Source organism: Meriones unguiculatus, chromosome 4 (assembly GCF_030254825.1).
Source record: "Meriones unguiculatus strain TT.TT164.6M chromosome 4, Bangor_MerUng_6.1, whole genome shotgun sequence".
Lineage (NCBI taxonomy): Eukaryota > Metazoa > Chordata > Mammalia > Rodentia > Muridae > Meriones > Meriones unguiculatus.
The window spans coordinates 96,470,540-96,591,423 of record NC_083352.1 but is presented as its reverse complement, the minus strand read 5'-3'; the positions used below and the strand labels follow the sequence as shown (position 1 = coordinate 96,591,423).

At 54.5% G+C, this 120,884-nt stretch overlaps 2 protein-coding genes and 1 long non-coding RNA gene across 10 annotated transcripts; 2 read left to right on the top strand and 1 right to left on the bottom strand.

Annotated features, from left to right (window-relative positions):
• Nucleotides 1-19,573: 19,573 nt before the first annotated feature.
• On the top strand, nt 19,574-26,085 carry LOC132653508 (uncharacterized). Its single transcript, XR_009591238.1, has 5 exons — nt 19,574-19,708; nt 21,787-21,915; nt 22,921-23,051; nt 24,821-24,964; nt 25,050-26,085. It is a non-coding gene; the product is annotated as an uncharacterized LOC132653508 (long non-coding RNA).
• Nucleotides 26,086-34,808: 8,723 nt separating this feature from the next.
• Nucleotides 34,809-78,721, top strand: Fam222a (family with sequence similarity 222 member A). 5 transcript variants are annotated; one of them, XM_060382576.1, is made up of 5 exons: nt 34,809-35,139; nt 46,420-46,530; nt 60,220-60,347; nt 74,414-74,587; nt 76,311-78,721. In XM_060382576.1, the coding sequence occupies exons 3-5, from the start codon at nt 60,266-60,268 to the stop codon at nt 77,588-77,590; spliced, it is 1,536 nt and encodes a 511-aa protein (XP_060238559.1). In that variant the 5' UTR covers nt 34,809-35,139; nt 46,420-46,530; nt 60,220-60,265; the 3' UTR covers nt 77,591-78,721. The 5 variants fall into 5 exon arrangements, with proteins under 5 accessions (XP_060238559.1, XP_021490444.1, XP_021490445.1 ...); XM_021634769.2 differs by lacking the exon at nt 46,420-46,530; XM_021634770.2 differs by lacking the exons at nt 46,420-46,530; nt 74,414-74,587.
• A 5,280-nt stretch (nt 78,722-84,001) lies between these two features.
• Nucleotides 84,002-120,471, bottom strand: Trpv4 (transient receptor potential cation channel subfamily V member 4). 4 transcript variants are annotated; one of them, XM_021634755.2, is made up of 16 exons: nt 120,422-120,471; nt 106,818-107,234; nt 102,578-102,750; nt 98,852-99,004; nt 97,915-98,055; nt 97,034-97,332; nt 94,812-94,991; nt 92,213-92,371; nt 91,940-92,032; nt 91,581-91,654; nt 90,420-90,585; nt 90,198-90,264; nt 88,464-88,780; nt 86,513-86,640; nt 85,145-85,266; nt 84,002-84,627 (listed from the first exon to the last, which is right to left on the bottom strand). In XM_021634755.2, the coding sequence occupies exons 2-16, from the start codon at nt 107,201-107,203 to the stop codon at nt 84,470-84,472; spliced, it is 2,616 nt and encodes an 871-aa protein (XP_021490430.1). In that variant the 5' UTR covers nt 107,204-107,234; nt 120,422-120,471; the 3' UTR covers nt 84,002-84,469. The 4 variants fall into 4 exon arrangements, with proteins under 4 accessions (XP_021490430.1, XP_021490432.1, XP_021490431.1 ...); XM_021634757.2 differs by having other exon boundaries at nt 106,818-107,237; nt 120,422-120,464; XM_021634756.2 differs by lacking the exon at nt 120,422-120,471 and adding an exon at nt 119,599-119,724 and having other exon boundaries at nt 106,818-107,237.
• Between the last annotated feature and the right edge of the window lie 413 nt (nt 120,472-120,884).

The following is a 120,884-nucleotide window of genomic DNA, read 5'->3' as shown; positions in this document are numbered from 1 at the left end:
TTTCCCTCCTTCTTTCCTTCTTTCTCCTTCCCACCTCCTTTTCCCTTTTCTTCCTTCTTTTCAAACAGCTAGACAGACACTCTACCACTGAGCTACACCCTCAGCCATGTTTCCCTTATTAAACTTAAGTGGTCAGTGAGTAGATGATTTGGGTTCTGAAAAAAAAAATTAAAGCAACAGAAAAGTCATTCATGTTAATTACATGTGTAGGTCCTGACAAGGTCCCGAGAAGGGGACCCATCAGCCCTGCCTTAGAGAGTTTTACGGGGCCAGTAGGGAAGCGTTGGGCCCTTCAGTGATGCCACCTTTCGGAAGGACAGCCCTCCTTGTCCCTCTCATGTCTTCTCATTCCGGCCTTCCCCTCCCCAGCCCTGCCAGTGCACTGCACCCAGAGGCAATTTATGAAGCAGATGCTTACCGCAGGGTTTTACAGGAGCCTGGTGTCTCGCCAAACATTATAGTAATTGGAGGCTGTGTTTAATTACTGATCAATGTGAAGTTAGGACGATGCAGACCTGGAAATGCCTTTGCTCTGGACTCTCCTCTCTGCCTGAGACAGCGGGGGCTGCAGGCAACCCAGGCTCAGCCCGTGCCAGCCAAGGCCTGGAGGGGGCAACGATGGGCAGAGCAGCTTCTGAGTCATTTCTCACCACACCACCTCACTGCGGATGCCCTCTCTGTGGCACGGGGCCACCTTGATGAAAATTGCCCACGGACTGGGAGAAGCAATTTACATACGTGCTCAGTACAAGAGGCCCACGCTATCTGGGTTCTATCATTTTGTGACCTTCAAGGCTGGGTTAGAGACACCTGGCCCCTGCTCTGCTTTCCTGGGCCACAAGCCCCTGGGAAGCCAGCCCAGCGTGGACACACTCCAGGAGTGTCATGCAAGGGTCAGATGGAAGGACAGGATGGCCCAGTGAGGACTGCTTCCTGCACCCTATGAGGGCTTGCAGATGTTGGGGCCTCAGTGGGAGAAGTCACTGTGGCTGTGACCTCACGAGACAGACAGCCAGAACCACCAGCGAAGCCAGCCCCTGGTTTTGCCTCGCAAACTCTGAGGGACAAAATTCTTCTCTTTTCACCCTATTTTAGAGTTCCAGAAGAAAGAAGGGAAGCCTGACAAATACAAAAACAGCAAATGGGACAAGGGAGATGAAGAGATGCACAGCTGTGTGAGATGCAAATGAGATTAATAGAGGGTTAGCTTTTAAAATATTCATTTAGTGTGTGTGTCTCTGTGTGTGTTTGTCTGTATGTGTCTGTGTGGCTATGTTTCTGTTTGTGTGTCTGTGTGTGTGTATGTATCCATGTGTGTATGTGTGTGTATCTGTTTGTCTGTGTCCATGTGTGTATATGCATCCATGTGTGTATGTGTGTGTATCTTCATATGTATCTGTTTGGGTATCTGTGTGTGTGCATATGTGTGTGCATCTGTATGGCACATGTACTCAGGGGCCAGAAGATGTCAAGTGAGCTCCTCCATCACTCTTCACCTGTTCATTTTGGGGTAGAATCTCTCTCTGAACTTGAGGCTTGTGGTTTCGGGGCTGGGCTGGAAGCCGAAACCCTCTATTAATCCCACCAATGTTCCTGTCTCTCTGCCTTACTTAGAGGTCAGGTTACAGGCATGTGCAAGACAACCAGTTTGTTACATGGGCTCTAGGATCCAAACTTTGTTCTCATGACTATGCAGTAAGTGCTCTTAACTGCTGATTCATCATCTCTCCAGCCTGCATATTGATATTTGATGTGTGATATTATAACACCATCATTACAATAAGTGTGAATGAGTTAAATTCACTAAGTAAAATGGCAAATATTATTTCCTTCTTCACAAAAAAAAATAATCTCATAAAATAGACACTCTTGTATCCACTTCAGATGAAGAAATCAAGGCTTGGAGTGGGGAGGAAACTTACTCAAGGTCACTCAGCTCAGGAGTGGTAAGCCCAGGCCCTCCTTACTACAAAACACAGGGATCATAACCATAGTATATTGTTGTTCCCTTTGATTAGAAGAGGAAACTGAAACCCAGAAAGGGTCTCCCAAGGTCCACATCAGGTCATTTCAGAGCTAGAGAAAGAACCAGGAATCTCACTCATGGTCTGGCTGCTACTGGTGCTACTGGTGAGGGGTCAGATGGTGGTGGCTTCTCAAGGAAGGAAGGCACACGTACACAGCAACCCGCAGGGGTGTGGGGCGAGGCGGCTCGATGCGTTGAGCTGAGCTTCTGTAATTACATCAGCCCGGGTGTAATTTGTATCTGGGTGATGAATGTCTGCATTTTCGGGACTGATTGCCCTATTTACATTTGGGACTTGCTGAACTGTTATTAATGTGTCCTGGAGGCCTGGGCAAAGGACAGCGATATGAGTCCCTGCTCTTTCACATCCGACCCAGGCTTTCTCACAGTTCTCTTGAACCAGCTGACAGCGAGGCTGAGTTGAGCTGGGATTTCCCAACCTCTTGGAGACCCGTGTGTGTGTACACCCAGGCACAGCCGTTGCATCCAGACCCACACTAACACACCAGCATGCACACCCGGGAGATGTGAGTTAGTGCAAGTGTGTGTGCACACCCAAGCGTGTACACGTGTGCACAGGCGCAGTGTGTGCGCTCTCCCCCGTAGGTGCCTGCTGTGCCCGGGACAGCACTGCAGATTGCCTGGGCCTCCTGACTGCAGAGCGGTGACGGCTGAGCGTATGAGCCACTGGCCCAGATGGCGTCTCCCGGCTCTGCCACTCTCACCGGCTGTGTGACCTTATGCAGGTCACCTCACGTCTCTCAGCATCTCGTAGGACTGTGGCGAGGACTAAACGAATGACCAGAGCTTATCTTTACATGCTTGGAATGTAGGCAACGAGCTGTGTTGTTCTCTCACACCCATGGGCTCAGAACGAACAGTCAAGTATGCACAGGCACACACATACCCCACCTGCTCCCCCTGCTCCTTATTCTGCCATCTCTGCTGCCCCTTTCCCTCCTGGGGCATCAAGGGAAGTGTCTTCAGACGGCAAGCAGGACAGAACTGCAGATGATGAGCCTCGGGATCAGCTCCCTAGACTGAGGGCCAGAGCTCCACTCAGGCACCTGCTGCCAGAGGATCCCGGCTACTCACACCACGAATGGGTCACGATAGATGGGGTGCGGAGGAGCCTGGCAACCCTGTACCTCACACCCCGATAGATAGGCGATAGGTGATAGGCGGGGCGCCTGCAGAAGTTACCCGACTGGTGACAGCTGGTGCCTGCAGACTGTGGGAGGGACTGTGGAGGAGGAAGGGACTTCACATCCATGCAAAAGGCAATGCAAATGATGCTAATTCTGTAAGACCTGGAAGCCAGAGCCTCCACAGGCCAAAAGGATCTCTTCTCCAACCAGATATTTGCTCTGAGGCAAAAGGATCGGCGTCGCCGACAGGAGTGAGGAGGTATGACACAACCAGGTCACATGAACCCATGCACACACACACGTACAGGTGCCCCGTTACTAAAGAAGCACCTTCTCGCAAACATGGGAACACTTGTGTAAGCCAACACCTGTGGCTCAGCTGGACGGGAGGAACAAGTGGGGCCTCTCAGCACATCTGCTTCTTTCCTAGAATGGCATGAGCCACGGCTGGCCCACATCTGGGTGTGGTGGCCCTGACCCAGACGGGGGATGGTTAATACTTCCACATTGCCATGGCTGAAGTGGGAAGACCCACCCTGACTGTGGGCAGGACTGTTCCGACCTCTGCCTGCAGCAGGCAGCACTCGACGTCGGCTCATGGTATGCAGTAGGTGCCAGTACGTGGCTGCCATCCTAGGAGCCTCCTCACTGGTGAAGCTCAAGGCTGGGAGAGGCGCCCTGGGGTCCCGTGACCCTGTGGTTTTCCTCAGAGTTTATCAACCAATTAGATTGGGGGTGGGCTTCGTGAAGATTGTAGAAATTGCCCCCCCAAACGGTTCTACTGCAGTTCTTCATCTGTGCAAGCCACTGGCCTGTGACTGCACTAACACAAGAGGAAACTGAGGTCAGAGTTATCCAGAGTCAGCAAGACCACCCCGGAGCTGGCGGGCTGCTGCTGCAACCCATGGTCCCTCCAGGTTGGGCTCCTGTCCCCTCCAGCCTCTGCTGCTCTGGGCAGAAGCAGGGCCCAGGTATCCTATTGGAAAGGGGGATCCTCCAAATCAGCCAGCGAGTCCTCCAAGCAGTGCCCCCAGATAAAATCAAGTGTAGCACGTGAGCATGGTAGTGGGTGACCATTCTTCTCATCCCTAAAGCAGGAGGCAAATAAGCCCAGGGTCACCCAGGACAGGAGCAGCAGGATTTGAACTTGGGTCTTTTGGACTCAAACTGCTCAGCTGTGGAACTCTGGGGCTTTCCTTGGGGGAGGGAAGGAAGCAGAAGGAAACAGGCTTGCTAACTGCTCCTGCCCGCTGCCCAGCACAGAGGCCTCCTCAGCCTCCCAGGGACAGGGGTAGTGGCTCCTGGTGTCCAGAAGGATCCCCTGCTTCACGCCCTAGGAAGTGCCATCTCCCCGCGGTGCCAGGGAAGGTCGGCAGCGAAGACATTAAATAAGGCCATGAATTTATCATGAAGGCCTGGAAATGAGCTGGCTTATCATTTATGGATGGAATCATTAAGCCGCTGCTCTCCACAGGTTCACTGAGGCCTGCACCCAGGTGCTGGGCGCTGCCAGCTGCTGAGCCGGGGATTAACCTGAGGCCTTCATCACCACCCCACTCCGTGGGTGTGGGGGTCCCACCAACGCCCCAGACATCTGGGTAGGCCCCACCCTTGGATGTCATAGAAACTGGCCAAAGGCAATCCAGGGACACTCCCTTCTGGAGGGCTGCCTGAATGGGACTGTGCCCATCTCCTTAGACGGAAGTGGTAGCTCTGGCTTCTTGAGTAAAAGAAATTGGTAGTGTGACATTTGCAACTTAGTCTGAGCTATCCTCAAGTTCTGACTCTGCCATCCATGCCTGTCATCCCAGCACTCAGGAAGTGGAGGCAGGAGGATCAGAAGTTCAAGGTCCCTTTTGGCTACATGGAGAATTTGAGGCTAGCCTGGGCTACATGAAAGCTTATCTTAAACCCTGAAGCAAAGTGACAACAAAAACCACCCAGAGGTGTGGTGGGCAAGAGAGATGGCTCAGCAGGTAAAGGTCCCTGCCCCACAAGCCTGGAGACCCAAGTTCTTTCCACAGAGGGGTGGAGGAAAAAAAACAACCTGACTCCACAAAGTTGTCCTCTGCCCTCCGCATACAGATCATGACACGAAAGCCCACACATATCACACACACACAGAAGAGAGACGAAAGCTAACTTTTTATAAGTTAAAACAAAACGCAGGCAGGTGGGAATCAAAGGCACAGAGAGGCAGAGGGACTGACCAAGGATGCACAGCCGACCCCTTCCCCAGCTCTCCCAGGTCACTGGAGAGAAGGGCTGTGGGAAAGTGACCCCGGCTGTGGACGTGTCTGGCACTCTGGGCTCTGCAGTGACTTCATCTTATTCTCTCAAGCCAGAGCCACAATTATTCCTCCTACTTTATATCTCTGTCTCTGTCTCTGTCTCTCTTTCTCTGACTCTGTCTCTCTGTGTGTGTGTGTGTGTGTGTGTGTGTGTGTGTGTGTGTGTGTGTGCGTGAGCACATGCACCACAGTGTACACATGGAGGTGGGAGGACAGCCTTGGGTGTTGGTCCTCACCACCTACCTTGTTTGAGGCGGGGTCTCTCTGGGTCACCTACCTTGTTTGAGGCGGGGTCTCTCTGGGTCACCTCCCTGAGCTTTGAGAGATTGCCCTGTCCCAGCCTTCCATCTCTCCATAGGAGTGCTGGGACTGCAGAGGGAAGCTACTGAGCCCGGCTGTCCATGAGTTCCGGGAATCTGAACTCATGAAGTACACCAAGGAGCCTCTCCAGGCCCTGTTTTCCCATTTTAAAGGTGGGGAAATCGAGGGCACTCATCCCAAACCACGAAGCCAACAGGTAGGCTCTTGTGACTTCCAGGGCCCAGCCTTTACCGGGCAGTAGGGCAGCCAGCCCAAGTCTGTTTGCATGCTGCCAGCAGAGTCCAGAATCACATGTAGGCTGTATTTCTCTTGAATGGGCCCAAGCCATAAATTTACAGATGGGAAGACTGAGGCTTCACCAGAGATTGCCCAGCCTGGCCATGGGTGGTAGACAACCAAGACAGATGGGATCAGAGGGTCTTCTGGCACCTGCTTTGGGGATGGGGTCCAAACCCTTCTTGCCTTCCACCCCACCCATCCTCCGCTGCCATGGCAACCCATGCAGGTGAGGCTCATGGAGGCTAATCCTCTAATTACCAGCCACCTCTTCAATCGGCGGTAATTACTTTGGGGACACAGTTAACCTCTCATTAGGAACGCACGGCCGCTTTCTCCAAAAGCACAGCGGTGACATGCCTAGTAATTTACCGCCCCGGCTCACGGGCCGCTTTGTGTTTAACTCGGGCACCATCGCATCCCTGTCATTACTCCAGCCCGGTTGTCATGACGATTAATCATTCAATCCCTCATCAGCAACTTTTGCCAAATGTCACCCTGCTCTTGATCAAAATCCATCCTGCAGCCCGACACTGGGGGACTAATGACTTGGAAATCGGCTCCTCTGTTTCTCAGGGCCTCTCGCAGGCCCCTCCAGGAGAGGAGAAAGTACGCTGGGGGGAGTGAGGCAGGCCCGGATGAAAGGCATCAAAAGAGCACGGAGCGTCTCAGAGAGGGACTTAGCAGGAGGCCGGAACACGCCAAAGCCTCAGCCACATGCTGCCCTCAGAGCCCAGAGCAAAAACCGGCTGGAACACGTCAGCACCAAGACCACAAAACCATCGGAACAGAGGTGACCAGGGTCAGTGTAGCCCAGGCTGGTCCCCAACTTTCCACCTTCCTGCCTCAGCTCCCAGGTGCTAGAACTCCGGGCATGTGCTGTGTCCCCTACCCAGCTTAGACTACGAACCTGACCTTGGGAGTTTAAAGCCTCACCATGGGCTCCAGGAGGCTCTGAGCCCCCAACATATAGAGTAGATTTGTGTTGCTGCTTAACCTATCTCTCGCCACCCTGCTCCTGGCATCCTTATCCTACTACAGGGGAGACTGAGGCCTGGACAGGAGCTGGAACAATTCAGAGTGAGAGGCACAGGTGTGAGCAGGCGGGAGAGCTCTTTCTCAGATGCCAGGGCCAAGCAGGCTGTGTGGTGCACAACCCCGGAGGCCCGCCTGTGAGGGCACTGATGTTCTTGACACCTCACTTGGAGTTAGATAAAAGGAGGATTTTGTTGTGTTTCACCACAGCTCCGAGCCCCAGCCTCCTGAGGAAACCCAGCCCCCTTCTCCGCTGAAGGAATCTTTCCTCAGCCCCTCCCAGGGAATGTTCCTGCCGGCTGGGCCCGCCAGCATGTGTGAGACATAATTACAGCACGTTGTAAATGGCATTAACAGACTGTCACGGCAGCCACATGGCATTAGCAAACGGCTCTGTCTTCATCACACTGTCCCCACAGCCCTGGCTGGAGCGCTTCCCAAGGGGTCTTCTTCCAAGTCCAGGCTGCAGGATCTCCTTGTGGGGAGGGTCATGATGCCACTCACAGAGACCCAGAAACATCCCCACCCCACCCCCACCACACCTGCAATCACACACACACACCACTCACCCACCCTGACCCCAGGTTTTCTGAAGTTCCCCTCAAAGAGCTGATCAAAAAGTTAGGAAACCAAGTCAGGTGTGGTGGTGCACACCTGTAATCCCAGCACTCAGGGAGGCAGAGGCAGGCAGATCTCCGTGAGTTCGAGGCCAGCCTGGTCTACAAAGCGAGTCCAGGACAGCCAGGGCTACACAGAGAAACCCTGTCTCGAAAAACAAACAAAAAAAGTTGGGAAAGCTGGCGTGCCAACCTGGTTCAGCCTGGTTTCCATAGGGGAAGGGCAACCCTTTCTCAGGCTGGCACACACCCATGTCTTCTTGTTAAGCCTTGGAACTGCAGCTTGGATGGCCCTCTTCACTGGGCCGTGCTGTGCCTCGGGAGTGGAAGGTGATGGACCCTGTTCTTTCCGCTAATGAGGAATCAAACCAAGGCCAGACACCTCCCCAGCCTGTACTCTCCAGATACATAGTTGCCTGATGGGAAGTCCATTGATCAGCTGTCCGCCAAGGACCACAATCCCCCACAGCTGCTGGCCACCAGGAAGTTACCACCGGATCTACTGCTGTTGTTGTAACTGGGACTATAACAAACCCTGTGTGTTTCTGCCCAATTTCTCCCATGAGTCTTTGCAACAAACCCACCAGAAGCAAAGGAACAGCTAGTAGGTTTGGGGATGGTCGAGAACAGAGGTCCAGAGTGGGGAAGGAACCTTATGTCTGTAAATTCCCACCAGCCGGCAGGTGGGGGGTGGGGCATCCTCACACCTGCGCTGGAGACATAGTGGCAGAGAGGCCGAAAGAGCAAAAGAGCGAGCATTCCCACTTCTGGCTTGGCCCTTCCATCCTCCCTTCTGCCCCGAGGGCACAGTGATTGCTGCAGAGTGGGACAGGCCTCCTGGAGGCCAGCGGCGGTGGCAGGGATGGACTGCCTCCGACTGGTAAGCAAATGTCCTGCTGAGCCGGTCATATTTTATCCGGGCCACCACCTGTCAGTTCATTTGCTTACAGATGCAGGTGCTCATGGGGAGGACTTATCTGGGACTTAGCACAGAGACTCTGGCAGGCACAGAGGCAGCCAAGGCCAAGGCTGGGTGGGAAGCCAGGGACCTGACCTTGCGATCCCATCCTCCGACTCCTCCCTCACCCTCACTGCCACCTTGGAGGAGTTGAGGGCACAGGAGGGGGTGGGACTCTCCCTGCTTTGGGGGAAGCTAGCCCTGACTCCTAGCCCCATGCAGATCCCTCCATTCTCCAAGGCTTGGTGCCTCTTTGAGGCCTTCCAAGATGGAGATCTTTCCCTCTCTCCACCAAAATAATTCAGAGACAGGGACCATTCCAGAGAACATTGGTACCTGGTGCTCTGTGCATACTGCCTCATTTTACCAAGACCAAGAAGAACAGGGGTTTTTATGGCCCCAACTTTTTCCATAAGGAAGTGATCCTCACAATCCCGGGGCCACAGTCACACAGCAAGGGAAGCTGGGGCTTCTCTTCCCTCCCAGGTATTCAAGGACACGCCCTCTAAACATGCCCTTTGTCTTTTCTAAGCTTTGTTGACTTTTTATTTAAATATAATGTACTTATTTTCCATTTTCATCTGGTTTTTTGTTTTGTTTTGTTTTCTTTGAAACAGGGCATTTACTGTATAATCCAGGCTGACTTAAATTTGAGCCTCGGCCTCCCGAATGCTGGGGCTGCGGAGCTATGCCACCATGCCCATCTCCGATATAATGATCTGGGTCATATTTACAGGAAAAATGCTTTAGGTTTATAGAAAATTCATGCAGGTAGAACAGACAGGTCCCCTCCACTCCTATACCACGTCCCCTGACACTATCCTCTTCTGTACATCAGGTCACAGTGGATACGCCAGCACCATCCCTTCCTATGACCTGAGGCAGAGAGCCTTAGTGTTTTCTAGACTAAAGGAAGTGGCCCAAATATCCTCCTGTGCCCACCTCCCTGTTCTGGGATTCCAGGCAAGGGCTGCCATGCCTGGCTGCTGAAGACCTGAAGCCAGGCCCTCACGCTTGAACATGCTTCCACAGAACCACCTTCCCTGCCACAAGTTTCTTTGTTTTGGTGGCCACGTGGGTCATGTGGGGCTCTGGCCAGATAGAGTGGCCCTCAGTGGGGCTTCCTCCAGTTATGCGGAGAAGGAGGGAAAGAGTCAACACACCAGCCACATGGGACCACCGGACCTCAGGATGCCATCTCTCACTGAGTGAAACCTTCACCATGAAGCCCAGGGAATGTTCCTTAGGCTTCTCTGTGTGAAGTCTCTCTCTGTCCTTTTCATGTTGTGCCCTTCATTAGGAAGCCACCTGTATCGACTTACAGGCAGGATTCCTCCTCAGGGAAGATGGTCCAGAGAACATCACTCTGCCCAGGAGAACATGGCCTTTACCTATCTCTGTGCCAGTGCATTCTCACGGCAGTGTTTCAGCCCTCCCGTCCTGGGCCAGCACCACCCGATTTCTCTCTATGCTGTTTGAAATGACACTTGCTGCTTTTCCCCTCGGCTGATCAGCGTCCTCTCTAAATCTGCTCCGAGGCGATCTCATTCCTCGGGGTTTTAACAGACAATCCTCTTAAAATAGTTTCTGGAGGCAAAGCCATCCTAGGTCACCACAAGAACAGGGATCCCAGCTGCAGGACTTGTCAGGTCTTTTATGGGCTGAGTGGTGAGCCGCTCAGAGGGGGGCTGAGGATCTCAGAGGAGGACCGAGGAGCTCAGAGGAGACTGTGGAGCCAGCCTCCCGACGGCGCTGATCCTGCAGCCCTGGTCCAGAAGCAAGGACGGCAGACACCATACCAGGAAGTCATTCCATGATGCACCTCAGCTTCTAACAAGCCAGGAGCTCCGAACAGCAAAAACAATGTTTACTACCTATCGGCCCTTCTGTGCCCAGAGACTCCCAAGGTCTTACGTGTTGGTTTGTGACCCAGGACCGAATGTGGGGGTTGTGAAAAATTTGGCTACAGGAGGTTTCTGAGTGCAGGGGCTAAAAGTTAACTCAAAATCAAACAGGTAACAGAGCCCAGCAGTTTCCAGTGGTGCCTGCTGGTTGGTGCTGCACCTGGGGACTCCCCTGCAGCCTTGGTGAGAGCTGCGCATGCCCTTAGAAGTGCGAATGCTCCACACTATGCCAACGAGCACGGCCTGATGCCCCTTGGCTCAGCTTTGAGCACGTGTATATGATCAATTGCAGTGCTTTTACTGCAAAGTTTGCTCTTATATAAAAACCATGGTTTAATTACAGAAAACAAAGAATTTTATTATTTTTCTACCACCATACCTTAGCAGGTGTCAAATTAATAGTCTTGGATTGTATTGTGTTAGAATGTCTAAGAGTTTTTATATTTTTTAATAATTTTGTGTGGGTGGGTGTTTGGCCTATGTATATGTCTGTATTATGTGTGTATCTGGTGCCCACAGAAACCAGAAGAGAACGCTAGATCCCCTGGAACTGGAGTTACAGACAGCTGTGAAGTGCCATGTGGGTGCTGGGAATTGAACCTTGGTCCTCTAAGAAAACCAGTCAGAGCTCTTAACCGCTGAGCCATCTCTCCAGCCCTGAATGTCTGTCTGGAATGTTTTCAGTGGCTATTTGAGTTGCTGACTTGAGCCTTTAAAACAACAATTCTCAACATGTGGGTCACGACCCGTTTGGGGGTTGATCAGTCCTCTCACAGGAGTCTCCTAAGATCATTGGAAAACATAGATATTTACATTATGATTCATAACAGCAAAACGACAGTCATGAAGGAGCAGTGAAAATAATTTTATGGTTGGAAATCACCATGACATAAGGAACTGTATTAAAGGGTTGCAGCGTTAGGACAGTTGAGAACCCCTAATTTCAAACAACAAACAAACAAACAAAACAATGCTAAATGAATTTTGGCTTGGGATTAAGATAGAATTTTCCAACAGATTCTAAAACGGCCCTAAACATATGTCTGCTATTTTGTGCTATGTTTTATTAGCCTTGATACGCATTGATGATTAAAATTCAAATATTGGTCAACTCTCAAAAACACTGGAGATGTATGTACTACATGCTGCAGTTCAGATATTCAGCTAAGAATTCGCTTTTCCTTTTTTTAATTACTTGTTTTTATTTTATGTGCATTGGTGTGTTTTGCTGACATGTATGTCTATGCGAGGGGATCAGATCTTACGGACAGTTGTGAGCTGCTACGTGATTGCTGGGAATTGAACCTGGGTCCTCTGGAAGAGCAGTCAGTATTCTTAACCCCTGAGCTATATCTCCAGGCCCAAGAACTCATTCTTTCTATAGAAACAAACAAGTGCGTGTATCTTGTCAGCCTATGGGTTTGCTTTTTTCTTTAATATGTGGTAAAAATCATACACAGTCCAAACTGCTTTAGGATAAATTTCTTTTCTTCCATTTTATTATTTTATACTTTTGGGTGTTTTGTTGCATGTCTGTTGCGTGAACATGCATTGCCCTCAGAGGACAGAAGAGGGCGCCAGATGTCCAGAACTGGAGTTTACAGATGGTGGTAAGCCTCCCTGTGGTGGCTGGGAATCGAACTCAGGTCCTCTTGGACAGCAGCCAGGAACTTCTCTTAACCACAGCACCATCTCTCCAGCTCCTAGAATCAATTTCTTTACAACTCACCAGGAGTTTCATAGCGCTGTATGCCTACGGCATTGGGAAGTTTCTGCAGTGGGGGGACGTGAAGAAGGCCTACGGTCAGTTACCGAGGAAGTGCGAAGCAAGAAAAAGCAGGTAGAGAAGAGGGAAGACGGGCGGGTGGCTGGGGGATGGGTACATGGATGTTACATGGGTAGATGGATACACAGGTGAATGGAAGGTTTTGTGATTAGTGATGGATGTGAGTGGATGAGCTGACAGGCAGATGGACAGAGGGAAGATTTTGTAGGTGGGTGGACTGATAATGAGGTGTGTGATTAGTTTTTGTCGAGATGACACAGACTAGAGTCACCTAGGAAGAGGGAGCCTTACCTGAGGAAGGGCCTCCATCAGACTGGCCTGTGGCCTGTCGTGGGAAGACACGGTGGGCACTGCCATCCCTGAGCAGGTGGTCAAAGCAAACAGCAGAGGAAGGTGTGGGAAACAAGCAGCACCCTCCATGGCCTCTGCTTCAGCTCCTGCCTCCAGGTTCCTGCCCTGACGTCCCTCAGTGATGGATTGCGTGCGACGCAGAAGTGTAAGGCAAATAAGCCCTTCCCTGCCGGACTTGCTTTTGGTCACAGTATTTATCAGGGCAACAGAACAGAAAGCAAACTCGGAGAGAGTGGTTGGGCAGGTTGGTGGACAGACACATTGGTGGAACTTGGCTTTGGTCATTCCCTTTGTCAATGCTAAAACTATCTCGACCCTCAGTTGGCCATGAGCTCCCAGAACCGGGGTCAGAGGTCACTGTTGGTGGTAGTGAGGGCGGCAGCACCTGACTGTGCCACGCCTGCAGGCTAACGACTTGGCGTGCTCTTCTCTCCAAACAACGACACAGAAAGGGGGTAGGTGTTAATATTTCTCTCCATCATTCAAAGAAAGCGAGTGAGAACCACAGATGTCAAATTCCTTAGTAAGAGAGAGATGGAGACAGACACACACAGAGAGACAAACAGACACAGAGACGGGGTGCGGTGGGGGAGGGAGCTGGACTGGAAGCTGAGGCTAAGGTTTTGTTGCTCCTGAGACTCCCCACAATGGCTGAGGTCTCAGCCTGTAACCTTCTCTGGCTCCCTTTCTGATGCTCTGGCGGCTCAGAGGGAAGCTGGCCCCGCTCTCCTCGGAGCCTGGCTGGAGGAGGCACCAGCACAAGAGTGCTAGGATGGGGCAGGAAATGGACCCAGCGGGATCCCAGAGCCTTCAGACCAGATGTGCAGTCGCAAATGTGTGCATGTGCGTTTGAGAGCGTTGTGTGTACATCTAGAGACCGGGGGTGTTTTCTGTAGCTGCCTGGATTGCTTCCAAAAGATGATTTGAAGTAGTTGACATTAAGGAAAAAAAAAATCTCTGCCTAGTTAAAATTATACCATTAAAATTAGAAATACAATACAGGGTCTAAGAATAAACGCTGTTGGGAGCAGAGAAGCACCCCACTCTCTCCAGAGAGAACGAGTGGGGGAGGCCTGTGCCACTGGAGAGGTGAGAATCAAGCACCCAAAAAGACTCTGCTCTCTAACTCTTGCAAGGTCAGCATTCCCTTATGAATAATTTAAAAGGTATTTTTAAAAAGAATTTGAGCTCCCCTGTGGTAGTCCATGAGGGGGATGACAACAGCAGAAAACGCAGGCTAAAATCAACAGTGATTAAGTCCAAGCTGACCCTGAGCTTCCTGGCAGCCAAGGCAAGAACAAACAAAACAAAACACACATTAGTCTTCCCAGACACAGTTTATTAAAATCAACATCCAAAAGAATAAAAGTACAGTTTTTTAAAGAGGTGTGGCTTTCTCAGGTGCTACAGCCTATGAGGGATGCGTTCCCTGGACCATTCTAAACCCTAGAGGACACAGAATGAGCCTGGGAAACAGTGATTTCTTGAGATAAGTCTCACTATGGAACTTGGAATAGTATCCCTCTTGACATCCTCCTGCCTCGGCCTCCGGAGTGCCAGGATCACAGACATGATCCACCCGATCATGGTCACCTCGCACACACTCCTGCACACATGCACACATGCGCACACACAGCCCACACAGGATTCTGCCACCAACCCTCACTGAGTCCTGAGGGCTGCATGGTCTGTGGGACTGGTAACAGGTCTGGAATTTGATTTGACTTGATCTGGAGACCAAGGGCTAACCCACAATCAGAGGGTGGTATTTGCTGACAGGAGTGACAAACAAAGCCCATCCAGAGCTTTTTTTTTGGGGGGGTGAGGGGGCTTGCCAGGATGGACAGAGCTGGACACTGACCTTATTCTCGGGCACATGGATAGGATCAGCCTGGCCAGTTTTTGGACTGTTCTTCGTAGAAAGCCATAAGCAGGACCTGTACCCGTCGGGGAAAGGCCTCAGCCAAATGGCCAGAGCAAACCTGGGGATTAGACGGTCAAGGCTCAGACCCCTGGGCTGGGACATAGCCTAATCCTAGCACACACTGTTGAGGAGGGCTTGAGCTTAGCACCCGCATCAGGCCTCAAAGAGTGATGGGAGCATCTGAGGGGTCCTGTGCCTTCCGTTGTCCCCCAGCCCTAGATGGAGGGGCTGTTATTCTCATTCTAGAGAAGGGAAATTGAGGGTAGAAGAAGGGTACGGAGGGCTGGTAGGGAGCCACAGGCAGAGCTGGGCTGTCAGCCCTGTGCCAGCTGAGCCCGAGGTTCACACTCCCTCTGTGATGTCCTCAGGACCTCAAGAAGTGCCTGGGGTACAATTATCCAGATGGTGCCCTGTCCGAAGGGCCCTGGTTAACAGACACGTCGTGAGTGAAATGAATGCGAGATTCAGTTTAAGGTCCCCGTGCTGAGGTTTGTTTGTTTGTTTGTTTTCGGTTTTTCAAGACAGGGTTTCTCTGTGTAGCCTCAGTTGTCCTCAACTCGCTTTGTAGACTGGGCTGGCCTGGAACTCAGAGAGATCCCCCTGCCTCTGCCTCCTCGAGTGCTAAGATTACAGACAGTGAGGGCTTCTCCAGCCTGGGAAAACTGCTGTGGCCTTTCCTAAATAAGTATTTTTTTTTAAATAGGCTCTCATGTAGCCCAGGCTGGCCTCACTGTGTAGCCAAGGATGACCTTACACCTTTTGCTCCTCCTGCCTCCACCTCCTGAGGGAAAGCGTGTTGGCCTGAGCCAAGACGGCAGGGCTTCCAGGCTGTCATTTTGGAAGCAAGCCCCCATGGGACCCACCCACCTGGCGAGCTGGCTCACACAGGTAAGGGCTGCCTCCTCTCACAAAAGTCAGAAGGGCAGCATGGGTCCTTGCCCGCTGTACTCAGTTGTCCCTGGGTAGAGAGACCTGGCTCTCACTCCTCCAGCCCCCGGTGTGTGGGGGTAGGAGGCATCACCTCAGGCCTCTGGTCATCTTCTGAGGCTGGTGAGCTACACACTGGGGTGGCCCCCAGAACCTTCCCCTCATCACTAGCATCTGCAGGAGCACCGCCCCCCCCTTACAATATCCCCAGGCCTCTCAGAGCCCACCCTCCCCTCCCCCACAGCCTGGAGTCTGATAGATTTCTCTAGTCTGCCACAATGACTGATCAGCACCCTGGCCTACGAGCTGGCACTCGGAGACCAGACAAATGACCCTGCCTGTGGACATCCAGGCTGGACACAGGACTTGCTTACACCCCTAAACCACCCGGGTTCACCCTGAGACAGGAATGTGGAAGCCTAGGGAGGGAGGCAGGGGGAACTGAAGGAAGATCCTTCCACACCCTCTGAGGAATTCAACTTCGCCACTTCTGTGCTGTTTGACTTTAAGCAAACAGTGCCCCTCTCTGAATCTGGTGTCCAGAATCCAGTGTCACCTCCTGGGGAACCCTGCCCGCTCTGCTCCAACTACTGCCAATCACAGTTCCTCAGTCCCACCCTCTGTCGGGGGAGGTGCACGAATTCTATGGGTGTGCTTCTTAGAAACTTCCTTGTAAAGAGTGTCTAGCACCCAGTTTTATGTATGTATGTATGCATGTATGTATGTATGTATGTATGTAATTGTTTGGGCCTTTCTATGTAAATTGGCTGTCCTGAAACACACTCTGTAGACCAGGCTGGCCTCAAGCTCAGAGATTGTCTTGCCACTGTCTCCCTAGTGCTGTCATTAAAGGTGTGTGCTACTATGCCCAGCTCCAGCACACAATTTTAGGGCAGTAGGAAGAAACAGGATAACCTATGGCCATAAATTCCATAGATTCCATTAGTTTACACTATTTTAATTGTAATGCTGTTGCCAGGTCTGGCTGACCCCCAGGAGCTATAAGTGGCTGGTGGCTCACATTAATGAACATGGGTGCACAGGATGAATATCATTTGGATTTGTCTTATGTAAAGCTTTTATGTGTGTGTAAGCACTCGTGTGTGTGTGTGTGTGTGTGTGTGTGTAGGTCCGAGAACACCTGTAGAAACAGGTGTTCGCTTTCTACCATGAGGAACCCAGGGACTGAACCGGGTCATCAGGCTTGGCAGCCAGCACCTTTACCCAGTAAGCCATCTCACGGGCCCTTCTTTCACAATGTCATTTGAGTGTTAACCTGAACCAAAAGGGAAACAGCAGTGAGAAGGTTTCGCTAGGGTGTCCCTCAACCTGAGAGTGAGCGGCTTCTCTTCTGAAAAGTAGACTCTAAGCACTGGGAAAAGGCTTTCTAGACTTTTTTTTTTAATAACATCGCATGTAAACATGACATACGTTAATGTTCTCTCCATGGCTTGCAAAATTTAGGATGTCAACAAAAAGTGAACCAGGCCTGGCCTCACAGCCCTCACCACTTCCTATGGGATAAGTACTCCGGTTTTAAAACTGTTCACACAAGATTAGCAAGTGAGGAGCTGGGTGTGAGTGGCGGTCTCACGGAATAGTCTCTGCCTCATGGTTTACCAGGGGTTAATCCCCACAGATGCCCAGTTGCTGGCCATATAGGTGAGGGCAGACTGCTCGCTCAGCTGACACAGCCCTGGGTTAGGCTGCTAGTGTAAGGGTGAGGGAGAGAGACTATTGCAGCAGGTGTGGGGCACACCTGTAATCCCAGCACTTGGGAGGCAGAGGAGGGAAGACCACCAGTCCAAGGCCAGCCTTGGCTACAGAGCAAGTCCAAGGTCAGCCTGGGCTACATGAGACTCTAGCTCAGAAAAGGTAAGCAGGATGTGGTAATAATCTGTAATCCCAGAATTCCAAAAGTTAAGGTGGGGGGATCTGAGTTCAAAGTCTTCCTTGGTAACATGTGAGCTTGGTAACATTGAAGGCAGCGTGGGGTCCCAGACCAAATCAAAGAGAAGAGTGTGCCTGACAGCAGCATGGAGGGTGAAAGTGATCACTGGCGGTTATGACGTATTTCACTTATGTCTATGATATCAGCTTTGGCCACTGTGGTTCCAAAGTGCAGGAGGAGGGGAGAAAGGGTGTCAAGTTTAGTGCAGTCTGAGCTGTGTAGGGAAACCATTCTCAAAAGCTTGAGGGTCAGATGCAGCTCTGCGGTAGAGACACTTGCCCAGCGTGTGCCTACAAAAATTAGACAGCCTTTCTCTCCGTCCAAGCCTCCCTCCATCCCCCTCCAGCCATCCCTTCATCCGTCCATCTGCCTATCCAGCCATGCCTCCCTCCATGCCTCCCTCCATCCCTCCCTCCATCCCTCCACCATCCCTTCATCCATCCATCCGCCTATCCATCCATGCATCCCTCCTTCTCTCCCTCCCTCCCTCCCTCCCTCCACCCATCCCTTCATCCATCCACCTATCCATCCATGCATCCCTCCTTCTCTCCCTTCCTCCCTCCCTCCCTCCACCCATCCCTTCATCCATCCATCCACCTATCCCTCCCTCCCTCCTTCTCTCTCTCTGTATTGGTGATAGAATATGTGACCTTGGTTCCTGGGAGGGAAGCTGAAACCCCAGTAGCAGAAGTATCAATCATTGTTCTTTTTTTTTTTTTTTTTTGAGTTTGGCTTTTTTGAGACAGGGTCTCCCTGTGTGGCTTGGCTGCCCTTGAACTAATGGCCTTTTTGTTTCAGCCTCATGATATCTAGATTACAGGCAAGCACCGCCATGCTCAGCCCTGTAGCATCATACCCAAGGCCGTTTGCTTATTTGCTTAATTTTTTTTTTTTTATTTTTTAGGCAGGGTTCCATTTTACCCAGGCTGGCCTCAAATTTCTCATTCTCCTTCCCCACCTCCCTAGTGCTGAAATCATAGCCATAGGCCACCAAAATCAAATTCACAGCTAAAGTTTTGCTGAGAGCTGAGGTCTTTCAGGCTGGGGGCTGACGGACAGAAGGGCTGAGGTACTTCGGGGTGGGGTCCTCACTTCATCCTCTGTAAGTCGTCCCAATGCCCAATGACAAGCTCTTTCCTGAGTTCTGTGAGCCATTCAACCATGTATCAAACAGGAGAGGCGTCACGAGAGCCTTGGAGTCGATGGGTCCTACCTACGTGGAAGAGGACTGGTGAGCCCGGAGCTGGCTGCTGGTGCCAGAGCTGGGGGCAGCTTTGCTGGGGGGGGGCTGTACCCTTAGTGTGTGGTGTCAGAATCCTGGATTAACTGTAAGGTGGACTGCCGTTTAGCAGCTACCGGCTGGGCAGGGAGTGTCGCTGTGGACCCTGGCCGGGCAAGCTCTGCTCCAGCCTCCATGGCTGTGTGTACCCTTCCTTCAGCTCTGGCCTCTCCCTCCCTCACAATCAGCCCATCACTCAGTCACCAGGCCCTTCTCGAGGGTACCCTCTGGGTTAGGACTGTGTTGGGAAGGGGCTGAGAGCTGGAGTGAGTACCCTGGAGCCCTGCCCGGGTCCCCAGCACTCTTGGGTGTCCTAGTTCTCTGCTCATGAGCTCCTGCTGATGCTGAGGACTCATGGCCTGAGGCCTCTGCTGGGCTCTAGGGCTAGCCTCAGTTGGTCTCCAGGGCTATCCTGGCAACTGTACAAAGCAGGGCTTCCCCTTGGCTGGCATGCTGGACTGCTCCTAGCCAATGGCACAGCTTAGGACCTTAGGACAACTGCTTGCCACTCCTCTGGGGGGGTCCTGGGTAGGGCAGGCGCAGGCTGCCTTCTGTCCTCCATGAGGCCCTGCTTGAGAGTGTGCCAGGGTACATGCTTGCCCTCTTCCCATCTCCCTCCCCCCCCTCCACCCCCGCCAGCTCCCCACACTCTCCACTCTCTCCCTCTGCTCTCTAGCTTAAATAGTCATTTGCATACCAACCTTAGTTTCTGGGGCAACCTAAGCCCCAGCTCCACCCTCTGGAACTCAAGCTAGTTGCAGGGCAGGTCACAAGACCTTTTCAAAACTTCTAATATTAACGGAGCCCAGAACTCTACAGGGAAATGACAAAACAGGGCCTGAAGAGCTATGGACATGCCTACTGAGAGCAACCAGGAGGGACTCCCTGGAGGAGGCACACTTCAGGAAGAAGGGGTAAGGAAGGAGGGAGCTTTTGCAGGCAGGTGGCCTAGCAGACGCAAAGGCCCTGTGGCAGGAGAGAGGGGCAGTTTGAATTTGGGACTCTACTATCTTGAAATGCAGAAACAGTTCAGCTCCCAAGAACTGACCTGAGTGAGGCTTCACCATCTAGGTTCACAGCTGCCGGAACCAGCATGTGTCCAGAACAGCACAAATTGGTCACATGCTTGTCCTTGATTGCTTGGGCAGACAAATGACCTCACTGTGTAGTCCAGGCCGGCCTCTAACCCATGCTGATCTACTTGCCTCAACCTCCTGAGCGGTGGAATTACAGGTATTCACCATACCATACACCGTCTCTGTTTTTTTCTTTACATTTCTATTTTTGGCCCTAGGAAGTACAATTTACATGCAACAAAATTAGCCAACTTTAAGAAGGTACTTTGATTATTTGATCGGTGTTCATACACACGCAGTCCAGTCAGCAAGGGCACAGTCATGGTGGGGGCCCTTCCTGGACCCCACACAGCCTCCTCCCCTCTTTCCCTCTGGTGCTTCACATTGAGAAAGGAGGCTGCAGCCAGTGTGTCCTGCCAGGGCTGCCAAGGATGACGATTGATGCCACCCCAGCCCTGTGCAGTGTGAGGCTCCCATTTAGAAAACCAGGCCAGGGTTTTCCCGAGACAGCAAAGGCTTCTCGGAGGTTCTACAACCTGGAGGGTCAAGCTGGGGCCTGCCTCTGCCCAGCGCTCAGCTCCGGGGATCCTGGGATTGAGAGGGTGCAGGAGAGGAAGTGTCCTAGCAATATTAGGGTCATCTGGAAGTGGCTGGATAGATCTAAGCATGGGGACACACACACATATGCCCACACATCCTATACCATAGGCACAGGAGCCATGGCCATGCCAAGGGTCTATTTGGGAGGGTCCTTTACCACACCTGTGCACTAGCCTGAGTCTCCCGACTGGGAGGACAGCTGACTTCTGAGGACAAAGGTACAGGGTGGACTAGGAGGAAGCAGCTAAATGGTGCTGGAATCTGCACTTTCTCCGTCTTTCTCCCTGGCTGTGTGTCCTGTCCCCTCCCCTCCAGTAAGCAGTGAGAGTGACCCTTTCAAAGCCCTATCATCCCTACTGCTAAGGCTCAGGGAGGGACATAGGAGTGTGAAGCTTAGCCTCTCCAGAACCATGAAAGACAGATATTACCCACATCTGGAGGCCAAGATGGCCCGGTGTGTGCAGGGGGGCCTGGGAGAAGTGTCACCCACCTGGCCGGGGCCACTTTCACCCCACGGGAGGCCCAGGCCCTGGCTAGGGCTCACAGGCTTGGAGGCCTTTTGTAGGAGCGGCTGGGCAGCCACAGCCAGCCAGGAAGGGACTTCAAAGGCTCCCCTAATCCCTGTGACATTTTCTGACACAGGAGTTTGCTTTTTTATGCTGCACATCAAAGCCCGGGGCTTTATAAATAACCCTCATAAAAGCAGAGGGGCTTGTAAAGTTGAACAGTAAGTCACAAAGTGTGAGAGGGAGACAAGACAGGAAGTCAGCCTTCACTCCTGCCCTGCTCCTCCTCCTGGCTGAGCTCAGGGAAGGGGGGTGTCGCTGTGGGAGGCCGAGGGGGACAGGTGTCCAGAGGCCTGGGGTTGGACCCAGGAGTCCCTTCCCCACCGCCCCTCCGTAGGCGCCCTACACAAGCTGGCCATTCCATGAAACCATTCCTTCACCTCTTCATCTTTTTAGTCAATCAGCAAAACACTCCCCAGGGCCGTGCCAGTTCAACCCTCCCGAGCTGACGGAGGAACATGAGTTGGAGCTGGTGACATTAGGAGTGGAGCACTGGGCTTCCCAGCTGGGGGACTTATGAAGGTCACCGTCCTCAGCGGTGGAACGTGGCTTCACAGTGGCACCAAACCAATTTAAAGATGAGAAACACGAGGGTTTGCTGCAACCGGGGCAGTAGCCCAGCACCCTGCTGGGCCCCATCCCCACCCACACCCCAGGCTTCCCACCCAAGCCATTCCCAAGGGAGCAAATTAGTGTCTGGAGGCGAGAATCAGGTATCACAGGAGCCACCAACATCCCTTCTTTTCGCAGAGGCTCTGGGCCCGGGACATGCCACCCTGCAGTCCAGACCCTGCTAACCACACAAGCAGGTGCCTCAGCTGCCCTGGGGAGGTGGGAGACCATCCAGTGTGACCTCAGCGAGGGCGCTTTGTGACAGAGGTAAGTCGGCCAGGCAGAAGAACCGAAAAGGCAACTGAGGCAGAGGGACCAGGCTAAGGTGAGAGGATGTTAGCGGAGCAAAGCTCCATCCTATTTCAAGAATTTCCCCCAATGCATCCTATGACCCCTCCTATCTGCTGTCCCCCGGGAGATAGCATTATACCTGCTGTGGTGCCTGAGACCAGGAAGGCTCTGCAGTCGAAGCCATACAGAAAAGTCATCTTGGCTCCAGACAGGCCTGATGGACGAGTTGCCAAGACCTGTCTATCTGGGCCCTCAAACCCGTAGGGGTTTTCACCCTTGGCAAATCACCTCCCCTTGCTGAACTGAGGTCCTCTCATCTGCAGACTGTAAGGTGGGAAGGAGATTTCCCCCACATGTCATAAAGCCATCTCCCGAGGCACCCTCACAGGGCAGGCACAGAGCAGTTCCCAGAGGAGGCGCAGGGACAAATCCTGTTTTAACTGGGGCAGGGACAATGGCAGTTTCCCACACACACACACCGGGAATGGCTGACCATCCCCAGAGACCTCTGACAGCTCTGTCTCCCATGTTTCAAGGCTTGCATGCAGGCTGAAAGATCTAAGCTGGTTTTAGAGCCTAGACCTTCCGCTCACCACGCCCACATCAGGTCCCTGCACAGATGCCTGCTCTCCATAGCTAAGGCACCTTGAGAGCTCGGCATCGTGTGCCCGTTGGCTAGAGGAGCTGCCCGGGAAATGGGAGGGTCACCCACAGAGCCTTGCATACTGTAGGCTGTTCCGGGACACCCCGATGTCCCCCACCTGGAACGTGAAGGTGGCCAGGCCACCCTGTGAACAGTTCCTTAGCTGTGGGATTTTGTACATCTGACTTTCCAGGTTACTTCAAGAATTAACTGCTCTGGAGGGCTGGGGAGACACCTCAGCTGCTAAGAGCTCTTGCTGCTCTTCCAGAGGACTGCCAAGTTCAGTTCCCAGAACCCATTACAGGTCAGGGTTCCAAGCCTGCCCATTCTTCCTCCAGTGATGACTGAGGCTGCTGAGGCTGACCTTCGTGGGTCCTCTGGAGTTGGAGATGCTTTGCCATTAACCGAAGTTAGACCTAAGCCAGGTGTGGTGTCTGAGGCCGGTCATCCCAGCGCTCAGGAGACAGAGGTAGGTGATCAGAGGCTCAGGGTCAACCTGGGCTACAAAGCAAGACCCATCTCAAAATAAACAAAAGAAGCAGATAAAGCCAGTCCCCAAAGGCACCTCCAAGCCTCAGGGATTGTGGGTACAAGATTGTTCCCCAAATCTCAAGGCCTAGAGACCCCAAGCCCAGGAATCCCTGGCTTTACACCAATGCCACCTACGCTGGGCCAATCAAACTGTGGCAACCTCATGGTGACATCTCACACACGTCTGTTTGAGCTGGGGGTGCCAGGCTATTGTCTGGCCCTGGAGGAGGGGCAGTCAGTGACAAGATCCTGGGATTGGCACGAACCACCCCCCAGCCGGCAGCCCCCCAGCAGCCCAGCAGCTTCTGCTGTCTACGACCTCATCCATCACTCTGAGGGGGGCAGTGCCACTATGAGGTCCCTGGGGACAGCTCCACCGTGGCCCCATCTGATTGAAATCCAGGCCCAGCAAACACTCTACACGGGAAAGTGGCTGCTTGGAACCCGGAATGAATAACGCTGTGGGCAGGAGACACAAATCTGCCGCTAATTATGGCATATCCTGATTAAATGGGGTGCGCAAATAAATACTGCAGCAGGAAGATGGATCGGCTAGCAAGGCTGCCTAGGCTGGCGGGGCTCTGAGCCCCTCTTGCCCACTTTGCTTGCCCTGGAGGCTCAACTAAGTGTGGGGCTGGAGGGCAACCATTCTGCCCTCGGGGCCTCAGTTTCCTCACATGTCAAAGAGAGCCTCTGGCCTGTGACGTTGTATGCTAGCTAATGAACAAGGTATGCAGGGCCTGGCAGTGCTGGGAGCCTCTCTGTGACTCAGTTTCCCCATCGGTAAGCTATGTATGCAGAGATCTATGTATGTATGGCACATAGTGTATAGTTCAGCAGGAGCCGGGTTCAACTGATAGCGCCAACACTACCCACATGAGCCGTCATTCAAAGCAGAGGTTCCCAAGGCAGCCCCATGGAAGGTCCCACTTTCCACCCCTGCCCCGAGGCTCTCCAGAGACCTCTGTGTTTGCCATCATGGGTGCCATCTAGTCATTTCTGAGGCACATAATAGCAGCGAGGAGGAGGGCGACCGTTCTGGAAAAGTTTAAATCAATTAACTCCCTTCCAGAAAGCAGGCTGGGAAATGTAATGGGGAAATAATGACTTTTCTCCACAGGATCAAATGACAAAGGCCAGGGCCTGGCAGGGATACAGAGAAACTGGCTCCTTTTCCAATAGCCTGTGTGGCCCTGGGAAAGTCTAGGAACCATTCGAAGCCTTGGTTCCCCAGGGAGTGGGCTTGAGCCAGCATGGGGATTGGCTTCTGGACAGCACGCCTCCTGTCTCTCCTCCCTTCCTTGACCATAGCAGGCCTCATTAATAGGTTGTAGCATCATTCTCACCCAGCCCAACCAAAGTCAACACTCAGCTTTGCCTCCCAATGGGTCCAGTTAGCACACAGGCATCAGGCTGGGTTTGCATGGTCTCCAAACCCCTCCATCATGAGGCCAGAATTCACCAACACGGTTAGTTCTGTCCATGATGGCACAGATAATGGTCCGTAATACTCTCCGATTGTTCACAGAGCCAAGCACTGTTCTTAATGCTTCCATGCATAAACTCAACCATCACAACCACCAGACCAGGCAGCCACTATTAAAACTACCTTATTTTAGACAAGACGAAGCCAAGGCCCAGAGAGGGAAAGGCCCAAGGTCACTGAGGCCAGGATTCAAACTCGTGCCCCCTGTCTTACTAAAACAGTCCAGAGCTGGTAAAGACCCTTCTCTCGTCCTTGGAAGTCCAGGGAAGAGGTCACCGTTTCTTCAGCCCACACTCTGTGGCGGATGGAACACACGTTATCAGCTGGAACTATCATTAACTTCATTTTAACAGAGGCTCTAAGAGGTGAGGACCCGCTCAGTGTCATGGGCCTGGTCGTTTGCTTGGGATGAAGTGGTACCCTTTCTGACGTGCGCTGTGCTCTCCACAGACAGGAATGGTGACTATCGATCTTGACAGCTCCAGAGAGTGAGTCGCCCAGGGCCTGACACCGCTGTGCAAGAGCAGAGACTAGATGAGGGATGAGCCGGCAACTAGGAAGCTGGCTTTCAGAACACACCCAGCCTTCTGCCTCTGGTACATTGACCCCCAGCTCACTGCTCACCCTGTTCCTTGCTGATCTACCTGCCCTGGCACTGTGACCTCGTGTCTCTCCTCTCCTTTTGGCCCCAGATGACCCTGGAGGCTTGTGCTCTGGGTCCAAATCCATCACAGGAAGGGGAAGGTGCCCCTTCTCTGCCTCTCCCACTCATGTTCCTCTGCAGCTACAGAAAAAGGATGGGCCAGGATGGAGGAGGAGTTCCCTCAGCTCACTTCCTACACTCCTCCATCACCTCCCATCCGCCACTCTCTACCTCCAGGTGCTTTGGACAAATCTCACATAAGTCTATGTACACAGCAGCCAAATGGAGGGAGGGTTCGGGGGAGATCCACCTGGTATCTGGCAGTCCCAAAGGGTGGTGTCTCTCAGAGAACCTACAGAAGCCGCAGCCGGTCTAAATCCTGAGTAGCTACCTGGAGCAACACTCTTTCTTGTTTTCTTCCTCTGTTTTCCTGTTAGTGAACCCACAGGGTTGATTGTTGTGGTTTGTTTTGGCTCGCAGTTATTTTGAGACAGGGTTGCAGGTGCACAGTGTGGCCTCAAGCTAACTGTGCAGCCAAGGAAGACCTTGAATTTGTGGTCTTCCTGCTTCCATGGTGCTGAGATTATAGGCACACTCCACCGTGTACAGTATGCGGAGGAGCCTTGAACCCAGCTCTCTACTGATGGAGCCACACCCCCAACCCATGTAGACAAAATCACGTGTCAGGGCTGGAGCAATGCCTCAGCAGCTAAGAGCACTGGCCAGCTCTTGCCAGGAACTAAACCTGGTTCCCAGCGTCCATGTGGTGGCTGACAAACTTCTCTAACTCTGGCTCTCAAAGATCTGATGCCCTCTCCAGGCCACCACAGTTACTGCACCCATGTGGCACAAACTCTAATGTATGTAAAATAAAAATAAAATTTAAAAAGAAATCCCAGCTGGTGGCGGTGGCACAGGTCTTTAATCCCAGCACTCGGGAGGCAGAGGCAGGCGGATCTCTGTGAGTCTGAGGGCAGTCTGGTCTACAGAGTGAGTTCCAAGGTTGAACAGTGAAACCCTGTCTCAAAAAAAACACAAAACAAAACAAAGAAAAAAAGAAGTCCTATGTCAAGTCCCGTGATGAACTTGAACTTGCTCTTGAGCCAGCTAGTGTGGAAGGAATGCTATGGACACTCAAATACCATTGTTTTCATGGCCCTATGCCAAGCCCCACCACCAATTTCTGGTCCCTGAGACGTCTTCCTAAAATCTTAATATTCCTAGAAAGAATTTGGAAGCACAAGAATTGTTCACGCCTTCTGAGCATTTTGTCAGGAAAATGTTCAAACACACGGGGAAATTGAAAGACATTTACAATGAACCTTAACTACCCACCACCGGGTGCCTGCCATTAATATTTTACTGTACGGGCCTTATCCAATGAGGGCTCCCTGGTGACTCAGAAAGGGATGGGCTGGGGGATCAGAGAAATTGGTACAGATCGTGTTAGCTACCTTGGTGAGCGGACCCCAGCGTTTCCAGACTTCACTGAAAGAACAATTCAAAGCCAGGGTCGTTGGTAGGCATGCGGGCAGCTTTCTTCTACAGCTATTCAGGGATGAAGGCTCCATCCATCTTTTGTCCCTGTCCTGCCCTCTGCCTTGAAATACACATAAAAACTGACAGGGATGAAGCCAGCCGCTTCATCCTTACTCAGCGTCACTGGCAAGGGTTGTTCTCATAGCCACCCTGGAAAAGAAATATCCCGTGGGGCACTGCAGCCAGCATGCATTCCATCCTGAAGGGTCTTGGTTCCCTGCACACATCCGCTGTGGTTGGGTACCCCAACATACTGAGCCATCCCAGCCACCTCTGACCCAGTGTCTGGGCTACCCCATGTCCATTCAGAGGGGAACTGACCAGCTGTCCTGAGGAGTTTAACACTGTTCTACAAACATGTACTGAGTTCTTACTGTATGCCTGGGCTCTGTCCTGAGGGGAGATTGCAAAAGTGTGCTAACATTAGAAAACTGGAGGAAGAGTCAGAGTCAACAGGTCTTTTTAAATTTATTTTGTTTTCTTATGATTTATTTTTAGTTATGAGTGTGTGTGTGTATCTGTGTCGGGGTATATGGGTGTTGGGTCCACTGGAGTTGCTGTTACAGGTGGTTGGGAACTGTCTGATGTGAGTGTTGGGAAATTCAGGTCCTCCACATGAGTGGTAATGTGTTCCTAACCACTGAGCTGTCTCTTCAACCCTGGTTTTCTTTTTTCATTCCCCCACCCCCACCCTGCCAGAGACAGGATCTCATAGTGTAGACCCTGCTGGCCTGGAGGTCACAATCCTCCTGCCTCAGTCTCCTGGGTACTGGGATTATATGTGTGTGCCTATGTTCATCTTTGATAACTTTGTATTGGCACCTTCTGAGTACCTAGCCTGATCTCTTCTTTTAGAAGAGCTGATGATGCCAAGGCCCAGGATGATGGTGAGCTTCTGTGAGACCACACAGGCAACAGCTGAGCTGAGGCACAGGTCTTAACGTTGCTCCTTAGGGTTTTGCCCTCCTCTGTGCTGTCAGCCCCCTTAAGGTGAGGCTGGGTTTTGTTTTCATGTGTGTGAGTATTTTGCCTATGTGGGTTTGTGCAGCCACAAGTACCTGATGCCCACAGAGGCCAGGAAAGGGCATCAACTGGACTGTTGTGAGCAGCTGCATAGGTGCTGGGAATCGAACCCGGGTCCTCTGGAGGAGCAGCCAGTGCTCTTAACCACTGAGTCATCTCTCCAGTCCCTGATGCTGCTGTTCTGCTAATTTATGTTCATACTTTTTTGTTTCCCTACTGAGGACCAAAACCAGAAGCTATAGAGTTCCCACTGAACTAGAGTGCCAGCACTTTCCTGATGTGTAAGAGAGGAGAAAGCAGAAGCCCAGGGCAGTGAAGTGACTAACCCAAGGCCAAATGGCCAGTTTGGGTTCTCATCCTGGTCTGTCCGACCCCAATGGGGCGCACGCTGGTGGCTGTGGTTTTATGGCCTGGCACCAATATACTAGAAATGTTTGAAGGGTACAGAATGCCTTCTCCGTTAGCTGGGCCCAGCACATTTCAAGGCAGCAGAGTGTCTTTGAGCAACAATGGGTTAGCAAACAGCTTAGCAGAGCCCCCTCACAGCTGGATCCCAGCCAGAAAGGGGCAAGGGAGGGGTGCTCTCCTGGAGAGCTCTGGGTCTGAGCCCAGGGCTGGGGCTCCCCGTGGGGACTGGGCAGGAAGGGACCAGCCTATCGACAACAAGGAACGACAAAGGGTCCAATCAATGCTATCTCTCCGGGCCATGCCTGGCCAGACATTGATTTCTAGCACTGTTGTTAACTCCCTGTTTATGTAACGCCTGAACTTTGCACAACTGAACATTTAATGTGCAGAGAGGGCCTGTTGCCATGAAAACCAGGCCGCGCTGACAGCCGGGACGCAGCCCTATCCCTGTTTTATTGGCCTGCGCAGAATGTATTTTAACCTTGATAAGTCAATAACTTTTTATACAAAAGGAATTCTGCCAGGAAGGCTTAGGACCCACTGGCCTCTCCTGGTCAGAGGGGAGGCGCAGCAGCAGCTGGCTTTAATCCCCTGGAAATCTCTCTGCCACTCACAGCAACAGAGAACAGGCCTGGCCTGAAGAGGCCAGCACCTACCTGGGGGGGTTGGGCGGGACCACCCTCACTCCCAGCCTCTCATTACTGAAAGCCTCCAGCAAAGTTAGAAACATTGATTGGGAAAGAGACCCAGGAAGGTTCAGATTCCACCTTCACCCTTCAAGCATGACCTTGAGCAAGGCCAAGGTCACCAAAAGTTCACACATGTAACCCGGCCAGTGAGTCTTCTCCATGGCTTGTGCAGGGTTTACAGATCAGAAACCAGGGCAGCGGTTGTCACTGTCACATGTGCTTCACGGTAGGACACTTGCCCGGTTTCTCATTATTGCCTTGAGGTGGCTAAGGTTGAGGCCAACACCCCCAATTTTCACATGTGCAAACTGAGGCCCGGGAACAACTGGCTATCTTATTAAGGAATCTATCAGAGGGTTGTTCTCACAGACTTCTCAGGGCCTAGCACTGTGTTCTTCCAAACTCAGAAACAAGCGCAGGAATAACCCTTCCCACACACCCCAAGCTGCTGGTTCCCAGACTCAGCAGACATCGCTAGCCATGGCAGCCCAGCACTCTCCCTCCTGAGCTTGCCTCAGAATCCTCTTCAAGACAGACCTGTGTTCCACATAGAACTTATATGGAACCCTGCGTCCCCAAAGGGCTCTGTGTTCAAGTTCTACTCCTGTCCCAAATTTTCTGTGTGACCCTGGGCAAGTGCCTTTCCCTCTCTGGAACTCTTGATGCACAGTGATGTAACATGGGAACATTAATGGCTCTTGAGGGAACCCCCATGACACCTGACTTCCTGTTCTAAATCTGCCCCCTTGTCAGAGCCCCTGAGCCCTTTCCAACTCCATCAACAAACACTGACCTAGAACACACAATGCAGGGCAACTGGGTGAGGCAAATAATAAGCAAGGCCACCTATAGGGGCTTGGCCAGTTGCCAGCCCTGATGACTGCTGGGTAACGGAAGGTGACTTCTGAAAAGGGAGCACCTTGGTTTCTGTGGTGATTGACAAAAGCAACCCGATAACACTACAACCACCAGAAAGGAGAGGGAGAGGAGGGCTTGCTGGCTGGAGCTCAGCTTGCTTCCTCCCATCTCAAGGCCATCTTGGATCCTCTGTCCAGGGAATGGTGCCACCCACAGTGGGCAGCTCTTCCTGCCTTAATTAACATAACATAACCTCTGCCAGCTACAGGGCCACAGGCAACCAGATCTTGCTCACCCTAAACTAGCCACAGTGGGGAGGGGAGGGTGCCTCAGAGTAGCAGATGTTTGAGTTGGGACCTGAACTACATTAAGCCAGGGCCACAAAGGGCAAAAGAGGAGGGCGCAGCCTCTGCCAGGCTGGGTGGGCAAGGGTGTGGCAGTCTGGAAGGGGCCGGCAAGGGTGGAATGTGGGTGGGAAGCTTCACAGAAGTCCATCCCTGAGGCTGGCCTGGGCCTCTTTATTACACCCTGTAGCTTGTGGTGTCCCTGATCTCTGCCCCTCCCCCTTGGGGGACTCTGAGTCTTGGGGGGCGGGGCAGGTGAGTGACAAGGTTACCAGGGTTCCCTCCCTCCCCCTTTTCTCCTCGAGAAGCATAAAGAGCTCTTTCTTTTCTGCTTATTAATAGCTCTGATTAAATTATCTCCGAAAAACCGACATGGTGTGCACCAATGGGGGCTCGGCTCCCTCCCAGCTCTGGCCTAGATTAGAGCAACCAGGGCAGGTGAGGAGACTGGGGGGTGGGGTGGGAGGCTGAGGCCGAGGCTGAGGCTCGGCTCCCAGAATCCAGGCCCAGCTCTGCCTGCTCAGCCCCTGGCTAGCCTCTGACCCAACCCACCGGGACTCACTCCGATCTGCAATCGGGCAGAGGGGCAGGGTCTTTTCCTGGCCTTGTCCTCCCTACCAGGGGCCCCTCACCTTTCCCCTTGGCTATTTATTGCTCCTGACCACTGCTCACAGATGGCCATCAAGGGCCATCAGCATGTCTCCAGCACCACGTGCCCCGCCGTGGGGGCAGCACCTGCTCCAGGTGCTCCTTCCGTGGCACCCTGCAGCATCCTTGTGAGCTGCCTTCTCAGGAAACCTCTGTCCCTCTACCTAAAGGGCCCTCCCTCCAGAGCCAACGCTCTTGCTCCTCCTTCAGACTGCAGGTAGCGAGCCTCCTTCTTCTGGAAGAAAAGGAGAAAAAGAGAACAGAATATTTTGGTGTGGTGGCTCACACTTATAAGCCCAGCACTCAGAAGGCCCGAGACAGAAGGCTAGCCTGGGCTACATTGCAAAGCTATTTGGGAGAAAAAAGAAAAAATCTGGGCCACCTCATTCATTAACTGGAAAATGAATTCAACAAACCTTTCTTGAGCGCCAACTGTTTGTAGCCCCGTGCTAGGGAGCCCTGGGGAGCCTCAAGCTTAGAAAAACAGACAAATACCTGACTAGACGTGGCGCAAAGGTGGCAGACCTTGCTCCGTGGAGGGCTTCCAGGAGGAGGAGGCTCACTACCTGCAGTCTGAAGGAGGAGTAAGAGTTGGCTCTGGAGGGAGGGCCCTTTAGGTAGAGGGACAGCATGTGCAAAGGCCCTGGGGTGAAGGAGGCACACATGAGGTACAATGTATGTGTATTCTGGCAAGATTGGTGTGTAGGGTCTTACACGAATGGGGAGGGAGTGAGCTAACCCCTGGGCCCCAGTGTTTAGGGGCTGGACTGCCTGGGGGTTCTGAGGACTGTATCAAAGCAATCTTAGCACAGTCTCCAATCACATCATGTCATGAGGACTGTATCAAAGCAATCTTAGCACAGTCTCCAATCACATCATGTCAGTACTAGACACCAGAGTGAAAGCCGGGATTACGACCTCCCCAAGGTGGGTCTGCTAGGGAGGGAGGCTGTGAATACAGTCATACAACAGAGGCCCAGGCTGAGCCTCTTACAGGGTCCTCAAGGGTTCGGGAGACAGGTGTCTGCTGACACAGCTCCCTCTGAGCCCACAGCTCCCCTGAAAGCCCACTATTAGTGCCTCACAAACTCCCTGACCTTTAGAGACAGTTGGCTCCTTGAGAGCTCACCCCTAGCTGCACCTCTTCTCCTCTCCCCACCCCCTGCCCCGTACTGTTTTGGAATCACACCAAGTCCTTTGGAAACTACTGACCCACATCTGGAGAAGCTGGCAGGAAATGGGCCCAGAAAAGAGAAGAAAAGTGCTGTCAAGGTCACACACTGTCAATCAGCAGCTGGTGAGGGTTTCGATAAACCAAGGTGGAGGGCTCTGGTAGGGTTCCAGTTCTGTCACTGGGTGACCTTGGGCAAATCCCCCAGCCCTCCTCCCATACAAGATGTGGGTAGTAATCCTATACGGTGCAGGTTTGCTGTGAAGGTAAAAGGACTCTGTAACGTGAACAGCACAAGCTAGATCATAAGGGATCTTCACTGTGCCCTACAACACAGAGAATCTCAAGCCTGAAGGCTGTGAGGAGCTTGTCCCGCTGTCCTCCTTGACCACTTCCTGCCTGCCCCAGTTCTCTTTTCTCCTAGACTTTGCTGGTCATTGTCTCCTACCCTGTCCCAGCCTTGAATTTGCTCTCCCCCCACCTGTACTTGCCCTGGGTCCAGCCAGCCAGTCGCCTGGGCAACTCTGGGCTCTGACGTCAGGGCTGCTCTGGCAGCTGGCCCAGAGGGGAAGCAGCTGGCAGCTGATCGTGTTTCCAGGTAAATCCCCACCCCCAGCTGCACTCAGGGAGCAGGGAGGGAGGGGAACAAGGACAGGCAGCCGCTGAGAAATAGAGCAAATATGAAGGCCTGGAGCTGCTGGGAACCTCATTCACTCTGCCGCCTCTGCCCCAGATAAGGAGTGGGTGGCCTACTTGGGCCTGCCCTGGAGGTCCCTTGCCAGCACCTCTCCCAGGTTCTAGGCAGGGGTTGGTTGGCTCCTGAAAGTAGGATAAGGCCTGACTGTAATCCACACAAAACCCTGCATACACTCCAGGACAGAGGGCCACGGCTAACACTTACTGAGCACCTGTGGTGCTCTTTCAGGGCCCTCATAATAGCCAGATACAGAGGGGATTTAGACTTCCTGTCTTCTCATTTTACAGACACAAAACAGGCACCAAGCCCTGAAGATAAATGGCCAAGGTCAATAGCAAGCAAGGTTTTTGGGGAACCTAGTTCTTTATCACTAATATAAAGCCTAAGGTGGCGCTGCACGGGGGTGTCTCAGGGCTGCATGGGGGTGTCTGTCTGGTTGGTGCTTTACATCTCTGCAGGTTCGGCCTGCAAAGCTGCGTGTCCAACTTGCTTTGTGACAGACACTTAACAACGGAGGAACCGTCTCTCCCAGGATTCACTTTCCCTGCCTGTAAAAGAGAATGCTACCTGTGGGCTGTCAGGCAGGTAAGAATGGAAACAGCTACTTGGGCTTAGGTGATACCATGCCTCAGTTTCCCTGTCTGTTAAGAGGAAGAAAAGTTAGAGCCTCACCAGTTATGGTGGCTTGTGCCAACAGTTCCTGCACTCTGCAGGCTGAGGCAGGAGGATTGGTTGAAGCTAGGAATTTGAGCCCAACTGAGCAACATACTGAGAGAATATTGGTGCCTGCCGTCCGCGGTCAGTGTATGTATCTGTGGGATGTAGCTTACTAAAGACTCGGCAGGTAGTTTGCGTTCAGCAGACTGCAGCCTTGATACTAGAACTCCACTAACATCCCTAAACGCTCCAAGGCATTCAGGACACTTGACATCTTTTCATTTTAGCTTCGTCAGTAAATTATGGATAGTATGCACTTTGCACTGTGTGCGTGTCCTAAGGTTGACACTGGGTATTGCAGACATGTGCACAGTTTACCATTTAGCTTCACTCGAACCTATTCTTCTTATCCTTAACACACTCCTCATAGGGCCAGTTAAAGAGTAAACGAAATAATGCAGATGGTACACTTAGCACAGTGCCTATCCTCAAATAGGCATCTCAATAAATAACACTGCTGTTCAACTCTAGGTCCTCGACAAAGGGACTACAACTACCAGCATGCCTTGCGCTCCCAGTCGGGACACCTTCGCTCGTCTTAGCCGCGCAGCATGCCGGGAGTTGCAGTTCTCCAGGAGCGGGCCCCGCCTCGTCCCAGCTTGGGTAAAGAGGTTGGAGAGCCGCCCTGCCGGCCTTTGAATTTTGCCGCGAAAAGCGCGCGTGGCGGCCCCCGGCCCCGCCTGGCGGAGGACGCGGCGCCGCGTCACCGTGGTAACCGCCTCTCGGCTGCAGCTGATTGGGCTGTGACGCGGGGGGCGGGCCGGGGGCGAGACGCAGCGGCGGCAGCGGGCGCCCGCGCCTGTCAGTCGTGCCGGAGCGGAGCAGCGGGCAACCCTGCCGGGCCGGCAGCTCCGCGAAGAGGCTGCGCGCGCCGGCCAGGCCGGGCGGAGAGCCGGGCCCGAGGCGAGGCGAGGGTGTTGGGCAGTGCGAAGCTGCGGCCCCGGGAGCCCCGCGAACCGTCCGGGGCCACGGGCGCGGGAGACACCGGCGCGCCGCCTCTGCAGCCCTCGAGCCCCACGCAGGCTGCACGGTTCTCCATCCCCGAGTCTGCCCTGCGCCAGCTGGATCTGCTGGTCCTCAGGGCCAAGGCCCGCGAGGCTGCATCCCAGGCTCCGCCGCTCGCTGCGGCTGCCGCTGCCGCTGCTCGCCGGCTTCCCCTCCCCCCACACCCGGGGCTCGGAGCAGAAGGAGGAGGGGCCGGTGCGTTCCCGGCGCAGCTCTCTGCAACCTGCGGGGGCCGGTGTATGCCGGGCCAGGAGCCGGGGCCGCTGCAGGTGCGTGCAATCCTCCGAGGAGACGGACTCTTCACCTCCGGGCGATCCCGGGAGCGGCAAGCCGAGGGCGGGCGGGCCGGCGAGAGGAAGCAACAAAGACAAGCTGCAGCTGGGGCTGGCGAGAGGGGCCGCGGCCGCTGGCCTCCCAGCGCGGACGGAGAGGGCGCCCTGGGAGAGGCGCGGGCAGAGCTGCGGCGGTGAGCCGGGACCCGAAGGGAGGCGCAGCGCCTCCCGCCGGACGCAGGGAGCACAGTCTCCTGCCAGGATGCGCCGCCTGAGCGCGCGAGCGGCAGGGGTCCCGGGCGGCCGCCACCACTGCTGAGAGGAAAAAAACAACCTTTTTCCCGACTTCGGACGGCGCTTTCGGGCTTAGGGGTCGCCCTCATCGACAGCTCCCCGAAGAAAGACATCGGCCCCCAAGGGGGTCCTTCCTCGGGCAATCGTTATCACCTACTGCATGGCCGCGACCCGCAGATTGGAGCGTCCTGGCCTCTGAGACTTGGTGCCCTTCGCCTGCGTGGCTGACACGGTGAGTCGCGGGGGTTTGGGCTGGGGGCAGTCTCCGGCAACCGGGCAACCTGGACTGGCCTAAAGGGGCCCTAGCTAGTTGGGCGCCCAGAGGCAGCAATGCTTACAGTCCGCCCCTGTCCTGCCCACATAACTTATTTGGACTGGCTGGAGTGAAGGGTGTGGAGCCCTGGTGGGTAATTCTGCGGAGCTTTCGGCAGATGCCAGGGAGGAAAGGTCACCCCACCCATGAAGCTAACAAAAGGTAGTGGATCTGCCCTCTGGAAATTCCCGGGGAGCTCTTGTAGTTTTGTAGAGAGTGATTGGGGGGCACCCAGGGTGGGCCAGCATGGAGGGGTCTACTAAACAACCTTTGAGGTCCCTGAAGAGCCAGGCTTCAAAGGTGTGGAGTCCCCAAAACTTCTGTCTGAGGGTCGTGTCCTCTGAGGCAAGACATTTGTGTCTATTGTTACAAATAACTCACAAAGACTGCGTGTTCCCTGTGGGCTGCATGTGACATCACTGCCTGACCTCTGATGTCACCGGGATTGTGGTGACGACAGCGCGGCTGGCCTTGACCCAGAGCCAGAATGGCCAGGGCCGGATGCCTTCGGGTAATAGAAGGTGAAGGCCGACTCCCCAGGCCTCCCCGATGCAATCTTATGACCTAAATCCCCCGTCACCACTGGCAGTGGGGGAGGGAGGCAGATGCCAGCTGTCCCTGCCAGTGCTTCCTGCCCCTAAGGACAGGTGTTCAGAACTCAGCCCATGGCTCCTGGCAGTGTCTGGACGCCCATAACTCCCAGGCAGAGCAACCTCCCACTTCTAAGTAGGGCGTTCAAAAGGAAGCCCTCAGGAACCACACCATGTACCCAGCCAACAGCTGAAGTTCCCGGGGGGGGGGGGTGTCCCCAGAGAAATAGGGGCTTCAGCCTTCAAACAGGCTGTTCTCTTGAAAATGGGAATGTTTTGCCTGAGGGAGAGAGAGTGGAGCTGTGGCACCTTCCTGGTGTGTGTCTAAGTCCAGGGACACCCACCCCTGGTGTTCATCCCTACGGTGAGGGGCCTTGGCCCAGCTGGAACTCCCGCCTAAGCCATTCTCCTTCCTGTGTTTAAGATGATTTTGACAATCAGTGTGATGGATGCCTATTAAGCAAATGCAGGGCAAGTCAGAGCTAAAGTCTGAATATGTCCGTCTCTGCCAGGGCCAGAGGGGGATGGGTGGGGATGGGTGGTGATGGCGAGAGCCCCGCGCCCCACCACACTCTAGCAACAGCCCTGCACAGTGTGGAGCCCAGAGCACTTCTGTGACACAGCCAGCTTACGCCCATCCCAGCAACGACTGCCCGAATCAGATGGCAGCTGAGTCAGCTACCGTCACATTTCTAGGAAAAAGGTCGGAGAAAGGACCTGCTGTCATTGCTCACGCAGGTGAGCAAAGAGTGAGGGGGCATTCTGAGAAGCCAGGTCTGGTCTCTGCGCAGACATCCTCTGCCCAAGCTCTCATATATAACCGGGTCAGTAAGCACTGGGAGGCTGCTTCGGGGGCTTGATGGGGTGATGGTGATTGCAGCTGAAGCAGTTTCCTTAAACACAGGCTTGCCAGGACAGCAGTGCAGCAGCAGGTTGGGGGAGAAGGGGCCGCTGTGGGCACAAGGCTGTTTGCACGGCCTCTCGACACTTCCCAGTTTAGAAACAAACTTGGGGTGTGCGCCAGAGACACACACGCAGGCGGTTGGAGGCCCTCCGTGGAGTATTTACACTCCCTCAGCCAAGGCGGAGGGAAAGGCTGTCAGAGTTGGGCAACTCCTTCTGTTCCTTTCCCTCGGCTCTCTGGGCTTGGCACCGAGCGCCAGACGACAGGCAGGGGAGTGCCAGTTTACCCGGCGTCTTCCGGAGCGCCAGGCATTTTGCAGCATCTCAGCTGCTTCTTGGAGTGGCTCAGGCTGCAACCCATTTTGCGGATGAGAAACCTGAGACTCAAGCCAAGGAAGTGATCATCTTTTTTTTGACGTGCACAGCCAGGCAGCTGCAGTGAGTTAGCCTCAGTGGCCCTGGGTTCAGAATCTCCAGGACCCGGAACACAGGAGAGGCACGCTTGCCCTTGGACAGGTTCCTGGGTTGAGAAAAGAGCAGCTGAGCGCTGTGACGTTTCCCAGGCCTTGTGATCCCAGCCTGTTCCCCTCGCCTGCTGGCTTCCCTGGGAAAAAGAATACACAGCGGGAAACCCACCTGCCAGAGGCGGTCAAGAATCCAGCCTTGGCCCTTGTGTCCTCTGCTTGGCCCTCTGGGCTCGCTTAGAGGGCCACCCAGGGACCTCAGCCACCTGAAGCTCCTGGCAGGCTCTCCTGGTGGAAGGCTGGTTTATAGATGGCAACAGCACTTCGATGGGTGGAGCTTCTGACCCAGTGGCAGGTGGCACCTCAGTTCCCCAAAGGGACGAATAGAAGAGCAATGCGGGCAGTACCCGAGGAGGAGTGGCTCAGAGCCGAGGGTCAGGTGGGGCAGGGTGGCCTGGATCCCCGGAGTCTCTGGTGATGGGGCAGGTGTGTGAAGCAGCAGCAGCACCCTTGCAGCCTCCTCTTAACGGCCCCTCCTCTCCTTTCAGTACCCCAGTCATTTCACTTACCCGATGCCCTGACCAGGGGAGCCTGGCAGTTCTGGACTAGGTATAGGCCCTGCCCGGTTGCTTGATGCCTTTGATGAGAAACTTGTCGCTCCCCAGGGAAGCTTATGGCAGAGAACCAGACTCTGGGATGGTTGGGTCTGGGACTGACCGGCTGCGTGACCCTGCTGCGTGGCTTTGAGTCTGAGGCTTGGTTTTCTCATCTGTCTGCAGCTGCAAGCAACCTCCCCTGCCCAGGGGCGTGGTGAGGATTCAGTGAGGGCTTAGGGCAGGCCGCAGGGTACAGTAAATGTTCCATATCTGTACTTTATACCTGCTATTAGCATAATCCCTGGCGCTCCCAGTTCCTAGGCTGGGGTCCCCTACCCTTCCAGCGCCTCAGCAACGGGGCCCCACGTGGTGAGCCCACAGGCTGAGCACACGTGGCTTCCTTCTGAGTGCCAGGGCCTCTGGGGCCTGGCCAGGCCGTCCTCCCCAACCTCCCTCCTGCCCACTCCGCTTTGCCAACCCTCCCCAGTCAGAGGAAGCAGGCAAGCAGCTCGTATTCATGAACCGTAATTCAATCAGGCAGCGATTCCTTGGGGCTGGGCGGGGGTGAGAACGGGGAGGCGCGCACAAAAGGGCCGCTTTATTACCTCCCGCGGGCCGGGAATTGCTGCTCTCCCCCAGCACAGGCCGAAGCCGCCTTTATTGTGTTAACCCATTTGCGTGTCAAGAGCTATTGTGCGCTCTCTCGCCGCCTGTGCGGTGCGGCCGAGGGAGGAGGGCCGCGCTGCCGGCCGGTCACCTCCGCGGGTGCCGCCCGCCGCCGTGATTGGTTGCTAAGCGATTTGCATCCAAGGTAATCACTTTTATCTCAGAAGGATGTCGACTATAATTATAAGCTACTGACATCTTTTGAAATCTGCCTAATGACTATTTTAGTCTGCCCGGGCTGGGGGCGGGGAGGGGGATTCTGCAAAGGGGTGGAGGCTGTTGTGTGTGGGGGGGTGCATTCCTTCCACCTGGACCAGTGATTGCTTAGTTGAGAAACAGCTGAGTGCCTACTGCCAGCCTCAAACAAAAGGCAAGCCAAGCCGGTGGCTGTTGGGATGCCCCCGTTCATCCCTGGTGGAGTTAATGCCATTTCCGAGATGGGGAAATAGAGGCCTCTGAAGGAGCCAGATGACCAATAGCTATCTCAGTCCCACTCCGACCCCCTAAGCTATTTCACTGAGGTCACAGGATATGTTCATGCCCATGGTCACACAGCTGGGGGTGGCAGGTGGAGGGCAGTGGATTCCCATAGTTAGGGTGGGGGTGGGGAATGGGTAGTGAGGAACGGGTAACTGGGTTAAGATTCTTTTGCCCTGTCTGTAGTCCCCTTGGACAGACACTTAGCCTCAGCCTTGATGAGGGCACCCTGGTGTGGCCACTATTGGACTGTCCTCAAGGAGATAAGGCCTTTAGCTAGAGCCAATCTGCAGGTAGTGGGAGCCCTGGATTGGGTGAGAGCGAGGCTTGGAGGGACCTCCCTTTTCCCCTCTAGCCAAAGGTTGAAGCTGCTCAGGGAAGGCCTCCTGATTAGAAGGGTTGAGAATCTGCCCAGCCAAGCATGCCCCAGTGTCACAGGCATGGACAGGAAAGGACAGCTTATAAAGGGGTGGAGTGGGTAAAGGAGAGAGAAACCAGTAGCACTGGAGGGTCATCTCAGGGTCCAAGTTAACGGTCCCATGTGGTTCAAGGGAAGAAGGGCTTCACCATGGCCCGGGAGCTAAGGAGGTCAGTAGAGGACTTGCGGTCCTTAGGCCTGTCTGGGGTGGAACCTAGTTTCTGTCCTCATTGGGTATGTGTATTCCCAGACAGATCAGTTACCCTTGTGGGCCTCAGTTTCCTGTTAGGTTTATTGGCAGTAGCAATTGTCCTGTGGGCTTGTGGATGGGAAAATTTTGTGTATACTCTCAGGAGCTGTGGACATGAGTGAACTAGGCTCCAGTCCTGGCCATTTACCTCAGCTCTACTGCAAGCCATTATTCCAGCTCTAGAAGCTGTTTGGGTGTCCCCCCACCCTTTCAAGGAGCACTCCTGTTACTGTGTAGAGGCCCAAGGGACAAACACCTGGGAGGTCAGGAGGTGAGGCCAGAGGAGCTAGCCGTGAACAGGCTCCCCGACACCTAGATGTGGAACTTAATGACTCAGGGTCTTTTGGGGAGAGGGCCCGCCCTGAGGAAGGAGTCCAGCCATCAGATGTCTGCTTCAGGATTCACTTCTGGCTCGGGGCTGGCAGCCTGGCAGAGCCAAGGCTGAGCTTGGCACTGATGGAGGCAGAGGTAGCTTCTTCAGGCCCTATACCCTCGCCATTTGTGTGACCACAGGCTCCTGACCTGTTGGGTGGGTCCAGAGTCTGCCTGAGAGGAAGGGTGTGAGGCTCAAAAGAAAGCAGGTGGGGTGGTGAACAGGAATTGCCATTGCCCAGCCAGAGGGCTCCTGGCACCAGAGATGAAAAGGTGGCTGCAAATGGTGGTGAGGACTGAGAGGCCTCAGACTTTAGACCAAGCTCAGTGGCCACAATAGAGGGATTCACCATGTGCCGGCTTCTGTGCCAGCAAGTCAGGGGGTGAGATGCCCCAGGCCCTTGGGGGCCCAGCTCTCTCAAAGCATGTGGGGGCCTAGCTCACAGGTAGAAACAGCAGGGAGGGCTTCATGGAGGGGGAGGTCCTATTGCTGGCTTTCTGGCCCTTCCCCTTTTAAAATCCTCTGCCTATCATGAGAATCACAGTAGATGTCTGCTGTGTGCTAGGCTGAGCTTTGAGTACATTTAACTCTGTTTTTCCCCCCAGGGGCAATTTTTTTCTTGTTGTATAAGGGAAGAAATGAGGCTCACCAAGGCAAAAGGGAAATGTAGGGCCAGGGCCACATGACAGGTGAGCAGGATCCTCCTGAGAACAGGGCTGGACAGGTTGTCCTAGTAAGATGGCTGAGCAGGAGCTAAGTAAGGGGCCTACTGTACACTAGCCATCCCTTCATGTTTTACACAACCTTGAGCAAGTTGTCCCCTGTCTCAACCCTGACGCAGCCATGTCCCTCATAAAATGTCAAGGATGGTAAGTCCTGTGGCAGGCCTGGCTCCCCTTCTGCCAGGGCGCCTTTGGCAGACACTGTCAATCAGTCGCTGCCCTCTTCCCCTGCCGCGTTCTTTTCCTGACCTTGGGCTCTTTCCAGAGCGATGGGCAGCTAGCACCAATCAGTCATCAGGGCCTATGGGCTGAAACAGGTCGGCTGCCTGGCCTTAATGAGCTTGGGGGTCTCTCTGCCATCTGCGTGTGGTTCAGGGGGCCAGGGGATCACAGCTGGAGATTCTGGGGGACCTTCTTTGAGTATAGGGGTTGTTCCAGGGCTGTTAGTGTGAGGGTCAGTTAGTGCCTGCCGTGCCAGTTCCATGGCACCTGTAGCCTGGCATTTATTTACAGCTGGTGTTTGCTGAGCTCTCCCTGGACACCCCACGGGGCACCTGCACACCTCCCTGCGTTTAGGAAGAGCATGCTCCATTTCAGAGGTGAAGAAGCTGAAGTTCAGCTCAGCTACACAGCATAGCTTCCGTACTTGAGACCCGTGACTCAAAGGCCATAGCCTTCGGGGTGCCGGGGAGGTGTGACAGCCTCTTGAACAAGCGGTCACTTGCTCTGAAGCCTCCAGGGCTTCTGCTAGGCCGTGTTGGGAAGAGTGGTGTGTGGAGGGAGCAGCATGACAGGTGTGTGTGTGGGGGGGCTCAGGCAAGAGGACCATCAGGATGTGGCTGGGATATGACAGGAAGGAGCCACATGCTGTCCTTGACATTCAGTGGTGGCAGCTGGGAGCAGAGGAGCCAAGAGGCCCCATCTAAGTATCAAGCACTTCTGGCAACCAGGGTGCTTGGGCTTGGTACTACCTGCTTCTGGGCTACTCGAAGCCTTAGACAGGAGTGCCCGGTGCTTGGTAGGTAGACATCCAGGAACTGTTGAATGCTTGCAGGGCAGACATGCCCCTGAGCACGCTAGCAGTCCAGCTGGAATACCCAGGCCTGGCAGGGAAGGAGACTTGAGCAGGTATCTGGGTTGGGGAGGGGGGGAAGGGAGGGCACTCTCGGCCCTCCACAGCCCTGCTGCCCATCTCAGAGGCCTCTTGCAGACCTTCTGCTGTGCTGTCTGCACCTGAGGAGCCTCTCCCGGAGGACAGTGTGAGCCCAGCACTTGGGGGGGATGAAGGATGAAGGTTCGTGACCATTTTTTAACTCAATAAAGGGAGAGACAAGCTGCAGGCCGGAGATATAATTAGTCCACAGCAGTGGCGCTTTCTTGATTTAGCTTCTGAGAGAACAAGACAAGGGTGTGATACCCAATTAGCAGTGACATCTAGTCGGAGCCTCAATAGCCGAGATAGCAAGCCGGTTTTATGACTTTTCTCTCCCAGCGTGCAGCGAGCAGGGAAAGGACCATCAGGACCTTATTTCTTTCATCATGGGACCATTATTAGTGATCTCAGGATGTCCCAAAGCCGAATGAGGCTTTCATTAAACCAAACAACTGAGCATTCCCGGGGCAGCAGCTGGAGCCATGGACCAGCACCAGGAACCCTGGGGTAGCAGGAGGGTACAGGTCCCTCATAGCCTGTGGGAGGAGGGTGACACTTGCAAAGGTATTAGTTTGACAGAGCCAGCTCAGGTCCTTGAGAGAGTCTTGGCACCGGCCTTGGTTTCTCTACCTGCTTCCCCTAAGTGGAGGCTGGGCTCATTCCTCTGGGAATGAGAGTGAGTCCGTTCTGGCCTCTGGCAGCCCTTCCTGGCACCATTTTCCATCCCTTCTGCCAACTGGGCTGGAGGCTCTGGCTCCTTGGCCCTGCACCTGCACTGTGGTTAAGGAACCCCCGTCATGGCATGCAGCATCTACCCTCCCACCCGCCCCAGGCCTCAGGTCCAGTTTCTGGCCTGATTAGCCCTATCTGTCCATCCTCACTGCCTTGCGGTCCAGGCGGCCAGCACTATCCAGGGCTTCCCCCAGCTGCCTGGCTACCGTGGCCAAGTCCAAGGGGGATATTAGAGAAGGAGCTGATAGGGCCGCTGTCACTCGCTATCCGTCCAGCCATCCATCAGGTCCCAGTCCTAGGTTCCTGGGCTGCCACCCATCCTGTGGAATCCTGCCTCACCCCGCCCCACAGCGCCTGTCTGTCAGGGCCGAGCCCTGCACTCATGGTTCAGACGACTGACAAATCCAGCCATGCAAAGTGGGAGTTTAATTGCAGACAGTTTTTACGGATCATGGGCCCATCTGTGCTACCATATGCAAAAGGGAAAAAAAATCCCCCTCTTTTTTCCCCCCTCTCTCTCCCCACTGCAATCACAAACTAACTAAAAAAGAAAAAAAAAATACTGTCAGGGGTTTTAGGTTGAAACCAGTATAAAACTGGGGTTCATCCCAGGAACCTTCTGCGGGGTGAACCTAGCAAAGGCCGGTACATGCCAGTGGAGCCCACCCTGGCAGTGGGCAGGAAGCCCGAGGCTCAGGCAGCTGCTCCCAACCCCACCGGGTTCTCTCACATGTCTGAGCCTTTGCATGTGCATGGGTGCTGTCCTCATATACCTGGCAGAGGCCTTCTTTGTGACCTCTGGCCGTTCTTGGCATGTAGCCACGTGTGAGCGAACAGTGCGGTTCTAGGAAATGGAACCCTGGTAGGGGGGCCGGCAGACCATCATTGGTTGTTATATTCCCCCGGTGTCCCCCTTGCCCTGATGCCCTGCCTCGCTATGCATGAGTCCCTGCCAAGACAGGCGAGGCGGGCCGGTCATCCCCAGACAGGGCTTCCCCTCCGGGCCCCAGGGGCTGGTCTCAGCAGCCTCTGAGAGGATTCACCTCTGACGCCCCATGCAGCTTTGGTTCTTAGACCTACTTCAGTCTGTTCCGCCACTGTGCCTCAGTTTCTCCTACTGTAAAGTGGGGATAAGGATGGTAGATTCTGGCAAATGAAGTACATTTAGAACTGCCATCTCTCTTCACCATGAGGCTGTGAGCCCCATCATGGAGGCCCTTCAGAGGCCCTTAGCACTGTCCCCTGATGCCTGCCCAGGTGTCAGCCAGGGCACTTGATGTCTTTGGGAATTCGTGAGAGAGTACATCAGAGAGTGATCTCGTGGACAAGCAAGCGCACGCAAAAGGGAGTGAGCACACACGTGAGTGATCGCACGAGTCTGAGCAAGTGAGTGGATTGAGTATGTGAACAACCCAGTGGGTACGTGAGCGAGCCAGCAGGTGCACGAGTGAGCGAGCACGGGAGCGAGCCAGTGAATGCACAGGTGCACGAGCATGGCAGTGAGTGCATGAGTGGTCCAGTGTCTGAGCCCCGGGGGAGCAGGTGAGCAGGTCCGTTTGTGAGCCAAGGATCTGCAGCATTTACTCCAAGGAGGGGACAGTATCAGGCTTCGGCTTGGCGGGAATCTGGGGTTCCCCCCTTTCCTCCTAGGGTCTAGAAATCACCCTGGGTTCAGTTCAGGTGAGGAAAAGAGAGTCAGAGAGGCCAAGGGTTCTCTTGGAGACAGATCAGCGCAGTGTGTAGGGTCCTGGTCTGAATGAATTCCTCCTCCTCTTGAGGGGACCAAGCCCAGAGCTTGGAAGAGGCAAAGTCACACAGTAAGAAACCTGCAACCAGCCACTGCAGGGTCCTCCCTAGTCCACGAGGAACTGAGGGCCTCCAGCCAAAGCCTGAGCAGCGTCCCTCTGGGACTCCCCAGTGTTTCCTTGTCAGCGTTATAAACTGGCCACACCGTAGATGGCAGCAGCCAGGCCCACCTCGGGGGTTCCGTCCCAAAGCCTAGCACTTGGCACAGACCTCCTGCAGCAGGTAGCCGGGGAGCCAGGCACCAGGCAGCCTCCCCCTGCCCCCCCCCCACCCCGTGCTGATCACCAGCTCCCGATGTAATCATTAAAACTATTAGAAGGAAGCGTTCGCTTGAAGCAAATGTCAGGCGCCGAGTTGTGCTTTGTAAACGCTCACAATTAATGCCAATCAGGCCTGGAAAAAAAGCCGGCCCGGAATCCTGTCTGTCTCATCTCATTTGTCAGCTGGTGCTGCTCCGTGTCGCACATTTTCATACAATTGCTATAAACATAAAAGGGAAACTCCGCAGTGTTCCCGGCACCCGGATGTGCGTCGTCTTAATGACTTGGTACTCCGCTGTTCACTTGGCTGCCCCGGCTCAGGAGGGTAGGAGGGGAACAAGGAGATGTGAGAAGGGTCAAGGTTCAGGGGCGGGCATGGGCGATGAGTGACGTGGGAGGCTGGGATCTTCCGTCCCACCCTCTGCAGGTTCTCTGGGGTCCTGGTCCTCAGAGTCTAAGAAGGGAAATGAAAGAAAGAAGGAAGGAAGGAAGAAGGGAAGGAAAGAAAGAACTCCTGAAGACTGTTTCCAAGTTCGACTATGGGATCATGGGCTACAAAGCCTGGTCTAGCTCCTGGAATGGCTGCCTGTCAGGCATCGGGACACTACCGGTGGGCTTTGGTTCCTGTCCTGGGACATGGAGAACAGCCCCATTGGTCAACATGCCAAGCTTGCTAGACCTGGAGACATTGAGTTGACTTTCTCATGTTAGCTGTAGACCTTTGACGATGAACATCCCTTACCTACAGGCAGGGCAAGGCCCAAAATCTCAGGGCTTGGATTTGAACCCCTGTTGCTGGACTCAAGAATCTGTGGCCATGGTACCATCCTGTCACCACCCTGCCAGGGTAGCTGTGGGGTTGGGAGGAGATAAGGTAACTCTAAGGTGTCTAATGACCAGCGGCCACTGTCACACCACCACCTGAAGGCAGGACCTCAGAGCCTGGCCTGAGAGTTAGTGCCATCAGTTTTGGAGTTTGCTGAATGTGAGGGGGGGGGTGTCGTTGGTTTCTTGTCAATTTCCTGAGTAAAACCGGAGAAGCACATGGCTGCATAGGCCCAGGAAGCTCCTATCTTCTGTCCCCCAGGAGAGACAGTTCCCCAAGCTCTGACAGCCCAGGTGGTTGGACATGTTGCTTCTAAAGGCCCCTCTGTACAGAGGAGAAAACCGAGGTTCAGTCCTGCCTCGGGTTACACGGCTACAAGGAACAGGAGCTGGGACTTGCAACCTCCGGTCCTTCCTGTCCTCTGGCCACCCCCACCGCACCTGAGTGGAAGGCCTCACCGTGCACTACACACCCTCCCAGGACTCCTGTGAGCCTCAGGCTCCCTGAGCACAGGGTCTTCTGGGGCCAGGCTGGCTCAGCAGGGACACACTGGCCTTTGTGTCTGCTCAGCCGGCTGGGCGGCCAGCAGAGCGGGGAGAGGGTGGTATGGCCCAGCCTGGCCTGGAACAAATGCTCAGAGAGAAATAGAGGCCCCTTTGTTGTGGCTCTCAGTGGGGGAGGGGTGCTGCCAGCTGCCACCCCATGTGATGAAGAGGCCAAGCCCTTCTCAGAGGTTTGCCCACCACCCCCAAGGGAACAAGCCGGAAGCCTGTCTTCTCGTACCTCCTCCTCATCCTGTGGGTCTTCCTCTTGTTCCATAGAGTCCTTGGCTGCTGGAGCCTCCACAGCCTCTCACCTCATTTGCTGTGGGCCTACTGTGTGCCACCATGGGGCCAGGCCCTTATGAACCCTGATGATAAATAGTCAAACATTACAGATTGACCCTGTGGTTTTCATGTACAGTGTGGACACTGCGGACGCCCTCACTGAAATGAGAACCAAACACGGCCCAGACAGACGCCTACCTCCTAGCAGAACAACAGTCGCCTGGCCTCAGAGAGACTGAGTTGTCAGGTTGGTTTGGTTCTAATTCTGTTCTGATGCCCAAGAGACCGAGAGATGAGAGTGGAATGTTCATTTTCTGGATCTTGTTTGTTTTGGAGGAGTCTCAGCGTAGCCTAGAACTCACTTGGTAGCCAGGGTTGGCCTGGACCTCCTGAAACCTTCCTACCTCCATCTCCATATAGGAATAGCAGGCACTCGCTGCCATGCCAGCCACATTTCTTTTCTTTTTTTAATTGCGTGCAGTCGGCAGCACAAAGAAAAGCTGTGTGCAGGCAGACTCACCGCTTCAGCGTTGCCATGTGGTCCGGGTGGGGAGCGTGTCAGAGGTCCCAGGTCAGCCCTCCAGCCCTCAGAACCCACCCCAGGTCTCCCGCAAATGCCCCCCCCCCCAGTAAATACCCCCAGCTGCATCTGCTCTGCCAGAGGCAGGAGGCAGGGCCCAAACCCCGTGAGGGCACCACCCAGATAGCTATAATCAGCAGCCTCGCCAAGACTTCAAACTCACCCAATTATCCTGCGAGGGGAAAAAAACACAAAATGAAAACAAATTAACATGTTTGCATAGAAGCCGCAGCAGCAACACACACAGAAGCGCGCACGCACACTCATGCTGGCATGTGCCCTGGCAAGGCTGAGATGTGCTGTTGCCGCCCCTCCTCTTCCTGGCACCTACCTAGACCAAGACAGGAGCTGGCCCAGTGACCAAATCATTCCCACACTGGCTGGGCATGGCCTCCGGCTACCAGCTTTTGGTTTGCTTTATCTTTACAGTGCTGGGTATTGAACCCAAGACCATGTCAGGGGAGCATTCAGCTACTAAGCCATATCCATAAGCCTGTAAGGTTTTTCCCTTAATAAATGAATAATAATAGTTTTGTGCCAAACTTCTGCCCGGTCTGTGAGGTAGGTCTGTTAATGAACAGATCGAGAGACCAGAGCATGGAGAGGTTCGTGGGCCTGCCCAAGCTGGCTAGTGGGAGAACTCGGGACTGAGTGGGAGTCCCAGTGGCTTCAGCAAGGCATTCTCTTGTCTGCAGGTGAGGGGACAGGGCTCTACCCGGCCTCTGGGGACCCCTGGTATCTCTCTAGCCCGCGTCTTTCCTTGCACATCACCCTCACAGCTCCCCTTTGCTGTGTGTATTCCTCGTGCTTAGGATTTCAGACCTTTTCTCTAGGCTGGAAGGCTGGTAATCCCAGCTTTCAGAAGGTTGAGGCAGGAGATTTACAATTTGAAGGCTAGCATGACCCTGAGATACCCCGTCTCAAAACAAACCCCAAAATATCCATGTTCCACCAGCCTTTTACTCAGACAGCACCATCACTGTGCCTCAGTTTCTCCTCCTAGAACAGTCCCTGCCCTCAGAGAGGTTAGGAGGATGTAGCGGGAGACCGAGGGCTGAAGTTTCACTCCTGGCACCTTCCCCTGTGGTGGTTCCCCCTTCTGCTGTGGTTTGCTGAGCTCTGCCTGGTTCACGAGATCCACCAGCCCCTGCCGGGTGCATTTGGACTCCCTTGGCCCTGGGGTATTCTGATGTCTAGTCAGGTACCCTCCTTCCCAGGAAGGTATCAGTCATGCATAGTACTCTCCTGGCTCCTTGAAGTCGCAGGGCCCAAGGTTCAGGTTGCTGGCATGTACCTTGTCTCCTGTGGGTGTTGTCCGGTGATGACAGGTTTGGTGAATGCGCCCTCCCCTGCTTTCTCTGGGAGCTAAAGAGTGCCTACCTGCTGGACTGAGTTAGGGTTTGGTCCCTGGCCTCTCCTCTGTGTCAGCACCACCATGGACAGATCCATGACTGCACTGTCACCTCTCTAGTCATTGAGAGCCATGACTGGCATGCAAGTGCCATGCTTGGCACGTGTCTTCCGGCTCAGTCTTCATTGTAGCCACTGAAGCAGGTATGGTTTCTAGTTTCACACTTCAAATGGAGAAACTAAGGCAGCAAGGGACTTGGTGAGTGGCAAATCTGGATTGGAACTCAGTTTGGGGTTTGCACTTTAGCTGAAGGGCTGTTTTGTGTTTTCTGGAGCCAAACCCAGCAGGACGATGGGGGTGGTGCTTTGTGGCTGTAGAAACTGGGTCAGTAGGACACCATGATGGTCCTGGTGGCTTGAGGGTGCATTCACTGGCCTTAGATGGCCCCATTGGCATCCACCTCGACCTACATCATGGCAAGTAAGTAGGGCCAGGGCAGTGGCCAGAGAGAATAGCACAGTGCCCACCCCAGTAAGAGCCAATGCCTACTTAGAGGCTCAGCATCTCCCTCAACACAGCCTTGCTAGTGGCTTCAGTCACCCCAGCTGACCTTGAAGAATCCCTCTCCTCCACAGTCTCTGTAGCTTGCCCCCTGGGTGTGAGAGGCCTGAGAGATGGGTCCTCTGCCCAGCTGCCAATAGAGGAAGCAAGGAGATGCCCCTTCTTCAGGGTCCCAGTCCTTTGAGCCTCTGCAGTTCAGGTTGGGGCACTAGTTAGTTTTCAACCCATGCCCCAAGGACAGGTGACAGGGATCCCAGGAGGAGGCTCTCCCCCTCTGCCCCACCTGCCTTGAGGGATGTGTGTTCAGCCCTCTGTGGGCCATGTGTGCCAGGGTTGGTCAAGTTGAGGTGATGGGCTATATGGTGAGGTGTGTGGGTGAGACCCTAAAAGCCAGATAAGCTGGCCCAGCCCAACCATACAGGAAAGGACCATTGAGGTTTGAGGCTTGAAGGCTCAGCTGTCCCAGTGTTCAGCAGGAACTTGCTAAGCCTCTGCTGTCTGCATGCCTGGCTAGAGCCCCCACTGCTGGGCCCATGGCATCACTGCTGGGCACCCCTGTGGAAGCCAAACTGCCTCACAGAACGCTTGGGGTGGGGTGGGGGTCTCAGTAAGGTGACACTCTGTACAAGGAAACTGAGAACATGGGTCAGGAAGCCCACACCGGCTTCAGGGGAGAGACTGGTCCCAAAGGCTGCAGTAGAGTTGCAAATGGTGGCAGAATGCCTATTCCTCCTTGGGTTCTGAGGAGACACACAGGGGCTGGATTATAAACCGCTCTCCACCCCCATTGTACAAGTGGCATTCTCCTCTCAGTTTTTGGAACGACAAGCCTGATGAATGCCAGAAGCATCCACCATCTCCATGCCCTAACCTAAGCACTTGGTGCTATGGAGGGAGGGTCTGCCCAGGAATAGGATGTTTGAGAAGGGACCACCAAACCCCTGGCAGCAGTGGCCCATTTGGGCAGGTGGGTACAGTGGAGCTTGTGTGCACACGACTGTGTCCAGGGCCTGGCCCTAGGAACACGGCTGTGCTCAGCCTGTCCTGAGTTCACTGGCCCACATACCGTAGCCCAGGCTCTGGGGAGCCACCTGCCCCCCAAGCAGCCTGTTGTCTGGCATGTGCAGGCGCCGGGTGGCCCTTGTTCTGCACACATCTGATCCCGTCTTTTCCACATCAGATCATTTGTAACCGTCACTAGGCAGTCGGCCCATTGCTGATTCAATCTTGGCTTTGTGCTGTCACAGCCATTTTTCCATGCAGACTGATTTTGAAAGGAGGCCCATCCTCGGGTTCCACTTTTCAGCAGTTGGGGGAGGGGTGCGTGTATGTGTTCACATGTATCCATGTGCACACTCGTCCCCCACATGCATCCGTGTGCACACATGTGCAACACCTTAGGCCTTTGCCTCTCGTTGATCAGTAGAATTTGAAGTGATGTAGGCAACAGAGGGGCCCCAGGCCCGTTCCCCCCATACTCTCATTCTCTTTCTCTCCTCTGTCCTCTTAGATACCTACTGTGTGCTCCCGTGCACACACGGTGGGGCCTATGCTCTGGTAGCACAGATAGAACCTTAGCTATGAAGCAAGAGTTTGCAAGAGTGCCACAGGGCAGAGTGAGGAGGGGTGGATGGGGTTGTGGCCGTGCTGAGGGTGGTTAGGAGGGCTTCCTGGAAGAGGAGACATTGGAAGTGAGGTAGAATAAAAGGGGTTGGGTTGTCTAGGGACTGCCACTTATGGAATGTGGTGTCAGGGACGGGCTGGAGACAGAGGAGCCAGCTGGCTACCGAGTTCAAACTGGGATTTCCAGTTGGGTGAACCTTGTACTCTAGATAGTGCAGGAAAGGACCTTGCCTTGTCAGTGCCTAAAACGTAAGGTCTTCCTGTGGACCTGTTGGATGAAGCAAGGTGCATTGCTAAATTTAATCCCTCTTGGCTATAGAGAATTTATGCTTACAAATGGAGTTTGCATCGCGGCCTAGTTCTGTTGGACAGCGCTGTGCCGAGAGAGAAAACTGGAAATGTGAAAGCCCTGTCTAGACGATCAGAAAGAAAGCCAATGTGGCCAGGCAGTTAACAAGGGAATGGGGCAGTGTAGGCTGTCCTGAGAAAGGTGTTAGAAATGCCTCGAAGGGTGGAGGATGCAGGTGAAAAGCCTGCCCTGGAGCCTCAGGGAGGAGGAGAGCAGCACGGAGTCTTCCAGGCCTCAGCTCTCACAGGGCCAGCTCTGCTGTAGAAGAGTTGCTGCTGGGACCTGCTGGCACATGCGCCAGCTCCTGAGTGCTGAGCACTTCCTCTGCTTCTTGGCGTCCGAGCTTCTGGTCCTCAGTCCCCCATTCAGCCCTTTCCTCACCAGCTGCCACCTGTCCTGTGAGTGATTTACCCTGAGCCCAGCCTCCAGTCTCACAATGGCCAGAGACTGAAATCCCTTTACAAACATTCTGAAAACTAACAAAAACACAAGCGAGCCTGTCTGCAGTAGAAACGCTAAGCTCCAGAAAGCACAAAAAAGAAAAACACACCAAGGAAAACAGCCTCACAGCTGAGATGAAATTCAAACCCAAGTGCCCCAGCCCTTGTGCTGAGCTCTCTGGAAACTATGGTGCCCTGTGACTGGGTGACATGTATGCGGGCTCTTCAAGAATCAGGGGTGTCAGACACCCTGGGTCACAGCAGAGATTGAAAGCTGGGACAAGCCCATGTGTGTGGCTCTCTGAGGCTCATAAGCTCCCATATTCATGCTGCCAGCCAAGCAGCAGTGCTGCCAAGGCCAGTGTCTGTACCCGAGCCAGGTCCTGAAGATCCCAGCCACAGACAGACCTGGTGATCTTGACTTTAGACTACAGGTCTAAGACCTAAGGTCTAAGGTGAAAACCAACCCTTACCAGCCACTTGCCTTCTCCTCTAGCTCCATTCATCTCTTTGTCTTTCAAACATTTTAGGACCATTCCTGCTTGCCTGCCAGCCTGTGTCCCCTCAGCTCTATAAATCCCAAGGTCCCGTGGCTGAGGTCCACTCATCAAAGGAACTTTTCTGTTTTCTCCATCACCCAAATACTTAGAGTCCTCCCACACTGCTTCCTTGGGCGCAAAGCCGTTGGCATTGTCCCGGTGGTAGAGTGGATTAAACGAGGTGATGTCCGTGACATGCAGAGCCCTTGGGGAACACACACACAGCGACCCCTGGCTCTTTCTATCGCCCCTTCTCCACTGCCTGGCTTAAAGCTAAACTCTGGGTGCAAGGGGCTTGGGGCACTCTCCCACTTTATTTTATTTTTTTAAATGTATTATTATTTTTACAGTATTCTGCCTTCCTGTACACCTGCAGGCCAGAAGAGAGCACCAGATCTCATTATAGATGCTTGTGAGACACCATGTGGTTGCTGGGAATTGAACTTTGGAAGAACAGCCAGTGCTGTCAACCTCTGAGCCATCTCTCCAGCCCGTTCTCCCACTCTGTATGGCTTCAACTTTGCATGCAGCGTTGCCTTTTCAGAGACCCCTCACACCCAGGGTCATCTGGTTCCACTTTCCTTTGGACTCCTCTAGAAATAAATGTACAGCCTCCCTCCAAAAATACCGGGCCAGGTCCTTTCCTCCAGGCCCTGTCCTCACTCGGTGCCATAACACTGATAGTTCATACTATCCCCTGCTTCTCCCAGCCATTGCTGGAATGTAATGGGGAGGACCCCACACCGCCCACCTTGGGATCTGGCACTGCAGAAGAGACTGCTTCGGGAGATCAGAACTGGGGATTGGGTCTGCAAGCCCCCTTAGCTAGGACTTGGCCCCTCAACACTAGCCTCCTGCCTCTGACTGGAAGAGGTCCCCCGACACATGGCTCTGGGAGAAGGTCAGTTGTGTAGTTACTGCTGCTCTGTCACTCTAATGGGGGTGCTCTCAACCCGTACCTTCCGGTCTCTCCCTGTACTGACTTTATGCTTCTTGTCCATTTGAGGCAGACCTCCTGAGGTTAGGGCCCGGCTGACTCCAGCCGCACTCCACCCGCATCGAGGTGTGTTCATGAGCCAGAGGGTGACAGCGGTGGCACACACCTTTAATTTCAGCACGTGGGAGGCGGAGGCAGGCAGCTATTTGTGAGATCAAGGCCAGCCTGGTCTACAGAGTGAATGTCAGGACAGCCAAGGCTACACAGAGAAAACCCTGTCTTGAAAAAAAAATTGTCTTCATTATGTGTGCTTGCAGTGGGTATATGCATGTGTGCAGAGGCCAGGAAACAACTTTGGGGGGAGTCTTTCTTGCCTCCTGCCTTGGTGAGGTGGGGTGGCCCTTGTTTTTGCTGCACGCTCCGAGCTGTGAGAGCCTAGAAACTTCCAAGACGTTCCTTGAGCCTCCACCCTCCGGCTCACCCAGAGAGTGCTGGGTTACAGATAACTGCCACCACAAACAGCTTTTTTCCCCCCTGTGGGTTTCCAGGATCAAATTTGGATTGTCAGACATGGCAAGTGCCTTTACCATCTGAGTAATTTTTTTGCCAGCCTGCGGAAAGGAGTTTGACGAAGAAAGTAAGGTTCAAATCAAGTTCAGACATTAAACTGGGACCTAGTTAAGGGACAGAGCCCAAGCCCCTGGCCTCATAGCCCAGGACTCCGTGCTGTCACCTCGTGAGATTGTTGGGTGGCCTCCCACTTGGCACCCCCCAGGCTGGGTAGGATGGCCCTATCACGGTGACCACCTGTTCTGCGTTATCATCGCTCTGATCTTCCTACCTGCTCAGGTCTGTGACAGCACAGGACCCAGTGCACAACAGGGGCTTGATATGTTGTCCCTAGAAGTTGGCATGCTTGGGAGAAAGGCAGGCACAGCTGGCTTCCATGGCCACTGGCATCACTGTCCTCCCAGACTTGGCTCCACCCCATTTCTTGGGCCCTTGCTCGGGAACTGGCCGTGGTGCTGAAGGGCTTGGGCCCAGCTCTTACCTGCAGCCCCCCTGCCCTGCCTCACGGTGAGACCCTAAGACCCACCTCCTGTCCATCCGTCTCTCTGCAGATGTTTCCCTGGGGACCTACTGTGTTCAGGCACTGGTGACCCATGTGGGAAGGCTTGGATCTACGTTAATAGCCACCTGTCACGCTGTGTGTCACACAGGAGCTGAAGCAGAGGCCGTGGAGGCATCCTGCGTACTGGCTGGCTCCTCAGGGCTTGCTCAGCCCCTTTGGTTATACATCCCAGGCCCACCAGCCCAGGGGTGGCATCGCCCATGCTGGGCCAGGCCCTCCCACCTCAACCAGTGATTAAGAAAGTGCACTACCGACTTTGCCTACAGCCAGATCTTACAGAGACGTTTTCCCAGTTGAGGCTCCTCCTTCCCAGGTGATCTAGCTTGTGTCAAGGTGACATAAAACCAGCCATCACAGAAGCACTCTGCCTGCATCCAGAATCCGGGATTTCCGCGTCCGTTCTTGTTTTCCCCTTTGTCCTGGAATTACCAGTGTCTCCGGCTCCAGTGCCCTTCCCAGACAAGAATTTAGAAGTAGCAGGAACGGACTGACTGGAGAGGTGTTGGGTCAGACAGGAGAGCAGATGGGCATCCTAGGGGCCTGTGGCCTGTGGGGTGGGGCAGTAATCCTGGCAGGGGAGGAGGCTCCTGTGGAAGGGGCAGTGCTCCCCACCCCCCACCCTTAAGAGAGTGAAAATCCCTTTCTTGTGCCAGCCCAACTGGCAGCGGGAAATAATCACTTTTCACAGGCCTTATCCACAGCCCAGCCCTGGGCCTGTTTAATCAGCAGTGCCCCCCGTGACTAGAAGATTCCCCGGCTAGAGAGATCGAGAGAGGGGTTAAAGAAAATTACCCTGGCCTCCTCCATGCTAATGTAATCTCTAACCAGATCTGCCCAGCCGCAGCTCAAATTGCTTTTTAGATTAACATTTAATTATTAACAGGGTCCCCTGGAAGGCCTTGGGCTCTGGGAACCGGGGTGGGGGAGGGAACAGGGAGAAGGAGATGGGGTGGGGTTCTGCTCTGCCTGCCTAGAAGAGAGAGGGATGGGCAGAGAGACGGAGAACTAGGCAGGAGAGATCCAGGGGGCAGGCAGGGAGAGACCAGGAGGAGAGGGAGGGGTCCCCGTGAGGTTGCTGTGCAGCTTGTGGTCCCTGGGCATTTCTCTGCAGTGGGCTGGCGTTTCCTGAGGTTTGTGCAGGCGACTGCAGAGCCTCACAGCCAGGCTGTGACCCCAGTGGTCCCAATGTGGTGCTTCTCCTTCCTCAGTTAGGCCTTCCCGCACTCTTCCCTTTTTGAGGCACATGTGTGTGGCATGCCTCACTGGTAGCCAGGGGTTGGAGTGGAGTGAACTACTGGGTTTCCCCCAGTCTTATCTCCACTCTGGGCTCTGACTTCAGGGATAGGCACCTCATCTTTTTCACATGAGCACAGGCCAAGGACCCTGCCCTGGGTTCCCCACCGAGCTGATGCTATGGCCGGTCCTGAGAAATCAAAGGGTGACTGACATGCTCCCAGTGTCCAGCCTGGTTAACTCCTCACCAAGGGTTAGCCAGGGAAACAGACGCAGGGAGGCCGGTAGTGACACCCTCAGAGTTGCTCCAGACCCCAGTGCCTACCTCTGGCCTGGCTGCCTCCGCTCCCTGTGACTTTCTTCTCTGAACCTCTCACCCTGTTAGGCCTGGCGTGTTCTTCCTCTACAGACCGCAGCCTGTGTTTGTTTGGCCTTGAGCAGAGCTGTGGAGATCTGCTCAGGCAGTTCTAGATAAAGGCAAAAATGGAGGCTGAAAGCGGCAGAGGCTGTGGCCTCTTCATGGCCTTCCCCGGAGGTCAACCGTGTCCCCACAGCCTATCCCCTCAGGGCAGGTGGGCATGTTTTCCCTACTGAGGCAGAGGTGGCTGGGGTGATCTATTTTCAGCTTACGCTGGATTTAGCCAGGGAGTGCGGTTCTCAGTGGTGCCCTGGGGCTTTGTGGCAGGTCATGCTTACCCATTTCCACACTCCCATATGTGGCAGAGGGTTGCCCCCCCTCAAGGTGTTCCCACATGTTACTGCCCAAGTGAAGGAGTGAATTGGGGGAGGACAGGGTTTCATCTGCTGCACGGCACACATGCTGTGTTCTGTTGAATGGCTGTGGAATGTGTGGGTGGCCTCCAGGGAGCTGCTCTCCTCTTCCTGGGCCTCTGCTCTCAGCCCCTCCCAGGCTGGAATCCAAGTGGACTGTGGGCACTGAGGAGAACCAGGGCCCTGCAGCTTCTCCTTGAGGGAGGCATGACTGAGCCAGGGGGCTTCTGCCCACTGTGATGGGATTGCCTGCAGTTCAGCGTCTGACACCCTTGGCTCTGCAAGTTAAAAATCTGTCTGATCTTGTGCGGATTGCCTCCAATCACACACACACACACACGCACACACTGTGGCAGTTTCCTACCATGTAAAAGGAAGCTAAAACCAGACTGTAGCCAAGGCTGCCATGCCACATTTTGGTTAGGGACAGGATGCACTCAGGCCTGGGTAGAGAGCTTTTGCATAGTCAAAATGGAAACACTAACTGCCGCCACCCTCAGTACCAGCACCTTGCTATCTCCAAGCTCTCCCTCCCACTCTCTTGGGTCTCCCTGTCGCCCCCTGCAACCAGACATAGAGGGAGGAATGACAGAAGGTAGCAAGGCCAACCCCCACCCCACCCCCATGACTCCTCTTTGAATAAAATAAAGGCAGCCGAGACAGCGGCTCCTCATTGTTCGAAGCAGACTCAATTCTCCTCAGCTCAGGAAGTTTCTCTCCTCCCTCCGCTGTCACAGTTCCTTATCTGCAGTCCGGCTATGAAAGGGCATTTCGACAGCTGGGGTGTTATCTGTCGGAGGGGCCCTTTTCCTTGGGTGTCTCCCAGATAAGACGTCTTATCTTATCCCACGTCAGGGATGGTGCCAAGGCACTCTAATCATTGAGGCTTTCGACATTTTCCCTCCCACCCCCAGCCCCCTTTATTATTAAAGTCACAAAAGGCCTTGAGCTTATAAACAGTCCGATTTGCAGACAGTGCAGCTCTCCAGATGGTCCCTGGCTGGGCCAGACCATGATGATCCTGTGCTGGGGGGTTGAGGGGCCCCGCCATCTCCAGATGGGGTAGGGCCGGGCAAGGAGGCAGGCCAGAAACCACAGGAAAGGCATGAGTTTGTTAGTGCACAGGACAGACCTATCCCTGCCTTGCTGTGTGACCTTGATGTCTCTGGGCTCTTCATGCATCTCCTCTCCCAATAACCAATTCATCTGATGCAGTCATTCACTGGATAACTTATTTTTATTTTACTTTTATTTGTACGTCTGTGTGAGTGCATGCCATGTGTGTACCTGTGCCCTTAAAGGCCAGAAGGGATTGTGATACCCCCTGGAACTGTGGTTACATGGGTGCTGGGAACCAAACTTGGGTCACTCTTAACTGCTGAGCCGTCTCCCAACATCTACCTATTAAATGGTTTTTCCTGGGTAGACACTGGGAAGATGGAACCAATAAGACATGGGCCTTACCACTTAGAAACTCACGGTGTAGCAGAGACAGACAGACATGAAGTTGCCAATTACAGCTTGTTGTATTTGGGGGCTGTGGCAAGGGATACCCTGAGGAGGGGCCAGCTGAGCCCTCTGAAACAGCCCTGAACTAACGTGGGCAGCTGCTGTGATCTGGAGGCATGAGGCAGTTAGCCAGAAGGAGGACCTTGAGGGAGCCTTCAGAGACTGGGTGGCTCAGGGGAGAGCTGGGCCAGGCGGAGATGGTTAGTTATGTTGGAAGACATTTAAAGGCCAAAGTGTTGGGGTGTATGGAAACTTGGGGTGGGTATCACACGCCCCATAATGGTTGGCTGGCCCCTGGCTCATCTGAGACCTCCCCTGGTGGTTGCCACAGCAGGACACAGGGTTGGGGGAGAATGATCAGTGATCTGGGGGACTTGTGAAAGCAGATGAGAAGCACCATCACCCTCCTCCAAGTGAAGCTATGTCATTATGGGTCAGCCAGCCTGTGTCCTCTAGAGGTGAAAAGCAGCGAGGCCTACCCTGAGAAGCTAGGACACCATCCATCCCTTCCAGAACTAGATGCCACACTGGCCTGGTGGTCCTGTGGCTCCTAGACTGCCTGGACATTCCAGCTCTGGAGCCTGGAGGCCCTGGGAGGCAGCTGGGGTAAGAGGAGGCATCCGAGCGGGCACATTGCCCTCATTCAGCAGCCACGGCCCATCCTGCCCTGTTTTAGCTACAAGTGTGCTGGGATGGGTGCCCCCACCCCAGGACCCCTCATCCTGGAGCGGGGCTAGGGCTCTGGTAAAGGTTAGGTCAGCCACTAGGAACTATATGTTATGGCTTTTACAAGTCAGAGGGTACTACCCAGCTATGAAGGGACTGGGGGAAATGCCAGGCTGACTTCTGACCTCCTAGCCAAGGGCCGCCTGGCTTGTGGAAGCCAGACAGCTCTGGGGGCCCCAGGTTCTGCCCCTTCAGTTCAGCATCACCTGCGAAGAGAAGGGTGGGTAAGCTTCATGCATCAGGATGGCAGGCAACATGCTGTCACGGGAGAGAAGTAGGCAGGGTCAAGGCAGGGGCAGCCAGCCTTGTTTGCACAGGTCCTGGGTCCCTGTGGGACTGTCATTTCATTTCATGTCAGTGTACATTTCAGGGACCCCACCCATGTGATGGAGTGTGACACAAGGTATAGATTGCATGTGCACCTGCAGAGTATGAGGAAATCCAGCATACTCGGTCTTGGTGGGGTGGACATTGGCCTCAAAGCTGTGGCATGTGGTGGCGGTGATGGCCCCAGCAGGCCTATTTGTGCCACATGCTCCCGTCCCAGGTCCCTGAAGAGCCTGGCTGCTTTCTGTAGTCAAGGACTTCCATCCCCGCAAAAAGCCCCACTTCACTCCCTTGCTAAGCTATGTCGTTTGTGCCTGATTGTAATGGCATATTTTAAAATTACCAGAAATCAAAGCGGGGAAGTGGATATCGCTGCTTTTATTGCCTCACTGTGTTAAGGCTGGCAACTGGGGGAGGGGAGGAGCGTCCACCTCCCCCCCCACATCTATCCATCCCCCACTTCCTTTTTCTTTCTTTCTTCTTCTTCTTCTTCTTTTTTTTTTAGACAGTAATAGGAGAAAATTGGTTTTGAAACTGAATAAAAGTCCCTTTCAGAGGAAATCTTTACTCTCGGGTACCTTTGCTGAAAGTAAAATAGAGCATAATGAAAGGTGGTTACGTGATTGTCTTTCATTTACCGAGAGGCCAGGACAGACGGGAGGCTGCCACTGTCTCAGGGAATACAAGATTGGAATAATTGCGCGGTAACAAGGAGCTTGTTGTGAAATTAGTATCTTAAGAAAGTGGTGAAAAAAGGCTTTTCCTCATGAATACTTCATTATTAGAAGCGGCAGAATTTCGGGCTTCAGACACCTGTTTAGTATTAAATACCTTCCCTCCCTTTCCCTTAAACACCCCCTCCACTTCCTCCCAACCAGCTCAGGATGGAGGCAACCCAGGCTGCCTGCCAGGGATGGGGTGGTGACGGGTAGGATAATGGGACCTCAGTATCCAGGCTGAGCCCTTCTCTGTGGCAGGCAGAGAGGAAGGGAGGCCTGACTGAGACTCCCATATCTCCCATGGTGGCCTCCAAGGCTGGCTTGTCCCAATCCCAGCACACACTGCGCCACACCCTTAGGTAGGTGGGCCTTGTGGGGACACGTGGGCTTCCTGTGTCCCCTCCCTCCAGGGTCCGGCGTAGGTAGATGAATACAGCATGGCCTTTGAGGGGCCCATCTGTGGCTGCTGTGGGTGACTCTGGCCCGGCCTTTTCTACTTGGGATGAGGTCAGTCAGGGGAGAGCTCCCCAGGCCACCATCCTGACATCTGTTCTCCAGGGGTACTGTGAGAACACCCCAGATAGGTGCCAGACCAGCTCTTATCTAAACAGGGACCCTGCACCCACTAGCTCTACCTGGCTACTCCTGAATGGACCCCAAAGATGACCAGTTGGGTGTCATCCCCCACTCCAGCTTGGAGCTGCTTTGTCACAGGATAATGACAGAGCTGGGGTCCACCACCAGCCAAAGGACAACTTCAGTTAGGCCCTAGAAGGGTGAGAATCTGACATATTTGGGGGTGACCCACATACTGAGCTAGCCAAGGACACATGTGGCCATGTTGTGGTCAAGGGCCACCCCCTGAGACCTGATCCCTTCCTGTATGCCTTTGGGGCACCTCTGGAACCCTCAGTTTGTTCCATCTGAGGGAGATGGAACGCCTGTTCTGAGCTTCTGGCCAGAAGCCAGGCACAGTGGCCTCTGATCCCAGCACCTGGGGGATTAGACGGTAGGCCAGCCTCGACTACAAAGAGACATGTCTCAAAAACAACCAACCGGAGGTTCCTTGGGACGCTGGGGAGGACGGGAGGTTCTCAGAGCAGCCCTCAGTAACCTGCACCTCATTTCTCTTTACACAGGGATCCTGCTGCAGCACGTGGCCCACTCGGGGCTCCCAGCTCAGCCATGCTGGCCTGTCTGCAGAGGGCACAGAACCCACCCGGCCAGCACCTGGCCTGTCCAAGCAAGAGCCTGGAGCTGCGCAAATGTGAGTGAGGCCCGTCCAGAGCCTCCTGCTCCCTGCTTCCTCCTTGTGCTCTCTGGGTCCAGAGACTTGCTTTCTGTCCTTTGGGCTTCCGTCCGGCGGGTTGAGGCCCCAGTGTGACCCCTGCATGGAGTATTCATGCCCCAGCGAGCAAGCTCACCACATGCCTCCAAACCAGAGTTCTACAGCGGGGCATGACTGCACCTGTAAGCCCAGCCCTCGGGAGGGAAGCAGGCCGACCCTGAGCTTGAGGCCGGCCTGGTCATAAAGAAGGGAGGGGCACGGCTGTTCCATCCGTGTGGCTGCTGGAAGCACGCTGCAGCTGCTGCCCTGCGGCCTAGCTGTTGACACTGTGGCCCCTTCTGCAGCTATTTATTTATCTTGAAGGCAGCATTCTTGTCCAACATTCCTAAGGAAGGAAGGAGTGGAGAGACCAAAGGCCCCCCTCCAGGCAGCACTGTCCATTTCCTGTGTTCCCTCCAGATGGCTTATGTGCTCCAGCAAATGTGTGCACACACATCTGACATGGTCCAGCACTCCCGTGACCACACGTCCTCAGGGCGGCTGCCAGTGAGCTGCCTCTGCTCTTGTCCCTTTCTCCGGCTCGGGGTGGCCCTAATTTATTTGGCCAACCCTCTCTTTAAACCCTCCACAACTTGTTGATTCCGTAAGCAATGTAGCCATAAACGCTGCGTTGTCACCAGGTGTGAACAGAGCGTGGGGAAAGCTCTGGACGAGGAAATACGGGGTCAGGGTGTTAGACACTCTGTGCTGTTGTGGGTGTGGTCTGACGGCTTTAGCCGGTACATGCCAGGGACAGAGTGCAGCCAGCCGCATGTAAAGGACACCCTTCCCCACATCCTCAGGCCCAGCAGACCAGGCTTTGACACCTGTGCGGCGGCCACAGGTTCACTGTGTAGTTTCCGTTTTAAATGGCGCTAGCTCAGTGTCTTGTGTCATAGCATTTGACTTTGAACATTCTGTGCATTTCTTGGTCCGTTTTTTGATGGGGCGGCAGTTCCTGTCCATCTGTGTTGAGCTGTGGAAGCTGCTTGTATGCAACACTCCGACCTCCTGTCTCCTTGGACCTGTCTTCTGGCTTAGATCTACCTCAGTTCATCAGTCCTTCCTTGTGGGGCTGGTGGGGTTTAAGTCGTACTTAGACCTTTCTCTCTCCCGTATTGAAGATATTTGCCTAACACCTGGGAGGCAGTTGCAGGCAGATCTCTGTGAGTTTGAGGCCATTTTGGTCTGCATAGTGAGTTCTAGGACATCCAGGGCTATGCAAAGAAACCCTTTCTCATTTGTTCTGTAATTTACTGGTTGTAAAGTGTGAGGTTGAAATCTAACTGTGTTCAAGAATCAGCCTGATGCTGTTCTTTTTTTTTTCATTTGTGTTTGGTTACCCTGGGGATTGAACCCAGGTTCTCAATCAAGCTCTTACCACTGAGCTAGCTAGCTAGGTCCACCATGTTCTCATTCATATTTATCATCCACCACCACCACCACCTTTTTTTTTTTTTTTTTTTTTTTTTTGGCAAGGCCTTGTATAGCCCAGGCTAGTCTTGAACTTCCTGTGTAGCCAAAGATGACTCCAGCCTCCTGCTCCCCCTTCCCCAGTGCTTGGGATACAGTCACACTGGGGATTAGAAACTTGGGTGAATTTATTGAGCTGTACTTGGCCCTTTTCAGCCAGCAGTGATCTCTGGGGACACTCCAGTGAGGCCGCATCAGCAGGGGTGTCACAGCCTCCTGGTAGCAGCAGAAACCCCCCCTACAACAGCGACATCTGCCGCCTCCCTCCCCCGCTTCTGCATAGAGAAGTTCAACCCTGGACTGGCATGACTGACTCATTCACACCATGTGTATCTTGTTGTGGTTGTTTTCCTGTAGTTAGATCGATTTTGTGTGTGAGTGCGTACCACACAGGTCACCAGACACATGGTAGAGGTCAGGGGACAGTTTGCAGCGATCAGTTATCCCCTCCACGATATGGGCACCGGAAACCAAACTCACATCCTTTACCTGCTGAGCTGTTTTGCTGGCCCATCGCGGCTGGTTCTCCAAGATCGGCCATACTGCTTGGTGGATTATTCGCGCTGCTGTTCAATGGAGCTTCTTGTTCCTTGTCAGTAACCCACCCCATTTCCATGGAAACCTTGTATATTTACCCTCTGGCCTGAGGAACCACTTACTGAGCTGTTGGTTCATAGTGGGGCTGCCTACCTTGACAGATCCTGGAAGAAGCCAAGTTTTGTAACGCCGTCTCCCCTCCCCCACGCCCCTCCCAAAGCGAGACCTGTCCTTGAGTGCAGGCTTCCTCCTGTGTCCCCTGGGAATGTTCTAAGTAGCTGCATTTAGCTCCCACACATTTGGGGCCCAGTTTGTTTCTGGAGAGGGTGTTTTGATGCACTGCTTCTCCCATGGTGGAGGCTGTTCCTGTGAATGATGCTGACTCCTGTCGCCTTCCTTCCTGCATTCCTTTGTTGCTGTTAGGGCTTTCCAGTTCAGTCTCTCCGCTTACACAGTAATCAGTGGGAAATGATAGTTGATTTAACACTTTCTAAGACAGATCCCATGCACGGTCCAGGCTGGCTTCAGGCATGCCAGGTAACTGAGCATCTTCAGCCTCTGCCTGCAGAGAGGGGACTGCATGTGCCCCACCATGCTGCTTTTCTGTTGTGTTGGGAGACAGGGTCTCACTGTGTAGCCCTGGCTGGCCTGACAATCAGGCTGGCTTCAAACTCACCAGCAGCGGCCTGCCTGTGCCTCCCAAGTGCTGGGATTACAGGTGTGCACCACCGTGGCCTGGCTTCTGTTTTTTCATTAGTTTGTTTTGTTGAGTAGACTGGCTGTCATCCCTGGAACACTGATGACAATGGCGGTGGCCAGCATTCCAAGAACAGTGTGCGGATTGCCCTGCCAAGGAGATGGCACCTGTGAGATGGGCATTTGGTCAGTCTCTTCCTTTCCCTATTAAGAGTTTTAAAATCAAGAATCGGGGTTGGAACTTTCCCAGACGGCTTTGCAGGTTACAGGCCCATGCTTTCTCTCCTTCGGTCCCTTAATACGAGTGATGATGTCACTGGACACCTTCCCGTTGAAGTATCCTTGCATTTCTGTTGGAACCCCACGTGGGTTGCGGGGACTCGCTCTCTATAGCATGCTTTCAGGATAGGATCTGTTATTTTCTTGCCTTAATGTAATTATACGACAGACAGTTCTTCAGCATCCTTTCAGACCGGTTCTTACAGTGTAGCCCAGGCTACCTCAGACCCCCTCCCTACTACCAGAACAATTTATTTGTTGTTGGCTGTTGCCATCTGCAGCCTTCCTGCTCCCCTTGCCCTTGGCAAGGGTTAATGTCTGTTGTAAAAGCGTGCTCAGTGCCAGGGTGAAACTGAGGCCACGTGTGCTGGGTGGGGCTGGTAGCTTCTTAACCCTGTTTGCTGTTTCTCCTCTAATTATTTGTGTTTAACGAAATAAAACAGAGAGAGGCTAGCCTGGTCTACAGAGCGAGGTACCAGGACAGCCAAGGGTACAAAGAGAAATCAGGTCTTAAGAAAACAAAACCAAACAAACGAGAAAACAATCTTTTTTAATTAAAAAAAAAAATCTACCTCTATGACCCAGGTTTTTTTCAATGAGTTTACAGAGGGATGAACAGCGCAGTTTAGTGTCTGTCTGTGCCACCTCGCCCTCTTGCTGGCTGTTTTCTCTTTGTTTTTGTGTGTGTGTGCAGCTTCATGCACCTAGAGGCCTGAGGATGACCTCGGCTTCCCAAGCTTGTTTGAGACAGCGTCTCTCACTTGACTGGAACTTGCTGATTCGGCTGCCAGCGAGCCCCAGGCATTTTCGCTGCTTTTGCTTCCCCAGTGCAGGATCACACTGTGTATACCGGTAACAGTGCCGGGTCACCGAGGTCCACTTATGTGGGTTCTGAGGGACACAGGCATCTGCTGACAGAGCCATCTCCTACCCTCGTCCTTGATTAGATTAGCTAATGATATGATCTATTGCCTTTCCCCAAAGATCCATCTATAGTATTTATTAGTAATATTACCCTTTTAGGGATTCTAATTCATTGATTTATGCTTTTATCTTTATTAAAATCTTCCTGCCTTTTGAAGTTATTTTTTTTTTGAGCTAGAGACTTAAATCTTTATGATTTATACTTAAATTTTAAAGAAATTACATCGATCTATGTGTATAAGAAATAGTGAACCATGGCTGGGGTGTGGAGGTCAGAGGTCAACTTGTAGGAGTCAGTTTCCCCTCCTTCCACCATGTGGGTCCTGAGGATCGAACTTGGGTCTCAGGTTTGGCAGCAGCAAGTACCTTTACCCACTGAGCGCTGTAATTTTTTTTTTTTTTTTTTAGGAAAAGGCTGCAAAGCTTATACTCACTTTGAATCTTGCTTTCTAGTTGTTTTAGAATTTTGGATCTGATTTGTTTTTTCTCCATCCCTACCTGTCCATCTAAGCAGGAGGCTGTGTGTGTGTGTGTGTGTGTGTGTGTGTGTGTGTGTGTGTGTGTGCGTGTGTGCGCGCGCGCGCGCGCGCGCGTGCGTGCTATGGATCAGAGATGCTTCTAAAAATGTACTGAAGTCTTTGTGTCTAGGTACATGCCAGGGAAAATACAGCAGATCTTGTCTGAAGTTCCTTGTGATATAAAAGCAACCTTTGGTTTGGGTTTGTTCTCAGTGAGAACTTAGAAGGCTGTGAGCCTGCTTTGGGAGTCAGGATTGCACACCCCCTCCTCTGCGTCTCCCTGGATGAAGGCGCTGGATGCCCTCTGCTAGCGGGTTCAGGCTGTTTGTTCTCATAGAAGCCCTAACAACACTGCAGTGCTGTTTAATGTGCAGACATTAGTACCGTGGACCTTCACGGGAAGTAAATGCTTTTTTACAAAAACAAACATACTTGACACGTTGGGGCCTGGATGTGATTTTAGGATAGCTTGACCTCTGCCTTTGAATTTGCAACCCTTGCCAGTTCTGCAATTGTGACCTCTCTGGATTCCTGTGTTTAAGCATGACTCTGGTGCTGTCGAGTTGGGTTAAGCTTTGTGACACAAATGCAACACCCCCCCCCCCGACACACACATACCACTTGGCAGTGTGGCCAGTGTGTAGCCTGAGTGAAAATATGGGAGGGATTTGTGTTTCCTCTCGCACTGTGACCGGGTGCTCTGCTTGTCTCTAGGTAACTTAACTCATTGATTCTTTGTTTCTCTGTGGTGGGGGCCGGGTGACAGAGGCTGACATCAGGTGCCTTCCTCTGCCGTGCTGCCTCCATCTCTAACCCCAGTGCTCACAAGCACTGCAAGGGACCCCCTCGTCTCTGTGACTCCCCTTCACGTATGCCCAAGGCTCCGGACTCAAGTCCTCATGTTTACTGATGGAGCCGACTCCCCACCCAGTCCTAGCTCTGTGTGTGTTATTAGTCCCTGAAGAAAATGATGAAATTACTGTGTTCCGCGGTTGCTCGTAGGACTTGACTGTATTTGCAAGCCTCAGCAGCTGCAAATGGCATCTTCTCGTAAAGAAGGGAATGGCGCTGCGCTGTAACCGGCCCCTTGTTCCCTTCTGTGGTCAGCAGTGCCGTCACCGGAGCCTCTCACCATTAGCATGGGTCCCGGGTTTGTGTCACGGCGTCCTCAAGAAATGAGATCACTCTGCACCAATGCTTTGGCCTCACGTTCCGTGAGGCTGGTTGGCCCCAGTGTGCTATTGGGCAGCCTCTGGATCAGTACTCCATCTCCTTCCTCTCACCTTGAAGACGTTAAAGAAAATGAAACTTCATGCCACCCTGCACCCTTGTTTTCAAACTTTGATGTCCTCGGAATCCAGTTGCTCTACCAAACTGTATGGGGTTGGCCTGTCTGTAGCCTGTTCCTGGGACCATGGCCTCGAAGCCTGACTCCTCTCTTCAGGTGTTTTCTATCCTTTCCCTCTCTGTGCTCACTCTCCCTTCGCTCTGTGGATCATCCTTGCCTCCTCTTGCACAGCTGCTTTCTGTTCTTGCTTTACAAAAACAGTTGCTCTTCCCCCACGTTTTCCCATCAGCCCATCTCTCCACGAGGCACTGTGCTGTCACAGCCATCTCTTCTCTTGGGGCGTAGCTTATACGAAGCATGACCTTGCCCGAACTTTATTTGGATGCGGGTTGGACATTTGTTCAACATGGTTTACCCCTGGAGGAAGCGAGCTCATCTTGCCTGGCTGTTTACAGGAAGTTCCCAGTTCAGAAGCTCTGAGTCGTTGTCCTGACTGGACTTTCAGAGCTCAAGCATCCGCTCCATCGCTCCCGGCTGCACACGGGATGTGGCTATAGCTCTGTGCGCTCTTCAGCAGAGTGTGTCCCTTGCACCTCTCCTGTCACTAGGAGAGGGACCCAGGCTTTGTGTTTGGGGTGTCCCCTGGCCTTCGGGAGTGCACACTGTTGGCGCAGGCGTTACCTCACCTGATCTTCCCAGCATGCACCTTTATTTGCATTCGGGCCTCGGCAGTTGAGTGCCCTCTTCCCAGACGGAGAGGCACTTTTAGACACCACTGGTCAGGCATCTGGGCTGTTTCTAGTCAGTTCAGTTCTTCTGAGAGGGCCTTGCTCTCACAGGATCTGTCCTTGTTTTCAGATAGGGTCTCCACAGACTCCCGGCAATCCTTCTGCATCCGCCTCCTACGTGCTGGGATCCTAGGCATGGGCCACCAGGCCTAGTTGGGCAGTGGCTCTCATCTCCTTTGCCCCAAGCAGAACTGAGAAGGGGAAGGCTGGCCTGAACTTTGCTGCTATGCTGCGTTAACACCAAGGTCTTGGCCAGGCTATGGACAGCGTGACCTTGAACAAGTTGATTGGTCCCCTAGGACCCATGTCCCCTTCTATAAAGAAAAGGTCAAATGAGATGGATAGGAAAAGTCTAGCTCTGGCCGCCCGTAATGGGTAACATCAAAAGATCCAGGGGGTGGGGCAGCCAGTCTGAGCCCCCTTATGAGAAGGATCCCAGGAGCCTGACTTACAGAACTGTGACAAGAACCAGCTGCTACGTGTGCCCACAACACACCTAAGGGACCAGAGATGGCCACAGGTTATCTCTGTAAGAGCTAAAGACAGAGCAGGCTGTCCTAGGTGACTAGAGAAAATGGCCTGCAAAGAAAGAAGGGACAGAGACGAGTGTGTGTGTTCCCTCCCCTCCACTCCCGTAGGCCTAAGCGCCAAGCCTTCCCAGCTGGCCAGGGCCCCAGGGCCCCAAGCAGGACCTGATCACCCCTCCTGCAGAAACCTCCATCTCAGCTATGCAGGACCTCAGCTAATAAACATTTGACTTTCTCATTGCAGTTGCTAATATACAAACCTTGAGTTGTGCACTGCTAAAAATACAGACTCTGCAGAGAGCCCCAGGGAAGGAGGTACCCCAGGGACGGAGATGGGTCTAAGGGGTCAGGTCCTGGCTGGGCACACACAGGGCATGTGTGTGACTTCAGGAGAGTGACTGGACACTGACAAAGGGATAAGAAGGGAGACCGTCACCCACTGCTGGGCATTCCCTATGACCTGCCAGTTGGGGCTTCTGCCCCAGTGAGCTTCAGTCACTCGCATTTCTGTGGGAGCCACCTGTGCTAGCCACAAAAGGGGCCGGCAAGATGGCTCAACAGGCTTGTTGCCAAGCCTCATGACCTAAGTTCAATTCCTGGGAGCACACGGTAGAGGGAGAGAACTGACTTTTACAGTTGTCCTGTAACCTTCACATGTGCTGCCTTCCCAACTCCCAACATCAAAGTGTAGAAGAGAAACGAGAAGGGACGGCTGCATCAGGCTCATCATGTCCTGCCCGAGGGAGAAGGAAGACCTGGTGTGCTGGCCCCCATCCATCTCAGGCATCCGGTGAGATTTGCTGCCAGTGAACCTGAGGGCTCGGGACATGGCAGGGACAAAAACCCCAGGCCACACTGCCTGTACACAGGGCAGGAAAGAAAACAAAAACGTTTAAGGATTAGATATAGACACCCGAGAGAAGACAGCGAAGACACCCAAGGAACCAAGTTCCCCACAACCATTTGTTTTGTTTGGGGCTGTGGGGGTGTCCTCCCATTCCTGCCAAGCAAGCTTCAAAATTACAGCAACCCCCTTGCCTCAGCCTCTTGGGTGCCAGCTTCCAGGTGTGTGCCCGCTCTCAGCCATCCTGTTGTTGTTGCAATCCTGGAGTGCTTTTATCTGTGTCTCGTGCGCTTACTGGCTTCTGTGTATCTTCCTTAAAGATGCCTGTGCAGCCCTTCTTTCAGCCCAGCTGCTTGCCTTTCCCTCTGGTTCCCCAGGTCCCATGTGTGTTCTGGGTCCTGTTTCGTGTACGTGATTTGTGAGCATTCTTCTCCCATTCTAGAGCTGTCTTCTTCACGCTTCCTGATCCCCTTTGAAGCACCAAAATGTTTGATTCCAGAGTCGTCCGTGGCTTTTATTAGGTTGCTTTTATAGAAGGCCTCAAACAACCGGAGCCATTGTGCAGCCTCCTGTGTTTTCTTCGGAGCATTTCTAGTCTTGAGGCCACTGAGACAAAGAAGTGGGTGGAGGCACCTGCTGCCAAGTCTGGGGACCAAGTCAGTGCCCGGGACCCACATGGTAGAAAGCGTTGTCACCTTCAGCACATGTGGGGCATGCTTCCTCCCCGCCCTCACTGTAATAAATGAACAGAGGGGTTTGAACACTTTTGAAAGTTTGGAAACTTTTCATGTAGGTCTCTGACAGAGTTTTGAGTTGAGATGATCCAACCTCATCATTTCAAATGTAGCTGTCTAGTGCTTGCCACCAATACTAGATACCTAGTTGTCTTCCACACCAGTCATTGAAAAGACCAACTTTGGCAGCTGGTGGTGGTGCACGCTTTTAATCCCAGCACGTGGGAGGCAGAGGCAGGCAGATTTCTGTAAGTTCGAGGCCAGCCTGGTCTACGAAGCAAGTCCAGGATTGCCAGGGCTACACAGAGAAACTCTGTCTAGAGAGAAACAAACAAACAGAAAGACCAGCTTTTTCCCCCTACTTGAATGTCACTTCTGGACTCTCCAGTCCCCTGAGCTGCTGGTGCCTCTCTTTATGCCTGGTACCCACAGTGACCTGACCATTGTAACTTGGCATTAAGCTTCAGAATTAGAAACAGTTTGGGGTCTCGTGAATCCCCAGAATTTCAGGACAGACTTTTTAGTTTCTGCAAGGAGGCCAGCTGAGATTCTGATAGAAGTTGCTTGGGGCTGGAAGCCAGCTTCCAGCCTGAGTCTCCCAGTCTGAATGTGGGATGTCTTCCTGTTTGTTAAAGTTGCTTCAACATTCTGTCACTTCTGGATCACTTTGTTCTTCTGTTCATACTTATCCCTAAATATCCTACTACTTTTGATGCTGTTTTAAGCAGAACTGGGTTTGTTTGTGTGTGTGTTTTTTGTTTTTTTCTCCCAGGGCTGGGGATGGAACCCAGGGCCTTATGGGTATGATCAGCAGCTGTTCTGCCACTGAGCTACACCCTGAGCCCTGGTGTTTAATTTTGCTTTTTTGAAAAGTGAGCATATACAAATAGAACTTAAAGAATGTAGGGGTATGGTCATGGGCAAAGGGCATGAGACCCGGAGAAGGAGGCCGGGTATGGCAGGGCTGGGCCTGGCTGATGCTCATGTAGCACTTCCAGCTTTTTAAATCTCCAGACAAGCCTTTAATGGGGGCTTCGTGGATGGAGATGGATTGGGGGAGAGATGAGCAGGGAGAGGCTGCCAGGTCACCCTTAGTGGATGGCGGCCACTAGAGTCATGTGTGGCCAAAACAGCCACTCCGAGGGGCAAGTAGGAAATCCTGAGGCTCAGGCAAGGACAGGCAGGTCAGGGTGAGGAAGGATGAAGTGTCCCCAGCCCCACCTTCTGGGACACAGAGGCCACCCCAAGGCTCCAGCCAGTTCTTGAGGGTCGGGGAAGGCCTGGGGAGTGCCTGCCCACTGCTGTAGGTGCAGGATGTACACGTGGCTTTATTCACGTGCCTGAGCAGCTGAACATCCTTCCACCCTGCCCGGAGAGATAGGCAGAGAGCTGTGACCCCCACCCCTACCCCCTAGAGGTCCCAGCCATTAACAGAGCACGCCTGGAATTATCCGTGGTCTGCTCCTCTGGTTGACCACCAGGGGTCAGTAGGTGCAGCAGATTGGGGCGCCCAGGACAGCCAGCAAGGTGCCAAGCAGCAATCCCCATCCCTGTGACTGCCTGAGTCCTTCCCTGTAAAGACCGGAGAACAGCTGCTCTCCCGGCCCAATAGTCTCTCGCCCCCTCCTGAGCGACCTCATTAGGCATTCTGCTGGTACCACCAGCTAATTAGTGTCACGTTAATTGAGCATTCAGGAGGCTGCCACCTCCAAGGGCGTAGTGTCACAGTGAAGGGGAATGCAGATAAAAGGGTGGTGCCCAAGGACCCTTTCTGTCCCAGAGAAGACTTCGAAACCCCTTCCCTCCCCATTTCCACGTAGAACGCCCCAGGGACTTCCTGATCCTTTGGCGAGAGACAGTAACTGGAAGGGAGAAAGGAAGTGATTTCACTGACCCCTGCAGCCACTCTTCCAGTCCCATGGGAAGGGGACAGCCCCATTCCGTACCCAGAAGACTGAGGTTCCCCTGAAACTCTTGCCCCAGGGGCATATGTAGGGGGCTGGGCCACCTGGGAAGGACCCGGTTCTAAGCTGCTGTCCCCAGCGCCACGCTCCAGAGCAGGTACCTGCCCTTCCAGAGCGTGGAACCCATTACACACCTCACAAAACACAGCCTGTCCCCAGGCCACCTCCTCTGATCCAGGCCTGGGTCCCAGCCTAGAGTAGGCTGGTGGCTCCCCACTGTACGCCGGAACAAGGATCTCATTGCATGCTTAAGTCTCCCGGAACCTGGAGGCACCCTTTCAGCCCCTCGCCGGCCAAAGGCTGCCCGAAGTCTAATCGGTCAAGGTGACGCCCACGACCCAACTCCAGCCGCTTAGCTTCTCACCGCAGTGGTCCCCACACAGGGAGCCCCGCCCTCCCTTCCCTGTGTGCTGCCGGCAGGCAGCAGCGCAGTGAAGCCCTCTCTAGTCTCCCTGAGGCAACATTAAACCCCACTCAGAGGGCTGGTTTTAATTGGCTTAATATACTCGTTAATAACCGCGTCTATTTAACGCACCTGTAAAAGGCCCATAACATTAACTTAATGGCAGCGACAGCTCGCCCGGCACTTCCTGCCAGCCTTTTAAATCTCCAGACAAGCCTTTAATGGGGGCTTCGTGGATGGAGATGGATTGGGGGAGAGATGAGCAGGGGGAGGCAGCCAGGTCACCCTTCCTCAATGCGGTCCCTGCATGTTTAACCTTTTCTGAGAAACCAGGCCGCCTCCAAAGCGGTCTCAGAGGAAACATGTGACCATCGATGTGCATTCGGGGCCTGTGACTGGAAGGGAGGCTGCAGAGGGCGGCCTGGGTCAGGTGACCAGTCCCTCCAGTGTCTCCTTGAACACACTTTAGCGGAGGCTTTTACAGAGGAGCCGAGTGGGGATGCCACACAAGAGCTGCAGGCCAAGGACACCAAGGAAGGCCAGTCCTTTGCCCCTGCTCCTGAGACCCTCCAGGGCTCACACAATGGGAAGCTGGTTTCCTGCAGACTGGAGAAGGGCAGTGCTGCACTGAGGTCCACAGGGTAGGGACTTAAAGGCCTGTCACACACCGCCTTTCGCCAGACAGGCCTACTCCAGGTGAACACATCTGTGGATTAATCTGTTAGTGCCCTGGAGACCCCCCCTCAGCTCTGTGCTACCAGTTAGGGATTAAGCCTCCCACATGGACCCTTCTGGGGATATTTCATATCCCAGTCATAATGGAAGGGGCCTTTCCCTGGGGAGCCTGCCAGTTGGGCCACACACCTGGACCACCACAGTGGCCTGGGGCCGGGAAGTTTGTTTCCCCAACCCCCGGCTCGGCCCTTCTGCTCCGATCCCGTATGGCTCCCTCTCCTCCTCTGCCTTTCTCAGAGGTTACTTCCTCCCACTGATCACTGGGTCCAAGCCAGGAGCCCCTCCGCCCCACCAGTCAGTCCACTGAACCTCACTGTTGATTCCCAGGAATCCATGCCAAGCAGGCACTGTGTCCCGGACAGGACAGTATGGAGTCTGTCGCATGGTGTTTCTGGGGTGGAGGGAGAGGCACTTAGGTCTGAACAGGAGGTACCTGTCTGTGGCCTCTCCACACAGCTGGGTCCAAGGGGAGGTCATAAGGCTCTTCATAAAGTCACCGTGAATGCCTTTGGTCCCAGCAATTAGGAGGCAGAGGCAGGCAGACCTTTGAGTACTTTATTGAGGTCTGCATAGTTCTAGGAGAGCCAGCATAGAGAGACCCTGTGTTTAAAGATAGATAGATGATGGATGGATGGATGGATGGATGGATGGATGGATGGATGGATGGTCACTTCATGAAAGTCACTGGCGCTACGCCCCTTCCCATCCCACACTAGTCACCTCTGTACAGTCAAGCCCCTAATCCAGTTCATGTCAGATGAGGGGAATCTGACGCTGCTATTTAGAACACAGAAGTGTCCCCCTCACCCGTCAGCCTGCCGCCATCCTGTTTCTGGGGCCTCTTGCCGCCCACCACCCCCATGCAGGTGCTGGTCCCTTAGCTCGCTGCCTGCATAGTAGGGTCCAGGAAATGGTGGGTATGCGAGAGACGGAGGAGGTGGACAGGTCCCGAATGGATGGGCTAAGTGTCCACCGTGTCTTATGGAGAGTGGAGCACCAGCAGAGCACAAAGCCACTACAGGTGGCCCCTGAGTCTGGAGGCCAGCTGCAGTCAGTCTACTGTGGTCCCTTTGGTGACGACAGATGCCACCATGAGATTCCCCAAACTAGCTGGGATACAGGGGGAGCTGGACGCTGGGCTCTGCCTTATCCTCACCTGGCTGAGGAGCCTGCTGTCACAGCTCCCCAGGCTCTCCACGAGGACTTCTCCCTCTTCCCTCTGGCCCCGTGTTTCCCAAGCAGACTGAATGTATGAGCACCTGTGACTAGGTTTTCTCCACAGGAAAGTCTTGGAGTTTGCCAACATGGGCCCAGGAGCTGTGTTTCAAGCCAGCTCCACTGCAGAACAGGCTGTGTTTGAAGCACTACAGGATAACCTTTGGTCTTTTAGGGACCAAAGCTAAAGGCAGGGCTCCCGTCTCAAAGGTATAGGTGAGGCCCTTGATTAAAGCATGTCTGTGAAGGGTGACCCCTGTAGCCTTCCCATCACCTTGCCCTGAAAGAGGCTTACCAAGCACCAGCCAGGAAACAGTGAAACTAACTGCCCAAGCAGCCTCTCAGCAGCTGGACGATGGCCTCCTAACTTAGGTGGCCCCCAGGCCCTTCGTGGGGTGGCCTAGCTCTGACCTTGGCTGGCCGTAACCTCTGACCTCTTCCCCTATAAAATGGAGAGCCGTGTGCCATCTTACCACGTGGCAGGTGGCTGTGTGGTCAATGGGACTCAGACACCCAAGGGCAGCTTGCCTGGGTGTCTCCTCAGGCTCCCACAGCAGGCTCAGCTTCGGCTGAGCTATTCCAACAAGACTCCCATGGCCATTGTCCACGGCTTCCACACATCTCTGCAGGCAGCCTCCGGGTCTCTGTGTGACAGGGTGTTGTGGGAGAGCCACATTCCTTCCAGAGGGTCTTACTGATTACACAGTTCAACCAGGGAGGGGCTCAGGCGCTAGGTGGTCAGGGAGGCAGGTCTCCAGGGTGGCTGCCCCGTGTCACACCCATCCCTACCTCCATCCCCACCTCCCCCGCAGTTGTCTGGCCCTCCATACGCAAGCCACTCAGAAAATGGTGGGTGCAGAGCCTGGCACCCAGTCATGGCCAGCGGAAAGACTCTGCATCCGGCTGCCCTCTCCCTCCGGAGACGCCACCCCGGGATGGTGACTGACCAGACAGGGGCGAGGTGCGCCCTCTTCTGGTAACGGGACCAGAGAACAGGCACTTCCTCCTTGTTCTTAAGGTTTTGAACACCTAATTTATTCCATCCATTAGATAGATTTTGTAGATTTAATCATTTTCACAGTTGGTGGCTCATTGGATACTCAAGATAAACTCCGAATGAAAGCATGCTGCAGAGGACAAATGAGTTTTCACACCACAATGGCAGAGACTTGCTTGGAAAGAGAGTTTAAGGGGAACGAAAATACACACGGATATCATTTTTTTCCCCTCCCGGCAGCTGCTTTTGCTGAGTCTGGTAGGTTTCCACAGCTAATTTCACCAGTTTTGTTCATCTGTAAAATTGCATAAAAGTGACATTTTTGTGCTCATTATAGCAACCGCTGATTTATGGCTGGCAAATGAAGAGCTGGTCCCTTTTTTGCGGGACTCTCAGAGCGGTGCTAAGTGCCCATGAAATTGCTTGTATAATGTAGTTTAAATCCAATCGCAGAGAAAGATTCCCCCGTTGGCCAAAGTGACATTTCCATTCTCCACACCAAGTTTATTTTAAGGCTACTTAAGAACAAGGGGTGGCCAGAGCAGAGTGTGGTGCTCTTACCTGCTGGGCCCACGTTAGGCCCAAAGAGGTGAAGGGATGCTACCCCAGTCCATGTGGCCCCTGCGCCTTCTGCCCTGATTCCTCCCCGTACCTCCATCTGTCAAGCAAAGCACCTGCTGACCCGTGGAGCTGGAGAGATGACCCCCCGAGCCTGGCTCTGTGCACTCTGCTGCCCCGCCCGCTGGAAGCCACCAGTGTACATACCCCGGGTCCTGGCAAGCATGTATCTGCGGCTGTTTGGAGCGCCCAGTGTGGTGAGAGGCCGCCCCAACATGCACAGGCCCTGGCTCTGCTGGCCTGAGCTCTCCCAGTTGCCTCTCTCCTGGCGACGTCCCTACACAGACAGCCATACACTGGACCGAGGCTGGGCGGGTCAGGGCTCTGGAGGACCATACGGGAAGGGACCTCATGAGTGTCCCTCTCTGGGGAGGCCCTGCTCTGGGCCAGACTTGAACAACAACTGACCTCCCCCAGTACTGCCTTCTATACATGGGCCTGCTAACCCCTTCCAGGTACCCTTGCGGGCAGCCTTAGGAACATTGCCCTACTTTACGGATGAGAAAAGGGAGGCTAGGTGTGGTGAAGCCCTTTGCCTAAGTTCCCTGGGAGTTGTGGAATCCATGCCTCACCCCGCTGGGCCCCTCAGCACAGCCGAGGTCACCCTGCTGACCCGGCACCATTGTTGTCCCCATTCTGCAAGTGGAAAAACTGGAGCTTATGTAAGCAGACAGCTTGCCCGAATAGCCACGGTTCCGCCCGACCCCTGCCGGCCCTGGCACAGGACTTCCTGTGTGCCACCCCGACCCCTGTCCAATGTTCCCCTGCCTCAGAGGAAGCTATGGGCTGGGCTGGGCTCTAGGACAGCTTGGGGTGCCACCGTGGCGGAGCCAGTGTGGCCAGCTATAGTAAGTCCCACAACCTAAAATGTCACACGGAGTATTAACTGGCCAGCTGCAGCGAGTGCCCCGTGTCAGCTTCATCTCACGAAGCCAGGAATGCCAGCTCAGCCAGTCGATGCTGCTGGAAGTGGGGGTGGGGCTTAGGTGCTCAGTTGGAAGGCACTTGTCTCTCATCTTGAAGCTCCGGGTTCGATCCCAAGCAGTGCATAATGGCACACACCTGTGATCCTAGCATTGGCAGGGAAGGGGCAGAGGGCAGAAGGCAGAAGAATCAGAACTTCAGAGTCATCAAGTGTGAGGCCAACTTGGAACACACATGGGTCCCTGTCTCAGAGCCGGAGGGAAAGAAAAGTGACGAGCTTGTCTGTGGCCGAGGGCTGGCCTGGGCCTTGTCAATTTGTGCAGTTTCCTCTGTGAACCTTGTTTTGGTCCAAAAGCGGAAGTTTGGGAGAAACAGGCCGGTGGGGAATGAGGGGTTGCGGCTGCCAGCCCGTCTCTCACGTGTGCCTCTACCCCTGCAGGTGAGTCAGTGGCCAGCTCTATGCATTCTGCCCGATACCCGAGCCCAGCCGAGCTGGACGCCTATGCTGAGAAGGTGGCCAACAGCCCACTGTCCATCAAGATCTTCCCCACCAACATCCGAGTGCCGCAGCACAAGCACCTGGGGCGCACGGTCAACGGCTACGACACCAGCGGCCAGCGCTACAGCCCCTACCCTCAGCACAGCACCGGCTACCAGGGCCTGCTGGCCATCGTCAAGGCCGCCGTCTCCTCCAGCGCGGCCACACCCACCGGGCCCACCAAAAGCGTGCTCAAGAGTGTGGAGGGCAAGCGGACTAAGCTGTCACCCGCCACCGTGCAAGTGGGCATCGCACCCTACCCGGTGCCCAGCACCCTGGGGCCCTTGGCCTACCCGAAGCCACCCGAGGCACCTGCCCCACCACCCAGCCTGCCTGCAGCAGCCACTGCCACCTCTGTGATCCCTCTGCCGGGTCGGGGCCTGCCCCTGCCACCCTCCAACTTACCCTCTATCCACAGCATCCTCTACCAACTCAACCAGCAGTGCCAGGCCCCAGGTGTTGCACCAAGCGCCTGCCAGGGCGTGGCTGTGCCCCACCCCAGTCCAGCCAAGCATGGCCCAGTGCCCAGCTTTCCGAGCATGGCTTACTCGGCCACAGCCGGTCTGCCAGACTGCCGGAAAGGCACAGAACTGAGCCAGGGAGCCACACCAGCCCTGACGCTGGCTGGGGCCGCCAAACCTGCAGGGTATGCGGAAGGCGGCCTGGATTACCTGCTGTGGCCGCAGAAGCCGCCTCCGCCCCCGCCCCAGCCGCTTCGAGCCTACGGTAGCAGCACTGTAGCCAGCAAGTCCCCTGAGACTTGTGGCGGACGGGCGTTTGAGCGAGCCAACGGGTCCCCCCACAACTGCGGCGTGGGGCTGCCCGCCAGCTTCACCGTGGGCCAGTACTTCGCTGCCCCCTGGAACAGTGTTCTGGTGACGCCAACCAGCGACTGCTACAATCCAGCAGCGGCTGCCGCCGCCGTAGTGACAGAGCTGGGGCCTGGGGCCGCCCGGGAGCTGAGCGGGCCTCCTGCAGACACGCTCTCAGGCCTGACCAGCAAGAGCGTGTGCAACACGGCGGTGCTGAGCAGCAGCCTGCAGTCGCTGGAGTATCTCATCAACGACATCCGGCCGCCCTGCATCAAGGAGCAGATGCTGGGCAAGGGCTACGAGACGGTGGCCGTGCCCCGGCTGCTGGACCACCAGCACGCCCACATCCGCCTACCTGTCTACAGATAAGGTCTGCCCTGCGGGCACATGGACAGATGGACAGGGTGCTGGGGGTCGGCAGGCCGAGGCACAGGGCAGGAGGCCAGCGGGGCACCCCACCTGCCCCGTGGCCATGTGTCTACAGGGAAGCCAGGCTGGTTACCTCCTCACTGCGATGGGCAGGCAGGTTGACCTCACACCAGGGCTTCTCCCATACACACTTGTGGCCCCAGGAAGTAGGGAGGGGCCAGGGCTGCCCACAAGGCCCATCCTTCATCTAGTCAGGGAGGGGAGGACCTTCTACAAACAGGAAGTTCCTTCTGGGTCTCCAGCAGAGGGGTGCTCTAGTCAGCACTGGGTCTCTACCCACAATCCCCTGGTCTCTCAGACAAGGAGCCAAAGGGGATCTGTAGCAAGTCCCTGGGTCCAAGTGCCCCGCCCCCACCAACTAATCCAGGTGAAGACCACCCTGACTCCATACTCAGAGGCCTCAGGACTACCAGCCCCTGTTCCTCGTGACTCTCCCCGACCCACCCTTCCTGCTAGGAATCGTGCCCCAGCCCTACCCTGTCCACCCTGGACCGACCTTTTCTCCGTTCCCTCCAACACATCTTACAGGGCTGCCGGGAACAGTTGGTGCATTGCACAGGGCACCTTGCCGAGACGCCACTGCATCTAGACTTGTATAGTTATTGCAATTGTCTGCATTTCAAGGAAGGGACACCATTTTCCTATTCGCACAAAGATGTCACAGGGGGCTGACAAGGAGCCTGTAAACTCAGGTTCCATTCACAAGGACGATCTTGCCTTCTTCCTATGTGGGGTCTCCTGGGGACCAGGGAGAGGGTGATCCGCTGGCTGTAACTGGAATACCCAGTCCAGCCCCGTTTCTGCACTTCCCCTCCCCCGGGCCTGGCCTGCACCTCTGTGGGGGGTTGGTAAGCCCAGGAAGTCCTCAAGGCCTGCAGTCCCCTGGCCTAGGCCCCAGGCGCTCCAGCCGCGGTACTGTACCAAGGCCTGTCTGAGCACTAAGTGCATTTACAAATCTCTGAGAATGTTTTTTTTATACTAAAATTGACCATTATATTCTACTGTGAGAAGTGCAGTCTGCACTATATTGTTTTAAAAACGAAGAGAAAGAGAAAAAAAAAGGAAAACGGATGGCGTCTCAGCTGTGGGTTTGCTGTGAAACTTTTCACTCCTGCTGGCTCCCCCCTCAAGGATACACGGGAGGGCACCCAGGGAGCCGGACGGGGGCCGGGTGGCATATAGGTCGTTCCACACCCAAATCACTGCAAGGCTCTTGAAGCTGGATGCTGTCCCATGTCCTACCTGCCACCTCAGGCTGGTGGCCAGTGGTCCATCCACAGGAGCAAAATCAGAATCAAACCCGAGCCTGGAGCCAGTGCTGGGTGGCTCTGAAAATCCCCCATGGGAAGTCGTGCACTAGCCCCTTTCTGCTTGGTGGCAGTGTAGCCGGGAACAGGCTAGCCCAGACCACAGTAGGTCAGACACCTGGCACACGCCCATACCCTGTCAGTCCTGTCCTTGGAGCTCATCATTCACCAGGGACCAGTGTGTCTTGCTGGAGACAACATCCTTGCAAGGTGAGAAGTCTGCCTGAGGTCACGCTGCCGTGGGCCAGGGGTGCCCCAAATGGCTAGAGAGATGGCTCAGTGGTTAAGAGCACTAGCAGCCCTTTCAGAGGATCTGGGTTTGAGTCCTGCGTCCACACAGCGACTCACAACCATCTGTTATTCTGGCTGGGAAGGTTTGCTCACATCCCATCGGTCAACACACATCACGTGGTCAATCCCAGGTATTGGAGATTGTACTCAGCTCACAGCAGGACGAAGCAAAGTTTAACTGCAAAGGGCTTGGACAAGAAGTGGGGCACACACACCTATCATACCCACACTTGGGGAGTGGAGACAGGATTGAGAGATCGAGGCTAGCCTGGGACACACACAGGGCAGAAATAAAACATACAAATAAAGGGAAAGGCTGTGGTGCAGCCTAGCACACGAGCCACCTTCCTGGGGTGGGGAGGTAACTGGTCTCCCTTCCCAGCCCCGCCTTCAGGGAAAAGTAACTCTAGCTAAAAAACTCAGGTTTGACCAGAGACTGGCTCAGGGGTGGGCACACAGCCTGAGCTGGCCCAGTTAGAGGCAGCCCTGGAGGATGGCAGGGGGATCAAGTTGCCAGGCTCCTGGGAAGGCCAACCCAGGCAAGGGTATCTGGGGCTAAGTCAAGAGAGTCTGAGCCCCCATGGATTGAGCCACGCCTGAAGCTACTGGTACATGGTCATTTTCAGCCTTATGGGCCAACGTATGAGCCCATACAGATGAGGACTGTAACCCTTCCAGCGTGGAGGCTGAGTTAGCCACAGAGCAGTCACCAACTCATACTCAAGTCGTCTTACCACAGACAACTGAAAAAGTATGTCCACTACTTGTTAGGGTATTAAAGCTACCAGCTCTTGGCCGAGCGAAATGGCTCAGCGTTCAAAGGTGTCTGCAACCCAGGCTGATGATCTGAGTTCAATTCCCAGTATCCACATAGCAGAGGGACGGAACCTCTTCCTGCACTTTGTCTTCTGAGGCCACGACACGTGCGCTCTCCATCAACACAAAATAAAGGTAACAAATTTAAAGAAGAAGGGCTGAAGAGATGGCTCAGAGATCCTAGGGCCTAGCCTGCTTGTGCTTCAGGTCGGCTCATAGTATCAGCCTGTAACTCCAGTTCCAAGGGATCTGTGCTCTCTTCTGGCCCCTGCAGGCACTGCATGCTCTTGGTAACAGTCATAACATGCAGGCAAAACATCAAGAAATTTTTTTTTTAAAGCGTGAGGGTGCCAATCTTTTAAGACTAACTGCTCTATTTAAGTGGGGTAATCCATCCATGAGAAACACTGGCAACACTGACAACTGTTAGGGGGTGGGATGTCCCCATAGGTCTGCCCCGGGGCAAAACATGTTCAAAGCAGGGAAGGCCGGGTGGGGGTGTGGCTCAGTGGTGCTTGCCCAGCATACCTGAGGCCCCGGATTCCAACCCAGCATCTCAAACAACACTAGAGGAGCCGGTGTGGGGCCTCAGGCTGGAAGCAGCAGGTCTCGCCCCGAGCCATCAGGGATTATGATTTATGAATTGTGATTTCACAATACGTCATTGTGACGTCACTGCCTAACTGTGCCATCATAGGTCTTCGTTGGCTGGCATTCCAAGTGAAACGCCTAATTCTCAGAGCACGCCAGCTTGCTGAGGCAGCACTGCACAGGCTGGGAGCTTTGGCCCTATCATCTTCCAAAAGATACTGTCCCACGGATCGCCAGCCGGGGGGAGAGGGGAAAGTCAAAATTCACAGAATGGCCCCAAACCAGGTGGATCACTTTCATGCCATTGTGAAATCCGAATTTTTTTTTTTCCAAGTTAGGACTTTTCTGCGTAGCCCTAGCTGTCCTAGAACTCACTGTGTAGACCAGGCAGGCCTTGAACTCAGATATCTGCCTGCCTCTGCCTCCCGAGTGCTGGGATTAAAGGCGTGCACCACTGCCTGACTGAAATCTGAAAATTTTAAGTGGAACCATCCTGAGTTGCAGACTATGCTCAAGGCAAAATGTCCTAAGCTGTGGGACCAGTTGTGGTGTTATGGCCTGAGCCTTAGGTCTGACAGGCACTGACCCCAGGACCCAGTTCATGGAGAACAGGATGGAAGGGAAGGTCCTCTGCTGCTGGAGAGGACTGGGGTGCTTCAGCTGGGAGAGGAGTGGGTAGTTCGTGGGTAGGGTATGAAATGGAATAATCCAAGTCATTGCTTCCCCGCCCCCCTTCTTTAGATGTGGTCTCATAGCCCAGGGTCGCCTTGAACTCACTATGTAAACCTGAATTCTTTTTTGATCAATAGTCTTACAGTGCAGACCAGGCTGGCCTTGAACTCACAGAGCTCCATTTCCTGCTGCCTCTGAGGCTTGTGTCCCCATGCCTGGCTAAACAAAATGATCTTTTAATGTCCCCCAAACGAACCACAGCCTTTCTTGGCGACGTTGCTGAAATCATGGGGAAAGGACCACACGCTGTGGCTTGCCTGGACTCCCCCATCCTCCTTTCTTACACACTTCCTCCAAGTTGCCCTCCGCTACTTTAGGCCAATTACTGCTTCCTGTTTGCTGATTGGCTGATGCATAAGACGCGTGACAATCATGGCCAGCAGTCTGAGAGCATAGGCTAGGCTAAGGGGGTCCATGGCACAGGCAGGAGACACAGGATGAGGCAGCTCCTCCTCTCTTCTGGAGGTGTCTGGATCTGGGCGTAGTATCCCTGCCGGAAGCCAGTTGGAAAGCCTGCACATCGCAGAGGGCCTTGAGTGGTTGACACAGAAAACCTAGATGAGTGGTAGAGGTGGGCTCTTACGGAATCAGAGTCCTGGAATGAACCACATCAGTGCCCTGACGTGGGATTCCCTGCCTTCTGGGGTGATAAATACTAAGGTTTCTGTTGACTGAACCACATAACTGTGTGTGACCACTACAACCACAGTCCTGAGTACTTGGGGAAGCCCAAGGTCACTGCATCTTCATTCCTTCTAGTGGCCAAATTATATTCCATTATATAGGCATACACACTTTATCCACTCATCCCTAAGCCAGAGAAACTGAGGTTTATGCCCCAAGGACTCTGAAAATTCCTGAGGAAGGCTAGAGGCCAGCTCCCTGCTCTGAAGGGTGAGCCTTCTGGAACCTTCTTCCATATGTTCTTTTACTCTTCACTGTCTCGAATCAGAGGCACCCAAGACACATGGAACTCCCTGTGTCCCCAGCACCCACCTTCAAGGAATAGCCAGGTGCCATCTTGTCTTATGACCACACAAGGAAAGAACCCAGAACCTGGGCTTAAGCACACAGGTGTCTCCACCTCAGCCAGAGTCAATGGAGGATGACCAGTAGGCTATTGTCCTGTCCTGTCCCTCTCCCCCACTACCACTCAGATCCTCACCCGACCCAGCTGTCTGCCTAATGCCCAGCCTAAGGGAAAGACACCTGGCCTGCCATCTGGCCCTTCCAGCTGCTGCCCTGTGGTTCTGGGAAGGTTCAGCCAGGTCACCCTGTCTCCTGGTTACAAGATGGGCTCAGGCCTGGCATGACGCCCAAAGTGACGGCAGCAGTTTCTGGGATTCCTGTTGAGAACGCTGTGACCCATCCTCTCTGGGCACTGACGTGGAAGGTGGCAGCAGGGCCACTGGGGATGCTGGGTTATTGGAGAGCCACAGGGGCCCACAGACAGAGGGAGAGCTGGCTCCTCAGAAGGATGGTGAAGGCCTGGCTTCCTCCCCACAGAGCAGGACACTCACCATCAGTTCTTCCCATCACCATTCTTCTCCTGACCAACAAGGACACAGGCTCAGCAAGGTAGTGACCCGTGCCACCCCCCAGCACAAGATGACAGAGGGGAAAAGCCAGTCTGTATCCGGGGTCCTGGGCTCTGCCCACTGGAGCTGCCTCAGACCCCAATGCTCCCTGCGGATGCTTCAGGGAGGATGGAAGGCACGTGTCTGAGCCAGGAAGGTCAGACGGGACATCAGCCAGCTACAGACTCCTCTGCAGACAGGCTGCATGCAGATGTATGAGGGGGGGACCTCTTCTTGTTCTAGGAGAGCAGAGTGTCCTGGCACCACCACCCCCATGCTGCTCCCTCGCCAGCATCACTGCCTCCACCAGAGCCCCTTCTCCCTGCCCCGCCCCGCACCCTTCCCTCATCTCTGCCTCCCACAGCAATGCTCCATCCTACCTGGAGTGAGAGATTTTCGTCTCTTTATGTTTTTGCTTTAATCCCAGCTTCGGGGTATGGGGTTGCTTAAGACTGTCCCCAGCAGCCGACTATGACTTGCCTCGTGCTACAGCGCGGGCGTGACTTTGCCAGCGGCAGATAGTTTCTGCAAGTGTCTATCACACCAGAGCCCTAGAGGAGCTCTGGCGGCTGCTGCCCCTCACGCAGCTGCTGGCTGATGTTTGTTGCTGTTCACGGCTTGGAGACACCCTGATGACCGAGATTGAAGCTGTGCCAAGGAACTCGGTGCCCCTAATCAGCAGGAAGCGGTCTAGTGATATGGACACCTCCCTTCCCCGTCCAACCTTTCTCTCCTACCTAGCATTGGGGGGTTGGAAGAGATGAGGGTGATGTAGCGTAGTAGGTAAAAAAACCCAACCAAGTAGCCAAAAGCCCGGTCACACCCGCCTCTCAAACACCACCTCCACCCAGACCCCCCCCCAAGCCCCCTCACCTCCACCAGGATGCCACCCCCCCACACACCGGGATCCCAGCCGCTACCTTCACCATGACAGCATCCACCACCAGCCTTTCCCCTGCCTCTGGTGCTGCCTCCCTTGGCGTCACTGTGCCCGCCAGTGTCCTCCACTTCCAACCCCACCCCCACCATCTCCACCATGAATAAACAACCATTTATTGAGCACCAATGCCCCCCCCATCTCTACACGTACAGAAAGACCCACCCTGGCCTGGGCTGCAATGTCCCCGAATGCGCTTCAACCCTGGCCAGGTTCCAGCTGCTGGTGGGGTCCTGCCATGCCATTTTCCTGAGGAGAGCAATAAATAACGCACAAGAGGGACAGGGGCCTGAACCCTGCGAGTGGAGGGGCCCTGAGCCGGCTTAGGTGACTCCATGGGAGTGAGACAGGTGGCCAGGAGCCCCGTCCCCCGTGTGGAAAGGGGCAGAGCTGAGGGCAGAAGCGTTGGTGGGGGCCAGAGGGTCCCGGGGCCTCCCCGGAGTCTCCGTAAGCCCTCACCTCTGGGGTCACAAGTGGGTATGGGAAGACACGGGACGGATGCTGACGTGCAGGTGGACGGCGGGTGAGTGCAGCAAGGCTGGGCTGAGTGCCCCTACCCTGACAGCCCCTACAGGGGGGCATCCTCTGTCCTCCACTTGGGGGCATAGCCCTGCTGGTGGCCGTCACAGTTGGGGTTTCCTAGGTTATCCAGGGGCACCACCACCTCGTCCGGGCTCGAGTTCTTGTTCAGCTCCACCACGCGGGGCACCACGGAGGACCAGCGATCTGGACGGAGAATACAGAGGGGGAAGGGTGGATGGACAACCTGTGCAAGCATCGGCCACCACTGCGTACCAGGCGCTCGGGAGCGATTTACTGAGCTAGGAAGTAGGAGGGCATTATCACACGCATTTTACAGAGGCAAAAATGGGTTCAGACAGGTCGAGATGCCTGTCCAGGAGCACACAGCAGTAGAGGGAGGAACAAAGCTTGAAGACCGGGTCACAATGCCCTGGGGACCATGGCCTTTACCTCCATGTCTCTTGCCTTTAAGGTTTAATAATTAAATTAAATTAAAAAAAAAAAAAAGGACTTCTTCCCTGTGGGGCTGCCCAGGATTTCCTCCCACATCCTGCACCTCCACCATCTGCTATCAGAGATCAGGGAAGGCTGGGGTAGAACTGCAGCGGGACCACCCAACGCAGCAGGAGGGCTCACTGGCAGCCCCTCCTACCTTCCTGTTCTCTGAGGGACAGCCCGGGGAGGGGGGTGGGGAGGCTGCTGCTTCCGGTGCCACACTCACCCCTGCGGAGGCGCCCCACGGTGTGTGAGAAACCATAGTACTGGTAGATCTCACTCTTGCCTGGGTCCTCGTTAATGATGCCCAAGTTCTGGTTCCAGTGAGACCAGTTCACCTCGTCCACCCTGGCAGAGGGAAGCAGAGTTTGGGGGGAGCCGTCAACACTGCTTCCGGGCCCATGCCCAGGTCCCTTCTCTGATCCAGCATTTCCTCGCATGCCCTCCTCACACGATCAAACCTCCCCTCCAGTCACTTTCCAGTCCACAACCCTGCTAACTGCATCCTCAGTTAGCTATCATCACTGTTTCCCAGACTCCTCAGCGCTCACACACAGTACCCCCCTATGCCCCCTTCTCTGTTCCTGTCACCTACCGTTGCGATGGGCTTACTTGTCCTGGCCATTTCCTATAAATGGATCCATAGCTATTCGACCTTTCACGACTAGCTTCTTAAATTTAGCATGACTTAAGGATCATTCACGCCACGGCAGGGATTAGGACTTGATTCTTTTTAATGGCCAAATAATATTCCATTGTATGGATATACCACAGTCTATCTATTCATTCCTTGATGCATATATTCCTTCCTCTTTTTATTAGGACACTGGTAACGCCTGGTGAGGGTCTCTTGGGACAAATTTGTGGCTTTTCTTATGTTATTTTTTGTTATTTTTCATACAACCTCTATTTGTTGAGCAACTGCTCCATACTGGAGACAGCAAGGGAGATAGATGCATTTGCTGTTACCATTTTACTGATGAGGAGCCTGAGGCTTGCGGGGCTTCTCTTCTGAAGGTTACCAAACTGGGAACAGTCCATCAGTTCTTGACTGGAGGGGCTGATATTACTACCCCATTCCACACATGAACAAGACGACAGGCCCTGACTCCCAGAGGCCCACCACACTCTAGTCTGGTTAATGAGCCCTTTCACAGGAATAGTTTTCCTTCTAACAAAAAGGCGGCTCGGGGGTGGGGGGAAGCCATCTAGAGTGTAGGTCACTCTGCAGATGAATTACAGAGTCCCAAGTCCCCAAGCGATGATCCCTCCCTCAGTTTCCCCACTTCCGCCAACAACACCACGCTTCACCCATGGGCAATAGACAGAGGGCGAGGCCCTGAGACGAGGCCCTCCCCATCTCTGTCAGCCCCAGTGAGGGACCACAGAGACTCTAGGCATCCCAACATGTACAGGAGGGCAGCTTGAAAGTTCTAGGTGCCCAACGAGGTGGGGCCATCATTGTGCCCAGCTCACGGTTGAAGGAGATGAGGCTGAGAGACTTGCTCAAGATCAGCCAGGACGACTGGACCCTAGAAGGGCCTGCCAGAGCCTCAGCTTGCCATGGGTAGGAGCCCGTCCCTCTGGGCCTCACCTGAAGCACCACCTGCGGTCTGGAGTGCCATCCGAGCTCTTACCCACCGTCACCATCTCTCCGGAGCGGAAGGCTTTCCTCAGGAACACGGGGAAGGAGCGCTCAATGTCCAGGATGGTGGTGGCCCACTGCGGGAGGGGGACACAGGCGGGAGGTTTCCCCAGGCGCCGGGCTCCCGGCAACCACCATCCAAATAAACTTTTTTTTTTCCTTTAAGACAAGGTCTCATGTAGCCCAAGCTAGCCTCAGACTCCCTGTGCAGCTAAGGCTGGCCTTGACTGCCCAATCCTCCTGAGATCACCTTCCAAGTGCTGAGCTGTATGCGTGCACTGCCGTGATTTTTAAACAACAGTTCTTATGAGTGTTGAGCTAGGTGGCTGGAGAATCAGCCTCAGGGGACTCCTGCCTAGAACAATCCCCATAAACCCATTTTCCCAGGGGACCAAGTATGGGAGAACAAAGCCAAACAGAGCCAGGGGCAGAATGGCCACCACTCATCCATGTCCCAAGTACAGCAGTGGTCACTCTCTGGGGACTGGGGGAGGGGCGGGCCTGGGCACTCCGGGGAACGGCCTCCCAGGTGGGTGCAGCACCTCTCACCCGGCGTGGGGGAGGCTCACTCCACTCTCGGGTTAGAATTTTTGAAAAGAGGGTGATCCAGAGAGACTGCAGTCCAGAGAAGAAGCCATGTGGGGAAGCTATGAGCAGAGCAGAGAGATGGGGTGACCTTGGGTTTGTCATTCTCTGTGAACTTCCCGGCTTGTGGAAGCACATGGCCCTGGAGTCTCTGCTCCCCCAGAATCTCAAAGAAGCCCCCTCAGGGAGCAGCTCTCCAGCCACAGGCTCCTTCCTCCATCCCTGAACGGTGGATCGGGAACCTCACTGAGCAGATATAAGGCCCCTCCCAGGAGAACGCTGAGACCGCCACAAGGGGGCGCCGCAGACACACTTTGCAGGTTTAAACCTTGGTCCATGAGGATGCTGCAGATGGGGGCACAGGAAGGCCAAGGCCAGGAGGGAAAGGTCAACCTAGTGCTGCACCGTCTTCCGCCTCGTTTGAGACGGGGCCTCCGGACTGCCGCCTGCACACAGGCCAGCCGCCTCGCCCCCAGGGATTCTCCCAGCCTCCCATCTTGCCTCGCAAGCTAGGGTTCTCGAGCTTACACAGATTACGGACATGAGCTCTCACACCCACCTCTACCAAACGGGTTGGGGGATCTGCATTCAGTTCCTTTCAGGAGCACGGCAAGCCCTTTACCCAGCGAGCTACCTCTGCAGCCCCTAGTCTCACTTTTGAATCAAGGTGGGGCAGAGGCTCAGCACAGAACCTGCTAAAATGCCCTCGCTCTCGGCCGTGGTTTGAACGTAACCCTCCAAAGTTCCTACGTTCGAGGGGTTTGAAGTGTGGGGCATTTGGTGTAATCGACGGCTCAGGTTACATGAGGCCCGTGGTGGAGTTCCCACGAGGCAGTAGCAGAAGAGAGTCTGAGGCTACGAGGCCAGCTCTGCCGCACAGCGCAAGCCTCCGCCACGGCGGGACAAAGCAGACACAGACATATCCTAACATCCCAGGCTCCAAAACCACGAGCCAAGAGAACCCTTATTCTGTATAAATGACCCTGCTTCAGGGATTTGTATTACAGTGAGTGAGAATGGAAGGAGACTGAGAGAGAGAGAGAGAGAGAGAGAGAGAGAGAGAGAGAAGAAAAAAGCGATTCTCCAGGTGTGGTGGGGCAGGCCTTTAATCCCAGCACTTGTGAGGCAGAGGCAGGTGGATCTCTGTGAGTCTGAGGCCAGCCTGGACTACCAAACAACAAAGGTCCAGGACAGTCAGGGCTACACACAGAGACACCCTGTCACGAAACTGCCCCTCCCTCCCCAAAAAGGAAGCAATTCTAAGACAACAGGCTGAGGGGTGCATGGAAGGTGGGGTCCCTCAGGCCAGCCTCACCTGCAGCTTCCAGATGTGTTTGCTCTCCTTGGACACCTGGCCCACGGTCTCCCCCATGAGGGCGATGAGCATGTTCAGCAGGAGCACGAAGGTCAGGATGATGTAGGTGACGAGCAGGAGGATGAAGACCACGGGGTACTTGGCGCTGCTCAGCATCTCCAGGTCCCCCATGCCGATGGTGAGCTTGAAGAGGTCGAGAAGGAAGGCGCTGAAGGTCTCGCTGTCACGGCACGAGGGGTACGTGGGCACCGTGCAGTTGTTCTGGTCCTCGTCACAGACCTTCATGTTGGCACATGGATTCAGGAGGGTGACCAGGGCTGTGGGAGGGGCAGGGGCGGAGCTAAGAGGCGGTACCCGCTGGATGGGGATGAGAGGTGTGTGCTGGTCTCTACAGTCAGCCAGCAGGAAGCCCAGCCAGCAGGCACATTGGAGGCTCGGAGTCCCTCTGCTGTCTCCCCAAACTCTCTGAGGAGTTAGGGGATTTCAGAATGGAGTCTAGAGCTACCCACCCGCCATCATTTTCTCTCAGGGCACATGTGGCAACCTCTGGAGACAGGATCCATGATTATAACTGACAGGTGGGTGGGTGGGTTGGTGGGTGTGCTGGCATCTATCAGGTGGAGTGCTAGCTGCCAGGACAAGGGTGCCTGACCCCAGCTGTCCCCAGAAGCCCTATCCAGCCTGCCACTTGCAGAATATTGGAAGCACTCCTAGGGGCAGATTCCACCCTAGGCTCCTCCCTCCCCTCCCCGCCACCCAGAGAGGAAGCACAAGGCTGACCCCTCGCCCCACCCCCACCCGCCCTGCCAGTCACAGAGGTCCTACTGTAAAGGACCCCACACCTGTATATATCCCAAGCTGTTCATGGTGTCATCTTTTCCTGCTAAACCCAGATTTTAGTTTAGCCGCAACCAGATACCCCTAAGCCAGCCGGGACAGGGAGGTTGAGGCCCTGTGGTCAGCAAGAGCACAGGAAGGCACATCACCTTCCACCAGAGAGTGTGGTAAGCACTTTGTTGTTATTGTTGTTTTCAAGACAGGGTTTCTCTGTGTAGCCTTGGCTGTCCTGTAGCTCTGTAGACCAGGCTGGCCTCAAAGTCACAGTTATCCTTCTGCCTCTGCCTCCCAGAGTGCTGGGATTACAGGCATGCGCCACCTTGTCTAGCTTGTAGGCACTTTTCAACTCACGTGCCAACACAATCTGGCTGTGCAGTGGACGCTCAAACACTGTATGTGGAGCATTTTGAGACCTGATCTAAGTACAACAGAAAAATCATTCTGCGACCCATTAGCAATGTCTGCTTTGGGCATAACGATGAGGACAGGAGCATGTGTGCTGTGTTAGCTCTGACCCCGACCTATGACCCCAAGGTTCACAGAAGTAGTGACACGCCATTTCTACATTTGCTGGCTTAAAACGATGTTTCCATCACATTCACACCCATACGCCCCGGCACACATGTGGGGGTCAGGTGACTCCCTCCACTCTGCGGATCCCAGGGATCAGACTCTGGTGACCAGGTGTGGCAGCAAGCACCTTTACCCACAGAGCCACCTCTACTAGCTTCTGAACACGTGTGGCTTCCTGTGAGTTCTCTGACCTGAGGCTGCTCCTCTGTGAAGGGGGAGGACGGAGGCTTTTGCCTTGGCAGGCTTGCTGGGAGAGAGGGGTACCGCCTGGCTGCCCATAGGTGGCTTCCCTGATAGGCAGCAGCACCCCAGACCCACACTCACCCGAGGCGTAGCCGATCATGAAGAGCAGGTAGACCAGCAGGAAGCGGAAGAGGTCTTTGAAGAGGATCTAACACGGGTGGGGGTGGAGAGGGTGGAATTGTGAAGGAAGGGCACACACAGGATTCTCAGATCCCTACTCTCCTGTCCTTCCTATCTCTCCCCAGTGCTGGAGCAGTGCCCACATCCTCAGCTCTACGGGTCCAGAGGGTCCCCTGCCCAAACCTTCTGGATCATGATGCTGTAGGTCCCCGTCAGCTTCAGCCCTCGAGTGAAGTAAAGGGCGTTCATCCATCCCAGGACCAGAGCAAAGACCATCACGGCCAGGTAAGCCTCGATCCCCGCCAGGTAGAGTGCCGCAGAGACGACCACCAGCACAGAGTAGATGAAGCTACAGGGCAGCAGAGGGGGCAAGAGGGCCGAGGGGGGGAGGGGACAGTGAGATTGTGACAGTGAGATTGTGAGATGCGTCCTGGGGCCCTTCAGGGCATCAAGGAGTCACAGTGTCTTCAAGTTCCCAGGAGAGAAGAGTGGAGTGACTGACATCTCAACATTCAGTTAGCCAGAAAGCTCCACTGTTTTCTTTCCACAGGGTCTCTCTACCATGTACCTCCGGCTGTCTTGGAACTTGCTCCATAGACCAGGCTGGCCCCTAACTCACAGAGATCCACCTGCCTCTGCCTCTTGAGAGCTGGGATTAAAAGGGTGTACCACCATCCTCCAGCTCTAGACATTGCCCAGGCCCTATAAGACCCCAAAGCCATGTCTGTGGAAACAGATTCAGAGGGCTGGAGAGACGGCCCAGGGGTAAGAGCACAGACTGCTCTTGCAGAGGACCTGAGTTTGATTCACAGCACCTACATCAGGCAGCTTCCAACTGCCTGTAACTCCAGGGGTTCTGATACCCCCTCTGACTCCTGAACATAAATACACAAGAATAAGTAATAATTAAAATAAAAGAAAATGGTATAAAAGATTGATTGATTGATTAATTGGTTCAGAGTTCTGTGGAGATTTTGTGGCTAAATTTTGTTGTTTTCTAGTTCTAAAGGGAATGGAAAAGACGTAGCACACGTACAGTGATTCCCACGTTCTGTGACCTAGGCAGACATCATTAATCAATCGCTGCGCTTCTCTCTACTCAACAGAGTCAGAATTACAATTCTTAATCACAAGGAGACCCTAGCGCCCGATCACCAGGATAAGAGGACAAAATTATTCCTCTTCATGGGAAAGGTGTAACTCCTTAGCAACCAAGCCTTGGCCTGGCTCAGCTGTTTGACTGGCTTGCCTGGTGGATGAATTCACCCCTGATGGTGTCATCTCTCCCCACCATCTGGATGACCTTCCTCACCCAGAAGCTTCTGCCCTGGAACCTGTACTCACTAAAGCAACTGGAAGGAGCCATCGACGAAGAGAGAATTCACTCCGGGGCATTTCTTCATGAACAAGTCTTTGATCTGGAAGAGAAGAGACGGCCAGTGACAGGAGTAGAGCCAGGAGGAACTGGGGGAGGAAGGGCAAGGGACGGAGGAGAGGAAGGCACGGTGAAGGAGAGGAAAGGGGCCATGGGCTCAGTTGCTGAAAAGCAGACAACAGAATCTAGATTGGAGTAGGAGAAGGAGTAGGAGGGAGAGTAAGGGAGAGGAGGAGGAAGGGAGGGAAGAGGAAGGAGGGGAAGAGGGGGAGCAGGGGGTGGGGAGGAAATGCTGGGCAAGCAGATGGCATCGGGGCCAAACACTCACACTGGTAAAGAAGAACAGGACTCCCGTGAACAGTGTGATGATCTCACCGGCCAGCCTCAGGTAGTCCACCGTGGTGCGGTAAGGGTAGGGCGGCTGTGGGGATGGAGGGATGGACGCAGCAGGTCCTCATCTGCCCCCAGCACTGGCTCCCACTGCCCCAAACACGGGGTCCGTGTCCTCCAGGCTCAGAGCCACCTGGGTGCTGAGGCATCTTCCTCCCCACCCCCACCCTGGTCCCCTGTGCCCCTGCTCGGCTCCCGAGTCGGCACTCACCGTGCCCTCCAGTGGCTGGTAGTAGGCTGTGAGGGTGAAGATGACCATGGCACACAGGTAGGAGACCACGTTGATGTAGAAGGACACGGCTCCAAACTTGCGCCACTTGTCCCTCAGCAGTTCATTGATGGGCTCCACAGCCAGCATCTCGTGGCGGTTCTGGGAGAGGCAGGGTGTCACGGCTGCCCTCCCCATGGTGGGGATCCAGGCAGGCTCAGTGTGACATGGCTCCCTTCCATCTACATCTCCTCCCCTGAGCCATTCTCCAAATACACTCTGGGATCCTCGGGGAGCTTGCTGGTCCCAGTGTTCGAGATTCTGCTCAATTCCGCCTCCACTCCCCCTCCCTTCCTATTCCGTAGCACCACAGAATCAGAAAATCCCTTTTTTTAGATTTTTTTAAAATATGTATTTATTTTATGTGTACAAGTGCTCTATCTGCATGTACACCTGCTCGCCAGAAGAGAGCACCAGATCTCATTATAGATGGTTGTGAGCCACCGTATGCTTGCTGGGAATTGAACTCGGGACCTATGGAAGAGCAGCCAGTGCTCTTAACCACTGAGCCTCCCCCTCCGCCCCAGAAAATTCTTTAAAGAACATCTATCCTAAGCCACCAAGATAGCTCAGCTGGTAAATGTGTTTACTGTGGAAACCTTGGGGACCTGAGTTCAATCCCCGAAACCCACATAAAGGCAGAAGGTGAGAACAGACCTCACAAAATTGCCCTTTCACTTTCACACGTACACTGTGGCACACGTGTGCTTACATGCACGCAACAGTAATAAGAACATCTACTATAGCTGGGAAACTATAGTTCCACCCTTGGGAAACTGAGGCAAAAGGATCACATGTTTACTAACTGCGTAGCAAAAATCTCTCAAAAAAAAACAAGGCTGCAGGACTGAAGAGCAGGCTCCGCTGCTGGGGACACTGGCTGCCCCAGCAGGGAAGCTGGACTCAGTTTCCAGTATCTGCAGGTGGTTCCCAACTAACTTTAACTTAACGTCAGATCCAGGTGAGCCAACGCCCTCTTCTGGCCTCCACAGGTAATGCGCTGTGTGGTGCACACACGCGTGGGCACACACACACACACACACACACACACAACTTTTTTTAAATGGGCTAGAGAGACGGTTCAGCAGCTTGGAGCCCTTGCTGCTGCTGCAGAGAACCTGGGTTCAGTTCCCAGCACCCATGGCAACTCCCAACCATCTGTAACTGCAGGTCCAGAGGGGATCGGACGCCCTCTTCTGGCCTCTGCAGGCAGCAGGCGTGAATGTGGCACACGGACACACAGGCAGGCAAAACACCTGCACATTAAACAAAATGAAAGTTGTCACTTTTAAACAAAGGGGGTGGGGGAGGCCCCTGGCATGGTGGCGCCTTCCTTTAACCCCAGCACTCAGGAGGCAGAGGCAGATGGGATCTCTATGGGTTTGAGGCCAGTCTGGTCTAAATAGCCAGTTCCAGACCACCCAGGTCTATGCACTATGACAGTGCATAGTGAGATCTTGTCTCAAAAACAAAAATAAACCAAAACCCATGGGGGTGGGCACGCAGTGCAGCAGCAGAACGCTCACCTAGCAAGCACAAGGCACTGGCATGGCTTCACAGCGCCACAATAAACAAATAAGCCAACACACACACACACACACATACACTCTTCTCATGTCCCCTAAGTTCTGGTCTAGCTATATGCATAAATTCTTGGTTCCACATTCAGAAAGCCCGCTCAGGGACCGGCTTTAGGACATTAGCTCAACAATAGAGGACTGATGTGGCACGACTGTCCAGGTCTTCAGCCCTGGCAGACATCGGTAACCAAGTGCTCCGCCATCCTGTTCTATACTGTTCTCCTGGTGGGCCCCGCCGTGGACTGGCTTGCACTGGAGATGACGCTATGCTGCAAACCTGGATCTATATGAAGGTGGGTTCTCATCTCAGGGCTGAGGAGAGTGACAGCCTCCATGCCAGAGCCGTGAGCCACAGGCCACCCTCACCTACCCTCCCATGTTAAGCGTGCTGTTGTCCATCTAATGGCTGGCATTTCTGTGACAATGTGGCCACAAAGGTGCTACCACAGCAGGTCCTCAGAACTAAGGGACAGACAACAGAGGAATGGCCTGCCAAGCGACTGAACATTTACACATGGTGCCTATGCGTGGGGAGAGCATTTCCTGATGCAAACCAATATTTACTCAAGACTGCTACACGAACAGGGCTTGCAAAGCTTTTACTTACAACCATGTATGATGGCAGCCAACACAACTGTTTCTGTACCAGGGTTTTCTTAAACGGACTCATCTGGTCCCCCAAAACCCCTTGGGCTATGCATTATCCTCCCCACACTACAAATGAGAAAGCTGACTCAGAGAGGATTTGGTTTCTCACCCTGGGTCACACAGCATATATGTGACAGAGCCAGGCTCCCCAACCCGCCCTGAAGCCTACCCTCCCGGTTCAGTTCCGCAGCTGCCGGACACTGTCCTGAATGCTGAGCTGACACTGGTCCCTGCTCTGGGTCACAGAGGCCCCAGCCCTGTGGTCCCAGCCTGCCTCAGCCACAGCCAGCCCTCCCTCCCCACCCCGTGCCCACCTCAATCTTGCTGTTGTACACCAGGATCTCCAGCACGGACACCTCCTCCCCACACGTGTCCAGGGAGGAGAGGTCGTAGAGTGAAGAATACACAGGCCCGTAGGCCCAGTCCTTGAACTTGCGGGACAGGTGTCGTGTGTCTTCATCTGTCACCTCCCGCCGGATGATGTGCTGAAAGATCTGCAGAGGGGACATTTGCTCACAGACAGACAGATGACTCATAGAGACACAGATGCTAGAGTGACCGCTGATAGATGATGGACAGACAGACAGATAGAGACAGATAGATAGACAGATGACTCATAGAGACACAGATGCCAGAGTGACTGCTGATAGATGATAGACAGACAGACAGATGATAGATAGATAGATAGATAGATAGATAGACAGACAGATAGATAGAGACAGATGACTTAGAGACACAGATGATAGAGCGACAGCTGATAGATGATGGACAGACAGACAGATAGAGACAGATAGATAGACAGATGACTCATAGAGACACAGATGCCAGAGTGACTGCTGATAGATGATAGACAGACAGACAGATGATAGATAGATAGATAGATAGACAGACAGATAGATAGAGACAGATGACTTAGAGACACAGATGATAGAGCGACAGCTGATAGATGATAGACAGACAGACAGACAGATGACTCAGAGACACAGATGCTAGAGTGACCGCTGATAGATGATAGACAGACAGATAGATGACAGATAGATAGAGACAGATGACTCAGAGATACAGATGATAGAGTGACAGCTGATAGATGATAGACAGATAGATGACAGATAGATAGAGACAGATGACTCAGAGATACAGATGATAGAGTGACAGCTGATAGATGATAGACAGACAGACAGATAGACACAGATGACTCATAGAGACACAGATGGTCAGTGACAGCTGATAGATGATAGATAGATAGATAGATAGATAGATATAGATAGATAGACAGAGACAGATGACTCATAGAGACACAGATGATAGAGAGACAGCTGATAAATGATTGATAGACAGACAGATGGATATATGATTGACTTACAGAGACATAAATGATAAACATGATAGATGACTGCTAGAGATGTAGATGAGAGATGACTGATAGGGAAATAGTAATGGACAGATATACAGAAAGAGAAATATAGAGACATAGATGATAGACAGATGATTGATAGACTGACAGGTGACAGATGATAGAGACATAGATGATAAACACATGATAGACATGATCGATAGACATAAATGTTAAATATGATAGAAAGATGATCGGTAAATAGATGATTGACAGATATATAGATAGATGGCAGACAGACAGACAGACAGACAGACTTTCAATGCTGGGGGAAGAAACCAGGGCCTCACACATGCTAGACAAGATTTCTACCATTGAGTCCTTGGCCTGGTCTTCCTTTTCACTCTGAGACGGGGCCTCCTTAAGTTACCCAAGCTGGCCTTGAACTTGCTCTGCATCCACAGCCGGTTATGAACGTTCAGTTCTCCCACCACAGCCTCCCCAGTCACTGAGTCACTGGCTGACCATCGGCCAGGGTTCTGCAGCCCTGTGGCTCCCCGAGCACCCTCACCACAGCTCTTCATCAAGAGCCAGACGTGGTCACCTCCTTGAATATCACAGCAACACTCCACCACACAAGGAAACTGAGGCGCGGAGGGGCAGGGCCTGCGAGCCCCTGCCAGGAAGCACGGAAAACCACAGCCTGGTTCCTAACTGCAGAGTACTCTCAGTCAGCGCACTGGGGCCTCCCAAGGGACAGTCCGGCAACAAGGACAGATAAATTTGGTTGTCACAGTGCATGTCACAGGGCACTACTGGCATCTAGTGGATCACAGCCAGGATGTCCCACAGCCCACAGGACAGCATAGTCTGACCCCACACACAGTATCCACGGGGCTGAGGCCGGGAGTCCTCCTCCAGGGAGGAGAGAAACGGGCCCAGCTGCAGGAGGCCAGGGGCTGGGAGTACTGCAGGGCCAGAGCCCTGGGACTCAGTTTACGCCAGTGACTCGTCCTAACCGATGGGGGTGGGGCAGAGAGCAACCAGTGGGGATGATGTAAACTGTCGGAGATGGAGCTGAGGAACGTGGCTGTAAGCTAGGAGGCCTGCATACAGTTCTGGAGGCGGGCCTGCAGAGATGGCTGCTGGGTAAGGAACGCCAGCAGCAGCTGGGGTGGGGAGGGGGAAGCTGGGCGCACTCACCCCAATCTTGCCCGTCTTGGCAGCCATCATGAGAGGCGAGAGGCCATCATTGTTGGGCACAGTCTCCAGGTTGCTATCCGGGAAGAGCCGGGAGCACTTGAGAAGCAACAGGTCGTACATCTTGGTGACAAACTTGGTGTTCTCTCGGGTGTTGTCGGCGATGGCCACCAGCGCGTGCAGCACCGTGTTGCCTCGTGAGTCCTGGCGCCGCATGTCAGCCTTCTTGTGAGGGTTCTCCGTCAGATAGTTGACGATGTGTGGCTGGTTGGTGCAGGCCGCCAGGGACAAGGGCAGCTCACCTGGGGCCGGGGAAACTGAGGGTCAAGGCAGGGGCCACGGTGGGGCTGTGCCTGTCACGCCGGGGATGGGGATAGATGCCACCCTCTGCTGTGGACGGGGGCTGGGGCTTTTCGTGGTGTGGGTCTGGAGTCCTGGTGGCAGGATTCTCTGCGGAACTTCGGCTCTGAGTCCCGTGTCAAGTGTGGTGCTAGCGGGGCGATGTTCGGAATATTTCATTGGTCCAGTTGTGGCAACAGGGCGGCAATCTGGACTGGGAGATCCCGCCCCTCATATGGCATTGGTTGGTCTAAAGGACAATGGCATAGTGGGGCGCTGGGTGCTGACAGCTCATCACAGCCCTCAGGGTTCTCCTGATCTGCAGCTACAGCGGGGAAACTGAGGCTCCTGGACTCAGTCAAGTGACCAGGGTGAGGCAAGATGAGATCCCTTCTGAGCTTTCTCCAGACCTCCGACTCTGAAGCATGGCCGCAGCAAACAGGACTCTGGGGTCCATGCCATGGGGAGGGTCTGAGTATGTGGAGTCACCAGGGCTGCCGACACCACCTCTCCCTGGTTCTCCACGCCCAGCCGCCCCGACTCACCAAAGTAGAAGTAGCCGCCCTCGTCCTTGGGCTGGAAGAAGCGGCCTCGGGCCTGGGCGTGCACGTCAGCTCCCTGGGCCACCAGCAGCTCCACGTAGTGCTTACAGCGTCGCTCAATGGCGATGTGCAAGGACGTCTGGCCTGGGGAGGAAGGCAGCCAGGCTCTGGAGGGGCAGGGGTCCAGCCAGACTCGCTTAGGGCTTACAGAGTGGGCTACCAGATGTGGAAATGGGACCTCGAGGCCAAATGTCGGGCAGCAATCACTGGAAGGCAGCAGGTAGGGTTGACGTGGGATTTGGGATACCCGCTGGCCAGAGCCGGCTCTTCGTGAGCAGCCTTTTCAGCCCACGGGATGACTGACTGGTGGGTTCCGAGGGTGAGGACTTAGACCCTCGGACTTGAATCTGGGGGGCCCAATGGCCTCCTGGCTTCAGAATGTTGAGTGCTCACTGTAAGCTGGGAAGGCTTTGAGGACTCTATTGGAGTCTAGCGGTGTGCGAGCTTCTTGCGGGCTACGGATGGAGTACACGGCCTGGGAAGGACGCCCATGGCACGGAGGGGAAGGAAGAGGGCCTCTACCCAGCCGACTGGGCCAGCCAAATGAGCCCCTGGAGACCAGAGTGGCGATAGACGTCCTGGCCAAATTACCCCCTCGTTCCTAGTCTCTCAAATTGGGGAGCCCAGAGCCAGTGCACAAGACATTTTTGCTTCCTGGAACTGCAGGCTCAGCCTCAAATGGAGCCTCAAATGGCCAAAGGGTCCAACCACACAGCCTCTAGGGTTCAGGTTTCTGGCTCACGGGCATCGGATAGTCTCATTCTGAAATTCAGAATAGCAACGTGCAAGGGGTAGTGTCTGCGCCCTCATTCACCCACTCACTCACTCATCCACTCCCCCATTCGGTAGCGCTGTCCCAACACCGCCGGGCCAGACCCACCTCGGTAGTAGATGTCTCTGAAGGGCGAGTTAATGAACTCTCGCATGTTGCCCGTTCGCTCGGCGATGTCCAGCAACACCGGGATGGTGTCGTTGCGGCCATTGTGCAGGTTCAGCAAGGCCTTGGGCAGGCAGGTCTTCCCTGTAGACGGCTCTGAGAGAGACAGAGAGAGGCGGGGAGCTGGCTGTGAACTTGGGGCAGGAACAGGAGCGCAGGCCTGGCTGCCACCTCCCCGACATGTCCTTGGCAGGGATGCGGTGCCCACTCTTGTCTCTCACGGTGTCCGTGAACTTACGGCAGTCGATACGCTTTCACAGACAGGAGGCCGAGGCCTACAGACTGGCCTGTACTTCCTATCTGGGGAGGTTTCTCTTTGACACAGGGTCTTATTATGGAGCCCGGGCTGGCCTTGAACTCTCAATCTCTTTGCCTCGGCTCCCGGAGTGCTGGGATTACAGGTGTGTGCCACCAAACCTCACATTTGAGGGGAGTTTTAGGCTTTTGTTCTATTTGTGTGTACGGGTGTTTGGCCTGCATGTCTGTCTAAATGCTGTGGACTTGCAGTGCCCGCGGAGGCTATGAGCAAGGATTAGGTACCCAGAAAGCGAAGCTGTAGACGGCTGGGAGCCACCAAGTGCGTGCTGGTCTTCTGCAAGAGCAGCCAGGCTCTGCCCGAGCCGTCTCTCCAGCTCATGCAGGGATTTTGTTGTTGTTTTTTGTTTAAATACAAATGACCCCCATAGGACCATAGGCGGTGACATGATGAGGAGGTGTGGCCTTGTTGGAGGATGTGTGTCCCCGTGGAGGCAGGCTTTGATGTCTGAAGCTCAAGCAAGGCCTAGTGGCTCACTGTCTCTTCCTGCTGCCTGTGGATCCAGGCGTAGAACCCTCAACTGCTTTTCCAGCACCATGTCTGCCTGCACACTGCCCTGCTTCCTGCCATGATGAGGACGGACTAAACTAAACCTGTGAAACGGCAAGCCAGCCCCAGTTAAATGTTTCCTTTTACGAGTCTTGCCATGGTCATGCTGTGTCTTCACAGTAATGGAACAGTGACTGAGACGCTGTTGTTTGTTTTGAGGCAGGGTCTCACTGTGTATCTCCGCTGTCCTGTAAGTGCCGCGGGACAGCTGTCTGGACCTGGTGGACTGTGACCTTAAACAGCACCGTCTTCCAACACTGGAGCTCACTGGTTCAGGGAGGGTGGCTCTGGGCATCTCCCTGTTTCCACCTCCCCAGAGCTGGGATCCCTTGCCTGCCTTTCCCTGTGGATGCTGGGGACCTGAACCCAGGCTCTCATGCTTGTACAGCAGGAGCTTTACCCCACTGAGTCATCTTCCCAGCCTTCCTGAGAGGCTTTAATCAGCTCTGAAAGTAAGATATGCCAGACAGCATTTGCCCACCCATGGGAACACGGAACCTTGTCCCATGAAGAGTTTACACTAGTAAATCTACATTTCCCTAGAGAGGGATGGAGGGCCACAATGTTCCCTGAAGCCTGGCTGAATATACAGGGGACACAGCACCTTTAGAGGGATGGAAGGTCCGGGGTCCCACAGTTGTGGTAAGTGTGAACATTTTCTGTTACCGTCCAGCAGCTTTCAGAGCCTGAGTCTGTCAGGTACCCATCACCTCTCCTGATGCTCACCAATACTCTTCCAACCTTCTTTCCCTCACTGTGATGTGTCTGGCTACAGGAACTAGCATCAGTTTCCAAAGAGTCAGTGGAAAGCGAACTCGCCCATCTCCTGCACCAATCAGGCCTGGAAGATGGATCCAAAGTGGAAGCCACAGGCACGGGGTGAGGGCCCGCTCTGCAGGCTGGCACCTCAATGTTGGAGTCTTGGCTTCCTCTCTATTCAACAGCAAAAAAGGGGACATCAATGAATCAACAGTATTGTGATTAGCCAGACTCCGGGCAGCAACGAGCCCTCCATACATGTCAACGCTGCAGTTAGTCTCCTGTGGGGGAGACTTGTGTGGCCATCTCCCCAGAGGTGGGGAGGGCTTGACGCCTGGGAAACTTCCAGCCTGACCCTTAGGAGTGGGCATGCCAGACAGCCTTTCTCTCCTGTTGCCTGGGCAGGATAACACCAGCTAGCTGCTTTTCCAATGCATCCGTGACTACAGCTCCCCCCGTGCAGCAGGTGGAGGATGCCCAGAGCCCCTGGGGGAGCTGGGCAGTTATATCTCCCATCTCTGGCCTATGGGTGGTATCAAGCCACCATTTTATCAACATTACCGAGAAACTACCAGATCTCTACGGCAACCCAATTTCCCTGCCTGGAGTCTCATTTCAGAGAACGCTGTCCCATCTGCCCAAAACCCTCATCATCATTTCTTCTCCCCGCACCTACCCAGCATGTCTGGTTTACCTATTTTTCTCATACCTGCTTGGCTATCATCTCTGCTACCATCACCCTGACCTAGGTGCTGTCTCTCACAAGCCCGAGATACTCCCCCGTCGTGCCCAGCCTGTGTGGTCCTCCTTCACCCACTTTGCACACAGCAGCTTCTAGTCACCCCAGAGACCATGGAGGCCAGAGGGTCTTTGTTCTCACTGCCCCTTCACTGATCCCCAAACTGAAACACTCCCTCCTCCCTTTCCACAGACTAAGGCAACTCACTCAGATTTAGCCTGGGGTCTCACGTCCTCCAGGAAGCGTTCCTGGGTTCCCCTGGTTAGATAACCTTTACATTTGTAACTGTGTGCTTACTTCTGTGGCCTCTTGATCAGATCAATGCCTGTCCCCCCCTGGAGAGCCACTTGAGATAGGGGGAGCCTCTATCTGACTTGTTCATCAGCTCCTCATTTCAGCACCACCCCATCCCCACCCGCCCAGTGCCTGGTACTTCATCAGTGCTCAATGGCATCTTGACAAATTAGTAAGAACTTAACTAAAGGAGCCACTAAGCCCTCCCCTCTCCCCACACCACTGTGATTCCAAGTCACAGCTAGAACAAGGGGGCCTGGGGCCGCGGCTGGGGCCTGGGCTTCCACACCCTCTGGCTTTGGTTATGGAACCATGGCTAAAGAGGAAGCAGTTCCTCAAATAACCACCAGGTGGAGACAAATCTATGGCTATGGAGCCCGCTGGAGCCAGGGCCCCTAAATGGCCTGCCCATTGACAAGCAGGAGCTTGTGAAATTACCAGCTTGGTGGGGATAAATGGGGGGTGGGGCGAGAGCAGAGATCCCAGATACCCCTGAAAATAAGATGAGCTTATCAGCCTCCAGCCAGAAAAACATGCAGGGGAGGATCCAGGTTCAGTGGAGCCTGAAACTTGTACATTTGGGGGCCCTAAATCTCTGCTGGCATCAGAAGTACACACCAGGGCTCTCTGTATTCACACTGCAACCTCAGTCAGGCCAGGGAAGGGGGCTGCAGGATGAGTCGGATCTCTAGAAGTGCAAGCAGGAACCCCAACCTACTGTCCTGCCACCCATGGATCCCAGCTGCCGGCATTTTGCACATCAGGGCACAGTCTGTCCCGCCACGGAGAAGCCACGTCACCACGTTAAGTGTAGAAGTGTGTTAGAGCGCCCGTGGCTAGACTCTGTTTAGCTACCGCATGAATGACCCGGAGAGGTCCCGTGACGTGATAAAGGGCCCAGAGTCTGGCTGCCCAATGCTATTTGGTTGAGGTTGGCATGAAGCGATATTCGAAAGGGGAAGAGCATTACCAAAGCCGAGCAGACCCCACCATGCCCACCACGGTGGCTCACCCCGGAACTCCTCATCGGTCAGGCGCTTCTTGTGGGTCAACAGGAAAGACAGAAGTCCATCCAGGTCGGAGGTGGAGCCCCGAGAGACAATGTCAAAAAGGATCGGCCGGTTGAAAACTTTGAGTATTGGGGGTGGCTGGGGTGCAGGAGCTTTGGGGCTCTGTGGCTGCTTCCTAGAGGGGGAAAAAGAGCAACACTGGGGACTTATGCTCTGCCTACCCTGTCCTGCCCTCCTGTCCTTAGGGGCTCAGAAGTTGGGGGCGGGAAATGAAACCTGAGGGAAGGACCAAACTAAATAATACTATGGAACACTTTATCTAGGAAGGGGGACTGTGTGTGTGGCAGAAAACACAAGGAAAAGCATGCAAGCCTGCCCATCTACTGCCCACCCACCCTCCCCTGCCCTTCCTCCATCTAAGCACTCACCCATCCATTCATGTGTCTATCCATCCATCCATCTGTCCATCCACTCACTCACCCATCCATCCATCCATCCATCCATCCACTCACCCATCCATCCATCCACTCACCCATCCATCCATCTACCCATCCACTCACTCATCCATCTGTCCGTCCATCCATGCACTCATCTAGACATTTTTCCTACCTACCCATTTTTCCTACCACCTTGCCACCCAGTCACCACTCTTCTTCCCCTCTACCTACCCACCCATTCATTTGTGGAGTATCGAATACGTGTGTGAGAGAGAGGCAGGGTCTGTGTAGCCCAGGCTGGCTTTGCGAGCCAGATAGATTGATAAATGTAATGCGTGACTGATCTCTGAACAGTGGCAGCTAAATGGCTGCACCTCCTGGGAGGTCAGGCATGCGCTGCTGTGCCTGGTCTGTGCAGAGCTGGGAAGAGATGCCAGGGCTTCAAGCATGCCAGACCAGTGTTCTACTACCTGCCCTTACTGTCTGGCCCTTACTGAATACCGTCCAAGGCAGAAAAAGACTGAAAGAATGCAGCGGGGGGCGGGGAGGAGAATAAACGAGAGAGAAAGAATCTCATTCACTCACTCATGCTCACTGACTTCATCACGCACAGTGTTTTAGACAGGAGAAGCAATACAAGCAGGGATCTAGCCCAGCGCCCCCGCACACAGTTAACATGCAGTACGTGTTAGCCAACGTCACCATCATTCCTGAGAGCCATGTGTCTGAAGCCTGCGTGTGAATAGGAGAGGTGCTGAGCTATAAAGGCAGGTGGAAGGATGACACGACCCCAGGAGGGCTGAGGAAGACAAAAGAGAGACACCCCTTTAGTCATTCAGCAAATGTTAATTGGACGCCGGTTGTGCGCTAGGTTCTAGGCAAGAAAGAGCTAGCCCGGATACCATGAGGACAGAGACCCTTTCTCTGCTGTATCCCCATCTAGCCCAGACATGTATGGGAGGGATGCATCAGAACTTGCTAAGTGAATAAGAGGACAGAGAAGGAAAAGGTAGAAGCAGAGGACCAGAAAGGGAGGGAAAAAAAAAAAAAAAAAAAAAAGGCAGAGAGCAGCCACATTGAGGCTAGAAGTGGGAGGCCTGGGCCAGGCTGTCTGTCACCTTCATTTCTCTGCTCAGGCCCAAAGGGGCTATGGGAAAGGGTGTGTTGGTCATGGAATAGGCCCACAGGGCAGGTACCAGAGTGTCTCCCAGCCAGCACTCCTGAGCCTCTGCCCCTTTAAGAACAAAGAACTCAGTTCCTAGCAGACACCATTGGATGCCACTGAAAATCTTTGGGGTCTCCGCCTCTCGACTTTGCCTAGTTCTCTGAGCTTTCTCTAGTTTCTCCAGGAACCAGGGACTGGGCTAGGGTAAAATCCCAAGGAAGGCCTGAGGGAGGGAAGGGAAGCAGTGACTCCTAGCATTCCGGACCTCAGTGGACCTGGCTCAGAGGAGAGCCTACACTCAACACTCCTTGCTGCTCTGGGCCTCCGTTTCCCCATCTGAACAGTGACTGGACAAAGTCCCCAACACAGGGTGGACTCTGACCCCCCCAGTTCTGAAGAGTCACACTTGCTCATGTTTCCCCTGGCCTGGCCTGGGATGGCCCCCTAGCCATGTGGCGCCCTGCCTCCACGTCACCCTCCCAAGAAGTGTTCTAGAACCCCCTCTCTCATCCTGTCCCCCATCCAACATCAATGCCCCCCCATCTAGAATCATGAGTTCTTATGCTCCGTCACCTGCCCCATGCCCCCCAAAGCTGACAGTACTTCTGCGTTAGGGGCTGAACCTGGTCTGGCTCACGGCAGGGTCCTCAGGATCATTCAACACCACTGCTGTGCAGCTGTTTGCTGAAGCAGGCCGGAAATGCCAGTGAGTGCGTGGATGTCAAAGAGCCTGCTCCGGGCTGTGCACGCACGGAGAAGGGGCATGGGCTCCACTCTGAGTGGAAGCCAGTCTTTGATCGGCAAGGGCTAGAGGAAGAGCCAACGGCTAGCTCCAGGCACCTCCGGACTCCAGGGTGGCACTCCAGGACACACACAGAGGCCCCGAGGAGTTTCCAGGAAGGAAAAGGGCTGATATCCAAGTCTGGGTCAGCTCGGGACACATTAGAGACAGCAGAATGGACGTAGGAAGGGTTTAACCCCCTATCCCACAAGATCAGAGCTGGCTTCGATGGCAAGCCCCATTCTCTTTCCTGTCCTCAGGGCAGAAGTCTGGGGAACTATCTTCAGAGGTCAGGGAAAGAGGGCTCCTAAACCAGCTGAGGGGTGTCCAGGACAAACAAGGGACTGTGACACTCAGGTTAGCAGACAAAGCCCATGGAGAAGACAGGCCCAGAGAGGGGTGTCGGGGACCGAAGGTTCCTGTCCACAACTGAGCTGGCAGAGACTACATCCAGAGGGGCCTGTATTATCACCCCGGGGGGTTTTCTCTCCATTCTTCTACCTTCCAGCCAGGCTTCCTCCATGGGAGAGGAAGGGTTAACAGCACCTGAGGCCTCCAACTTTAACCAGCCCCGGAAAGCTGCGGGAGACAGATGGAGGTGGGCCTGGCACAGCTGATGATGGACAGGTGAAGGACAGATGGGAAATGAATGGAAAGATGGGCATATGAGCGAGTGGGTGAGCCTGTGACCAAGAATGCGGAGCTGGGCGAATGAACTGGTAGCTAGGAAAGAGGAAGAGGAGGGGGACAAGAGGCAGGCAGCCCTCAAGTGTGAATGAGTGCAGTGTGGGGCCACACACCTATAACCCCAGCACTCAGGACACTGAGGCAGGAGGATCGCAAGTTAAGGCCAGACTCTGCTGCATATTGAGCTCTGTCCTAAACAGAAAGATAGACAGACAGACAGACAGATAGATAGACAGATAGATTAGATATAGATAGGTAGTTAGATAGATAGGTAGGTGGATGGATGGATGGATGGATGTGTTGAATGACTGATCTCTGAACACTGGCAGCTAAATGGCTAGAGCCTATGTGGACATTTTGAGAAGTAAATGGCAGATGGGCGGGAAGTTGGTTGGATGGACAACTGGACAGGTTGGTGACAAGTGGGACAGACGAGCAGGGAGTCATATGGATAAGTATATTAGGGATAAGCAGGCTGAGCATGTGGAAGGATGGGCATTTGGATGATGGCGAAATAGAAAATGGATACATGGGTGGACAGACAGGCGGATACACCTGTGCACCCTTGAGAGTGGACAGATGGAGAGACAGTGGACAATGGGGTGGTGATGAAAGGTTAATGAAGGGTGCGGTGGTGCACACCTTAACCCCAGCACTTGAGAGGCAGAGGCAGGAGGATCTCTGTGAGTTTGAGGTCAGCCTGGTCTACACAGCAAGTTCCAGGCCAACGAGGGTTACATTTAAAAAACGTGATGAAGAGACAGATGGGTAGTTATATAAAGGGTAGATGGGTGGATGGAGAGATGGTAACAGGTAGAAGAATGAGTAGGTGAGGAGTGGGTGGAGGGGTGGGTGGATGAATAGGAGGTAGAAGAAAGAAGATAGATGTACTAATGGATGGGTTGGACAATGAGATGGATGGGGCATGATGGAGGGAGGGATAAAGGAGTGGGTGGGTGGATGGGTAGATGGATGGATGGACTATGGATAGATGGGTGAATCAAAGGATGGATGAATAATAATAAGCGTGGGTGACGGGTGGGAGAGCTCATGGACGGCTGACGGACGGAAGGTGGGTGTGGGTAGACAGATGGGTGGGCGAGCCGGTGAGCGGACGGAGGCTGGATTCAACAGAGAAGACCTCCACCAGACAGACATCCAAGGTTACTCACTCTATGACCTTCCTCCTCCACCTCTTGTTCTCGCTGGGGTGGTGGCGGTAAGTGCCATAGTCGAACAGCGAGTCCATGGGTGCCTTCTTGGGCCCAGGCACTACCGAAGACTCGTACAGGGTAGACTCCAGCAGGTCGATGGGGTTGGGAACCCCCTTTCGGAAAGCACCCTGGAACTTCATACGCAGGTTCGGACGTCCATCACCCGGGCCGGTAGGACGGGTAGCATCGGTCGGTGAAGGTGAAGAGGAGCCTTCCTCCCCCTCAAACAGGTTGGCTAGGGAAGAGAGGGGGAAGGCCTCCCCACCAGAGGTGCCACTGTCCTCTCCAAGGGGCTCAGCCGCCTCCCCAGGCACCGTACGGAGACCATCACCAGGATCCGCCATACTGGCCCCAGATCTGTCTGCACCGTTGAGCCTGCTGGGGAGTAAGGGGGTGTGGTCAGTATGCTGGAGAGTAAGGGGGGGTCAGGCAGAGCCTGGCCAGTGGTGGAGGCTCCAGGAAGCCCCCTCCCACGTGGGCAAACAGCACTGCCGCCAGTTGCTTCAAAGCCACCGTTGTAATGACAGGGGCTGAGATGGCCACTCCCAGATGTGGTCAGCGGCCAGCCCCAGGCAGGAGCCGTAACAGGGGCCTCTTTCAGGAACCTGGAGACATGGGTTGGCCTCCAGCCCAGCTACCCTGGACACTGGATGGGGATGGGTGGGCGTCACCCCCAAAATCTGGGTGCTGACCCCTCTGACCCTGTTCCACAGGCAGGCTCCACCCAGCCAGTGCCACACTAAGCCGATCAGCATTTCGCAGCCTCAGTTTCCTCATCTACGAGATGGGGAGAGGAGGCTTCATAGGGAAAGCTGGCAGAGAAGATGTGGGACAGTGCCCAGCATGCCTCCAAGGGCCAGTTTGACCAGCAGGTGTTCTGGGGAACTGTGTGCACGGGGCAATGGTCCCCACAGCCCCTCCGGCCGCCGCATCATTTCTTCTCGGTGTCTATAATGGAGGATCCCAGATTTAAGCTGATGCCAGAGCTAAGCACCGCCCTCCACCCAGCCTGACTGGCTCCTTCCCACCTGTGTGCCCAACTGTCCCCTCCTCTGGGAAGCCCCCCCCCATGCCTTAGGCTCTCTCTCTCAGGCCATGACACCCAGGCAAGGAACACATCCACCCTACGTCCCCATAGATGAAAGAACAGAGACAAAGGTGTCTTTTGTGTCCATTTCTCAAATGAGGAAACTGAGGCTTGGCGTGAGGGTGCAGACACATGACTTGTGGAGACAAGGTTTTTCGGTTCTCAGGCCCAACGTGCATTCACCTAGAGCTGGCAGGGCAGGGTCCTATGCATCGATGCCTGGGGATCCTGGAATTCTTTTCTTTGGCAGTTGGTGCAGGAGTTTGTCTGTCTCCTCCTTAGGCCCCACACGAAGGAGAGCAGCAAACTGATGCCCACTGTGTTTGTTTAGTAACTGCCAGGAAAGGCCTGCCCAGGTGGGGACATGGCAAGGGGCCTCCCTTGTGGGCAGAGCTGGGCACACAGAGGAGAGGTGTGCTTGCCAGAGCCCGGCTTCTCTCTTGATGCCAGCAAGGAGAGAAAAGCTGGACCTTGGAGTCACTCGGGCTTCCGTTCTAATCCCAGTTTTTGCTGTTCAAACAGAGTGTGCCCGAGGGCAAATAACTGGAGGGCCAGAGCCTCTGTGTTCCCCTCTGTGAAATGGGCACAGCGTTGGCTTCTTCAGACCAGAAGCAGGAGGAACGGCACTGAGTCTAGTCGGATTTCTCCCTCTGGGCCTTGATTTTCTCACATGTGAAACTGGGGTGACCATACCTCCTCCCGGGGTCTCCCAGGCATGTGATGCATCAGTCAGAGCTAGCCCCTTGTAAGGCCTCTGAGACCACAGGTCCTGTCCGCCTGCCATCTGCACACCGATGGGGCCCTGTGACTTTGGTCTCTGCTCTGTAGAAGCAGCGAGTGGGAATGGTGGAGGAGGAGGGAGGAGTGCTCAGGGGCCAGCTGCTAAGTGTCCTCAGAGGCACAGTGTGCCCACCTCACCCTGAAGTCAGGGAGAAGCAATGTCAGCCATGAGCCATCAGCCATCAACACTGCTGCTCATCACACCCCTGGCCAGGGTAGCCCTGTGACCCTCCCCCAGGCTCCCCTAGGAAGCTGCCACCATGTCTCAGCTCCTCCCCCTTCAGAGCCCCAAACTGGACAGCACCCAGATTTTGGGGGACCTCCAGTCAGGACACCTGGAGTCCGCCAGCCCTGGTTATGCCTCATGATCACGCTGAAGTAAATACAAAATGCTGGAAACAGTTTTACTGCCCTATCGCCTAACATGCGCTCTCCACTTATCCTCCCAAAATGATGGACCAGGAGCACAGGGCTATGTTCAGTGACACTTGTAGTTGTCCTGCTGTGCAGGGCAGCGAGCCACTGACATCTAGGAGGTCGAGGCCAGGATGCTATGAGACCTCATCCAATGCCCAGGGCAACAGGGCCAAGAGCCAGCCCCAAAAGCCAACGGGGTTGGCAGGCGTCGGCTGAGAAATCTGCCCTGGAGGCAGGCACTGATAAAATTATCAGTCTCTGAAGTTCAGGGACACGAAATAAGCTGCCTGAGGGCACCCGGGCTAGTGGCAGAGCCAAGGCTTCCCCAGCCCCTTAGTTTCCTGGGCGTGACCCGTGACACCAGAGAGCAGAGCCAAGCTGAGCCCAAACAGCACAGCCTCCAACCCCCAGCCTCACGTCTCTACCTGTGGAAGGCAGTTGGCAGTTGTGACAGAAAGCAGGTCATGATTCCAGGGCACACTGACAAGGTTGCTTCTTGTGTTTAATCCCTATGGTCACAGTGTGACACAGACCCAAACTGTATTCCTCCCTCTCCTTCCCCCACTGTGGTGTGGCCTTTCCAGGCTGCCCCTCCCTCAAATCCCCTGGACCTGGAGGAGCAAAACTGCTCCCATTTCACAGCTGAGGAAAGTAAGGCCAAGCAGGGAGCAAATGACTTTGATAGGGGTCCCTGAGAGGATCATCTCCCCTCAGTCACCCAAGATGCGCGCATGTGTGTGCGCGCGCGCACACACACACACACACACACACACACACACACACAATCTTCCTTCCCCTCAAGCCCCGTTCCTTTTTTTTTTCTGTGGCTAGGGAGACTTCACTCCCTGTTCCAATTTGCCCGGAAGGCTGTTATTACACATTCCGAGCCTGTGCCAGCCAAGCAGGGAGGGCCCCGCAGGAGAGGCGGGGGTGGGGCAGTCTCTCTCTCTCTCTCCCATGTTCTGTTTCTTTTTCCATGTTCATGCACGTGCCCTTGCTCAGAGCAAGCATGGACCCTTCATCCCTTCATGCCAGCAGAGTTTGCTGATGCCCCTAAGAGAGGGGGTCTCCATCCCCCATCTGGGACAGGGTGTATTCAAAGGACAAGCGATGTCCTCACACAATGTCCCCACAGCAGCATTCATTTAAAGCAACAGTCTCCAAATGTTTCAGTCTCAAGTGTCCTTATGCTGTTAAACAAAACATAACTATGTACCAGTCAGGCATGGTGGTGCATGCCTGTAATCCCAGTATTTTGGAGGGAGGCAGGGGCTTCAGGGGTTCAAGATCACTCTCTGCTACACAATCTGGTCTTAAGGGAACAAAATCTACACCTCACAGCCCTAGGTGCGGGGCTGTACACCCTGCAGTCCCAGGAAAAGGCAGGAGGAGCTCACAAGGCTAGCCTGGGCTACATACTGAAACCCTCCTCCCCCACAAATCTGGCATCCGCACAGAAGTCAGCTTCACCAGAATGGATTCAGGGCAGATACAAAGCTCAGAGCCTGGTGGATACACCACAAGCCTCTATAAAACTCTCCTGAGTACCTACTGTGCGCCAGGCCTGTGCCTGACTGGAGACTGACGTGAGCAAATTCAGCAGCAATCCCTTCTTGGGAGACGACAAACTAGGCCAGCAGAGCAAGCAGTGGTGTCAAAGTCACCGCAGGAGCTCGGGAGTGGCCCGGGGAAACAGTGTGGGATGCCAGGGGGACCCCGGTCTCGGCCAAGGTCCCCCACCTTTCTTTCTGCCTGCAGAAGCCCAGACTTGGAGGACACGGCCCAAGATTATACAGGCTGTAGTCGTGACCCCTTGACTAGTGGGGGGCGGCAAGAGGGCACATGTTGACACCATACATTCTGGGGATCAGATTCCAGGCCATCTTACTAACTGCACAGCTCACTGGCCTCTGATAGCCTTGGTTTCTGGGCCTGCCGGAGGGCAAAGGTGAGCCGGTGCCTGGCCGCGGAAGCCTCGGTAAACAGCAGGCTGGGCCACAGATGCCCAGCGCTGAGAGCCCAGGACGAAGCGTGACCGGCTGCCACTGTCTGCACTGCCCGCAAGGGAGGAAGGGCGCCCAGCCTCATCGCTCCCAAGGCTTTGCCCGGCCTCGTGGAAACCCTGGCACAAGTCTATCAGCTGCTGACCTCATTACGCGTGCAAGGAAAGCTGCTTAAATCCGGGGGGACAGGTTTGGGCGTGCAGGGCATTGCTGCCCCTGGGGAGGGCAGCAGGGGGCAGGTTCCTCTCAGGCCCTTCCTTCTGGGTCGGCACATTCCAAACAGGCGACTGTTGGCTGCCACCTGTAGGCGCTGCTTCCTGGTGGACAGAGTGGCGTGACGGGCAGGAATCCCTAGTTTGGGTGGAGAGGTTAGTGGCCTCCATGCTCCAGCCTTTGTCTCAGCCATTTGCTGTGTCCGCCATGCCTACTGTCGCTGGCTGGCTCTGAGCTCAACATTTCCGATTTATTTATTCCCCCTCCAGTGCCGGGGCACGAACCCAGAGCCTTGAGCATGCTGGGCAGTGTTTACCCAGAGATACCTCCGGCCCCTCAAGTCTCCTCTTACGAACACAAGGTAGTGTGACATGCCTTTAATCCCGGCACTCAGGAGAAAAAGGCAGGAAGTTATCTTGGTGAGTTTCGTGCCAGTCTGGTCTATGCAGTGAGTTCCAATTCTGCCAGAACTACACAGTGAGACCCTGGGATAAGGAGGCTGCAGAAAAGTGTGCTCTTCCGGGGGATCCAGGCTGCATTCCCAGCATCCACATGGCAGCTCACAATCGTCTGTGACTCCAGTCCCAGGGGACCTGATGCCCTCTCTGGCCTCCCTGATGCACAACTGTGGTGCACAGACAGGAGCGCAGGTGCGGTGGTGCGTGCCAGTGATCCCAGCACTCGGGGAGGCAGAGGCAGGAGGATCGCTGTGAGTTTGAGGCCAGCCTGGTCTACAGGGTGAGTCCAGGACAGCCAGGGCTACACAGAGAAACCCTGTCTCAAACAAACAAACAAACAAACAAACAAACAAAAACCAGAAACAAAAACAAAGAGAAAAGAAACGCCCATAAACATTAAAACAAATGAGTTTTAAAAACAAGTCAAAAGGACCCTGCTCTGAAAAGCTTCCTGGTCCAGTCCCCTCCTTATGTCACGCTGAATGTGAGAGGTGATGTCCTCTGCAGCACCCTCAATGCATCTCACACCAGCATTTGTCATCTGTGTATCTCCTCTGCCCCTTCCAGTACCCCTGAGCTAGGTCCCTGAGGAAGGCAGTCACTCTGGCCACCATTCCTCTAGAACATATGTGAGACCTCCAGGGACCCCTGAGGTTCCTGCAAGTGCAGGGCAGGGCAGCACCTGTCCTGGGGGCAGGGTGTTTGGGCCAGAGCTCCCTAACTAGAATGCAGAAGCTGCGCTGAGGACCCGGGTGAGTGCTGGGTGGGGCTGTTCGGATAGGCGGCCCAGCCTGGACTCTCAGACACACCTGTAGGCTTCTTCCTCACCATCCTGCAGCTCCTTGGCCAATCTGTGGGGAACCGGGACTCCTGTGGGACCCTCAAGTAAACATGACCACGAACGCCAGCTACCTGGTTCAGTCCTTGGGGAAAGGGCTGTAAGGACAGAACTACAAGGTCAGGGGGGACCAGACAGAGCACCAGCTGTGTGACCCCCACCTTCCAGATGCAGAAGCTAAGAAGCCGAATGGGGCTCAATGGCATCGCTGCCTCCTGGCTCCGGGAGAAGGAAGCCTGGCAGCGCACAGGCACAGGGGCAGGCTCTGGTTTTGAGACAGGCTCTCACGCATCCCACACGCCCCTGGAATTGCTGTGTATCCAAGGAAAGCCTTCACGTTCTGATCCTGCAGTCCCTACACCCCCTGGGTGCTGGAGTCACAGGCTGGAACCCTATACCCAGCATATGCAGCCTTAGATTATTAAACCCAGGGCTTCACGTGGCCACACTAAGGCAAGCACTCCACAAGCTAGACCCCTTCCTCAGCCAGGACCGGGTCTTTGGGTGGGCTGTTTTGCAAGGGTAAGGGAACTCGGGAAGGGAGGGGCAGGAGAAGAGGTACCACGTGACTGTGAAATGGTAGTACCCTGGCCTTCCTGAACTGTGGCTCAATGGTGCTGACTGGCATCCTCCCTGGGGCACCGTCGGAAGGGTTGGCTGAGACGAAGTGAGCTAAGCATAGTCTGTAGGTAAGGCCAGGCTGGCATCCCAGCGCCCAGTGCCATCCTCATTCTGTTACTATTACTGGGACACACGTGAGTAGGTGGACTGAGGCAGGTGTGTATAACTCTCCAGGAAGGCAGAGTGGCCGGGTTCCCCCGTGGAGGTGGGCCCTGGCAGCCACCTCAGAGCAGCTGCCACCGGGAGCAACCAACGGGAGCTCAGTGCCTTGGCAGAGTGAGGCCCACTGCCTGCCAGGCTGTGGCTGCCCACAGCTCCCAGAGGCAGCTGGGGAGCATCACACCACGAAGGGCCCTCCCTGCCTGTATTTACCTAGTCCGTCTCAGCTCGGCCCACTTCCTGGTTGCCACACAGTGGACGTCTGTCCAGAGCAGACAGAGCTGCAGTGTCCTGCCGGGTCCCTCCACCTAGAGGGTGTCCCCCTCCATGCTCCAAGCAGGACACGGCTGGGATGACTCACTAGCCCCAAGGAGGGCAAGGCCAACGAGGCCACCTCAGTCAGCCAGATCGTCAGTACCTCAGAGCGCTGGCTCATGCCATAGCAATACCCCTAGGAGCTCTCACTGGGATGAGGGCATCTCCAGGAGACCCCGACTCTTCAGGGCTGGCCTGACTGGAAGCCGTGTGGCTTAGTGGAAAAAGACATAGACACTGAAGGCCACATCCTGTGGGACTCTGCTTCCTCGTGCGGTGACAGAACACTCTGGAGTTACCGGTGATGTGCTTTCGGCTGGCATTACTAAAAAAAAGCCCACTGAGCTGTCCATTTTCAAAGGCCCAGTGGGTGGTCCGTGATCACACCGAAGTGACCCTTCCCAGCTCAGTGGCCCTGATAGTCCCTGCCCTCACCAGCCTCATTGCCCTCTCTGCACTGCGAAGGGCTGAACACGTTGGGAAATCTCTGCTTCAGAATGTTCTATGTTCCCCATGCCCCACCAAAGCTAAGATCCAACTTTCGAAAGGCAGAGGCGGTGGTGGTGGCAGGGAGGGGATGTCCCTCCAATCCTGGGGCCTCTTTCTCCCAGCCAGCTCCTGTCCTGGGGATAGTTCCAGGCCACAGAGAATTCTGGAAAGGGTTTTATAGCCTCAAGACAAGGCCCAACCTATCTATCCTATACCTCTCCTACCTCTGGCAAAGTCACTCCTCCAATCTGGGCCCCGGTTTTCTCATCTGTAAAATGGGGGTAAAGCTTACTACCTCCTACGAGCAACTGCTCCTGTCTCTGTTCCATAATTATTTGAAACATAACTATTGTGTTATGTTCTCGTTTTAGATTGTACCATGGGATGTGGCGGTATCCACCTGTGATCCCAGTCCTTGGGGGAGAGGCAGGAGGATCCTGGTCTAAGGCCAAACTGACCTGGATGAGGCTACCAGAAAAAACCAAGGCTAGGGAGATGCTAATGGCACAGAGCACTGACTGGCATGTACAAGGTTCTGGGTTTTACCTCCGGTACCTCAAAAGGACGGCTCCTATCCCAAGGCTTGTCATGAGAATTAAATGCTATCATTTGAGTTCTGCATCTTGTCTGGCGCATAGTAAGTGCTCAGTAAATGGCGGTGACTGTGTCATCCTATTTAACCTCCACTCAATTTACAGCAGGGGAGGGGAGTCCAGGGCAGTGAGGATTGGATGTACACTGGGAACCCAGACATCCCAACTCCAAAGCTAGGGCTGGTCAGGGCTCCTTTGGAAATGGCTTTCTCGCTGCCTAGCCCTCACTCTTCTGGAAGGTGGTTGGGTGAGCTCAACTGGGAGACAGCGCTCATCCCCCAATTCCCTACAATGAAGCAAGATGGAAAAGCAGCCTCATGGCAATGGGACCCTGAGGCACAAATCCAATCAAGGTCCTGCCTAGGTGCTCACAGCATGCTGCTGTCCCTGGGGATTCAGCTTGGAATCATGGCGGAGGCTCAGCTGGAAACCCTGACTCAATATGGGCGCTAAGTGCCTTACACATATCCAAATCCTAACTCCTCAAGCTAGGTACTGCTGTCTCCTTCCCGGAGGAGTAAACCGGTCACAGGGGAAAGAAAGGAAGGGCCTGATATTTATCCAAACTGACCTACAATGGAGACTTCCGCATCACCCTCAGCAGGCCGGCAGGGGCCAGGTTCCCGGGTCACACCAGAGGCCCCGTGACACCCAGACACACAGCTGAGCTCACTGTGCTCTGGGCTGAAGCCAAGCGGCAAGGACTGAGGCGGTGAGTTCTTGCTTTTAAGCCCCGAGAACTCATTTTTCAGGTTGGGAGGCTTCGTGGGAATGCCCCAGAAGCTGGCATCAGGGATAGTGTGGCGCTCACGGGCTTGGAGTCAACACCTTGGCCTTGACGCTAAGTAACCGTGGGATCTGAGCTCCGGCCCCATCTCTAAGAGGGAAGTGACCTCTGCACCTGCGGTGGGATCCTTGGTCACTGTGGGTGTCGTAATGATGGAGTCGGAGCCACAAGAAGTCATTCTCCTTACGGACAACCGGTCTCCAAAGTACAGCCTCTACCCAAGTGAAAACCTACCCAACTTCTGCCCTCCCCCCTCCACAAACAGTAGTTTATTGAGCACCTAGTGTATATAGGGCTGTCTGACCTGTGAGGTCCAGCACTCCCATAGGGTGATACTTATCCTGAGTCCCTTTGTAGATAAGGAAACTGAGGCTCAGTTAGGCTCACCCACACCCACTGGCTTTCGGTCAGAGCTGGTCCAGATGAGGTTCTGATGAGCACTGGCTGACAGGTCTGTCCACCTCTCCCTTCCTTTCCCAGGTCATAAGCTTTACTGAACCCTACTCTGTGCCAAGGCGACACAGGCAGGGGCTGGGCCAGCGGGCCCCACTTGTACAGTTAGCCCCTGTTTTTACTCACCTACTGGGGTTATTCTCAGAGCCCATGAGCCTATCCCCTTCACACACACACACACACACACACACACAGAGGAAGACCTGCCCACAGGCAGTCACCTCCTCAGTCAACCGGGTGGACCCCCGGCCACTCCACCCTCAGGAAAAACAGTCGCCCAAGGGACTGAGGAGCCTTTGTGCAGGGCCGGGAGAACAGTGGGGTGGGGACGGCAGCCTTACTCACTATCCGAAGGAACACACCAATTCCCGCTGCCTGGCTGCCCCCTCCCCACCCCACCTCCTGGGGCCGCTCCAACACCCTGACTTCATCTGGGGCAGACCTGAGGAGATTTCCTGTGCGCCAGGCCTGGGTGTGTGGGACCCTCCCTTACCAATGAGAGGACGCGACCAGAGAGGTGGAGTGACTTCCTTGGGCACACACAGCTGAGAGTGGCCAGGGCCTGAGACAGAAAGGGGAAGCCGCAGTCAGGAATGGGCTGCAGGGTGGGACGGAAGTGAGAGTCACAGCCAAAGGGAGGGTCTGGCCTTCCCGCCTGGCCAACTTACAAGTCCAAGTAGCCTAGTGTCCAGCACAGGACTCAAGGACACCCAAAGCAGGGGGACCCAGGCCAGGGCAGACGTGGCAGCCAGAGTGATACAAGTCTTATGCTGGCTGGACTCTGACCAGTCCTAGATGGCAGCAGAGAACAGAGAGGTGAAGACACTTCCTGGAGTCACACAGCAGCTGATGGAAGAGCTAAGCACTACTTAGGACCCACAGGAGTTGCTCCAAGATGGCTTTCATCTGGGACTGGAGAGGACCAAGAGTTACCTGACTCTGGCTTCCAGCTCTGCCAGGAGGAAGCTGGGGGTTACATAATAGATATTTACTTTATGATTCGTAACAGGAGCAAAATTACAGCTAGGAAGTGGCAACTAAATAATCCTGCGGTTGGGGGTCCCCTCAACAGGAGGAACTATATTCAAGGGCCACAGCATTAGGGACCACTGCTCTGGACTCTCCCTTCCATGACTCAGTGTCCTCAGATGGTGGGAATGAGGCTGTCACAAGTGACCAGGTGACCGAGGCTCACTGAACTATGTGTCCACGGTGGCTCTGCAACTCCAGGCCCCACGTGGGAGCGCTTGCTCCGATGTGCAGATGGGGAAACTGAGACTGAAGGAGCACTTCAACCACCTGAGAGCTGGGGCTCAAACCTGGGCTTCTAGGCATTAAACCGGGAGAGCGGGAAAGGCTGAGGGATCATGGCACTCAGCCACCACGGAGCCCTGCGTGTGGCTGGAAGGCGCCATCCTCCATTCAGTGCAAGTCTAGCTTTGCCCGCTGCCTGGCATGGAGAGCTCCCAGGATGCCAGGAAACATGCCCTGGACCAGGCTGGAAGACACTGGCTCAGGCTTCAGGTCCTGTCTGGGGGCCTTAGGCAGAGTCAACCTGAGAGAGAACAGATAGGGAAACTGAGGCCTGGCAGCTTTCCTAAACTCCTAGCAGAAAGCAGCAGGGTTAGGGGTTCAGAAACAATCCAGCTTCCCCCTATGGTTGTAGGATGTCTTCCTGAAGACTCAGGGCACCCCCAGAGAGGGTCCCGACAAATGGGCACAAGGCCATCGCGGAGATTAAGGACATGGATTTTGGAATGAAATAAGACTTTGGTTGAGGTCCCTTGAGAGCTGAGCGGCTCTGTGAGAAATTACCTCACCCTGCAGCCCTCAGTCCCTCCCTCTGAATAGCGGGTGCAAGTGTGGTTGTCTGAATGTACTGAGTACACCTAACCTGGCACCCAGGACATAGAAAGGGCTCAGCCCATTCTTGCCAGTTAACCAGTATTGCAGCCCAGGCTTGAGTGAGGCAGACTGCCTCTGTTCCCAGAGTTCACAGCTGCAGCTACAGGGCTGGGGACCACAAGAATCTCCAAAGGTCAGAATTAATCTTTAACCGAGTCAGTGATGTGGAACATTCTAGAGGCCCTGTGGCATGAAGCGAATGTTCTCTCAGATCCCGAGGTAAGAACCATCTCCTGGGTCAAGCTGGAGAGAGAATGGACTGTCTTCCTCAAAGTCAAACAGGGAGAAACTGAGGCAGAGAGCAAGGCCAGGGCCCATGAGAGGTAAAGACGCCTAGTCTCACGCCACTCCCCATCTCAAGGCTATAAAACACTGAGACCTGGGGCTGGAGAGATGGCTCAGAGGTTAAGAGCCCTGGCTGCTCTTCCAAAGGTCCTGAGTTCAATTCCCAGCAACCACACGGTGGCTCATAATCACCTATAATAAGATGTGGTGCCGTCCTCTGGTACGTAGGCATGCATGCAGGTACAGTACTCTATAAATAATAAGTAAATAAACAACAACAACTCTAAAGCATTGGCTCAGGGTTTGGGGTGAGGCTCGGTGAGGCCCTGGGTTTCTGGATACAACGCTGTAGCTAAAAAGATCTCGCTATAGCACAGGAACTATGACAACTTTCAGAGCTTCTAAGTGAGCCCTGGCCTGCCTCACATACTCCGAACAAACTCAAGCTTCTCTGCTCCACACATCCTACAATCTCCCAGCAGGTAACACGCCAGACATGTCTTAGCCGGTGCCAGTCCCTCCGAATGCCCTCTACTCCAGTTCTGCATTTATTCTTCAAGGTGCGGCCTGCTCACCACCCTGATCAAAGGCAGCCTGGTGCCTTCTGGGCCTGCCCTCCTCCCTCTGGCTTCTCTTCTGTGTTTAACACTACCCTGTAAGTGTCCTGCTGGCCCTCCCCATGTGACAGTGTTGCCCACCTGGGAGCTACAGCTGGGGCAGAAAAGCCCTGTTCACACCCCTCAGGCTGCAGCTAGGCCAGTCTGAGGAACCAGCTTTCAGTGGTACTGAGCTTCCGAAGAGCGCTTCCTGGGGACAGGCAAGCAGGTGAGGCCCAGGAGAGGGGAATCCTTTCTTTCCTGAAAATAAGGCACCTGGATTTCCCAGAAGTCCAGGTGTCTCCTCAGGACTCACAGGAATCCTTCGCCCCAGTATGCCTCAGACGCTTCTCTCTAGTGAATCCCGCGTAAACGCCCTCCCTTACGGCTTCAAAGTGAGCTAGAGCAAAGGAAGAGGGAGATCTGCCAACTGTGGGAAGGCCCCTCTCCCAGACACTTCCGAAACTGTCAAGAAGAAGGGGTCTCCGGAGGAGAACATTAAAATGGCCATTTCCTAGCCTCCTCTGCTAAGGCAGTGTGGACAGGGAGCGGCCAGCTCAAACCGCTGTGACCGGAGTGGCAAACTCCTCCAGGGGTCCCCTAATAGCCCCGGAGTGTGTTCTCAGTAAGTACATTCAAGAGGAAGAACCAAGGCTCAGGCAGAGGTCGACTCTGGGCCAAGGTCACACGGCAGAGGAGGGCAGAGCATGCCCAGAGCCCACCCAGACTGTGCTCCTAACCTGATGATGACTGGCAGAGCCTGAGAGCGCCCTCACCTCCGGCAGCACCAGGCCTGAGCTGTCCCCAGCATGGCCAACAGCCACAGCAGCCGGACTCAGCTCCGCCGGAGTTTCTTACCTCCCTGAACAGAGCTCACAACGTAATGTGCTTAGAAGTTCAAGGTTCATGCCACCCCTCCCCAGACCCGGCTGAGGAGCCAGACCGCATCAACCCCCCATCACTTCCCAGCTCAGGCTGCCTGCAGAGCCTGCTGGGGACAGGCCGATGGGGAGGGTTTTGGAGCCAGTGAGCCCCCAGGTTTCAATCCACTCGGCTCCATCCTTCCCCCAACCCTGGGTTTCTTCATCTGCACAGGAGCCAGGGCTGCACCCCTCTGGAGTGGCAGACAGCCCCCAAGGGAGTCTGAAGTTGGATTTTCAGCCAAGCGGGGAGTGCGGAGGTCTCTCCCTGTCCCAGGAGGCCACCCCAGGGTGAAGCTAAGGTTCAAGCTTTACTGCCTCTCCGCCTGAACAATCTCTCTGAAACTCCAAGAAGCGGCTCACATGGCCCTCCCCCGCGCCCATCCCTGCCACAAACCCTACGTGGGGAGGCTGGTCCCGGGCAGGTGGTGGCCCCTGGCCTTCAGTTTCGGGACTCGGGTCCAGGTGACCTAGATCCGGAGCCCCCAGCCCATGCCGGCGCCCAACCTACAGGTGACACTCATTGTGGCGGCGCCTCCCGCTTCCCGCGCGCGGCGGGGGTGGCGAGGGTTGAGCCCCGTCAGCCCGGTGTCGGGGCTCACCGGGACCTCGCGGACCCCGTCCCCGGAGCGGCCCCACTCACCTCGGGACGTGCGCGCGGCGCCGCTGCTTCCTGATCCCGCCGCGTTCCCTTCCCTGGCGCTCGGGCCGCGCCGCCCCCCGGGGTCCCGCCCACCCGCGCCCGCCCACCCCAGGGTCCTCCCCGGCGGCCTGCGCGCCAAACCTGGCTTGGTGCCTCGCTCTTCCATTCTTCCCTGGTGCCTGCGCCCAGGCCGTCGCCTGCCCAGCCAGGGAGCCGGCTTGACTGGCAGCTTACATCCATCAAGGCTGGTAGACATGCCCAGGAGGCACCCTCGCGCTGTAGAGGGCTCCCTGCCACCTACACCCCAACGAGCCCTCTGCAGATCCTTGAGTCTGTACCTCAGAGTCCCCGCTCTGAAGCTCCACCTAGCCACCGCCAGGAAGGTGCCGGGCTCCCCAGGTCTTCACAGAGCCCCTGACCTCAGCCACTCTCATCATGATTACCTTCCTTCAGCTGCGGGCAC

Coding starts and splice junctions, on each gene's coding strand:
- Trpv4 (XM_021634755.2), bottom strand. CDS start 107,203: ATGGCGGATCCTGGTGATGGTCTCCGTACGGTGCCTGGGGAGGCGGCT. Junction 92,033..92,212: donor ACCAGCCACTGGAGGGCACG/GTGAGTGCCGAC, acceptor CCATCCCCACAG/CCGCCCTACCCTTACCGCAC. Junction 86,641..88,463: donor AACACATCTGGAAGCTGCAG/GTGAGGCTGGCC, acceptor CCCCTCCCGCAG/TGGGCCACCACCATCCTGGA.
- Fam222a (XM_021634769.2), top strand. CDS start 60,266: ATGCTGGCCTGTCTGCAGAGGGCACAGAACCCACCCGGCCAGCACCTG. Junction 60,348..74,413: donor GAGCCTGGAGCTGCGCAAAT/GTGAGTGAGGCC, acceptor TCATTTTCACAG/TTGGTGGCTCATTGGATACT. Junction 74,588..76,310: donor AGCTGCTTTTGCTGAGTCTG/GTAGGTTTCCAC, acceptor CTACCCCTGCAG/GTGAGTCAGTGGCCAGCTCT.